Source organism: Capsicum annuum, chromosome 1 (genome assembly GCF_002878395.1).
Source record: "Capsicum annuum cultivar UCD-10X-F1 chromosome 1, UCD10Xv1.1, whole genome shotgun sequence".
NCBI lineage: Eukaryota > Viridiplantae > Streptophyta > Magnoliopsida > Solanales > Solanaceae > Capsicum > Capsicum annuum.
Genome location: NC_061111.1, coordinates 144,845,814 through 144,989,992, shown reverse-complemented (window position 1 = coordinate 144,989,992; position 144,179 = coordinate 144,845,814). Strand labels below are relative to the sequence as shown.

The 144,179-nt window shown below is 33.2% G+C and overlaps 4 protein-coding genes and 1 non-coding gene across 9 annotated transcripts; 3 read left to right on the top strand and 2 right to left on the bottom strand.

The window, feature by feature from the left end:
- Positions 1-41,754: 41,754 nt before the first annotated feature.
- LOC107839136 (ADP,ATP carrier protein 1, mitochondrial) lies at positions 41,755-45,351 on the bottom strand. The gene is made up of 4 exons (XM_016682506.2): positions 45,144-45,351; positions 43,573-44,048; positions 43,110-43,481; positions 41,755-42,365 (listed from the first exon to the last, which is right to left on the bottom strand). The coding sequence occupies exons 2-4, from the start codon at positions 44,038-44,040 to the stop codon at positions 42,069-42,071; spliced, it is 1,137 nt and encodes a 378-aa protein (XP_016537992.2). The 5' UTR covers positions 44,041-44,048; positions 45,144-45,351; the 3' UTR covers positions 41,755-42,068.
- A 21,949-nt stretch (positions 45,352-67,300) lies between these two features.
- LOC107843742 lies at positions 67,301-70,596 on the top strand. 4 transcript variants are annotated; one of them, XR_007045405.1, is made up of 6 exons: positions 67,354-67,491; positions 67,945-67,998; positions 68,245-68,391; positions 68,467-68,544; positions 68,719-68,807; positions 69,441-70,073. It is a non-coding gene; the product is annotated as an uncharacterized LOC107843742 (transcript). The 4 variants fall into 4 exon arrangements; XR_007045406.1 differs by having other exon boundaries at positions 67,363-67,545; XR_007045407.1 differs by adding an exon at positions 70,221-70,596 and having other exon boundaries at positions 67,364-67,998; positions 69,441-69,547.
- A 5,936-nt stretch (positions 70,597-76,532) lies between these two features.
- Positions 76,533-80,751, top strand: LOC107839145. The gene is made up of 6 exons (XM_016682516.2): positions 76,533-76,849; positions 76,939-77,006; positions 77,557-77,609; positions 77,703-78,197; positions 78,346-78,505; positions 79,056-80,751. The coding sequence occupies exons 1-6, from the start codon at positions 76,705-76,707 to the stop codon at positions 79,242-79,244; spliced, it is 1,110 nt and encodes a 369-aa protein (XP_016538002.2). The 5' UTR covers positions 76,533-76,704; the 3' UTR covers positions 79,245-80,751.
- LOC124887629 lies at positions 80,095-80,547 on the bottom strand. The gene has a single exon (XM_047397221.1). The coding sequence runs from the start codon at positions 80,545-80,547 to the stop codon at positions 80,344-80,346; it is 204 nt and encodes a 67-aa protein (XP_047253177.1). The 3' UTR covers positions 80,095-80,343.
- Positions 80,752-107,472: 26,721 nt separating the features above from the next.
- Positions 107,473-134,207, top strand: LOC107839153 (telomerase reverse transcriptase). Of its 2 annotated transcripts, XM_016682528.2 has the most exons (13): positions 107,473-107,852; positions 111,605-111,682; positions 111,845-111,910; positions 112,008-112,173; positions 115,404-115,467; positions 115,556-115,847; positions 124,871-124,997; positions 125,276-125,420; positions 126,522-126,660; positions 130,101-131,261; positions 131,962-132,521; positions 133,207-133,479; positions 133,709-134,207. In XM_016682528.2, the coding sequence occupies exons 1-13, from the start codon at positions 107,556-107,558 to the stop codon at positions 133,980-133,982; spliced, it is 3,642 nt and encodes a 1,213-aa protein (XP_016538014.2). In that variant the 5' UTR covers positions 107,473-107,555; the 3' UTR covers positions 133,983-134,207. The 2 variants fall into 2 exon arrangements, with proteins under 2 accessions (XP_016538014.2, XP_047253168.1); XM_047397212.1 differs by lacking the exon at positions 130,101-131,261 and having other exon boundaries at positions 107,474-107,852.
- The last annotated feature ends 9,972 nt before the right edge of the window (positions 134,208-144,179 follow it).

The following is a 144,179-nucleotide window of genomic DNA, read 5'->3' as shown; positions in this document are numbered from 1 at the left end:
CAGGTGCTTCTTTGGAGGCAACCCAAGGGATTTTGTTGTTTGTATTCATATTATATGATTGACATCAGATCTTCGCACCCATGGTGCCACAGTATGTTTCTAACTCTCTTGTTTTGATTTGACATATTGGGGACATTGCATGATTTTAAGTTGAGGGTGGGGCTACTTGTGGATGTTGATGTCCTCTTGGGGTTTTTATTGCCGTGCCTCTTCTCCCTGGAGTTTTGTTCATAGTAGAGCCGGCATGTTTAGGCGTATTATGTTTGTTTTGTGATGTGTTGTGATTAACTGGGGAAAACAAGTACCTTAGGCAGTTAACATGTTTTTATTGATTTTTTAACACCTCTCCAATAATCTGTTTTATAAATATGTGATATGCATTTATGTATGACCACTATGCATCTTGTTATGGCATTAGTACTAGTGACATGATAACCACTGCTAAACAATTGCATGGACTGAATGGGTGGTAGCTTGTGATGTACCTTTGTACCATGTGTGTGTGAGATACTACATAGTTTCTGTTGCATGTTAAATTCAGAACTTGCTCGGTTGGTCTTGCCTTGGTTGTAGGATTGCAGTTAGGAAAGAATCATAGGCCATTGTTGATATTAGTCTACTTTTAGCCTAAATGGCCTTCCATGTGTAAATAATATCCCTTGATCCTGATTTTGAGCCTGAATGCCTATTCTTTTTATTATACCTATCACCTTCCCATTTGTATTATAATGAACCTATTTTGGTCCTGGTCCTCCTTGGACATTGTGCACTTTAACTTAGGCAAATAACCTAAGTTAAGGGTAGATAACATAGGGGTGCGTGATGTAAAATGAGTATGAAAAAAAGTAGAATAAAAGAAAAGAATAAAAAGCTGGGTGCGGTGAAAAAGAATAAGAAAAGAAAAATTGTGAAAAGGAAGAAATGATTATCAAAAAGACCGCACCCATCCAGAATATGTGTGATCAAGAAAAGAGAAGAATATAAAAAGGTTAATAAGTGAATCCCAGGAGCTAGTGTAATGTCAAGGAGGCTTAGTCACATTAAATATCATCAAGTATTATACCAGCCCCTAGCCTGCATTACAAGCCAAAGAGAAGACCTATAGTGATCTTAGCTGACCTGTCTAAAAACTTTGGTAATGAAAATAAGGTCAAGCCTATGGTACTTGACATACATTGATTGGAACTTTATTCTGAGAGTGAGTATCCTTTGATTGTCCCCATGGTTACATATATGATTGCTGATATGAGAAAAGGGGGATTACTTTGTAGTGAGGGCATACTGGTTACGTTGCTAGTTGCTAACTTGTTTGGATAGTGTAATCTTGGTACATGCATGGTTGTTGTTGCTGAATTGATGCCATATCTTGATTTCTGTGATTTCCATTGTTGTTCTTCAGTAGCATACATAGTTGATTTGGAATTAATTGACCTTGGAGAAGGTAAAGATGGTTTTGAGATAATATAGATGATTGACTGCCAAATGTACTTTGTATCCTCTTGGTTATGTTTGAGTTGCTTGAGGACAAGCAATTGTTTTAAGTTGAGGGTGTTGATGTGTGAGCAGATACTAACACATTTGAGGCTTTTAACTAAGAATAATTACAAGGTCTTAAGCAACTTTTGTCGTTTTTGATTGTTTTATCTTTGATTTTACAGTAAAAGCCAAGATGCAAGAGAACCAACAAGTATGGAAACAAAAGAGTTTAAATTTGAAGCAAATTAGAAAAGAAGTGTGTCTGACAACATTCCTGATAAGTCGTCAGCCATGTGATAAGTTATCAGAGATACCGTCAGCCTTAGACAGAGAATGGACCTCAGTTGAAAGTTGTGACGACATTCCCTCCTAAGTCGTCGGGTTTCATCGTCAACCTTAAGCAAGTTCTAAAACTGAAAAAGGAGATAACGACATTTGTGATAAGTCGTCAGACTCCAAATAAGGTGTCATGAATGTCGTCATCTAATTCGAGAAATTGTTAAACTCTGTACTTTTGTTTCCATAATTAGGGTGAACTATTTAAAGCATAGTTTAGGGTTTTCTAAGGTGGTGAAATTGTTTTGGAACACACGTATATTTGAACTTTTCTCTCTAGTTTCTTGGCTTGAAAAACAATTAACTTTGAAGAGATTTTCATCAATATTTTGGGATTTCTATTGTGATCTAATTTGAGAATCATTAGTTACTATTCATCTTGTGGTAAGTTTATCTTTCAAATTATGAATACATCTAGTTGTTTAGCTTATTACATTATGAGTGACTAAATCTCTTTAACCCAAATTATGGGATCTATGGGTTAAGTCTGTGTAAGATGCTAAGTGTTTAAGATTCTAAAGGTAATAGGACTCCTTGATAATTCCGAGGTTTTAATTATTGTGTATTGGTTGCAAACGATAGATAGCACCTGCTTTGATTTGCTTGAGATAAGAAATCAAATATAGTAGGAAGTGAATTATTGATAGGGACTTGGAGGCACTAAACTTTCATTTAAAAATTGACGTTGTAACAAGGTTGATTAACCTGAGGTGAAGTCTGGTTAGTAAATATAAATTCCCTAAGTCCGAGAGGATTAGGTAATTAAATGCTTAAGTAGGTCGAGAGACATTTAGGCATAACTTCGATAAAGATAATCTGTTGTCCTACCTACTATGAGAATCTTGAATCACTTTAGCATCTGTCATGTACCAAAACCCATAGTGAACATAATTCTGGTTTTCCATAAACTCTTGATTACAAACACTAAAACTAAAGTGACCAACAATTATTTTCTAATCTCTAAAACCCCCATTTTATCTTTTCGTATCATTTGTTTATGTCACGCCCCTAGCTAGCCTAGGCATGGCGAACAAGAACAATATGAGTGTCAGCTATGTGGCTGACATATATACAGTGTGGAGGAGTTATAATTTACAAACAATGATAAGGGGTTATGTACAACTATGACAACGTGTGACAACTATACACTGTCCATGAAGCCTCTAAGAGAAATTGTAATTGTACCGAAAACATAACTAAAAGTACTAGATGTTTATTCACTCCAGGTAATAGAGGAGCTCACCGACTGCTTTGGTGAATACGAACGAGTGCCTTGTATAGAAGTCTGCTCATTGATACATCTGATCCTGTATTTACAGAACACAGTGCCCCCAAACATGGGGACGTTAGTACATATAAAATATGTACTAGTATGCAAAGCAAACAGAATAACAAGTAAACGTATAAGGATGCTCAATGATTCAAACAATAGAATGAGCAACTTCGGATGACTGAACACTAGAACCTTTTATATGAAACTATAACTTATGAAAAATGGGTGAAAAATACACTATATAAGATTGTTTTACCTATGAATTTACCTTATTAACTTATCATATAACCGCTTATGAATAAATCATAGTTATTAAGGTCTTAGCAATTTGCCTAAGTGATATCTTGTGCCTACTTTTGATACAAATAATCATATGATGGCCCACCAAGGACACTCTATGTCAAGTGTACCATATGTGTTGCGCAGATATATCTGACTATGATGTTATACGCATAATTGTAATCGCGGTCTGATGCAGGGTACGCCCCTCCTTGGGACTCACTATAAGGGTCTGCCGGCAGGCCATATGTGTCATATATTGGCTCTAGTCAGGGAAACTAGTCCAACAGACTCCAAATACAAATAATGCTACAAGGGCAGGTACACCACGCATTCAGGCTCGCTATAGTGGTTTGGTCTCAATTTTGTGCATAGAATTATGTCGCGCGTGTGACAAGCCAAACCTATGATACCCTCCATTCGTTAACCTTTATCAAATAGTGCTTCGTATGCCTGTGCAAGTATATATTACGGCAAATACTATCTAGTTATTCAAGTAGTGCTTTCCATATACAATTAACTTCTTTAATGGTATCGAACTATTACAACGCTTGTACTTTATATCACCATATGACTATATCGCTATGTGATCTAATATATTAGTGCAACTATAGTATGGCCATTTACTCTAATTCATAGCATATGATGATATACTAGGTGACTTCTAAGAATTCCTAATGAAGATGAATAAAGTCTATAGATACTTGACTTGATGGGAGTAGTACAAATATTTTGACCTCAATAATTTGACGCAAGAAGCATGAGCATGCTCATGGGCCAACATGTTATCATGGGGAAAAAGGAACAATTCATTTATTATCTTAGCAAGAAGTTCATGATGTATGAAGCCAAGTACACTCTTCTTGAAAGAAAGTGTTGGGCCCTAACTTGGGTAGCACAGAAGTTAAAGCATTATCTTTCATCCTACACTACTTACCTTACCTCCCGCATGGATCCTTTAAAGTATATCTTTCAAAAGCCTATGCCAATGGTTCGACTTGCAAAATGGAAAATATTGCTTACTGAGTTCGACATCGTGTATGTGACTCGAACCACCATGAAAGCCCGAGTGTTGGCAGATCATTTTGTTGAGAACCTTGTTGATGAGGAGTATGAGCCGTTGAAGACATATTTTCCTGATGAAGAAGTATTAAGTATTGATGAAGTCACTGTAGATGTTGATCCAGGTTGAAAGATGTTCTTTGATAGAGCTGTAAGCATAAAAGGAGTCAGAATAAGTGTAGTTCTTATCTTTGAATCAGGGAAACATTTTTCGGTAACTGCACAACTTCAATTTTATTGTACCAATAACATGGCAGAATATGAAGCTTGGATTTTGGGGATAAGGCTAGCTATTGACATGGGAGTTCAAGAATTATTAGTGTTGGGCGACTCAGACTTGCTTGTCCACCAGATTTAAGGTGAATAGGAGACACAAGATTTTAAGCTCATACTATATAGACAATGCTTGTAAGATCTATGTCAAAGGTTCATGTCAGTAAAGTTTAGGCATATTTTGAGAGTTCGCAATGAGATTGCTGATGCACTGGCCATATTGTCTTCGATGATTTAACATTCTGATAAGGCTTACATTAATCCAGTGCATATACATTGTCATGATCAACATGCTTATTGTAATACGTTTGAAGAAGAGCTCGACGGTGAGCCTTTGTTCTTTGATATCAAGCGATACATTCAGTTAGGAAAATATCCAACATATGCCACCAGTGATCAAAAGACGACTATTAGGCACTTGGCTAATGGATTTTTCTTAAGTGGAGGAATCTTGTACAAAAAAACCCTAATCTGGGACTTTTGACGTGCGTAGATGCGAAAGAAGCTTCGACAATCATGGTTGAAATATATTTCGGAGTATGTGGTCCACATATGAACGGTTATGTCTTGTCAAATAAAATACTTCGGGCAGGTTATTATTGGCTTACTATGGAGAGGGATTCTATTCATTTTGTTCAAAAATTCTATCAATTTCAGGTACACGGTGATTTGATTCACTCTTCTCTTGCTGATTTACACGTAATTTCTGCTCTATGGCCTTTTATAGCTTAGGGAATGGATGTGATTGGGCCGATTGAATCGAAAGCATCAAACAGACATAAATTTATTTTGGTAGCCATTGATTATTTTACAAAGTGGGTAGAAGCGACAACTTTTAAGTCAGTAACAAAAAAGGCGGTGATGGATTTTGTTCATGCTAATATCATTTGTAGATTTGGCATTTCAAAGGTGATCATTACAGATAATGCTGCCAATCTTAATAGCCTTTTGATGTAAGAGAGGTGTCAACAGTATAAGATTGTACAACAAAACTCCACTCCATATCGTCCAAAGACAAATGGTGACATTACAGCTGCCAATAAGAATATCAAGAAGATTCTATGAAAAATGGTACAAGGGTACAGACAATGTCATGAGAAGTTGCCTTTTGCATTGCTAGGTTATCGTACTACTGTTCGCACTTTAATAGGGACAACTCCATATTTATTAGTATACGGGACGGAAGCAGTCATACCTGCTGAAGTAGAAATTCCATCTTTTCAAGTCATTATGGAAGCAGAGGTTAATGTTAATCAGTGGGACAAAACCCGATTGGAGCAGTTGAGCTTGATTGATGAAAAAATATTGACATTAGTGTGTCATGGATAATTGTATCAATAGAGAATGGCCCGAGCATATAACAAGAAAGTGTATCCCAGGCGTTTTGAAGTCGGGCAGTTGGTATTGAAATGCATTCTCCCTCATCAGATTGAAGCTAAAGGCAAGTTTTTCCCAAATAGGAAAGGACCCTTCATGGTGAAGAAAGTGTTACCCAACGGAGCCTTATACTTGACGGATGTAGAAAGAAAAGTGGCAGAAATGGTTATCAATGCCGATGAAGTTAAAAGATATTATGTATGATCTTTATCCTTGATTATTTCTATTGCATGTTTAGTATTGACATTTTTAAGGTTGATATGATGAGGGCATTTTATTTTGACATCTCAATATTGTGTCATTCTTTGTTTACCCTTTTGAGCTTTGGCCTTTATTTTCTTTTATATCCCTCTTTTGGAATAAAAAATAGAGTCAGAAAGATAAGAGTGTCAAGAAAAGAAGCGTCAAAGATCTAAAAAAAGGAAAAAAAGAAAAAAAGGATAAAAAGAAGAAAAAAAAACAAAAAAGAGAAAAAAATAACCCAAAACAAAGAATAAGTCGTCTGAACTACGTTTGACCTGATTCTCCTCTCTCGAAGTGAGGTACGTAGGATGCCCTACTCTGGGATCGTTCCAACCAAATAAATAATTTGGAGTTACCCAGTCAAAATAAACTGGGGTACGAGTTATTTTCTTGTTATTTGAGTCGATTCAAAAAGGTTTAAATCCCACCCTGCTTCAAGTATTATTTGGACCTCATGTCGTCCTTTCATACTGACCTAGTTTAAAAGCCAAGTTGCAACCTAAGAAAGACCTTTAGATCAATCTTTAAGAATTTCAAGGCAGGACATGTGACAGATATATGACAAAGATTTGGCACTATATTTTCTGCATCATCATGAAAAAATATGAGAAATAAAAATAAGAGAGTCTTATCGATGAAAACCCTCACGAGCACCGTAAGGCGAGAGAAGGTTGAGAGAAATAAAAAATGAGAGAGTCTTATTGGTGAAAACCCTCTCGGGCACTGTAACGCGATAGTAAGTTGAGAGAAATAAAAATGAGAGAGTCTTATTAGTGAAAACCCTCACAGGCACCGTAAGGTAATGGTGAGTTGAGAGAAATAAAAAAGAGAGAGATTCGTTGGCAAAAACTCTTCAAGGCACCACTAGTCGAATGGGGTACATGAGTTTTGTAGCCTGGAAGAAGCAACTCAATTTATGGGGAATTAACTCAATAACAAGTGGTAAAGTTTAGGTGGGAATATCAGGCGGTTTAATCCAAAAAGCATGTCATGATCATTGGAGTTGGCTGCAGTATTCAATCAAGTTATTCTTTTTCCATTTCTGAAAAAGGGACATTGTCTTTTTATTTCTTTTACATATTCATATGTTTTGTATTTTATGTCATTTATTAAAATAATAAAATCACCATTATTTCTTTACATTTTTTAAAGTTAAGTCTGTGTCAAAACAAGTGAGAAAGAATCTCAAAACTTGCTACCAGTCTCCTCAATTGCATAGAGCAAAGCCAGGACCAATGCATGAAAGAAACATGGGATGTTTATCAACCTACAGTTTTCTAAAGTAATGGAAATGTCAAAACACAAAAGGTGTATCTCATAGACATGGTAAAATAAAATTCAATGCTTGAATTGAAGCCACTTTTCTTAATCTGGGTTTGGGTCAATGACGCGATGAAGCGGGGACAAGTGCCAGTAATCTGAAATAAAGTGAAGGGAATGGACACTAGAGAAGGTGCCTAGAAAATCAAGTGTTGCAAGCCACCATTAAGTTTTTAACTAACAAATTTTCTTTGTTAAAACACTGGCAAAATTTGCTTCGCTTAATTCAGTTACCTTTGGAAAAGTACATCTGTGAGTTGTTACTTTATGTTCAGGACCCTCCTAGAAAATAAGAATTTACTTTATGTTCAGGACCCTCCTGGAAGACGGGATATTACTTTCTGTTCATGACCTTCCTGGAAAATGGGAACTTACTTTATATTCAGGACCCTCCTGGAAAATGAGACATTACTTTATGTTCAGAACCCTCCTGAAAAATGAGAATATACTTTATGTTCAGGACCCTATTGGAAAATGGGACATTACTTTATGTTCAAGACCCTTCTGGAAAATAAGAATTTACTTTATGTTCAGGACCCTCCTGGGAAATGGAAATTTACTTTATGTTCAGGACTCTCCAAGAAAATGGGACATTACTTTATGTTCAGGACCCTCCTAGAAAATAGGAATTTACTTTATGTTTAGGACCCTTCTGAAAAAGGAAATTTACTTTATGTTTAGGACCCTCCTGGAAAATAGGACATTACTTTATGTTCAAGACCCTCCTGACAAATGAAAATTTACTTCATGTTCAGGACCCTCTTGGAAAATGGGAATTTACTTCATGTTCAGGACCCTCCTGGAAAATGAGACATATGTTCAGGATCCTCCTGGAAGATGGGACTACTTTTGGAAGAATGAAATCTTTCTTTATCATAATCCTTGTTAGAGATAATTTCCATGCTAGTTTTGATTTTGATATCAGGAACACGCCTGAAGAACAGGGTGTTAAAATGGCAAGTCAGGAGCACGCCTGAAGAACAGGGTGGTGAAATTAAAAGTCAGGAGCCCATCTGAAGAACAGGGTGATGAAATAGCGAGTTAGAATCCCGCCTAAAGAACAGGGTGAAGAAATTGAAATTCAAGCAACAAGGTTAGGAGATTGAAAGACAAGAAATAAGGTTAAGAGATTGAAAGTCAAGCAACAAGGTAAATAAATTGTAAGTCAGGAGCCTACTTGAAGAATAGGGTGGAGATTTTCAAATTCAGGATCAAGGTTCAGAAGTACCATCGACAGAACATGGTCAATTTGTGAGTTCATCTATAGACATAAAATTTTGTATGGAGAAAGTATTTATTCTCAAGTTCAACCCAAAGAAGATCAGATCTTTTGTACATTTTGAAAGCATCAGAAAACTTAAGTCAAGAGTCCAAAAGAAGCTGCATAGATAGAATTTTGTAATTTCAGTTATCTTTTTAACTTGTAATGTTTATCTTTGATGTAATAGCAGAGCCAAGGACCTCTCTCGACTCTCCAACTCGGTATAGTCCTCCTCTTCCCAATCCTTTGAGATACCTATGACCTAAATCTCACATAACTTGAGATAGGTAGAATCCCAAAATCAAGACTCGATTACCTTTCTCCCTTTTGTTTCTTTCTTTTGAATAATGCTCAGGATAAAATTCTGTCTTGTTGTTTACTTCTTTGTCTGAAAACACTTTGTGTTTACATTCAAAGGGGAATGATGTATACACGTAATTTTGTTCCTCCTAAAAATATTTTTTACTCATTTATGTACGCTACCTATTACCTATCCCCTATCCCCTACCCCTGCCTATCCCCTACCCCTACCTATCCCCTACCCCCACCTAATCCAACCACTCCCATCAATTCTCTTAATTTTATTTTGGGTTGCTCGATTTATTTTCGCGGATTTTTTTCAGATTGGATTTTGAGATTGTTCCATTGGAGTTGGTCCATTGAGAGGTTTGAGTTAAGGTTATCAGAAGCGGATTTCTTTATTTTATCAAGCAACATTCTCCAAATTGAGTTCCATTTCTAATCTTTACTCTTTTATTTTCTTGTTTATGATATTTGGTGTTATGGATTGAACGTTTATATGTTGTTTAATCCTTGTTGGTAGTAAATAGTTGTTTTGGTGTTGATTCATTGTTGGTTCCATTGGTTATGTGTTGTATTATGAATTGGTATCTCGTTTGAGAATTGAAATTGGTAATTTAAGAATTAAAAGGGAATTAGGGGGAAGGAATTGAGAAGCTAATAAAGTGAATGTTGATTATTTTGATTCATTGATGGATGTTGTTGAATTCGGTAGTATCATGTTGTAGGCCGAAAAATTCAATAGTTAAATCTTAGGCTAGGGTAGGCAAATTTAGGAATTGTGAATTGTTGGAGGATTTGACATGTTTGTGGAATGGTTTATCTATATTTGACATGTTTGTGGAACAGTTTATCTATCTTGCATTTGGAAAACGTATTGATTTAGCCAGGGAATGCCCCGAGGTATCTGTATTGTTTTATCTGGGGAATACCCTGAGAAAGTTGTACTTGAAGATAGCGCACGATCAAGGCCCGGAAGTTAGGTAGAGCATAGTCTAGGATTAGTTTAGGATAGGTTTACATTTTCACATTTTTCTAATTTTTTGGGACTGTATAATTCGGACTAGACACTATTTTGGATTTTTGATTATTTGGATGTTTTGTTTGTTTATTATGTGTTTTTGTTGGTTTATACATTTCGTAGCATCATACTAGCCGATACACTCTACGGAGCAACCTTAGTCAAACCACGAGATCAAGGGGTGCCTAACACCCTCCCCTCGATCAACAGAATTCCTTAGCTAGAATCTCTGTTCACAAACCAGTTTTAAAAAGTAAAAAAAATTATTTTGAAAAAGGATTTCTAAAGGTGACTTGGCACACCCGACTATGCCAAGTGGCGACTTTGAGTTAATTGTAAAATGAATTCTTTTCAAAACAAATCTTTATTTTTGTCACTTTAAGAATAAAAATCCTTTTCGAATCTAAAAATTAAAATCTTATCTTTTTGGTTAAAAAGGGCTGTGACAAATGTCATGATCGTACCATATGACTGCAGGTGAAAAACAAAAATTCAAATTGCAAAAGTTAAGTGAAAGAGGGTTTGACGATAGCTTTCCATGACCGTGCTTTGAAAGCATGAGAGTACCATATTATCATGGAACGAGACTTCAGTTGTTACAAATTTTGAGGACTTCAGTAGTACAATGATAAAACAACAGCATTTTATGGTCATATATTAAAATCATGTGTCCATACTGAGCATCGTACCTTGAAAAAACTAAAAGTAATCATGACATGACCCGAGCCAGGGCATGGTCGTGCCGGATATCTCTAGTCCAACAAGGACCGAAGACCACCCCTAACACCCAAACCATGGACCACCTCACACCTATATCGGATGAATTTTGAACATATAACAAGATAAGAGGACTTAAAATTAATGATATTATGATATGTCCATAACCAAAACCAACTAACAACCAAGCCATCCCTAGTCCACAGTAGTTCGACAAAGCCTCTACCAAACCGAATATCAATAAAGTATATGGACATGCCCCCGACTATAGCCAAAAATAGTATCCAATAGTTGATAACTAAAACAAAAAACATAATCCTGAAATGGAGCCTTTCAAAGCATGGAAGCTCACCACTTTAAGTTGACTCTCGATCAATCCACAATCACTGAGCAGGAGGAGCAGAAGTATGGCCAAATCCTATATCGCGTGGGGATATAGTGTTCAAAAATAGTTAGCGGGGTGAACACTAGCATTTAATTCATGGACAAAGATAAAATTATACCGTCAATTCAAACCAAGTCAACTAATGCACATAACCAAATGTAAATACATATAAACATATTTCGTGTTGGTATAGGGAACAAGGTTTAACATGCACTTTAAAGTCTTAACCTGGATTGTGTAGCTCCACCGTCCTATAATAGTACCCACGGGCTATATGGGCCCCAGTTCTCACCTCCTAGTCGGGCCCCAATATGTGTAACCACATGAATCAGAGAATAATCTCATATATATATACAAAGGACTCGAACCCTCCAATCATATACTAAGGTGACTTAAGCACCCGACCATGAAATTTGATACAGGGGACTTGAACCGTCAAATCATAATAATAGCAATAAGGTGGACTCGAACCACCTGGTCACAAGAAAGGGGACTCAAACCATAACGACCCCTGCACCGGCTAGTGCGATTTTCAGTACTGGTCACTCGGACCTCTACTTTCACAACTCAGCTACACACCCCTTTGTTAAAGCCCAATTAAAAATATTTAACACATATTTTTATTTTCAATAAACATCTGTTGGTATCGTCATACCAACCTTGCTTGGAAGCTAATATCATCATGTCAAGTCATATACTCAACCAACTGGTACTCGAACCCATAGGTCAAAATATATTCAAATAATCAATCATTCGAGACTCAAACCCATTTAATCAACCGAACCTACAAGGTTTCAATTCCACCATTAATACATGGCCACCAAGACCTTTCAAGTAAAAACATGTATATTTCATTATCCTTTTTATGTTAATTCATTATTACAAGTGGGTAAATCAAACTATGTGACAAAGGCCTTTTCATTGACAATTTCATAAACATGTTATGGGCATAGAATTTTCAAAACCATAATCAAGGAAAAATCATCAAATTGAGGGTTAACCGTAGCCCCTCAGTTTAATCACCATTTCCATGCACCCACAAGTTCAAAAACATATTTAAGGCATGATTAATCAAATATAAACCATAGGAAAACATCATTCAACAATAAGCATTCAAAACCAACAATGGTTGTTTTCAAAACCAATACAATTCCATGTGAACTACACTTTAATACATATGTTTTTTAACAAATTAACAATGGGGGAAGATTCACATGCCTAAAATAGTAAGATGTACGAAGTGAAATCACCCTTTGAAAGCCCTAATTGATCAACCTCTTGAAAATCCTAAGTGTTCTTGACCTTGAGAAATTTGAGAGTGTTGAGAAGTTACTTTGATTTGTTTCTGAGTGCTAATTACACCCTAAAAATGTTATAAAACGTAGATTTCAAGTTGGATAAGAGGGAAAATATCCAGAATGCCCTTAACTTAAAAGCTGAAAAAGGGTCGCCTTCAACTACAAGTCAGTCATTGACTCGTAACCACTCCTTACGACTCAATACAACGAGTCGTAACCAGATAATATCTAGGACACCACCAACTTCTGACCTTACGACTCAACCAACCAACTTATAATGGGACCCTACGACTCATAGGGTCCAGTCATAGTCAACACAAAACCTAAATTGGATTAAACACCGGACACCCTATGATTAGAACTCACGACTCGTAACAAGTCCTTATAAAACCTAGTGAGCCACTCGTACTTAGAGTAGAAGTTAACCCCTTACTCTATGATTTGGTTATGACTTGATCCTTTGGACCCATAACGACACCCTATGACAGGTAGGGTGAGTCGTTACCAAAGCAGTGAGCTCAAAGCTTAAGAAATTTTCAAGGGCCAAAATCCGGGGTGTTTTAATTCTCCCCTACTTGGCTCATTCATCCTCGAATGATGGGTCAAGGTATACAAAAGCATGACTTAACACAACTAACAACCACACTTCCCTTTAACAAAGTCAGAAAATCAAGATATCAAGGAATCACAATTTTCTTTAACAAAGTCAGGAAAACAAAGATGTTAAGAATAACGCATACCTTAAGCACGGTTATCCAAAGCGAAAACCAAGAATGGATACTTGGACTTCATATCTTCTTCTGCTTCCTAAGTAGCCTCTTCAACCTTGTGGTTTATCCATAGAACCTTTACCGAAGTTACGTCCTTCGTCTGCAATCGATGAACTTGTCAATCCAAAATTTCAATCGGGACTTTCTCATAAGATAAGGAATCTGAAATACCCACCTCCTATAAAGAAACAACCGTCGAAGGATCACCTACTCACTTTCTTACCATCAAAACATGAAACACCGAATGAATGCAACACTACCAACCCTCTTCTAGACCAAGTATGGGGCAAAATACCGGGGACTAAGCTTCCTCTTCTTGCCAAACCAAATTACTCTCTTCATGGGAGATATTTTTAAGAATACCCAATCGCCAACCTTAAACTCTAACTCCCTATGCCTCACATCCACATAGGACTTTTGGCAACTTTGGACAGTCTTAAGTCTATCCCTAATCACCTTCAGTTTATCTATGGCTTGGTGAACCAAATTAGGGTCAAACATCTCTGCCTCACCGACCTCGAACCACCCAATAGGAGATCTACACCTTCTACCTTACAACGCCTCAAATAGCCCATCCCAATACTAGAGTTGTAGCTATTATTATAAGAAAACTCTATAAGAGGTAAATGATCTACCCAACTACCGCCAAAGTAAATCACGTAAGCTCAAACCATATCTTGCAATATCTGAATAGTTCTTTCCTCTTTCCCATCTGACTGTGGGTGAAAAGCAGTACTAAGGATCACCTTAGTTCTCAAACCTCTTTGAAACAAACGCTAAAAGTGTGAAGAAAACTGAGTACTATAATCTGACATGATAGCAACAGGCATCCCATGCTACTTCACAATCTCTTGGAGGAACAACTTCGCATAGTCTTCTACTGAAAATTTAGTTCTCACTGGCAAAAAGTGAGCAAACTTAGTCATCCTATCCACGATGACCCAAATCAAATCAGACCGATTCCAAGATCAAGGAAAACCTATAATAAAGTCAATATTAATCACTTTCCTTTTTCATATAGGCAACTCAATTTCTTGATACAACCCTTCGAGTCTCAAGTGCTCAACCTTCACTTGTTAACACACCGTGTATTTAGCCATAAAACTAGCCACATCCCTATTCATATTATTCCACTAATAAATTTCCTTAAGATCATGATATATTTTCATCGAACTAAGATGAACCATATACTACAACTCATGAGCCTCAACCAAGATCCTCTCTCATAACCCATCTACGTCAGAAACACTTAATCTACCTTGGTACCTCAAGATACCATCGCCACCAATCTCAAAAGTTACAACCTTTTACCATCCCACATCTTCTTTAATAGATCCAATACTTATCTCTCCTATATTTTAGCAATAAGGGATAAATTCACCACCTCTTGCACAAATACACCACCATCCTCAGAGTCCAAGAGACGAACTCCAAAGTTAGTCAAACGATGAACATATTTGACCAAATCCCGCTTATTATCATACACATGAGATAGACTCCCTATGGATAAGCTTCATAGAGTATCAATAACCCTATTAGCTTTACCTGGGTGGTAGTGGAGACTTATTTCATAGTCTTTCAGCAACTCAAACCACCTCCTCTGCAAGAGATTCAAATCCTTCTAGGTGAATATATATTACAGTGTCTTATGATCTTAAAAGATATATATATGGACCCCATACAAATAGTGACGCCAAATCTTCAATTGAACACAACAACCAACAACTTTAAGTCATGAGTCAAATAATTTCTTTCATAAACTTTTAATTTCCTAGAAGCATAGGCCACCACCCTACCATGTTTGATCAACACACAACCAAGTCCCACACGGGACGCATCACAATAAACCATAAATCCAGCATTACCTTTGTGTAGGGTCAAAACTAGAGCTGAAGTCAACTTATCTTTTCTTCTCAAAACTACCCTTACAAGCATCAGACCACAAGAACTTCACCTTCTTCTAGGTCAAATTAGTCCATGGGGAAGCTATAGTCGAAAAACTCTCCACAAATCTCCTAAATTGGCTAAACTCTAAAAGCTTCGAATATCAATTTGAGTCATGAGTCTAGGCCACTTCTTAACCACTGTGACTTTCTGCGGATCCACCATAATCCCTTCACTAGAAATGACATGACCCGAGAAAATAATATTCATAACACCCCATATTTTGCATGTACTTATTTAATTTACATAGAACTTGGAATAATCTTATGGTATAGGTAATGGACGAGGTTTTTTATGTGAGTATTGATGGTGTAGATGGAGTTTTAGATACTACTCCTATATTTTAATGTGACACAATCAAGTTGACATCGATACAACTATTTAACTTGGAACTATAAGCCAGTTTTTTAATCTAAAGTTTAAAGTGATCAAGTTTATAAAATTTGTAAGTTAGATTAAAAGGATTAAGGACTGAAAATAAAATAAAATATTGAGGTTATTGCTTGACTTAATTAAGTTGGTAGGTGAGTCACCTACTATAGCTACATGGACCAAGTTAATGGACCTAAGTCTATGGATCAAATTTGGGCCTATATTAATGTACTCATTTGGGCCCAACTTAAATAAAAGAAAATAAAATGAAGAAATGTCCTAACACTTAAATCTACCAAGGCCCAATTTAATTGAGCCCAATAATGAGTCAAGCAAGTAGGTGTATTACCTACTTTGACCTTTTGAGCAACTTGATTCCTTAAGTAGGTGCATCACTTACTTGGACCCATTTGACCAATTTGAGGTCCAAAATACAGCTAAATAGATAGACAAAAATAGGGCCTTTATAAGGCCAATTATTGGTTATTTCCTTCAATTCTAAGTCACAAAAATACCATATTTCATAAAGTTCTCTCTACTTCTCTTTAGAATAGCAAAGAACAACCCTAATTCTCCTTCTAGGATTCTTAAAGACACCTTTACCTAGGTAAGTGAAAAAAATTATGGTTTAGCTTAATTCTCTCATGGAAGATGAGGAAAACGTGTTATTCATGCTTAGTTATATGTCCAGGGCAGAATATAAAGTAAGCTAATTGCTCACTTTTTCTTTGTTATTAAGAAACTTCTCTTTTCTTCTTTCATATAAAGTGTGAAGGAAAGTTTAAGTTCTTGAAGAGTTCAAGTTAAAAGGATAAGCTATAGAAAATTGAGGTAAGGTGACTGCTCTATTTTGTCCTCCTTATGTATGAGTTTGGGTAAAGAATTATGGATATGTTATTATTAAGGAACTCAAGGGATGATGAGTTCAATATTTGGTTGCTATAATAAAAGGAAATTTGGGGTTATTTTATGGACTATTTTATGTGTATATGTTGGAGAAAGGTGTGATTAGTTCGTATTGAAATATAGAAGAAAGGTGTGGTGGTACACCACCGAACTAATTATTGTATAGTTTATTGTCCATTCTATTTTGTATATCATTTAGAGGGTGTAATGAAGCCAAAGTTATTTCGGGGGATCTTATAAGAATTAGTATGGTATGTGGGTATAATTGGAGGAAAAAAGGGTTAAGATAATACCCTTGATTGATAAATTAAGGGCTTACTACCCGGCTATTATTTTGGCTAAGTTAAGTAGCCAAATGTGTTGGCTAATTACTAATATTAGTTTTACCATATACTTTATTGTAGATAAGTGATCCAAAAGGAAGGAAGTTAAGTATGGTTAATATCGGAGTTATACAACCAGGTAGGTAAGGCTACTCTATGTCGTATTCTTTGGCAAAAAATCCAACAATTGCCTTATCCTCCATCTAGCTAACAACCTTGTTCCCATTCCCTAATATATTAAAATACCTCACCACATGCTTATTATCAAGTCTTTATTTTTATATTCACTAGTATGTCTCAAGAGTTTTCCTTTAAGTCAAATAAGACCTGCATGTTATTTTCATCTCCTAAATATCTCATTCGTGTACAATCTGCTTCATACCTCTTTATCATTGCATTAAGTGCTTATTCATATGTCTTCTATTGGTATATTATTGTTCCATGGTACCATAATGTTATGACCACCAAAGTAACAATCTCAAAGGCTAAATAAACTAAGTAACGCAAATCTTAATTGAACGGGTGGCAGCTCAAGGGCATAAGCCTAGCATAGGCCGATCTTGATACCTTTATATGTGGATAGAATCTCAGGTGAAAAATCCTAGCATGGGATGGTCCCAATCTATTTATACATGGTTGGCAGCTCATGGGCGTAAGCCTAGCATGGGTTGATCCCAATTTATGTGTTTTCCACTGATCAGTTGGTCATTTGAATTATATGGCTTACAAAGATTATGAAGTAAGAAGGGTAAAATGAAGAAAAAAATGTAATGTAACTGATCCCATAAGTATATATAAAGGTGGTCTACAACACTATTTATACACTTGTATATGATTTCTAATGAGCTCCTGTATTATGTGTAGTTACCTTCAGTCTTACATATTCAGTACATATTTTCATATTGGCATCCTTTATGGGGGACCTGTATTTTATGCTGCAGGCATAGGTTCTTCAGCTAATACACCTCCCCTATAGGAGCACAGGATATCCAATGACTATTGGTGAGCTCCAGGTTAATTCGGGGCTTTCCGAGTCTATTTTATATATTTTGGTATTGTACAGTAGTTAAGAGTATGGCTCGCGCGGGGGAGGGGGGGTTCCCGACCTTAAGTAAGTGTCTATGTATCTTTTAGAGGCTTTGTAAACTAATGTAAAATTAAGTATGGTAGTGTCTTATCTCTTAGATGTTGTGGCCCCAACGACCGAGTCTTGTATATAGAATTTTGTGCTTGCCCACGTGGTTGTTCTCATCGATGCATTGTATCATGTTATGGAAAACCTTTGGTCATCATATAAGATGTACAAATCATATGTTGGTAGTGCTCTCGGGCCTTTACGACCACGAGTGCCTATCCGCCCCAATGGAATTTGAGGCATGATAATAACTTTTAACTAGAATTTTCACTTTGAAAACATAGCATACAAATGCTGATCTTTCAGGGTCTGGAACACAATGCGGAGATGCTCAGTGTGATCCGCTTCACTCCTAGAGTACAACAGAATATTACCAATAAACACTATGACGAACAAATCCAAGAACTGATGAAACACCCAATTCATGAGATCCATAAATATCGTCGGGGCATTAGTGAGACCAAAAGACATGACTAGGAACTTATAGTGACCATACCAGGTTCAGAAGGCAGTCTTAGGGATATCCACCTCCCTAATCTTTAGCTGATGATAGCCCGACCGAAGATCCATTTTAGAAAAGAACTTAGCACACTGAAGCTAATCAAAGAGATCATCAATCCTCGAAAGTGGATACTTATTCTTCACGATTACTTTATTTAATTGGCGGTAATCAATACACATTCGAAGGGAATCATCCTTCTTATGCAAAAAATGAATAGATCACCCCATAAAAACAAACTAGGGCGGATAAAACCCGTGTCAAGAAGATCTTTCAACTACTTCTTGAGTTCTTTTAACTCAGTCAGAGTCATCCTATAAGGAGGGATAGAGATAGGACGAGTGTCCAGAACAAGGTCAATCCCAAAGTCTATTTCCCTATCTGGGGGGACACCAGGAAGATCATCAGGGAAGACCTCAGGAAATTCATTTACTAGGGGAACAAAATATAAGAAAGGGCTTTCCGGGATAGAATCTTTAACCAGACCAAATGGTAAAAACACCCCTTGGAAATAAACTTCCGGGCTCTAAGATATGATATAAACCTTCCCTTAGGCACTAGAGAACCCCCTTTCCACTCAATAACCGGCTCATTTGGGAATTAACTATGACCTTACAAGTTTCATAATCTAAAGAGGCATAGCACGAATGCAACCAATCCATCCCCAATATGACATCAAAATCAACCATGTCTAACACTATCAGATCTACCAGAGTTTCTCTACCACCAACTAATACTACACAACCTCTATAGACTCTTCTAGAAATCACAGTCACCCACCGAGGTAGAAACAGAAAAAGGATTAGGGATACACTCAGGAACAAAACTAAAATGTACAACCACACATGGGGTCACATAAGAAAGAGGAGACCCCAGATTAAGCAAGCAATACACATCATGATATAAAAGTCGTAACATACTAGTGATGACATCGGGAGATGCCTTAGAGTCCTGGCGGGTAACCAGAGCATACAAGTGATTCTGGCCAGTACTGATACCAGAAACAGAAACAGAACCCTTTGATGCAAGTGCTGATAAAGTGGCAACCGGAATCTTATTTTCCCCTGAACCAACCTTAGAAGGACAATCCCTCTGCAAATGACCAATCTGACTATATTTAAAATGATTGTTCCTCCCCTCTTCATAAAACCCATGGTGACCTGCCCGCAGAATCTATAAGGTGTATAAGATAGATCTGACTGTGCCCCACCATCCTAAGATTGGGAAACCTGTGCCCTTAACCCACTATCATGATGAGAACAACGATTACTCGATGGCTTTGGATAAGGGGCATTAGCCATAGAGTAGGAACCAGAACTCCCCCACTTCTTCTTAGACCACCTTTCACCATCTCTAACACTTTACTGCTGACCTCAACCCTGATAAAAAAATCTAAAATTCTTACTCTGCCTCTTCTCTATCTCTGCCTGCATCTTATCTTTCTCAATTGGCTATATATACACAACTAATCTAGAGATTTTTGTCTCCTTGTTCAACAAGGCAACTTTACTCTCTAGAATTGAATCATGGGATAAATAAGAAGTAAATTTCCTCATTCTATCTCTCATTCTACACACTAAATCAAGAGCATATCAGGATAATTGATGGAATTTTAAGTCATACTCTTTGACCGCCATCCTACCTTACTTCAGATTGACAAACTCTTCTTCTTTTGCCTTCCTCAGCTATTGAGGAAAGAAGTGGTATAGAAAAACACTAGATAAATCATCCCACAGTACAGATTTAGCGTTATCTCCCCTAGACTGTTTCCATTCCTCATATTATTAATATACTACATCCTTCAATTGATAGGCAACGAATTCCTCACCCTCAACATTCAAAGTATGTATAACCCAAATGATCTTCTCTATTTCATCTATAAAACCTTAAGGATCCTCCTCAACCTTAACACCAGTAAAAGTTGGAGGACTCAACCTCATAAACTGTTCAACCTTTGTGGCCTCAAAAGATGGAGTAACAAAATTTACAGGCTCAGATCGAGAATCTACCAACTGAGCCAACATATGAATAGACTGACAAAATTCTCCATTCGACACATCGGTCTGAGGATATCGAGGAGGACTAAAGGGAATCAGTGGAAATCAAGAAGGGCAATCAGGACCTGGACCCCTAGATCGGGCTTGTACCTCATAAACAGGGTGTATCCCATCAGCATTATCCTCAAGTGGGATAAAGGAGTTTTCACAAGCTTCAGATCATCTGGGAGGCATGATATGAAAAGCAAACAAATGGGTATTAGGGGAGATTTTAAGACCTTAGACTGTACAGCCCGAAATAAGACAACAAGAAAGGAAAACATTTATTGTAGACTCTTCATTATAAGTGTGGCATGCTACACATCCATAAAAAAGACTTTACTCAACATGGCTCTGTGGATATCCAATTGACGATGAACCTAGGCTCTGATACCACCTGAAACGACCTGAAACAGGGACTGATCGTGACGGGTATCTCAAATCTAATAAGGATCGGAGACCACCCTCAACACCCAAACCATAGACCACCTTACACCTATGTTGGATGAATTCTAAACATATAGCAAGATAAGATAACTTAAAGTTAAAGATATTATGATATGTCCATAACCAACACCAATCAACAACCAAACCATCCCAAGTCCACAGTAGTCCGACAAAGGCTCTACCAAATCAAATATCAATAAAGTATCGGGATATGCCCCCGACTAAAGCCAAAAATAGTATCTAATAGTTATAACTAAAAAGAAAAACATAATCCTGAAATGGAGCCTTTCGAATCATGGAAGCTCATCACTTCAAGCCAACTCTCGATCAATCCACAATCACTGAGTAGAAAGACTAAATGTATGGCCAAATCCTGCATCGCATGGGGATACAACGGCCGGAGATGGTTAGCGTGGTAACGCTAGCATATAACTCAGGTATAAAGATAAAATTATACTGTCAATTCAAACTAAGTCAACCAATGCACATAACATATGTAAATACATATATACATATTCCATGCTGGGATAGGGAACATAGTTTAGCATGCATTTTAAAATCTTAACATGGATTGTATAGCTCAACCATCCTATAATAGTACCCACAGGCTATATGGGCCCCAGGTCTCACTCCATGGTCGGCCCTAGTGCGTGTAGCCACACGAACTAGAAATAATCTCATATATATACATGGGAGACTCAAACCCTCCAATTATATACTAAGGGGACTTAAGCATCCGATCATGAAATATGATATGGGGGACTCAAACCCACAAATCATAATAATAACAATAAGGTGGACTCAAACCACCTGGTCACAATCAAGAGGACTCGAACCCTCAAGCCATAACGACCCCCGCACCGGCTAGCACAATTTTTAGTATTTGTCACTCGAACCTCAACTTCACAACTCAGTTAAACAACCCTCTTTTAAAGCCCAATTAAGAACATTTAACACAATTTCTATTTCATTAAGCCAATTACACCCCAAGGCATCCCGTTGGCATCATCATACCAAACTTTCTTACAAGTTAATATCACTATGCCATGTCATCTACACAACCAACTGGGACTCGAACCCATAGGTCCAAACATATTCAAACAATCAGTCATTCGAGACTCAAACTCATTTAATCAACCGAACCTGCAAGGTTCCAATTCCACCATTAATACATAACATCTAAGGCCTTTCAAAGTGAAACATGCATACTTCATTATCTTTTTTATGTCAATACATTATTGCCAGTGGGAAAACCAAACTATGTGACAAAAGCCTTTTCATTGATAATTTCACAAACATGTTATGAGCATATAATTTCCAAAACCATAATCAAGGCAAAATCATTAAATTGGAGGTTAACCATACCCCCCCCCCCCCCAAATTTAATCACCATTTTCATGCACCCGTAAGTTCAAAACCGCTATTTAAAGCATGATTAATCATATATAAACCATGAAAAATATTGTTCAACAACAAGCATTCAAAACTTACAACCTTTATTTTCAAAACCAAAACAATTTCATGTGAACTACACTTTAATACATATATTTTTTTAATAAATTAATAATGAGGAAAGAGTCACATGTCTGAAATAGTAAGATGTGCGGAGAAAAATCATCCTTTGAAAGCCCTAATTGATCAACCTCTTGAAAACCCTAAGTATTTTTTACCTTAAGAAATTTGAGAGTGTTGAGAAGTTACTTTGATTTGTTTCTAAGTGCTAATGACACCCTAAAGGCATTATAAGACGTGGGTTTTAAGTTGAGTAAGAGGGGAAATGTCCAAAATTCCCTTAACTTAAAAGCTAAAAAAGGATTGCCTTCGACTTAGTCAGCCATTGACTCGTAACCACTCATTATGACTTGTCACCATGAGTCGTAATCGGGACAGTCTCTAGGACACCACCTACTTCTAACCTTACGACTCAACCAACCAACTCGTAATGAGACCCTACGACTCGTAGGGTCTAGTCGTAGTTAACATAGAACCCAAATTAGGTTAAACACTGGACACCCTATGATTATCACTCACGAATTGTAACAAGTCCTTACAATTAGTAGTGGGATACTCATACTCAAAGTAGAACTTAGCCACTTATTCTCTGATTTGGTTACGACTTGGTCCCTAGGATCCGTAATGGCACCCTAGGACTCGTAGTGTGAGTCGTTACCAAGAAAGTGAGCTTAAAGCTCAAGAAATTTTCAAGGACCAAAATTTGGGGTGTTTCAAATCAAGTCCAAGTACAAACCATGACAAGTAAAGAACGATTATGTATTCTAACCATGATCATACCTTCTTCTCGTTCTAGACCGCCAACACAGTTTTTATTTTTTTGTTTAGGATAAGATTTGTTTTATCTTTAATACTCTTATAAAGTTATTTTTATAGAGCTACACAATTATTACATGCATTACTTCATATTATATAATTTTAAGACACTTTCTTGGGATTGTATGAACATTGATCCTAGGGTTTAATTAAAGCTGAGTTTTTTAGAGTTTATTTTTATTATAATTTCATGTTATGTCTTCATCTATGAATTCTCATTGCGTGCCTATGATTACGAGTAGATAAATCCCATAACTAGAGTTGTAGGAATCATGATGAATTAGCAAAACAGATTAAGTGTAAAATCAGTCTAGAATGACGTGCTTATATGTATTATTATTTCCTTCAGTATGACTACTCTTCTAATGAATGCATACATTAGAAAATCGATTGTATTCTAAAATTCCTCGGGAAAAAGGTATAGATTAGAAAAGGGAATAACAATAGAAATTTGAAGCTATCAACCTTTATCTAATAACTAAGGCCATAATAGGGATAGTTAATTTGAGATAAAAATAAGGGTTATAATGCAATGCTCTGATTCCGGAAGGAGATGAGTGAAATTCATCTATAACAAGGTCGAAAGATGTTTAGGTGATACATATCTTGTTAGATTTTGCATGCAATGCATCGGGTTAGTCAGTTAGCACAAATAACCTATAGAGTTATGAAGTAACAAGGATCACAATCCTAGTGTTCATCTCATATTGATTACAAATTCAACAAATCAAAGATTATTACTAGTGATATTTTATTTCACAAAACACCCCCATTTCACTTACTTGCCAATTATTTTGACAAATACTTAATCGGCTTTAGTCCTCTTCACTGTGGGATCGACTCCAACCTAGTTGGCTTTTATATTTAATCAGCAACGTTTTATACTTATGGACTTTTTCTTCTCCATCCTTCGATTTTGTCTTAAAGTTCTCTCAAGTTTAGGATCAAATGGAATCAAGGGATTGCCTTGACTCCAAGTATTGGGTCACCGGCGTGTGTCCAAAAAATAGTAAAAAGGTAAAAATTAACAAATGAAACCAAAAATTTAAACAAACTCAATCTATCACTTCACGGTCGTATTCTTCGACAACTACGTCAAAATTTGATGTTGCTCAAATTACATCTCCCAAAAGCATAAATCAATCGCTGATCAAATACAGAACCCAACTAAGTTATGGTTGATCTACAGGGAATGGGACTAAAGCCAATTAAGTATTTGTCAAAGTGATCGGCAAGTAAGTAAAAATAGGATTTTGTGAAATAAAATATCACTAGTAATGAGCGTTGATTTGTTGTATTTGTAATCACTATGAGATGAACACTAGGATTGTGATCCCCATGACTTCATAACACCACAGGTTATTCATGCTAACAGACTATCCCGATGCATTGCATGCAAAATTTAACAAAATATGTATTACCTAAATGTCTTTCGACCTTATTATAAATGAATTTCACTCTTCTTCTTCAGGACTCAGAGCGTTGCGTTACTAATCCTTATTTTTAATCTGAGATTAACTATTCTAGTTAAGGCTCTAATTATTAGATGAAGGTTGATAGCTTCAAATCTCTGTTGTTATTTTCTTTTCCTAATCTATACCTCTCTTTCGAGAAAGTTTAGAAAACAGATGAGTTCCTAATGTACGCATTTATTAGAAGAGCAATTATACCGAAGGAAAAAATAATACGTACAAGCACGCTGTTCTAGACTAATTTTGGACTCAATTCATTAAATATCCTTAAATATAGAGAAATATGAGGATATTTTGAGTTATGCTATAAAAGGTTGAGAATATACATTCTATTATGATTGATTGAGTGGCTCGAGTTCAACATGATCTTACAGACGAGTGCTTATGTTATGAAGTAGGTATCACATCAGTACGAGATAGATATATTTTATTATGAAGGGGGTATCATGTCGATACAATACATCGACACTAGGTTGTCCCCTGCAGATCATGACTAGCTGGATAGAAATAAGACATTTTAGCATGTATGTCTAGACGAGCAATTACTGTAAAATTTTGGTATGTGCAAAGTGAGGATGGAGAAATACAAATAGTTTATATCTGTGAATCGATATGAACAAGATTTATATGGTGTGATGTGACTAATATGCTTTCAAAGTCATGAAATGATTTGATATGTCTAATCATATAGCTTGTATGTCTTGATTGTTTGACGTAGTGCATCTGAATATTTGGTATTATTATCTGTTGGTATGGACTATCTGATTTTTTTGTATTGTTGAGTGACTTGATTTACGTAAATATGTCCTCAATTGAGGAAATCATTAATTGATTTCTTTTTAAAAAAAAATTGAATGTGTGTACTGTGTGCCTTATTGGATTGATTTGAGGCTATATGTAAGGAATCTGTAATAAATAATAAATAACTTGAAAGTAAATTCTAATAATGGTAAAATGTCAAATGGTGATAATGGGCATGTGTAATCATGATGCGAAGTGTCAATAGTTATGTTAGCATTTGATATACTTATCACAAATAAAAAATAGAATGCTTAATAATGTGTAATAGAGTTTTAACTGAACTAGGGGAACACTTGGAATATTCAAACTTGTTGAGATTCCATAATAAACGGTGCAAAAACTCAATGTGAACGAATTTTAGTCGATCGATAATGCCTAATGTGTGGTATATTAATACTACTTTTGCGATGCTTTTTTTTTATTGTAGATGTGTTACAGGTTAACTGAAACTCATTGATTGAAGTGGCGAGTATTCACCATCAACTTCTAAACCTCATTTTCAGGAGCAAGTTGTGTCTTTTATTTTCTGTCATCAATCTAGTTATAAGTTTGTGTACATGTTTAGACTAGGTTCTCGAAAAATATTGTATATATATCAGATTTAAAGATTTATATATTTTGAAGATATGAAATGTAACTATTATGAAATTGTAATCGACTGATTATTGTAATGAGCTTTCAATAATTTTCGCTTAAAAATGATTGAGTAGTAAGAGGTTCTCCTATTGACTTAGAATCAAATATGTGCCGCATGATCTCCTAATTAAGATTATAACATCTATCGTCATATTAATATGAGTAAGAATACAATTTATGACACTTTTTTGTATAGTTTTTCAGAATTTGGAATAATCAATTAGTCAAATTAAATCTAACTCTTTAGATAGTCAAATTAATTCTCTAGAATCGAAACATGACAATTGAAAGTGAACCGAGGAAGTAATTTTTCTAGTAGAAACAAAGACACTATATATATTGCTAATGAGAATTACAAGGGACACCAGAAGTAATTCTGTTGGTACCATGTAGAACAAAACAGTACTAGCTCCAGAGTTAAAGCTCATGAAAGAGTCAGGCAAATTGAAGTTATTACAAGTAGCACTGTATATTACAGATTGATTCCCTAAGCAAACTCCATCGCAATCTTGTTTCAACTGTTCTTCCACACCATCGGGTGTATATGACAAAAAGCGATTAGAACTGATCCTTGTTAGTTGAGAACTTAATTTGGATAAATCATCTGCTATTTCATTTGCTTCTCTGAAATTATATAGCACTGCTGGATTCTCCAAGATTCTCAACATTGACTTGCAAGAAGTTACGATGTTAAGATAAGAGAAATCAAGTTGTTGAAGTAAAGAAATGACCTCTACGGAGTCAATTTCTAACTATATAGGCCAAAGTTTATAGTTATGGGCCATTTGCAAACCTGCATAAAGAGATTTTAGTTCAACCATTACATGACAGTGGACATTACTTCTATTATAAAAATCAGCAATTCAATTACCATAGGCGTCTTGAATTACACCACCAATCCCATTTTTATCATAAGAATTTAAGAAGGATCTATCAACATTTAATTTAAAAGAGCCAGGTTTCGAAGGAAACCATAATGTTGATGATGGTGCTACTATGTTGGTTATTCGGCTTATGAATATGAGCAATATATTTAATGATTTTACTCGAACCATGCTTGCATTAGGAAAACTATTTTTCTTGTTGAATGCATTATAATTTCGATTAAGACAAACGTTTCAAAGAGCAAAAGGAAGAAAGTCGAGCCATTTCGAAGAATCCTCATGAAAAGGGGGATTTAAATCCTTTAGAGCCTGAAGCCAGTGAACATGATGCATGTTAATGTAAGCAAAGTTAATACCCACGTCTAACCAAAATTTTCTTGTTATATGACAATAAATAATAATATGAGAAGCAGTTTTTTATTCCAAATTACAGATAGCAAATCAGGGAGTACGTCTTTATTCATACCAAAATAAGCGCCACTTTAATAAAGAATAACTATCTCAAAATAAGTATCGTGTTAGAAATTCAAACCAAGAAATACTCTCTCTATCCTATATTACTTGTCCCTTTTCTTCTTCACAAGTTGTTCAAGAAATCAAAAATAAGAAGTCTTTCTACTCTCTCTGTTCTTAAATAAGTGTGCTTTGACCTTTTCATTTTTTATGCTAAATAAGTGGTGTTTAAGATAATCATGAAGACGTTAATTATGTTTTTTCAATTTTACCTTTCTTTACATGTCCAAGAAATTACTACTAAAGAGATATCTTTATCAAGGTATCATTTGAGGATAATTTAGTAAAAATACCTTATTTTTTAGGAATAAGTAAATTCTTTAAGGGTGTGTGCAAGCTAAAAATAATAGGTCAAACCCATCGGCAGCCCCCTAAACTTGGCACGATCTTTCACTTTGGCACTTTAACTGGACGTTGTTCACTTTTGGCACCTCAATTAGCCATAAACTATGTCACTTTGGCACCTTTCGACATCAGCACTGGTATGTGTGTCTCACTCGTACCAACATGGATAAAACGGCCAATTAATTTGTGCCAACTCATTTAAATTGCCACATCATTATATGCACCTAAAATTATATTATTTTTTTTTGAAAAAAAAAGACTAAAACACATGAAAGGGACCAATTATAAAAAGACATTTGTCATTTTTATAAAAATAATTTTTATATAATTAATTTATATAAAAAATATTAATAACCCCCCCCCCACCTTATATTATCTTGCTAACCACCCCACGCCACCCCATATCATCTTCCTCAACCCTCCCCACCCCCAAAGTTTTCTTTTTCCTTTTTCTATTCATACATTTTTCTTTCACTTTCTTCCATACCCACTATCAAATTTCCATTCCCACCATAGCATCATAATCACTAAACTTCACACAACCTTAACCTCCATTAATGGAGGTTGAATTTTTCAATCCATCGTTTTGCTCATCGTTTATTGAATTCTTTGAATGATTTGAAAAATATAAATGATTTACTTAGGATTCTTCTTGAAATTTTTGATCCACCAGCGCACTTAACAAAAATTTTTTTAACTTTTTTCTTTTTTTTTGTTTATGTGAAACTGTAAAAGAAAGTGTAAAGGAGAGAGAATAAAGGAGAAGAGTGGAGAGGGGGGCTGCCAAATAGAGAAGAGGACTTGGGGTGGGGGGTTGTCGGGGAGATGGGTGGCGGTGGAGAAGATGACTTTGGGGTTTGGGGGGTGAGGTGGGGGTATGGGGTGGGCTGCCAAATAAAATTAAATAATTTTATAATTATTTTGAAAAATGCCACGTGTCAGTAATTAATTGGTTATTTTAATTTAATTGTGTATACATATTAATGAGTTGGATAATTATGTCATTAAAGATGATAAAATTACAAAAATACCCCTAAAATTATGAAAATACCGCTCAAACGCGCCCAAAAGCGAGTGTAATACACTCTCTTTGCTGAATCAGCAAAAGGTGCCAAAGTGACATAGTTTATGGCTACTTGAGGTGGCAGAAGTGGACAACGTCCAGTTGAGGTGCCAAAGTGAAAGATCATGTCAAGTATGTCAAGTTTAGGGGGCTACCGATGGGTTTGGCCAAAATAATACTACACATTTATGAATGGACGAAGTACTAATTAACCCTTTTAACTTTTTTTAATACATTTTATATATGTGCCTTATTCATCAACTAGAGGAGCATGGCCCGTGTCAGCACGGGTCCAACATTAAGATATTTATTTATCTTTTCAATCTTGACATATTTAAATAAAAAAATAATAATAAAAGGATTGCATATGTTTTCTAGGATTCATCCGGAATCTAGCATGAGTTCAACATATGTTATTTTAATATGTATTTAGATAATTTGAGTTGTTAACTATTGTAATTTATAATATTTTTTATGTAATTTTCAAATTAATATACGTTACTTTTCTTGTCCAAATTTTTGTTGCATTGATAGTCAATCATATTTTAAAAATAATTTAAGTTTTTAATTATTGTGATTTATAATACTTTTCTTCTATTCCAATTTTAGTGACACTAATATAATTTTAAGAGTCGACCAAATATTTTGTATCTTTTAAATTTTTTAAGTTATTAATTATTGTGATTTCTAGTATTTTTCATGTAATTTTTTTGAAATATATAACATATTAAATTATTTTTAGATATTTTAAGTTGCTAATTATTGTAATTTATAATACTTTTTATGTAACTTTTGAATAATATATGTTACTCTCCTTGAACAGGGTTTTGTGTCGACGATAGCTAATTATATTTTTTTAAATAATTTAAATTTTTTATCATTGTGATTTATAATATTTTTTCTATTTCAACTTATGTGGCACAATGCTTAAATGACCATAATAATTAAGTAGGGGTAATATAGTAAAATGTAATTATTATTATTTATTATTAATTATTTTTATTATGTGTATGTGTTGATTCAAGAAGAATTTGAAAACATTTAGAAATGTGTTGAATGTTACAAATGCTAATAATCCATTTGGTGCTTCTTGATTTCTCTGCATTTATCTCTTGTGTGTTTTTACTCTTTTGCCCTTCGAGTATATGTAGTAATTTTTATTTTTTAAAAAAAATATCATGAAAATTTTTATTCATAGTATATAATATATATACATACATATATATATATATATATATATATATATATATAGTATAATCGTGGATTCAATATTATTAGTTTTTCAATAAATAAGTGACTTACAATAATTAATTACGGGTGATACATTAAAATCACGATTGAAGCAGCAGAAATCGGTCAATTTTTAAATTTTTTTTGTTAATTATTATTAGTTACAATATTTTTTATTTCATTTTCAAATAATATATGTTGTTTTATATCTTCTTCTGTCCCGTCCCACTTTATGTGGTACTAATATAATTTTGATAGTCAATCAAATATTTTATGTTGACATATCATTTTGTTATTCTTATTTTTCTGATACATAAATGACTTATAATAAGGAGTGATATAGTAAAATCATCGTTCAAAAGACGAAAATTTAATTTAAAATATAAGAGTTAATTTCGCATTTTATGTCTATTTTATTTTTCATTAAATATTATTTATTTTCTTAATACCTAGATGACTCATAATAATTAATTAAGAGCGATTGATTATGTTATTACTATAAAAATTAATATAATTTTATCATATCCAATAGTAAGCATCGATAATTCACCAAACTAGTATATTAATTAAATACAGGATGCTATATTTGCATATGCAAAATGGGATATTATTAAATATTATTGGATAGTGCATTATATTTATCTTTCACAATAATAAAATTTTACTATATATTTTTCTTTATTTCTTTTTAACTTGATACATATTGACCCAACACATATTCAAAGAAAATATTCATTAGAAATTTATTTTATTAAATTAAATTTATTAATTTTATACTTTAAAAATTTAAAGTTAAGTTTAAATATTAGTATTTCTATATAAGAAAAAAATAATTTTAAAATTTAAATTTACTAAAATAAATAAATAAATAAAAAGATTAATTTTCTATATAAAAGCCAATTAAAACAATAAAACTGATTTACTTTAAATATTTAGTTATAATTAATTAAGATAATTTTTTATTTTGTCATGATTTATGGTGCACCGATAAAATTTTGAGAGTTGAATAGAACTTTTATCTATTTTTAAAAAAGTATTTTAACTTGTTAATTATTGTGATTATAATAATTTTTACGTAATTATCAAATAATATATTTACTCCTTGTGTCCCAATTTATGTGGCTTCGATACAATTTTGAGAATCAACTAAAAATTTTATATATCTTTTAAATATTTTAAGTTGTTAATTATTATGATTTGCAGTACTTTTTATTTTATCTTAATTTATGTGGCATTGCTAAAATAATGAGAGTCAATAGAATTTCTATATGTCTTAAATATTTTAAGTTATTAATTATTGTGATTCATGGTAACAAATTAGTTTTGAACATGATAGGCAATTAAATAAATAAAAAAAAATTACTTCCAATATGTAGTTATAGTTAATTAATATAAATTAATAAAATATATTAAATATTTAAACCATTATGATGAAACAATGAAATTACTATATATTGGGATATGATATGTAATTAAGTGGAAGTAGAGGAGTTTTTTGGTAATTGCATGAGAGGTGGTCGAAACCACCTCTTCTATATAATAGAAATAGAAATATCAAGATTAACAATGAAAGAACCTTTTGAAACTTTACAACATTTATATTTTCAAAAGAATTACTAATTTAAGTGCAAAATAGAAATCAACTAATTAATTCTATTTATTCTATAAATTGATTAGTAATTTAGAATATATATTTTTAGTAACATGGACAAGTAATATATATTACATCGGGAGTAGTAATTATTTCCAAATATGCTTATAATAAAATGGATCTAAATTTTATACACTGTCAATATATAAAATATTCTACACCATCAAATAAAATTAACTTGCTATTATAGATTACTAATTTTTTTTCTATGTTTCTTTACCTTTTTCAATTTTTCAATTACTCTTCTTCTTTTTTCTTTCTAGAATTGAAAAAACTTTCGGAACTCATATCTACTTTAAGATTTTGATGTGATGTTTATGTCTCTTAACTTCTTTTCTTTTCTTTTTTCTAGAAAATAAAAGAAAAAATTGAAATTCACTTGTAAAGTTTTCATAGATTTTGAATGTTGGTACAAATATATTTTCTCCTAAGATCAACAAGTTGAAGCATGGAAAAATTACTTCTTGTAATTTTAATAACATTTGAGGCGTGGAAATTTGAAGCATGGAAAATTACTTCTTGCAAGTTTAATGTCATTTGAAGGATGAAGAATTATTTCATGAACTAGGAAAATTAGTTGCGCTTCGCACGGTGTTAAAAATTAATTATTTTATTTGATCAATTTTAGATTCACTTTAGATTTATTACCTAATCGTAATATTATAGCTTTAATTATATTATGAACAATGTTTTGTTCCATAAAAGAAAATAAAATTTAACAATTTAACATTTATTAAATGATGGATAGTATATTCTTTATCAATAAATTAAAATATATTCCCTAATAACAATTTTATTTCATTTTTATTGCGTATTCAATGAAGCTGAGATTTTAATTTGAAATAATATACTTATGTGTGCTTATAAATGCACTAAGATTGTAAGATAATATTTTTCTCATTATATATATATACAAAACCAATTTCAATAGCATAAATCTCTTTAAGTCGTCATCACTATATACAGATTAACTCCTTATTATAACTACCTTAATGTGCATATTGTAATTTGCATCATAAAAAAAAAAAAAAAGTTGGGAAGAAGAAAGATCATATGATACATATTTATATATAGAGCTTAAAATAACAAAACAAAGAAGAGATCTATTAACAAAAAGATCAAAAAACATGAAAAAATTAAATCAAGTAGATCCTTGTACAAATATTCATAATTCATCCGCACCTGATTATCAACAAAATACAAAATCTACACGAACATTTCATAACTTCCTTCTCCATACATTTTCAAAGTGTATAATATTGTAACTCCCAAGATTAACTACACAAGGTCTTTTATATAGAATTGAAATATTTTATATGGTGATCTTTCATTGTTCATTTATAACTCTTAATTCTTTTGGATAATGAAGATTATTAAAAACATAGGTTGTAAAAATGATAATATGTGAGCAAAGACGTATCAATAAAATTAGTGGCCTAAAATCAAATTTTAATCGAAGACCTTAAATATATACATATACATAATAAATAAAAAATTAATGTTATTGTAAATAAGCTACTTTATTGATGTCATTTACATACTACACACACTATTGTAATATCACTACTCCAAGTAATATATCATCCACATAATACTCACAAATTATTGTAACAATATCACTACCCCAAGCAAAGATATCATCCACATACTACATACACACCATTGTAGCAATATCACCATCCCAATTAACAAATTGTCTATAAAAGGGCATGGCGTACTACATTGTAATGCACACCAAAAGAAAATAAAATCATATTCTTATATCTATACATCTCTCCCTCCTTCCTTTTCATTTTAGTTTATTATAGTATATTTATTCTCAACACGTTATCAGCACGAGATCCCTTATAAGGTACGTATTTATTACGTAATTATTTATTTTCAGATATTCTAAACACACACACAAACATATATATATATATATATATTTATAAATTGCTAAAGGAAATCAACTTTTGATAATAATCTATTAACAATACATGATTCTATTTAAATTTATTTGAGATGATTATTTTATTCTTGAAAATATCATTATATCTAACATAATAATTTTTTTATGATAGTTTCACTATGTCAAATTTATTGAAACTTGAGTTTGTGGCACTTGACATTACCGGAAAGAATTATTTATCATAGGTCCTTGATGCTGAAATTCACCTTGACGCTAGAGGTCTTGGGATACTATCAAACAAGAAAATAATGCATCAAGTCAAGATAAGGCAAAAGCTATGATTTTTCTTCATCATAACCTCCACGAAGGATTAAAAACTGAATATTTAACTGTGAAAGATTCACTTAAATTATGGGCCAACTTGAAGGACAGATATCACCACCTAAAATTGACGGTATTACCGAAAGCTAAATATGATTGGATAAACCTTCGGTTTCAAGATTTTAAAACCATAGTTGAGTATAATTCTGTTATTCATAAAGTAAGTTTACTATTAAGATTATGTGGAGAAACCATCACTGATGAGGACTTACTAGAGAAAACTTTTTCCACTTTTCATGCTTCTAATATATTGCTGCAACAACAATATCGTGAAAAGAGATTTAAGAAATATTCTGAATTGATTACATGCTTACTTGTGGAAGAGCAGAATAATACTTTGTTAATGAAAAATCATGAAGCTCGTCCCACTGGATCTGCTCCATTTCCTGAAGCGAATGTTGTAGCAGTAAATAATCAGCCTGAAATAAGGCAAAATTATTATCGCGGTCGTGGTCGAGGCCATGGTCGTGGACGTGGACGAGGACGTGGCAGAGGATGAAATAATTATCGTCATAATAGTGAAAATAAATATGAGAACAATAAAGGTTCTCAAAATAATTCTTCAAAGGGTAAAGTTAATATTTGTCACCGGTGTGGTACAAAAGGTCATTGGGCACATGTTTGTCGTACGCCTAATCATTTTGTCAAACTTTATCAAGTTTTCCTTAAAAGAAAAAAAAATGATGTGGAAGCACACTTGACCTTTAGAGGTGATGATGATGAAGCAGCTCCATCAAATACATATAATGATATTGAGGCAAACCTTTCTTACAAAGATGATGACTTTAAGGGCCTCTCAGATATTACTCACTTGAGAGCTGAAGATTTCTATGAGGATATTGATTGAAGAATTGATTACCTTATTGGAGAATAAGTTATAAAGAAAGTTATTATTTTCTTTTGTTTGCAATTATGTTTTTCTGTTTTATTAATGTACTATGTATTTCTAACTACTACATTTCTAATGTAATTTCTCGTGTTAGTTTTTCAAATTTCTTATAGTATGATTTTCTTTTTGAAGAATATGAAAATTCCCCAATCATCAGTTGGATCCAAAATTAATTACAATGATTTATGTCTTGTAGATAGTGCTACCATACATACTATTTTAAAAGATAAGAAATATTTCTCTTATTTGGTGATGAAAGAAGTCAATGTTAATACTATATCTGGCAATACAAGATTAATTGAAGGCTCCAAAAAATATAATTTATTACTTACCGGAGGAATAAATTTGATAATTGATGAAGCATTATATTGTAGTAAGTCTCAAAGAAACTTATTAAGTTTCAAAGACATTCGCCAAAATGGCTATTATACTGACACTACAAATGATGAAAAGATTGAATATCTTTATATTACTACAATAATATCGGGTAACAAATATATACTTAAAAAATTACCCGCTCTTTCTTCCGGCTTATACTACTCAAGTATTAGCATTGTTGAAACACATGCTATGGTAAATCAGAAGTTAAATAATTTAAATAATTTTATTATTTGAAATGACTAATTGGGCCATCCCAGTTTTAATATGATGCGAAAAATAATTGAGAATTCATATGGACACTCATTGAAGAACCAGAAGATTCTTTAATTTAAAGAATTCTCTTGTGCTGCATGTTCCCAAGGCAAATTAATTACTAGACCATCAACAATTAAAGTGGAAATTGAATCTCCTGCATTTCTGAACGTATACAGGGTGATATATATGACCCATTCACCCTTTATGTGGACCATTTAAGTACTATATGGTTTTAATAGATGTATCTACAAGCTGATCACATGTATGTTTATTATCAACTCATAATTTGGCATTTGCGAGATTACTTCCTCAAATAATAAAGTTAAGAGCACAATTTTCAAATTATTCAATAAAGACAATTCGTCTTGATAATGCGGGTGAATTTACATCCCAGGCTTTTAATGATTATTGTGTATCAACTGGAATAACAATTGAACATTCGGTTGCACACGTTCATACTCAAAATGGTCTAGCAGAATCATTGTCATTGATTAAACACCTCCAATTAATTGCTAGACCAATGCTTATGAGAACAAAACTTTTCATTTCGATACAGGGTCATGCTATTTTGCATGTAGCAGCTCTTGTGCGGATAAGGCCCACAAGTTATCATAAAATCTCCCCATTACAATTGGATTTTGGTCAAGAACCAAATATTTCCCATCTAAGAATTTTTAAATTTGCGGTATATGTTCCAATTGCTCCACCACAACGTACAAAAATGGGTCCTCAAAAAAGATTGGAAATATATGTTGGGCATGAATCTCCTTCTATTATAAAATATTTGAAACCTATGACTGGAGATTTATTTATGGCAAGATTCGCTGATTGTCATTTTGATGAAACAACATATCCAACATTAGGGGGAGAAAATAAGCAGTTGAAAAAGGAAATAGACTAGAATGCATTATCATTATCTCACTTAGATCCTCGTACAAATAAATGTGAACTAGAAGTTCAAAAGATATTTCAGTTGCAAAATATTGCAAATCAACTGCCAGATGCATTCACTGACATATCAAGAGTTACAAAATCTCACATCCTAGTTGCTAATACTTCCATTCGAGTTGATGTCCCCCGGCAGGACAATTGACTACTGCAAATGAGTCTAAACCACACTTAAAATGTGGTAGACCAATCGATTTCAAAGGTAAAAATTTTCAAAAAAATAATAGGAGCAAATAATCAAAATAATCATAATATGGAGAAAGCTACTCAAGAAAAGCAGCAAGACATAACAATTAATAAAACCTCAGAAGAGGTTCAGGTACCTGAAAATAATGAAAATAGAGAGATCTCACTCAGTTATGTCTCATCAAGAAAAATATGAAATCGAAATAATATAATTATCGATAATATATTTGCTTATAATGTTGCAAATGAAATAATGCAACAAGATGAGAATCTTGAACCAAAATCTGTCGAGAATGTAGACAGAGAAATGATTGGCCAAAATGAAAAGATGTAATCAAGATTGAATTGGCTTCGCTCGAAAAATGCAAAGTTTTTGGACCTATAGTCCAAACACCTAAAGGTATAAAGCCAATGGGGTACAAATGGGCTTTTGTGCGAAAACAAAATGAGAAAAATAAAGTTGTAAGATATAAAGCACGGCTTGTGGCTCAGGAATTTTTGCAAAGACCTGGCATTGATTATATGGAGACATATTCTCTAGTGGTGGATGAAATCACCTTCAAGTATCTTATTAATTTGGCAGTTTGTGAAAAACTTGATATGCATCTGATGGACATCATCACAGCCTATTTATATGGCTCATTAGACAGTAATATTTATATGAAAATTCCTGAAGGATTCAAAATGCTTGATGCATATAAAATTCTCGAGAAAATTGTTCAATCAAGCTTCAGAAATTCTTATACGGATTAAAACAATCAGGACGCATGTGGTATAATCGCCTTAGCGAATACCTAATAAAAAAAGGGTATAAAATGACCCAATTTGTCCTTGTGTCTTTATTAAAAGGTCTGAATTTGAATTTGTCATAATAATTGTATATGTTGATGACTTGAATATCATTGGAACGCCTGAAGAGCTTTCAACAAAATTTTGTCTTGGTCTACAAATTGAACATTTTACGAATGAAATCTTTGTCCATCAATCCACATATACTGAAAATATTTTAAAGAGATTTTATATGGATAAAGCATATATGAGTATGATATACCCAATCCACCTCATGAAAATGATGAAGAACTTGTTGGTACTGAAATACCATATCTTAGTGCAACTGGGGCATTAATGTATCTTGCTAGTAATTCATGACCAGATATATCTTTCGCTATAAATTTATTAGCAAGATTTAGTTCTTTCTCAACACGGAGACACTGAAATGGCATTAAGCATATACTTAGATATCTTCGAGGAACTATTAATATGGGACTATTTTACTCAAATGAGTACGATTCACAATTAATTGGTTATGCAGATGCAAGATATTTATCTGACCCACATAAAGGTCGATCTCAGCCAGGTTATTTGTTCACATATGGAGGTACAGCTATATCATGGCGTTCAACAAAACAAATCATGATTGTTACATCTTCAAATCATGCAGAGATAATAGTCATTCATGAATCAAGTCGAGAATACGTCTGGTTGAGGTCAATAACTCAACACATCCAGGAAACATGCGGCCTTACTTTGAAAAAGAATATTCCAACAATATTTTATGAAGACAATACCACATGCATAGCTCAATTAAGAGGAGGATACATTAAAAGAGATAGAACAAAACACATTTTACCAAAATTATTTTTTACTCATGATCTTCAAAGGGTGAAATAGATGTTCAACAAGTTCGTTCAAGCGATAATCTAGCAGATATGTTCACTAAAGCACTGCCAACATCAACCTTTGAGAAGTTGAGATACAAGATTGGAATGCGTCATCTTCTAGATATTAAGTGATATCAGGGGGAGTAAACATGCGCTGCACTCTTTTTTCCTTAACCAAGGTTTTTATCCCAATGAGTTTTTCTTGGTAAGGTTTTTAATGAGGCAGCAAACAATGCGTATTACAAACCACTCTGTACATCTTATTTTCTTTAGATTTTTTTTTGTATATGAACATCCAAGGAGGAGTGTTGTAAATAAGCTACTTTATGGATGTCATTTACATACTACACACACGATTGTAATATCACTACTCCAAGTAATATATCATCCACATAATACACGCACATTATTGTAGCAATATCACTACCCCAAGCAAAGATATCATCCACATACTACATACACACCATTGTAGCAATATCACTATCCCAAGTAACAAATTGCCTATAAAAAGGCATGGCATACTACATTGTAATACAAACCAAAAGAAAAATAAAATCATATTCTTATATCTATACATCTCTCTCCTTTCTTTTCATTTTAGTTTATTATAGTATATTTATTCTCAACAAATGTTGCTTTTTCGTGTTTTTTTCATAATATTTGTATTTAGTGTACTATTATATTTCACATAGTAATATTATAATTTATAATAATAAGGATTGATTTAAGTTACTTGTTTTCAATATACTATCTTGGGTGTTATTATAAAGATATTATTTATTATTTTAAAGATCTGAGTAGTGTAATTTAAAGTTTTAAAATATTTATATTGAATGATGATAGTTTTTTCACTATATTCAATATTGTCAAAAAGAAAATAAAATCATAAAATTAACAATTAAAATTTTTTGAGGCCTTGAGATTTTAGGGGGCCTAAATCAAAGGCTTTACTAGCCTCACCCTTGAGCCACCTCTGTATGCGAGTTAAAAGCACAAAATTAATGGACATTATTAGAATAGAAGTTATAGGAATATGAAGTGGTGTGAGTCATAAAAATGACTTATTAAATAAATTATTTAAGAAAAATAAAAATACTTTTAAAATGAATTATTGTATTAATATTATATAGTGAAATAGAGAGAACAATGTCCAAAAAATAAGAAAAAAATAAATGCAATTGAAGGCCATAGAGAAGTGCCGCATCATCTCTTCTACATAAATAAGCAAATCGTTAAACAAAACATAAATTATTTTTCGCACCATAAAAAATACATAAAGAATAATGTATTTCATTAATTAATAAATATTTCTTTTAAGCCATTAATACTATTGTTTGAAGTTTGGTTAGTAATTAGCACCAACAAAATTACAATAGTTATTGCTTAAACTAAAATAAAATTTACAATAATCAAAAAATCATGAAAGTTCATATTATAGAAGTTACATATAAAGAACATACCCATGAACACTCTCTCTCTCGCACACACACCTATTTTTTTACGTTAACCATAAGAAAATAGACGAAAAAGAAATACAAAATTAGTGTACAATTTTTTAAGCTCTTCTTCGATAGCCTATTTGACAAACGATCAACCCTCAAAAGCCTATAAAATTTACAGTAATAAAAAAATCATGAAAGTTCATATTATAGAAGTTACATATAGAGAAAATACCCATAAACACTCACACACACACATACCTATTATTTTTACGTTAACCATAAAAAAATAGAAGAAAAAAGAAATACAAAATTTGTGTATAATTTTTTAAGCTCTTGTTCGATAGCCTATTTGATAAACGATCAATCTTCAAAAACCTATAAAATTTACAATAATCAAAAAATCATGAAAGTTTATATTATAGAAGTTACATATAGAGAACGTACCCATGAACACTGATACACACACCTCTTTTTTTTACGTTAACCATAAGAAAAAGACGAAAAAAGAAATACAAAATTAGTGTATAATTTTTTAAGCTCTTGTTCAATACCCTCTTTGACAAACGATCAACCTTCAAAAGCCTTCTTCATAAGCTTGAATTAAATACTATAAAAAAATAATATAAAGAACAGTATTTCAAATATAAAACAAAAAGGATACTCTTGAGTACGGGTCTCATGAAACAAAAAGTTATGACTTTATATAGATGAAAATGGAGGAACATCACAAGTTATCTTAAATTTTATGATTAAATAATTGGAGGTTATGAATATGAAAACTTAAAAATCATGAGTTAATGATATTATTAAGAGTAGAAATTTAATTTTTTTTAATTATATATAAATATAAATTTTACTTAATACAAATTAATCACATTAATTATAAAGGAAGATAAAAAAAATTAATAAAAATTTAGAGTTTGAAAAATTAAAAAAAAAAAAAAAAGAGAGAAAAAAATAAATGATCTTCTTGAACATTAACTAATGGAAAAAAATACATAAAGTAACATACTTAACTATTAAATTACAAAAAATAACAACACTTTTATCAAATTACATTTTGTAGCATATGTCCTTTCAAAGATCCAATTCAAAGATAGACCTTTTTGGTCCAACTTCAACAATAGAGAAAAGGCCCACAAACTGATATAATCAGCAACCATAGTTTAGTTGCACTGGTCTTAATTTTAGTTGGGATAAAGTTAGATGTAAAAACTTTACCAAGTAATTGATCAGATCTAGCAGTTCAAATCTGTTCTTCTAACATTAGAGAGACTGACAATAAATACAGCCAGCGTTTGAGTGATCTAGTTTACACAACATGTACAAAATGTATAGGTTATACAATATACACACCTATACGTATAATATACACAACTAGTGTCTATGTTTTGTATATTTTGGCCATATTGGTAAACAAATGAGGCCAGACTGTACATATTGGTAAGTTTCCCAATAACCAAAGGTAATAATTTGCCAGTACACGGTGTTTACATCAATCCAATGATTGTATAACACAAGCCTTGAATTACATTGTTATTGTTAAATCATAATTAATAAATGCACATTCTTCTCTTATTTATTTGAAAAAATAATATGATTTGATATACACACGGAATGCTAGTAAATTTGGCCATTAATCAAATCTTGTGTAAGTGACTCTGGTTGTTGGTTTAAGTATCTTCAAAATTGAGTGACTTGGATATTGTTTGACAATCACATGACAATTGGAAGCACCAAGAAAAACAGAGAAATAATTGAAGATTTAACATAGAAAACACTCAACTACATTATTGAGTTGGCTACATAATCTACTTAAAAGATTACCCCATAAAGTGGGGGAAAAGAAAATTGCACCTTTTTGCAAGCTATGCCTTGCCATGTCTAACAAAATTGGACATTATACATTGCCTTAATTTAGGAACCTGAAACTAAACTAGCAACTTTGAACCAGCAGCTGCTGCAATATATATCACATCTCCTACTGAAGTACTAACGAAAAGTAAGTCTTCGTTAGGGAGTATTAATGTTACGTAGAGAGATGGCAAATATTCAAACTTAAGCGCCACCAGAACCATACTTCTTTCCGAGTACAAGTAACTGGAGTGCGTCGTAGCCAGAAAGGACGCCAGCGCCAGCAATAGCACGAAGAATGTTTGCGCCAGCACCCTTGAAGAGAGACTTTGCACCCTCATTCTTCATGATTTGAGTAAAAGCATCCATTGAGCTTTTGTATTTCACTACTTCACCAGATGTCATCATCATTCTCCTACGAACAGTGTCAATCGGATAGGATGCAAGTCCAGCACCATTTGTGATTAACCACCCTAGTGCAAAGCTAGCCAAGAAGTTATCCTGAAACCAATTATGTGAAAAACAGATGCATGAAAAAATGACCAATAATTTATTAGCAAACAAGTGTGTGCAAATGTTTTTTTTCATGTTTGTACTTCTATCAGATTGATGATAATCAAGGCGTGTTGAGCTTCTTTATGTGGCAGACATTGCAAAAGTAGTCTATTGAACAATCACTGATTGAAGGCATCGTAATAGTAGTAAACTATTTTTTAACACTGATGGCGACCATTTGATAGCCTAGTTCGTGAATATACACAGAATAGGGCTTCGATGAGCCCTAGATGTAAGGTAGATGGATTGCTTAGCCAAGACTATCTTGACCTAAGAACTAGCGAGCTTTATAAGGCCGGCCACTACCTAAGCTGCTAAAGGAAGGAAAGCTCTTCCTTCTTTACTAGCCAAAGTCCCAAATCTCCGCATCAGCCCCCATGGGCATACGGCCTGGCAGATCTTCCTTTTCCACCGGAGCTTCATAGGCATTGTCCCGTTCCCCAATCATTTTGGATGCGAGTTGTACTCCAAGAGGAGCCAAATGGGCGTATGGTCCCTTGCCATTTGACCCCTTTTCCGGTGTGACTAGAAATGCTTAATGACAATTTCCAAATGAATAATAGTATTGAAGGCATGTCTTTCAGACATTCAATGCCAAACTTAAAACAAGAAGATCACCATGGACGCGATCACTAGAGTTTGCACAAAATAAAATTTGATAATGTGTAGTTAGTACTAATGCAGCATTACCTGTAGCGACCCAGTGAGGACAACAGGCTTCAAAGAATCATATAAACCAAAGTAGAGACCGCGGTACACAATGATCCCAACACATGAAATATTAAATCCACGGTAAAGTCCAGCAACTCCATCAGATGCTAATGTCTTCTTGTAAACATCAACCATGCCATTGAACTGTCGTTCCCCTCCCCCTTTTGCAGCCTTAGCATCATTTGCTAGCCTTGTTCGGGCATAGTCAAGAGAATAGACAAAGAAAAGGGAAGATGCACCGGCTGCACCTCCTGATGCAAGGTTGCCAGCGAACCATTTCCAGTAACCGTCTCTGTCCTTTTTGAAGTTAAAAAGCCTCTTGAAGTAATCCTTAAACGCAAAATTCAAGGCCTGCACAAAAGAGAAAAACAGATATCACGAGAACAAAATGAAGAAGAGATCCAAATTTACATGATCTATTTCATCTGAGAAAAGAACTAGCCTGAGTTGGGAAATAACGAATAACGTTTGCTGTGTTGCCTCTCCACAAAGACATAACTCCTTCGTCTTTCATTGTTCGGCTAAAACATTCACCTATGCCACTGTATGGTTTCGATAACCTCCCAGCCTTGATCATCTCATCCTGGTTTTGGATCAAGAGTTTCACGCGCTCAATTGGAGCAGCTGCTGTCTTCGAGACTGCAGCTGAGACACCACCCATAAGAAAATCAACTGCAAAACTGGAAAACCCCTTCTCTGCAGGAGCTTGGACAAAAACTGGTGATGAGTAGGATGAAACCATCGGCATGTCATATTTCCCTTCACATCGATGCAACCAGGGCTTAGTCTGATTTCCATATTTATATTGCCTTTGGTATGCCAGAAGATCTCGGTTTTGGGTAGATCTAACCATGAAGTTGCCAGCTACCTTATGAGCGACAGAGGGGTACCGTGGCTGATCAATCGTCATCTCTGTCTCTATACACAAGAAAGATCGGCAACAATTACACAATAGAAACATGTAAATGAAATTTCAAGAAACATAGCTATTCCTTACAACCACAATGTTATATTCCACTGCCAGAAATATATAACCAACAAAATTTCCGGAGTTATGTTATGTCACATAAGAATTACTCAGATCAAATGAGTGCTTGACTACAACAACAATCCACTCCCGTTTTCCCAGCTGAGGAAAATGAAAAATTCAACAGTGCAACAACTATTATTACGACTCAATACCAAACAAGTTAGCGCCCGGCTATATGAATCCAAAAATAAGAAGATATGAACCATGAGTCATGACGAGTGTGTCTGAATTATAATTATATGCTCAAAACTGATTATAGCAACAATATCAATGCGACAGTATCTAGCAAATGTGGTAAGAGGAATCTCAGTTCTATTTTTAGTTTCACAAACGAAGGATCTCAGACATAGAGAATAATGTTGAGCCATAGATCAATATCCAATAACCACCTTTTATCATATGCTCAGATATATGCATATTTGTACCTTTCATACTTCATAATGCAGCAGAAAAATGCAAAATAAAACTTATAAAAACATTAAAAATGCAAATTCAATAAAGTACCTATACATACACTACATCAATTTAGTCATTCAAAAGGATCGTTTTTTTTTCTTTTTTCAGAGTTACATTAGTCCTACTTCACAAACATTTCTTTTGAGCCGAGTCTATGGAAACAGTATCTCTACCCTACAAAGGTAACGAATATGTTATTGTTGTTGTCTAGTTACTTTGGCGACGTCATATGGTTGATTTATATATTTGTTACTAAATCACGATAATGATCTAATGGTTCAATTAAAACACCATTTGGAGTACGTATAGAGGACATACAAATTATATTATTTTTCCAAAAATATATATACATATAATTAATAATTGTTCAAATGCTAAAAATCATGTCAAGGTAATCCAATATACATTTCAAATGTGAGAACAAGTGTGACAAAGGTGACATTTGATTCAAAACTTATTCCAAATAAAGATTATATAACATATCACATAAAAGAAGCAATATCATCTATAAACAAAACAAATCCTACCTTCACTCTTTGAAGAATGTATATATGAGTTTAATTTTTTAAAAGGTTTGTACCTAATAAATGAGATTAACAATTTGGCAATAGGATTGCTTTTAAGTGAGATGTAGAGAAGAGAGAGTCTTTCTCTAGCCACTAACAGTGGAGTAAAATGTGGAGATTATAGGCAGAGAGGGAAATAAGGAAAATGTGACATCTATAACTTTGTGTAACAAAATTTTTGTTGTGAAACTATTTTATTTCTCTTTTAAAGAAATTATTTTTTATTTTCTCTTAATTTTGTCAATTTTTTTGAGTACTACTTAACATTTTTAAATTTAAAAAGATGAAAATTGTAAAAGAAATTTGTCAATTTTTGCTTTCTTATATTATTTGTATTTTGGAACCTTTTTCTAATTTAACTTGATTGTTAAAATTAATTTATGTTCTACCTAAGAGTGTAATATTATTCGAAAAAAGTTGAACGAATAATTGCACGAATAGATTCATGATACAATATTATTTACTCATGCATGTGGTCTTAATTTTTTTAATGGAACAAAAACGTAAAAATGTTTTTATTTTTTTATGATGGTAAAATTTGAGTATAGGATATTTTGTTCACCATTATATTAAACTAGTAAATCAGACCGCTTCACGCAATTATAAAAGAATTCACATTAGTTAGTTATGAAATCACTTTTTATTCTTGACGTTCAATAATCAAAAAATAAATTATTACAATTATAAAAATACCTTCAAATTAACTTAAAACAAATATTTTAAAATAAAATGTATAATTCTTAGTCAGAAATATTTCATAAACTTAATTTTTAAAACAAAGTCAACAAATTCAAATCATAAAAAAATTTATGAAAATATAAAATATCATAACACTGCACTATTTAAATATTTCCTCTAATATTCATCATTTAGAAATATTAAATTTCATGAAATAATTAGTTGTAGTTGAATTTTTTTACTCATATATATATATATATATATATATTTATCTTCTCATTTACTACATTCTTTTGTATCTTCTTTTGGGATCTCATCTCCAAAAACCTTGGCCATAATTCACAATGGACAAGGATTATGAAATCAGAATTAGAAATTTTATAAAATTTATTTTGCTTCCTTTCTTAGTTTTCTATCTTCTCTCATTTCATTTTTCTTTTTTCATTTTAAACATTATTCATGTTTTTCATTCTCCTCAAAATCAATCTTTACCTTCTCAATAACCTCTTTAAATTGCCACCTATTATTTTTACTTCATCTTCTATTTATATTCTTTTAATTTCTTTATAGATAAGGGTTAAAGAATTAACAAAAATATATATTGATCAAATCACATTTCTACTTAATTATTCATTAAAAGTTATGCAAAATCTATACATGTCAATTATTTTGAGATGGAAAAAATATATAATAAGAGCACATAAATATTTTAATTTAAATATTTGCACTTATAAAATGTCATGATTTTTTACATTTTAATATTTATTTATAATGAAATTTAGTCTTTGGAGGGTCTACGTTGCATGTGTGTAGTGTTTATGCACCACAGATGGGCTTGGGAGAGGAGGTGAAAGCAAGGTTTTGAAAGGCTTTGGACGAAGTGGTGAGAAGCGTGCCTAGTTCGGAAAAGATTGTCATAGCGGGGGAGTTTAATGGACACATTGGGGTTCTGCCGGGAGGCTACGACGAGGTGCATGGGGGATTTGATTTCGGTGATAGAAACGATAAGGGAGCGTCTCTATTGAATTTTGCGATGGCCTTTGGGCTAGTGGTGGTAAACTAGAGCTTTCAGAAGAAGGAGGATTACCTGATTACCTTTCGTAGCGCGGTAGCCAAGACCCAGATTAACTTTTTGCTGCTAAGAAAGGGGGATAGGGTTTTATGTAAGGACTGCAAAGTCATTCCGAGCGAGCATCTTTCGACTCAGCACAGGCTTATGGTGATGGACTTATTTTTTAAGAAGAGAAGGGTTGGGGAGGGTCGGCCTAGAATTAGGTGGGGTGGCTTGACGCTTGAAAGTGCGTTGGTGATAGAGGAGAAAGTCGCAGGTTTGAGGGTGTGGGACTGTAGGGGAAAGTGGATGCTATATGGGATAAGGCTGCCAGCTGCATCACGAAGACGGCTAGAGGAGTGTTAGGAGTTTCAAGGGGTAGGGCAAGACGTCATAAGGGGGGACTGGTCGTGGAATGAAGAAGTTAAGAAGAAAGTGGATGTTAAGAAGGAGGCGTATGTTAAGTTGATTGAGAGTAAAGATGCATAGGAGAAGAGGGGGAATAGGAAGGTCTACAAAGTTGCAAGAAAGTAGGCTAAACTTGCAGTTACGGCGGCTAAGACTGCAGCGTTTGAGAGCTTATATGCGGGACTAGAGAAGAAAGACGGGGAAAAGAGGTTGTTTAGTCTTGCTAAGGCTAGGGAGCGGAAGGGCCGGGACCTCGACCAAGTGAAATGCATTAAGGGGGAGGATGGTAAAGTGTTGGTGGAGGATGCCCACATTAAGAAGAGATGGCAAGAGTATTTTCATAGGCTTTTGAACGAGGAGGGGGACAAAAATATTGAGTTAGGAGAGCTGGAGCACTTAGAGGAGAGACGTGATTTTAGTTATTATAGACGTTTTATGGTCGAGGAGGTCAGGGAAACTATTCGTACAATGTGAAGGGGAAGAGCGACGGGGCCTGATGAGATTCCAGTGGATTTTTGAAAGTTTATAAGTAGGGCAGGTTTAAGGTGGTTAACTATTTTGTTTAACAGCATTTTCAAGATGGCGAGAATGCCCGAGGCTTGGAGGTGGAGTACAATGATTCCGTTATACAAAAACAAGGGTGACATTCAGAGTTGTACCAACTACAGGGGTATCAAACTGCTGAGTCATACTATGAAGATTTGGGAGATGGTGGTTGAGCGGAGATTGAGGAAGATCGTGTCCATTTCGGAGAATCAGTTTGGTTTTATGCCTGGTCGCTCGACGATGGAGGTAATCCACCTGGTGAGGAGATTGGTGGAGCAGTATAGGGAAAGAAAGAGGGATTTCCACATGGTGTTCATCGACTTAGAGAAGGCGTATGACAAAGTCCCTAGGGAGGCTCTTTGGAGATGCCTAGAGGCAAGAGGGGTCCTGGTAACGTATATCAGAGCTATTAAGGACATGTACGATAGAGGAAAGACTCAGGTAAGAACGGCGGGAGGGGACTCAGAAGATTTTTCCATCGTGATAGGGTTGCATCAGGGTTCGACTCTTAGTCCATTTCTGTTTGCGTTGGTGACGGATATGTTGATGCGAAGTATCCAAGAGGAGATATCGTGTTGTATGTTATTCGCGGATGATGTAGTGTTGATTGATGAGACGCGGAGAGGTGTGAATGAAAAATTAGAGGTGTGGAGAAAAACTCTAGAATCTAAAGGGTTCGGGTTGAATAAGTCCAAGACAGAGTATATGGAATGCAAGTTTAGTGACTTGACATAGGAGGAATATGTGGTCGTGAGGTTGGATTCCCAGGATATTTGTAAGAGGGATAGTTTTAAGTATCTTGGGCTTACGATTCAGGGGAATGGCGATATTGATGAGGATGTCGCTAACCGTATTGAAGAAAGTTGGATGAAGTGGAGGCTCACCTCGGGAGTGTTGTGCGATAAGAAGGTCCCACTTAAGCTTAAAGGTAAATTCTACAAAGTGAAAGTCCGTCCAGTTATGCTATATGGAGCAGAGTGTTGGCCAGTCAAGAACTCCCACATTCAGAAAATGAAGGTGACGGAAATGAGAATGTTGCGTTGGATATGTGGTCTTACTAGAGGGGCTAGAGTTAGGAATGAGACAGTCCGAGAGAAGGTGGGAGTGACTTCCGTGGAGGATAAAATGCAGGAAGGAAGGTTGAGATGGTTTGAGCATATGATGAGGAGGGGTATGGATGCCTCGTCCGTAAATATGAGAGGATAATATTGGAGGGTTTCAAGAGGAGGAGAGGTAGGCCGAAGAAGTACTGGAGGAAAGTGATTAGACACGATATGGAGCAGCTGCAGCTTACCGAGGATATGACCCTAGATAGGAAGGCGTGGAGGTTGTGGATAAGGGTAGAAGGCTAGGATGAGTGCATGAGTTGTAGCAAGTAGGTAGGAGCCACTAGTCAGGAAGGCCCAGGTGTCCCTGGTCTGTGAATGTTTGTTACTACTAGGGCGGTGTCGTATTCTGGATGCTCTATCGCTTATCTCTTTTTTATTGCGCCTATTTATTGTCACGCCCCAAAATCCCATCGGGCCGGACTGGCACCCGAAGCCGAGAAGGCCCGGGAGAACCCGTTCAAATACCTGTACTTTCACTTACGTGTCACCAAAAAAATTGGACAGCACTTCGTTGCATATAGAAAGGTCTAATTACCTGTATCAGCACAACACGCACAAATATATATATATATATAATACTTGGCCGTCGGGGCCACCACATATACAAATATAACGTTACTATATAAACTTCCATGACTTTATCCTTCCTTATGTCTACAAAGCCTCTAGGATATACATGACATAACTAGGGTCGGGACAAACCCCCGCCCACACATGACTCATGTACAATAACAAAATATAAGGAACCGACTCGGAAAGCTCCGAAGCAAACTGGAGCTCACCAACAACAGCTGTATGACCTGGCTCCTACTTGTGCTGTGTATGAGCTGAGGTACCTGTGCCTGCAGCATGAAATGCAGGTCCCCCGTGAGGGACGTCAGTACGAAATATGTACTGAGTATGTAAAGCTGTAAATAATCACATATGATATAGGAGCTCAATAGAAATCAGAAACAAGTGAATAAATCGTAATAGGAGTGGACCACACTTATTAGAACTTGTGACAACCTGTACATTGTATTTATTCAATCACTTTTCCTTCGTTCTTATCATCTTTGTAATCATTACTGTACTGTACTGTGACCATTAGGCTGCCTCCAGTACATAGCAACTGGGATCGACCCATGCTAGGCTTATGCCCCTGGGATACCACCCGCAAATACATAAATAGGGATCGACCCATGCTAGGCTTATGCCCCTGGGATACCACCCGATAAGAGAGAACTTCTATCACTTAGTTCAATTAATCTTTGAGATTGTTATTTCGGTCGCCACCACATTTTTGATACTTTGAAACAATGATACATCAATAAGAGACATATAAATAGACCATCAATGCAATAACAATGAAGTAAGAACTCATTGGTAATGTAGGACATCATACAAAACCATTATGGATCACATGTTATTGAATAACTTTGGAAACTTTCTTAATAGAACAATTGTTCACTTTCATGCCAAAGATATGGTATAGAGTATGCTTTACATACCTGACTATCAACATTCAATACTAGTCCCAAATGGACTTCCCATCTTTTCGGATTACTTATCTACAATGAACATATATAGCAATCTAGTATTAGCAACCAAACGTCATAATTCAATTATTTGAATTCACCAAACTAGTGGTTAAATAGTAAGCCTTAATTACACCATAAAGGGTGTCACTTTAAGCCTCCTATACTCCAATTACATTCACATGTCATTCATATTCATACAACATCCTCCAATATCAAGTTTGGATTCATTTATCCTTCCAACCAATCCATTAAACCAAATTGAGCCATAGACATAAATAATCATCAATTCAATAGTATATCACCATATCCACCTTCCATAACTCAATTACCATATCCACCTTCCACAATTCAATATAACCAAACCATGCAAAATAGTCCATAACCCTATTTTCATCACCTTTCAATAACAGCCAATACATGTAATCCTTTATCACACATATACATATGGAAGAGAACAAAGGCAAACAATATTCATACCTTAGAATTCACCTCTTAATTATGCAATCCTTTTTACACAAATAATAGGTGTCGTTCGAAGCTCTCGAGATGACAAACGCAGTTATCGGATTACTTTGGAATTTCTACGGTTGAATCAAAAGTAATTTCAAGGTCAAATTTGGCTAGGGTTTGTTCTTTCTCAATGATTGATGATGAAAATGAGTTTTTGAACTCATATACATGTATATATACACATATTCCCGTCCATAATATCATAGGGAATGACCAAAATGCCTTTAAAATTTAAATAATGTCAAATCTGTCCTTTGGTGGACTGTTTTGATAGGCTAAAGTAAATTGGCCATAACTCCTTGCTCCGATATCGGATTTGGGTGAAATTGGTATCGTTAGAAAGATAATTCAAAGTTATTTCATTTCATATAAATTAATCCACCCAGTTCGTCCTGTACAAGTAGTTATGATCGTCTGAAGTTGACCCTAAAAATCTGTTTTGAGAGGCTGAAGTAAAACGAGTGTAACTCCTTACTCAGATGTTGGATTTGGATGAAACCAATTTCATTGGAAAGAAGACTCAAAGATCTTTCTTTTGATATATGGTAGCTCTCCCAGTTCATTATATTGAGGGAGTTATGATCGTTCAAAGTTGACCCAAAAAACTGGCAGGCCTCAGTAGTTTCCTGCACATTTTACTGTTCACATCCCGGCCACCGATTTAAAGTTTCGAACGTGCTCGCTTATATCCGAAACTTATCCGTTTTTGGAAAACTTTATATCGTTGGAAAGCTTATTCAATAACCTTCGTATGGAACCATCGACGGGAAAATTCCGATATAAATAAAGTCGATTCCTATACACCTATAATCAAACTATACACTTGAAACCATCTCAAAATAATCAATACTCATACTTAAACTCATATATACCTAACTTAGGATCAAAACATATACTCCAACACATATAACAATGGCTAATGCACGTAATTGAGTACGGGGTGTTACATTTATCTTATTTAGTATTGCTCGAATTTATACTTTATTTTATTTTTATTTTAGTATGTCTTATTCTTTTTTATGTTATGTCATCCATCATGCTTCACTACGCTTTCGTTACTATTCACTACCTAGAGCCGGGGGTCTATCAAAAACAACCTTTCTACTTCTTTGGAGGTAGCGGTATGGACTACGTACATTTTACCCTCCCCAGACCCCACTTTGTGGGAATACACTGGTTTTGTTGTTGTTGTTTGTTATCTTTTAAATACCAACAATTATTACTATTGATACTTACCTTATGTAACTACTATGCATAATGCATGATATGATAAATATCATTAAATATCATAATTTTTTATAATTTAATATTTATTTATCAATAATTATTACTATTGGTTCTTATCTTTTTAATAGCAATGGGTGCTACATTGATTACTACAATTTCCTTAAAAAAAACGTAAGATAAAAGAATTTTTAGGAAAAGATATTTTTTTATGCTATAATTTAAATTCTAATATAAAGAATGATTCCAAAAATCTGAAAATGAAATATTTGAGATAAATGATTTTCCTAATTTAAGAATACAAGAATAAAAAAATAAATTGAAAAGCAATAAAAATTTTAAAAAAAATGTATGAAGAATACTTATTAATAGAACATAAATCTTAACCACGGAAATGATGAATACAAAGTAAAACTTATTCATATTCTTTTATTTATTTATTTCATGTTTTTGCCCATTTTCATTATTTCATTTGTCTTAATTTTTTGCCAAAATTCATAAAATTTTCATTTTTACTCCAAAATTTTGATGCAAAATCTTCTCTTCTTCCATATATAACTTATAAACATATTATAGAAAATATCATATAAAGTAGCCCTAGAAAAAAAAAAAGAAGAAGAGAATAGAATTCTCATAAATATAAAGTAAAATCACTATTTTTACTCCAAATTTTATACAAAATTTTCTCCTTTTCCATATACAACTTATAAATTCATCATGGGAAGTACTATATAAAGTAGACCTAGAAAAAGAGAATGCGATAATAAAATTTTCATAAATATAATGTAGCCCTAGAAAAATAGAAGAGGAAGAGAATAGAATTCTCATAAATATTTTTGTTAACTTTATTGTATACAATTCAATATCAAAAATAGGTTAAAAACACCATTCTATTTTATCAAACTCATCGTCTCTAACCGTACCATCAAACCTTCTATCATGAATCTCTTTGTCATCCTCTTATTCATATTTGTCTTGACCCGACAAGTTCGTTTGGTGGACTCCCAAAAAATAATAAAGAATCTTTTGCATTGCATTCTGTTTTCTATATTTTTGTAGATCCTAATAGAATTGTGTGATTGAAATCAAATATTCCTGGCTTTAATTTATAGAGGTTAGAGATGAGTGTATTTTTTTTTTGTTTAATTGTTGCAATTATTTTTTATGTTACAATGATCAAATTAATGAGTTTTTATGACAAAGAAATCAAAAGTCTGAAATGATAGTAATGACCATCAATATTTACTTTTATGATTTTCCTTCATAAATAAAGAATATCAAAAGTTGTACGGTAATAGTAAGTAAATATTAAAAGATAAATGTCCTTTATTAATTAGTTTAATTGTCCATTTAATTAAATAATAGTGAAAAAATTCGAAAAATCAGAAAAAAGATAAATACTTTTTCTGATCATTGAAGCATGCCACATCAGCAGCCTACAATGTCTCCTTTATATATATATATATATATATATTGTGTAATTAAATTCATATAAAACTTGAAAGAAAGAAGATTTACCTAGTTCATAAAATTAAAAGGATACATAGCTAACCAACCAACACTAATAACTTTGCCATAAATATATATACATACACACATACACATATTATCATAGTGTACCTGTTTTGTACGTGTGCCTCACGTCAATCAATAAAACTGCACAAAACTTATATATACATATATATATATATATACTAGCATAGTGTACGTATTTTGTACGTGTGCCTCACGTTAATCAATAAAACTATACAAAACTTATATAGAATCAATAAAACTGCACAAAATATTTCAGAAAAAGCTAAAGATTTCGAAACAATACGTGCAATAGAATCTACGTCACCTACAACTTGTTGTCGAGTTAGGTATCTTTAGCTTCTTTCTTTCTATTAAGCACAAATAAGGAGGAAGAAACCAACATTGTGAAATATGAAAATGTGTGTGAAATAGAAATAACAAGAGTCTAGTTGTAAGTTGAAATAGTAACTAACTCATTCATCTATGACGGGCCCTTTACTGATAGTCTTTGAACCTGCATCTTCCGCATGCTTTTTGCATGCTTCAAGAGCAACATCTACTTTCGCCAACAGGCATTTTAGTTTTTCAAAAGTTTTTGCAAGACAATGAACAAACGCTTGTGAGATGGTTTTCTATTTTTCTCTTACCATATATCGTAGGACTTATCGTTACTAACCAACCCTGTCATGCACATAATTCAACATGTTGAGAAAGTTTTCAGACAAAATTTCTTTTTAATAAGTCAAATAAATATAAATCAATCGACACAGAAATCACTTATTTCATATAAACAAGATCAATACAGAAAAAAATCTATCAATACCTCTAAAAGAACATGTAAGTAGTTAGTACATTAAAATAAACAATGATTTAGAATACCACTACCTTCTTTCTTGGTCTCAGAAGTCTCGAAGCAACTTCAGCAGCTTTATTAATAGTTGCAATGACATTAACAACTCTATCAATAACTGGTTCTTCATAAAGAACATATATATGTTCAACTACTGCAATTAATTCATCAATGTGACATTTGCATCAAATAAGAACTACATGTACAAATAGTTTATCTCGTATAAAAAAAGGGTTCAAGCAAATCATTCAGATGCATAAATTATTATAGAAGAGATAAATATTATAAATTTTATAAATTTGAAAGACACTAACTTGTAATTCAATGGATGTGTTTTTCGTTGATTTTGTCTTCTGTTTTAAAGCTCAGTTTTCTCACTTTCACCTATTAAAGGAGTTGATATTTTGTTCTTTGTCACACATAGTAGAGAAAAAGATTTTGAATGCGCGCAAATACAAAAATATTAACGATGACATCACAAAAAAGGGACCTTTAATCGGTACTTCCTATTCACAAACAAAATATATATAACCAATTAAACATGATACACAACTACACAAGCAATACACAAAATAGATGTAAGGAAGAAGAAGAAGCCCTAAGTTTCTAGTAAAGTTTGATCAAATTATTATTTAAATAGAATTGTAGAACTTTTTTAACCTATATAATTAAGTTCTAATTAAATTAGAGTTATAATTATAATTTTTGACCTAAACTATATAGCTAAATCTAAAAAAACTATAAATTAAATTAAGTGCCAAATTATTTCACCCAAAATTAAAAGGACATAATTTTACTTTTTTAACACATTCTTAACAATGTCAAATCTTAAGACAAACAAAAAACAACGTTTTTAACACAAATTTTTTTAACAACGTCAAAAATCTAAACAAACAAAAACAACCTCCTTTTTAAATTAAAAATAAGTAGAGAAAATACCAAAAAGAAAAAATAAAATTCGAAAAGCGTCCTATTCAAATACAAAAAAAAGTCTCTAATTTTTCTTTCATATATTTTAGGAGTATTTTTTAAATATAAAAATTAATTTTTTTAATGCCTCTTACCATATAGTTTTCTTATCATATATTTTAGTATTCTTATCTTATTATTAATTAAAAAATAAACTAAAAAGTAAAAAAATGACGATTTTATCTGTTACAGAGACTTTTAATAAAGGGTAACAAGTTCAAATCATGTTTTTAAGGGTCTTCATACTTTTAATATATATATATATATAGGAAGAAACCCTAATTTGAATTACTTTAAATTTGGGGATGTTTAGCTAAAATAAGTTTCTAAACTCAAAATTCAAAATTGATAAGATAGGATCAAAATTGTTATAGTGCTTTCATATGATATTCCACCAATAGTTAAAGATATCAGCTTATGATTCACTATTGAAGAAATTCCGACATTTTTATTAATGTATAAATAACATAAATATCAACTTTTTAAAAGTAATTACACTCTCTCTTATTTTTTTAGTTATTTTACTCTCTCTCCCTATTAATATACATAACATAGCCGATATATACATAGCATTCTGTGTATATGTGGGATTTTTGTAATATGTTTAGGGAGTTGGAATTTTTTGTAATATTAAAAACATAAGTTGTGTATTTGTGTAATTTTTAGTTTATTAATACAATGATAGAATTAGATAATATTGACTTATTGCAATTGTTGTATTATGTCAATTTCATGATATATGACTTTATATATTGATATGATAGTTCGTGAAATTTTCATATAACTTGTTTTATCTTGGTAAGGACTGATCGATTAAACTACTCATTTGATTGTTGATAATATGTCTTTTCATTAAAGATTGTGTTCTTTAATTTCGTGAAGAGATGTCATTTAAAATATCATGTTACGTTCTTTCATAATTGGATGTCACTTATTAGGTTGTGACTTTTCATGATAAGAAGTGTTTGCTGAAAGACAATCTTTTATAAAAACAAGACAATTTATTGAAGTGTTTGCTTAAAGACAGTGGAAAAGAGGTTTCTCTTTCAGAAGTTTTCCGAAAATCTTACAACTACGCTAGAAAACCTTACACACTTTCACTTTTTATCTATTACTCACACTTTATTTTATACTCTCACTTTCACACTATTAGATATTACACAAAGAAAAGAAAATAAATAGAAAGAGGAGACTTATGCTTCGAATTTCTCTCACACACTCTAGTCTTTCTTCTATCTCGATATTTATAGACTCCTACGGACTTCAAAATCAAATTTTACCTTTATTGAAAAATCTTTTCAGCCTGTCAGGTACACTGGAGGCTCCATCGGTACATGACTTTGTTGAAATTTTCTTCTCTCTATGTCAAGTTGTATTTTACAACATAAAATTATACGAACATTTGCAAACATTTTGACAACAATTATACGCATTTTAATATTATCTCTATATTATAATATAAAGATCGAATAATAAAACTTATTAAAAGAAAAGAAAGAGGAATAAAAAGATATTCAAATATATATAAGGAAGATAATAAAAAGAGTAATTTTTAGTGGTAGTTTTATTGATTGTGTTTTTACAATGTACTGTGCAATGCCTTTTATAAGCAAATTGTTACTTGGAGTAGTGTCATTGCTACAATAGTATATGATACTTGTTTTAATGACATCCACAAATATATAACTTATTTACAATATTCCTCCTTGAATGTCCATGTACCAAAAAAAAATCCTAAAAGAAATAAGATGTACATTGTGGTTTGTAATACACATTGTTTGTTGCCTCATTAAAAACCATACCAAAAAAATTCAGTGGGATAAGACCTTGGTTAAGGAAAAAAGAGTGCAACGTGTATTTATTCCCCAAATAAAAATATTACTTAATAACTAAGAGGGGACGCATCTCAATCTTGTATCTCAACTTCTCAAAGGTTGATGTTGGCAATGCTTTAGTGAATATATCTGCTAGATTATCGCTTGAACGAACTTGTTGAACATCTATTTCACCCGTATTTTGAAGATCATGAGTAAAGAATAGTTTTGGTGAAATGTGTTTTGTTCTGTCTCCTTTGATGTATCCTCATCTTAATTGAGTTATGCATGTGGTGTTGTCTTCATACAATATTGTTGGAATATTCTTTTTCAAAGGAACGCCACATGTTTCCTAGATGTGTTGAGTTATTGACCTCAACTAAACGCATTCTCGACTTACTTTATGAATGGTTATTATCTCTGCATGATTTGAAGATGTAGCAATCATCGTTTATTTCGTTGAACATCATGATATAGTTGTACCTCCACATGTAAACAAATAACCTGTCTGAGATCGACCTTTATGTGGTTCAGACAAATATTTTGCATCTGCATAACTAATTAATTGTGAATCAAACTTATTTGAATAAAATAGTCGCATATCAATAGTTCCTCGGAGGTATCTGAATATATGCTTAATACTATTTCAATGTCTTCGTATTGGGGAAGAACTAAATCTTGCTAGTAAATTTACAGCAAAAGATATATTTGATCATGAATTACTAGCAAGATACATTAATGTCCCAATTACACTAAGATATAGTATTTTAGCACCAACAAGTTCTTCATTATTTTCACGAGGTCAAAATGGATCTTTATTAATATCAAGTGGTCTCACAATCATAGTGGTACTCAATGAATGTGCTTTATCAATGTAAAATCTCCTTAAAATAATTTTAGTATATGTGGATTGATGGACAAATATCCCATTTGTAAAATATTCAATTTGGAGACCAAGACAAAATTTTATCTTTTCGAGGTCTTTCATTTCGAATTTCCTTTACAGTTTTCAAGCATTCTACTGTCTTTGGAAGCTCTTCAGGAGTTTCAACGATATTCAAGTCATCAACATATACAGCTATTATGACAAATTTAGATACATACCTTTTAATGAAGATGCAAGGACAGATTGGATCATTTCTATACCCTTTTTCAATAAGTATTTGCTAAGGCGATTATACCACATGCGTTCTGATTGTTTTAATCCATATAAGTATTTTTGAAGCTTGATTGAACAATTTTCTCGAGAATTTTTATACGCATCAGCCATTTTGAATCCTTCAGGAATTTTTATATAAATATCACTATCTAATGAGCCATATAAATAAGCTGTGACAACGTCCATCAGATGCATATCAATATTTTCACGAACTGTCAAATTAATAAGATACCTGAAGGTGATTGCATCCACCACCAGAGAATATGGCTCCATATAATCAATGTCAGGTCTTTGAGAAAATCCTCGTGCCACAAGTCGTGATTTATATCTTACGATTTTATTTTTCTCATTTCGTTTTTGCGCAAAAATCTATTTGTACCCCACTGGCTTTATACCTTCAGGTGTTTGGACTATAGGTACAAAAACATTATTTTTTCAAGCGAAGCCAATTCAATTTTGATCACATCTTTTCATTTTGGCTAATCATTTTTCTATCTACATTCTTCGATAGATTTTGGTTCAAGATCCTCATCTTGTTGCATTATTTCATTAGTAATATTATAAGCAAAAACATTATCGATAATTATATCATTTCGATTTTATATTTTTATTGATAAGACAACTGACTGAGATCTTTATTTTCATTATTTTCAGGTACCTGAACATCTCCTAAGATTTTATCAATTGTTATGTCTTGTTGTTCTTCTTGAGTAGTTTCCTCCAAATTATGATTATTTTGATCATTTTCTCCTCTTCTTTTTTGAGGAATTTTATCTTTGGAATCAATTGGTCTACCACATTTTAAGTGTGGTTTATACTCATTTGCATTAGTCAATTGTCCTACTGGGACGTCAACTCGAATGGGAGCATTAGCAGCTGGAATGTGAGATTTTGCAACTCTTGATATATCAGTGAATATATCTGGCAGTTGATTTGCAATGTTCTGCAAATGAATTATATTTTGAACTTCGAGTTCACATTTATTTGTACGAGGATCTAAGTGAGATAATGATAATTCATTCCATTCTATATCCTTTTCAGTTGTTTATTTTCTTCCCCTAATGTTGGATACATTGTTTCATCAAAATGATAATCAGCAAATCTTGCCGTAAATAAATCTTCAGTCATAGATTTCAAATATTTTATAATAGAAGGAGATTCATATCCAACATATATCCCTAATCTTCTTTAGGGGTCCATTTTTATGCATTATGGTGGAGCAATTGAAACATATACCATACACCCAAAAAATTCTTAGATGGAAAATATTTGACTCTTGACCAAAAATACATTATAATAGGGAGATTTTATGATAACTTGTGGGCCTTATCTGCATAAGAGCTGCTGCATGCAAAATAGCATGTCCCTATATCGAAATGGAAAGTTTTATTCTCATAAGCATTGGTCTAGCAATTAACTGAAGGCATTTAATCAATGATTCTGCTAGATCATTTTGAGTTTGAACATGGGTAACCGAATGTTCAATTATTATTTCAATTGATATATAATAATCATTAAAAGTCTGGGATGCAAATTCACCAGCATTATCAAGACGAATTATTTTTTTTGTATAATTTGAAAATTATGCTCGTAACTTTATTATTTGAGCAAGCAATCTCGCAAATGTCAAATTATGAGTTGGTAACACCCTGTATTTTTGGGCTAGAGTTTAGACCGTCGTTCCTACGTATATAAACCCGAACAGAATTATTCTTGTAACGCCCCGCATTTCAGGCTACAATATAGACCATGATTTCGATGCGTTGATAATTTTGAAGCAATAAATCCTATGCCAATATGGCATATTAATTATTTTCATAGTATGTGAATCTATTCAAGCTTGAATTTAGACCATAGAGGTCCTTCAACTCAAGGACGAGTTGAAACTATTTTGATCAATTAAGTTTTAGTGGATGTTGTAATTTGTGTCAGCTTTCATTGACCATAACTCTCTGTATATATCGAATTAGAGATCCTACTATGTGTCAAATGATAGGTCTTCGAGTTATCTTTCCAACGATACCAATTTTGCTAAAATCTGACACCCGCGCAAGAAGTTATGGCCTTTCAAAGTAGTAGGCGGCGCCTATGTAAACATAGGCGATAGCATAGGCAGCGCCTATGTAAAGGTTTCAAGTGACTTAAACACTCCGTTTTTGGGGTAAAATGGTTCTTTTCCACCCTTACTTAGCCCTAAACACGAAATTCAGTTCCCAAAGACCCCAAAATACACCTTCATTCATCAAAATTGTTCAAGAACTCTCTCTAGGATTTCAAAATAAAAACCCAAGCAACTCAAGATTCAATCGTGGGTTTTAAAAACTAATTGCATATTTGGAATCCTCTCAATGTAAGCTTCAAGAAGCACCTAATATTCGTAGTAATCGAGGTACGTGGGGTTATCTCAAAAATCTTATAGGCTTAAAAATTTATGTTTTAAAAATAGGGATTTTGAAATTATGAATATAAGCATGTTTCAAGCATCTTTATGATATTGATTTGGTCTTTAGGCCTATTTCTGAAGTGATTTGATATGTTATATATGCATATGTTTATGATTCAAAAGATGTTAACTTGAGAGTATGAATTATATGAAACCCCTCTCTTGATATGAAATTATTTGAAATTTTCATATGATGTAAATTGTTTGAAAACATCTTGAAGAGCATGACATGAAATGTTTTGAGAATTGATATGATTTTGACTTGAAAACGAGAAGGTTATTCATGTTGAATATAATGGTTGAATGAGAAGAATGATGTGATATTGATGGCTTGCAAGTCGGGTATGAAGATTCCCTACAGAGTATGACATGTAATTGATTTGAACAAAGTTTGAATGCATTGATTTTCATGAGAAAGATGGAAGCCCGAAGAAGGCGTTTGAGTGAAAGGGCTCATCGATGGAAACCGTAGTTGCCGATGCGGGTCATATGATATTGTATCCTACATGAGAGGATAATAAAATAATTGGGACATCTCACAAGGGGGGATTCCCTGCGGTGTACTTACATGGGGGGTATACCGGCTCCAAATCCTGGCGGCTACTTGGATTGGAGGCTTGGCCGCTGAGCACCAGAGGCGGATTCCACATAGCCGTAGAATTACAATTGTAGGGTATTCCACCTAGCTCAATCGCATTACATTGGTATTGAAAACTATTACATTATGCCCATGTGTTTTAAAATAATTTGATATGAAACTGCTTTATAATGGCTCTCACCTATATTGTGTAAAAATATTATATTTCTGATTTGATTTCTCTACGTACCAGTACTTTTGTATTGACCCCCTTCCCTCCCAGGTTCGGAGGCACACTTTAGGGGTCCAAAAAATTAGTAGATTTCCTCAGACAGATTCGCAGAGTCACTTGGTGAGCCTTCTATATTTTGGAAGGCCTGATATCTGCCAGTTTCATTTATCAGTTATTAGTTTTGGGTCTACTGGGGGCCTTGTCCCAGTTTGCAGATAAATATTTATTTCAGTCATGTAGTAGAGATTCCGCAGACGTTATAGAGATGTTGTGTTGAGATTGTGGGACATTATTCCCCATTATTACTTTCACATGATTCTTGACCATGTTTTCGTTATATTGTGTATCTTTCACATTTATTTTATCATATGAATTGTGTGCATGATTACCAAACAGATAGGGGTGTTTCAGGCCTCATGGTTTGAAATACTCGTCACGGACAGGGCCCCGGTTCGGGTCGTGACAGAGTTGATAATAAACATGCATGTGACCATCTTTTTTATGCACCTATTAAAACTATATAATACTTAAATGGTCTACATGGAGGGTGAATGGGCACCCATATATCACCCATTATACATTTCAGAAATGTAGGAGATTCAATTCCCACTTTAATTGTTGATGACCTAGTAATCAATTTGCCTTGAGAACATGCAACACAAGAGAATTCCTTAAATTAAAGAATCTTCTGGTTCTTCAATGAGTGTCCATATGAATTTTCAATTATTTTGCGCATTATATTAGAACTGAGATGGCCCAATCGGTCATGCCAAATCATAAAATCATTTGAATTAGTAAACTTCTGATTTATTATGGCATGTGTTTCAATAATGCTAATACTTGTGTAGTATAAGTCGAAAAAGAGAGGGTAATTTTTCAAGAATACGTTTGTTACCTGATATTATTATAGTAATATAAAGATATCCAATCTTTCCATCATTTGTAGTCTTAATATGATAGCCATTTTGACGAATGTCTTTGAAACTTAATAAGTTTCTCTAAGACTTACTATAAGATAATGCTTCATCAATTATCAAATTTGTTCCTCCGGTAAGTAATAATTTGCTTTTTTGGACCTTTAATTAATCTTGTACTACCAGATATAGTATTAACATTCGCTTCACTCATCACCAAATAAGAAAAATATTTCTTATTTCCTAAAATGGTATGTGTGGTAGCACTATCTATAAGACATATATCATCGTAATTGATTTTGGATCCAACTGATGATTGGAGATTTTTCATATTCTTCAAAAAGAAAAACATACTATAAGAAATTTGGAAAACTAACATAAGAAATTGCATTAGAAATGTAGAAATTAGAGATACGTAGTACTTTAATAAAACAGAAAAATATAATTGCAAACAAAAGAAAACAATAACTTTCTTTATAATTTATTCTCCAATAAGGTGATCAGTTCTTCAATCAATATCTTCAAAGAAATCTTCAGCTCTCAAATGAGTAATATCTGAGAGGCTCTTAAAGTCATCATCTTTATAAGCAAGATTTGCCTTAATATCATTGTATGTATTTGATGGAGCTGCTTCATCATCATCACCTTAAAAGGTCAAATGCGTTTCCACATCATTTTCTTTCATTTTAATGGAAGCTTGATAAAGTTTGACAAAATGATCAGGCATACGATAAGCATGTGCCCAATGACCTTTCATACCACATCGGTGACAAATATTATTTTTACCCTTTGAAGGATTATTTGAGAACTTTTATTATTCTCTTGTTTATTTCCACCATTATGACGATAATTATTTCATTCTAGCCCACGTCCAGGGACATGGCCTCGACCACGACCGCGATAATAATTTTGCCTTATTTCAGGCTGATCATGCGCTGCTACAACATTCGCTTCAGGGAATGGAGCAGATCCAGTGGGACGAACTTTATGATTTTTCATTAACAAAGTATTATTCTGCTCTGCCACAAGTAGGGGTGTACAGACCAAATCGTCAAGTCAAACCGAATCGACGAACCAAATCAAATCGAGAAAAAAATTGACTTATGATTTGGTTTGGCGTTAGAAATTAAAAACCGACCATTCTTGGCTTGGTTTGGTGTTAACCAAAAAAAAGTTAAATCGAACCTGAATCAAACCGACATAATATATATATATATATATATATATATATATATATAATATTCTAAATTTTTTATACATAAAATTTTAATTATAATCTACTTTTGAATACTTTTTCAACTAGTTTTAGTAATTTTCAATAATTTGAAAGTAGATATACATATATATTGAAAAAAATACATAAAGTAGCATACTTAAGTATTAAATTACAAAAAAAATAGCAACACTTTTATCAAATTACATTTTGTAGCATATGTATTTGTATTTTTGTAGCAACAGTTTGCAAAAATACAAAATACATATCGATCATAAGAGCAGTAAAAATCATATGTATTTGTATTTTTGTAGCAACAGTTTGCAAAAATTCAAAATACAACCTGCTATATTATTTAATTATGAAACTGTTGCTATGAAACTCATAATTAAGGGGATAAGTATGTTATTTCTGAATTTTGCCCTATATTGGAAAAAATTTAGGCCTTTAAGTTGTAATATTTGTCCATTAATTGCTAATTAAATGATTGAAAATCCAATATAAACATAAAACCTAAACTTTTCACTCTTTATCTCACTTTTTAGTTTCAATAGAGTTTTTCGCTCCTCATTTTTTCATAATTATAGTTTTTCATTAGCACATGAGTGAAAACATATTTTATCTAGTATTCGATCACAATATAATTGTAAAAACTAAAGATTATAAAAAAAAAAACCGAAAAAAACCTAAAAAATCGAAAAACCCAAAAAAACCGACTAAAACCTAAATCGAAAAACCAATTTTATGTTGGTTTGATTTGGTTTATAGTTTTAATAAATCGACATGATTGGTTTGGATTTTTTTTAATAAAAACCGAACCAACCCGACCTATGTACACCCCTAGCCACAAGTAGGTATGTAATCAATTCAGAATATTTCTTAAATTCCTATTCACGATATTGTTGTTGTAGCAATACATCAGAAGCATGAAAGTGGAAAAAGTTTTCTCTAATAAGTCCTCATCAGTGATGGTTTCTCCAAATAATCCTAATATTGAACTTACTTTATGAATAGCAGAATTATACTCAATTACGATTTTAAAATCTTAAAATCGAAGGTGTATCCAGTCATATTTAGCTTTCGGTAATACCGTCAATTTTAGGTGGTGATATAGGTCCTTCAAGTTGTTCCATAATTTGAGTGGATCTTTCACAGTTAAATATTCAGTTTTTAATCCTTCGTGGAGGTGATGACGAAGAAAAATCATAGCTTTCGTCTTATCTTGACTAGATGCGTTATTTTCCTGTTTAATAGTATCCCCAAGACCTCTAGCGTCAAGGTGAATTTCAGCATTAAGGATCCATGATAAATAATTTTTTCGGTAATGTCCAGTGTCACAAACTCAAGTTTTTATAAATTTGGAATAGTGAAACTAAAGAAGAGTCTCGTGCTAATAACGTATTGGAATATAAAGACCGAATAATAAAACTTATTAAAAGAAAAGAAAGAGGAATAAAAAGATATTCAAACATATACATACATATATATATATATATATATATATAAGACCAATATATATATAAAATATTTGTCAAAGCCAGTAATTCTAAGACCAATAATAAAATAATTTATTTTAAACAATAAAGAAATAAGCATCATAGAAAATTCAAAAATAAATAATTTTAATAACAGTTACAAGGATAATGGAAAGATATTGAACAAATAAAAAAATTGACACTCTCATGAATTATCCATTTTATCAAGTAATTTTTAAAAGCACAGAACAAATTCAATCAAACATGAAAGAATTATCGAATTATCAGCCACCTAGAAAAATAGATTCATTAATATTAAAATAAAATAATATAATAATACTTTTATCATTAAAAATTAATAAAAAATTTAAAAAAATTATTAAAAAAAAATACAACTAGAAAAGCAAGCCAACCGGGATAAAAATACGGATAATAATTTAAAAAATACATGTATTTTATCTAAATTTGCAGTTGCGCATACTGAACTTTGTGGGGTTCCTATGACCCCCTAGACTTTTTTTTCGTATTTAAATGGTGTATATCTGCTCACTTGAACCACTTATTCAGTCACCCAAAGGGCGGTGATTCACATGTGACCTTTTATTAAATAATTATTCCTCTTAATTATGTTTTAACTTGTAATTATATAACCTTGAGATATTATCATGGTGGGATTTTCAATAGTAAAAGTCGAAATTAAGAGGAATAATTATTTGTTGAAATGTTCCGTGTGAATCACCGCTCTTTGAGTGGCTGAATAAGTGGTCCAAGTGGGCAAATATATGTCATTTAAATACGAAAAAAAGTCTAAGGGAGTCATAGGATCCCCGCAAAGTTCAGTATGTGCAACTGCAAATTTAGATAATGTACAGATATTTTTCACACATTTTTTTCATAAAAATATAGACGAATTAATCGAACAGCTAAAAAGATACAAATAACTCCTTAAAAAGAAAAGATAAAAACTATTAAAAAGAAGCAATCGTGGACTTTTTTTTATAGAGGGCTAGAACAATCATAAATAGGTTAAGGACAAATTTCTCTCAAGATAAATTAGGAAATAATATGTTAGTCAGAATAATAAATACATCAAGAACAACCTCAAGACAATAATTAGAAGAAATAATAAACATAGACAAAAATATACAGATCTTTTAATAAAACATGCTAAATTTATTGAACCACAAGGCATTATATAATATAGAAATTTTTTCAATCCAAACTCAATTGTATAGATATTATAGAAAAGAATAAATGTGTGTTACAGATAATAATAATAATAATAATAATAATAACAACATGAATTTAATAAGTCAAAAATATTTAAAAGAAATAAAATAATTCAATATGAATCTCATGCACATGGGACTAATAGTAATACGAATAAAAAGATTAACTCAAAAAAATATAGGAGCAAAGATATTGATTACTATATATGATGGTAAATGGTCATATTCAAAAAAATTTGTAATTGGACTAACAGAGTTAGACATATATGATAATGGATAAATTTTTTACTGTAGTTCTCATTACGTGATAATTTTTTTCAAATTTAAAAAATACAAAAAGATTGATATTCATACAAAAGGATATGAAGAACTGAATAGCAGCAATAACTTAATAGTATGCGTACGTGTTATAGGAAAAATTGTTATCAATAGTATCATTAAATTTAAATTTACAGTTAAAGTTGTAGTAAGCTTAATAGAAAATAAAGGTATAAAATTAATGAAATATTTAAAAAATAAACTCAAAAAAAATATGCTAAATTAATTTAGAAAATTTTAGCAAAGAGAATACACTAAAATTGTTATAAAATAATCTATATATATATATATATATATATATATATATATATATATATATATATATATATATATAAAGCTGACAGTCTGACAATGCAGGAGATTTTTCTTTTTTCTCAATTTTTTGGCTCTTTTTAATCATTTTAATTATTTAAAGAAAATATCCCTCACTTTAATCTGTGCAGTTATGACCTAATCATCTTCTAAAACATTACATATCCTTTCAGAAATAACTTCTGAAGCATTACAAACCCTTTGGGAAATAAAATTTCTGAAGGAGATATCTTCAGTGATTAGGTTTCTCATATATCTCAAGTTGCACCTCTGTTGCTTCTAAAGGAGAGATCTTCAGTGATTAGGCTATCTTTTTTCATCTTTTTTCTTTCCTATGTTGTTTAATTAAATTTTCAAGTAATAGATGATAATATTTTGCTATCTCTGGCCCGATTTGATTTAAATGGTATCAAAACGTGAAATTGAAAACAAAAGCTAGAGATCTGATGAAGTTTTAATTGAATTATTGGAGAGTATTTCATTGTTGCCATTTTATGTATTATGAACTCAATGATTTCTAGCAGAAATTGATATTTCTCTATTAATAGCCAGAATTTCTCCCAAATTTGTTATGTGTCATGCTGTTTATAAGCTATCAACATAAATGCCTTTAAAATTATTGGGATTAGTGCGTTTAGTTTTGTTTCAATGTTCTTTTTTCTACTTAATCCTCAAGTAAATTTGGCCCTTTTGCAGGATTCTTTCATAAGCTTGATTGTCTCAACATCTGAACTTACCAGCTAAAACTATGTACTGCACTGATAACTCATCAACATAGTTGCCAACTGTTCCTTGGATTCTACTTATATTTGATTGGCTATTGTATTTCATCAAATTCAATGTGTATTGACTAGATTTCTTTATGCCATTTTCTCCCTGTATCCAAATGAAATAGTTGTTAGTCTTTTCCGTTTTCTTATCTTGTTATTGAGTAATTTAGTATGGTATTTTGGGATTTGTCAATTGATATTGTGCTAAATTTGTGTCATGGCATAGGCAACTAATGAAAATCTCCCAGCAAACGTTATAAAACAACTGGCAAAGGAACTGAAAAATCTTGATGAATCTCCTCTTGAGGGCATCAAAGTTGGTGTAAACGATGATATGATTTTTCAATCATATTTGCTGATATTAAGGGCCCAGGTATCTTATGTTTGTTGTATATTCCAGTTCTCTTAAAACATGATAGTTGTTCTAATTGCTCTATCTAACTTGTAGCTGGGACTCCTTACGAGAACGGGGTTTTCCGCATGAAGTTGATTTTGACAGATGATTTCCCTCATTCTCCATCAAAAGGTTTGTCTCCACATTACTTTAGTTGATTAAAAAAGGTCTGCATCCACATTGCCATATTTGCAAGTTTAGTTTTACCTTTGTGACATGCTTTGTAGTATTTTGCTTGCATTTAGTTTAACTTTCCAGTAGTTTTTGTTTCAATCAATTGGGCTCTTCTGTATTGATCACAATCAGGATCCCAAGCAGACAGCAACAAGAGAGACACAAAGCCCTATACAACAATGTTTGCATGCTTGCCAAATGAAAACTCTTTGGCAGCAAAGGTTTGTTTCATAACTTCTTTATTCTTACCTACATAGGGGAAAATGTACGAGCATTGAAAAGGTGAGGGTTAGGCTCTTGACTCTTGAAACTGAGAATGTATACACATATTCCTACCCTCTTATTGTCCTGCAATCATCGAGCGTTAAAAAGATGGGAGAAGTTTAATTAGTTGTGAGGTTTTCGTGTACATCTTATGTCAATATGTTGTCTAAATACGCTCAACTGTTGTTTCAAAAAATGCATTATGCTCATCCATTGTCTATCAGTCAGCATGATTTTCTCAGGTTCCAAACTATTCAAATACTGTCAACAAATTTGTTATGTGACATGTTATTTATAAGCTATCAACACAAATACCTTTAAAATTATTGAGATTAGTGTGTTTAGTTTTGTTTCAATGTTCCTTTTCCTACTTAACTCTATTTTCTCAAGTAAATTTGATGTTTTTGTTAGTGAGATTGATAATCACGAATTTCACAGAATAAAAAAATGAAGTAAATCCTTTTAATTAGCATTTTTGTATCCAACACTTTGTTTCTTTACCATACTGCAATGTCTCAGACCTTTGATTTACCTTATTTAAAAAAAAAAATTATTTGATGATTCTCCTTTTGCCCATGAAATTGATACAGAAGACACTAAAACAGCTCCAAGTAGAGAGCAACAAGAGAGACGCAAAGCTCTATACAACAATATTTGCACGCTTGTCAAATGAAAATTAAACTCTTCGGCAGCAAAGGTTTGTTTCATGACTTCCTCATTCTTACCTACAGGAGGGAATGTACGAGCATTGGAAAGGTGAGGGTTAGGCTCTTGATTCTTGTAATCGAGAATGTATACACACATTCGTACCCTCTTATTGTCCTGCAACCATCGGGCGTTAAAATGATGGGAGAAGTTCAATTAGCTGTGAGGTTTTCGTGTACGTCTTATGTCAATATGTTGTCTAATGCACTCAACCGTTGTTTCCATAGATGCATTATGTTCTTCCATTGTCTATAAGTTAGCAAGATTTCTTCAGGTTCCAAACTATTTAAATACTGTCAACGAGGCTAGGCCAAGCAGAACCACCATTGAAAAAAGAGCTTGTGGACTATATGCTAGACGTTGGTTCGGACATATGGAGCTTAAGGAGGGCAAAGTCTAATTTTTTCAGATTAATGTATGTTGTGAGCCCAATAATGGCAATTGAGAAATGATTTGATCAAATATGTCATTGGAAGAATCCACTTACTAGAATTCTAATTCACATACTCTTTATAATATTAGTCCTCTATCCTAAATTATTTGTTCCTACATTCTTTCTTTACCTTTTCTTGATTGATATTTGGTACTATAGATTGAAACTAAGACATCCACCTCACATGTACATCCATTTATCACACGCTCACGTTGTTTTCCCTTACGATTAGGATGAGATTTCGATAGATTCCCAATATCAAGGGGCACGGATAAGGTAAGGATGAGATATGATCATTTGAGGAGCATTGGAGGCAAGATACAGATCGTGATAGGGGACTTGGAGACTCAAGTGGAAAAGTTTCATTCAATCAACGTTGTTTGTTTGCTGCAATATAACTATTTTTTTGTCAACGTTTTTAATTTAAGTTCATTATTAATCGACATTTTATGATTTTCAAATGTCATCAGAGGATACTTACTAACTTTTTCTTTGTTGTTATTTCTAAAGTAAATAGTAATGTCATAGTTATATAGTTAATGTACATTTTCTTAATAGATAAACTTAAATGAACTTTATTGATAATATGTAATTAACTATACATTACACAAAATCATGAAAATAATATAAATTACTCCAAATATATTTATTTTTTGTGTTTTTATTCTCATAAAATGAGAGGGATAATATCTTAATCTATTATTATTTTTCATCTTTTTATATATTTCCACGTGTTCTTCAAAACGCGCGAAGCGCGGGCAAGTTTACTAGTAAAGAATAAAGAACAAGAGTAGAGAGAGAAGATAGAGTAATTGTTATTTCTTTTGAAGGATCAATTACAATGAAGGAAAATCCCTTTATTTATAAGGAAAAACTAACCTGGGGTTTGTAACTTTTCCATAAATAGGCATACACAATATATGGTAACTAGGTATTCTCTATATATGGCAAAGTAGATATTCACTATATATGGTACATTTATAACACTCCCCCTTGAATGTCTAGATAGATAATGTGCCTCGTTAAAATCTTACTAAAAAAGAAACCTAGTGGGAAAAAAATCTAGTGAAGGGAAAGAGTACACATCTCTAATAATACGCATATAGGTTGCCTCATTAAAAACCTTACAAGGAAAATCCAATGGGACAAAACCTCATAAGGGAAAAAGAGTACAACGCGTATTAACTCCCCCTAATGAGAACATCTTTGAACCTTTGCATTCCGATCTTGTGCACCATCTTCTTGAAAGTTGCAATTGAAGGATACTTGCTGAATAAATTAGCCACATTATCACTTGAACGAATCTATAGCATGTTAATATCATTATTCTTTTGGAGCTCATGTATGTAGAAAAGCTTTGACGAAATATGATTCGTTCTATCTCCTTTTATGGATCCTCCCTTAAGTTGTGCTATGCATGTTGCATTATTTTCATATAAGATTGTGGGTATATTGTCACATTTCAAACAATATTTTTCTCGAATGAGATGTATCATACTTCAACCATACACATTCTCGGCTTGCTTCATGAATAACTATTATCTCAGCATGGTTCCATGAAGTGGCTACGATAGACTGCTTTGTATATCTTCAAGATATTGCAATACCACCACATATGAACACATAGCCTATTTGAGACCGAGCTTTATGTAGGTCAGATAAGTACCCAACATCAACATGACCAATAAGATTGGGACTGCAAACTTGCTAACAAATTAACTGAAAAAAGGCTATATCAGGCCTTATAGTATTTGCAAGATACAATAGTGCATCAATTGCACTAATATATGGTACTTCATAATCAAGGAGTTCCTCATTCTTTTCTTGAGGTCGGAATGGATCCTTATTTAATTTTGCATTTTTCTCATTTAAGCAAAAATTCTATTTCTTTTAAAAACTCTCCAAGAGTTTCAATGATACTCAAACCATCAAATTATCTCTTATGGGGATAATAAAAAATTTCCCAAAAACTTTATATGCTTCAGGCTTTTTGAATCCTTTAGAGATTTTCATATGGATTTTTGTCAAGTGACAAGATCCAACATGTCAAGTGTAACATCTTCAAGTGTCTGAACTGCAAATCAAATAAATTTTATACTTATCAAAATGCATTCTTTCATATCACTCGATAAATATTTCTACGCCGGCATGCTTAAATAAACATAGAATTCAGATCCTCGTAATAATTTATAATATTGCGTCATTGTATCAAAGATATTATCAATGATATATCATTTTGTATCGGTTCACAGTGTGACATAACATTTTGAGATCTCATCACTTCATTATTTTCAGGTACCTGAACTTCTCATAGGTTTCATGAAGTGTTATGTCGTAGGCTCTTCAAGAGCATATTGCCTTCTTATTATGATTATTTGCTCCTTATCCTTTTCAAGGATTATTTCATTTGGAACCGATTAGTCTACCATGTTTCATGCATGCACAGATTTTGTCCTTTAAAAATGCAAAATAGAAGCATTTACAACTTAGATATGAGATTAAATTTGAGTCAGTAAATGCTTCCGGCATAAGACTTGAATCATCTTTTGAATGAGGATCTGATGATAATTCCTAACATATTTTATGACTGCTTATAATCTCCCCCTTATGTTAGGAAAACCAACATACATCCTCCATCTTCTTTGACGATCCATCTTTGTACATCATAGTATATTCATTAATCGTTTACCGCATATCAAAACTATTAAATGGAATAGTAGGTCCATGACCTTGAACTAATTAAGAGTGGAGAAATAATCATAATTTATTGGTCTAATGCATACAAGTGTTCTTGTATGCAACATATCATATTTCAAACCAACATATGAAACTTTGTTCTCATTAGCGATGGTTTAGCTATTTATCGAAGGCATTCAATGTCAAACCATCATCATCAAGATAGCTTTCTTGATTGCACAATCTGAAAATTATGCTCTTAACTCAATTGTATTGAGCAACAATTTTATGAATGTCAAATACAGGTTGACAATAAATGTACAAGTGATCATCTTATATTGATGCATCTTAATAGATCACATGACTGGTGAACGGTTGAATTCTTCAATAGATGTTCAATACTCAGTATGCACAGTTTTGGGAAGTCGTAATCGTTCATGTCAATTTATGAACTTTTATTCTAAAAAACTCCAAATTTACCATGACATTTATCTTTTACTTTAGTAAATTTCAAATTTACTATTTTATGAATAAATTTTTTAATTTACTACTTCAAAAGTAGATTTCAGTGTTATTTTGCCTTATTTGGAAGTGAGTTGTGATACTATCACAATCAAGTGCACGTTTGTATTGAAACAATCGAAATCCTCACTCCCAATTATGGAATATAATCGTGCCTTAAGTTGATCAAATTTTGATAGCTTATAACCTCTTTCATGATATTGCTACTACAAGAGCAAATTAAGGCATTCATATGATGTAGAGAATTTTTCTCTTAACATATATTTAATTATAATCACAATAAGTATTTGAAAATATCATCACTTGTCTTCTTTAAGACATACTATGCATTGCTACCGCATTCACTTCAAGAATGGAGCAAGTTGTCAACTTTCAAATTCATCATATATTGCTATCATATTCACTTCATGGGGCATATCAATGGGTTATCATGATTTTTTTCATCAAATATTGTCTTAGCCATCGTAATATAATCAATATGGTGCACTGAGATTCAAACTCAACGTCTTATCCATGTATAGGCGTCATAGGCATAAATTGATGGGACTTGAACCCAACATCTTATCATTATAGTACATCAATGTATCAGGACTTAAACCTGATGTATTGCACTCTTGGTGCGATAGAACTTAAATCCACCAGACATAATAGGCCAATGTAAAAAGAGTGAACAAATGCTAGTTATACCAATATTGATTTATGTATAATGAATGGTTATAGTATTGATAAAATACATTATGCTATTATAAAAATAGTTGAAATACAAAAAAGTGAACTTGTGCACAGTTATATTAATATTACTGAGCATGATATGTAATATTTAATTATTTTAACATATGTTACGAAAATTATAAATACACGTATTGAAAAAACACGACACACATAGGCATGTTTTGATAAATTACACAAGATTTGTGCAATTCACATATATAGTGTATGCAGCTACATGCTGTGAAATGTGATATCTTACAAACAAACTATACTTATGTTACCACTTGAGACAGCTCATAGATTACAATTACATGTATTTGTGATATGAATTGACACATTAATAATCTTACTATTTCTTACAAATTTTCTCAAAACTTCACTGCCACACACTTTATTACAATTGTAACCCCTATACATAATATGTAATTACATAAGTACTTAAGTGTTATATATGCCCAACAATTTTTCATACTATTACAGATTTAAACAATGACTCATAGAATTAGTATATGCATAATTAGCATAGTATTGATAGATTAATGATATCGCACAGTAATAACATAATATAATAATTACGAAAATCGAGTGTTGATAAATGCAAAATCAGATCATAACAAGCTAAGATGCAAAATCAAATCATAACAAGCTAAGCCCAACAATGATACTTAATCATGCATCCACACACATAAATGGAAAACAATACTCCCTAGAACTTGCAACGCGAAGAAATTTCATGACTTTGCCTTATTGACCAATTATTCAATTGGTTAAAGCTTTGTGCCAATTATTCAATTGGTTAAAGTTTCGTGCTGATAATGTGTTATAAAATAATAAAGAATAAGAGTAGAGAGAAGATAGAGTAATTGTTATTTCTCTTGATGGATTAATTACAATGAAGGAAAATTCATTTATTTATAGGGTAAAACTAACCTTGGGGTTTGTAATTTTTCCATAAATAGGCATACACAATATATGGTAAAGTAGGTATTCACTATATATGGTAAAGTAGGCATTCACTATATATGGTACATTTATTACAAAAATCAAGTTTATCATTTAATGTATACAAATAAAGGACAAACTTCTATTAAATTTACGGATTATAGGTCTGCAGATAAAAAAAAACGACGAAAAATTTGAAGAAAGTGACAATACTAAATATATGAATATAAAGATAATGCCAGAATTAGAATTCAAAGTAGATGAAGTTATAATAACAGTAGAAACTATGTATAAGATAAATAACGACCAAATATTTAAATGTAAAGGTTGAGAGATGTTTGCCTTTGTTTGAAATAAAGACGAATGAACAGGAACTTGAGCCGTAAAACTGAAAATTTAGATTTTACTACGATGAAAGAACATTTTAAAAGATGCAAATTAAGAACAGATAATTATGACTATAGAAATAAAAATTGATCAACAGGTGAAATACAAGAAAACAACAATCAAGATCTCAATCCGTTGAATGAAACAAAAAGTATAAAATGAAAAGTACATCAAGTAATTCTTGCCCTTTTCAAAAAACAACTTCGATGCAAAGAGTACAAATAAGTACACAAAATTTATCAAGATATAAAGTATATAGGATAAATCCTGATGAACACAGAAAATATAAAATTCAAGGGAAGGATTTTAAACATAGCACTACATGACCTTCAGTTATGAAACTCAGTAATAGACATATAGAAAGGTATAGTAATGGCGGATTATATACAGTCTAATCAAGAGTCAGACGTAAAAATAATGTATAGATATATGAAAACTTTTTTAGAAAAATTTACTAAAGAATTATGGAAAGCATCTAAATTAGAATTTCCTGAAGAATTTCAAGAATTAGTAAACATGGGAGCAATTTGCTAGAACCAACGCAAGCACAAAAGACACCAAAATCTTCAGAAAGTGAAAAGTATGATCAGACAATGAAGCAATTTGCTCATGATCCGAACGAAGACAATGACTCGGTAATGTGTTTTGATTCAAAAACATTACTTAACCAAGACACGTAAACAAATAGAAAAAATATAAACTATGTAAACAGTGACCAAAAACATGCGAAGGACAGAATGCTTATGTAAGCAATAACATATTAGGACATGATAAAGAAATGACATGAATAACATGATGTGATTTTGAGAGAGAAGAAAATTTTAGCAAAGGCATGTAACAAAGAAATTCATAGTGTACCCGACATGCTGAAAAGATTTTTCAACAAAGATAAAATTCGATATATATTATTATTCTGCTAATAATAATTAGAAGTTTTATAATAAAATTACATTGAAGTAATTGAAGCAGACATGTTATAAATATCTATTTTATTTTTAAAATTAAATACTATTAATTTTTTTAATACATAAATAATATATAATAATTAATTAGAAATAATATAATAAAAATACAAAACAAGCAGGTGAAATGATGACAAGCAGACATGAGGACGGAGTGGAGTCTTCATAATATTTGTTTTGTCTTTACTTAAAAAAAATAATACTATCAAGTTAGATATTTGCGCATAGGATTAAAGATGAAGGCACAATAAAATAAATAATAAATGAGAAAAGAAATTCCCTAACGGTCAAAAAGGAAATAAAGAAATAAATGTAAAGAACAAATAAAAACCTCCAAAAAGCCTTAAATCCCAACGGTCTTGTTGAAATCTCTTTGGTGTCAGCTCCTTTCAACAACCAAAAAAAAACGTTGCATTTCACCTGTGAATCCATACACTTTATTGATCTCTTTTTATTTTCTCATTTCTCCATTTCTGTACAAACTGTATTCAAGAAGAAGAAGAAGAAGAAGATCTTATGGAAATAGCTGTAATTGATTGGAAAACCATTGATTCAAGATTCGTTAAAGATGATTTGTACGAGCATTTTAAAGCTCCTCAATGGGTTGATTTCTTTGCTTCTGATGCTCCTGTTGATGATGATGCTTGGTTCTGTAGACCTGGTATACCACTTACACAAATGACTTCCATTTCCTTTCTAGTTTTGTGGCTTTCCTCTGATCCTTTTTCTTTCTTTCTTGTTTTGGAACAGAGTGTAATCATCCAAAGACAGTGGAAGATTTCTATAAAGCAGCTACCCCTTCCTCTTCCTCCTCTAAGGTATGTGCTTTTTTCCCTATTTTTGATCATTGTAATTTGAGTGTTTCTGCTAGTTTCAAGAGTACTCTGTTAGTTTCTCCTTAAGTGCAAGAATCAAAGATTTGCTCTTCATTTTATTTTTATTTTTGAGGAAAAAGAAGATGTGATTTTAGTGTTTCTGTTAGTTTCAACAGTTTGCCAATTTTATGTGGGAGTGGGGGAAATTCAATAATCAATCTTCGTTATCCTTTGTTTTTACTGTGTGATTTAAGCTAGTTAACTGACATCGTGACTTGCTAGTTATTTCATTGCTGTTATTGCTCTCGTTTCTGTATTCTCTTTTTTCAAATTTCTTGGAAATACTATATAAGCTGGGGTTTACCGGAAACGGCCTCTGTATCTCTACGAGATAGTTTGTGTCCACTCTAACCTCTCCGGACTCCACTCTACATCGAGTATGTTGTTGTTGTTAACTGACATCCTGACTTGTCAAAGAGAATGGAATGAACTTAGTGAGTTAATTTGACAGATTTTGCTTGTAACTTTTTCTAACTTAGTTGTAATTTTACAGCTTCAAAGGTCAGCTAGTGTATCTGATATTCCTCTTGGGGAACGAAATAGAAGGTAACTAATGAAAAAAAAAATCCAAATTTTTATTATGCAATCTTACATTTGGACAAGATTGTGAACTGAATGGGTGATGTTCTACAATTTCAGAGATGCAACACTGAAGAAGAGGGGGCAAATTCAGCCATCAGTATCATTGAATAAAGACTTGAAATGTGACAAGATTGTTGAAGATAGTGAGAATCAGAATCCCAATTTTGCAACCCCTCCAAGGTTCAAGGCTAATAATAAACTAATGAAACAAACAATCAAGTCGAGCACGGAGAAGAAGCCACCAGTGGATGAAAAAGAAGAACAGCAGATACCAAAGTTGAGAAGTACTCTTTCAGCTAAGAATCTTTTTGCTGGTGGAGATTTGTTGAACAAGGTGTCTGAGTTTTGCAACGAGCTGAAGAGACTAGTGGTCACCAGGACTAGAGAGAGAGAGAAGTGTGCAGATGAGAACTTGGAAACAAGTCCACTTATGGAGCCAATTATTGTTGATGATAAAGAAAGGGAAAGGAAACCATTTATGGAGATGAACAAAGAGACTAATGAACTAGTGGCAAAGAGCAGCAACACTAAGGAGAAACAGAGAAGGAAACTGTAAGTTTCACGTAACACAAAAAGTTCTTTTGTATCGAAAATACAAGATTGAGTAGAACGCATAGCATATAGGCGAAATGAAACGAATTGGCCAAACAAAAACATTATTGGAGGTACTGATATTACTGTTGGTGAACTATCTATGCAGGAGAAATGATAATGCAGAAAACACACCGATACTGGTGGATGTGAAGAACATTAAGCGCGGAGATGAAGATATCTTGTCTCACATCCGCACAAATCCTCCTACTCCTCAGTGTTTCTCAGCCAGCCGTGGAATTGCAAAGGCTTTGAAATCCAGGCCTCTGGTATGTGTAAACCTACTTTTCACTAGATTAAATTTTGCAGTAGCTTGTGATCTCCTCCTCGTTTTGTGCTGGTGCTACTTGTTCAGAAAACTTCCATCTCCCTAACACAATAACCTCTTTGCTGTGCACAGTAATCATTATAAACTGTTGTTTTCTAGTTGTTGTGAAGTGCATGGCCCATTATCTCCTTGCAAATTTCACCTTATGATAACTTTATCTTGTCGAGTTGGACTAAGGTCCCACGGTCTATTTTCTATATAGTTTCCCACCTATGTTAAGTGCTGTCTACAATTTTAGCTACAACCCACTAATCCTCAAAATTTAATTTCATTTGAGATGAACTTTGGCTATTTAGATAATTAAGACGACTTTTTTTCGTGCTGTTACCACCACAAACTTGTTCCTGATTGGCTGTGTTGATAAAAGAGCAAGAGTTGCTCCAAACATACTTCAATCGTGTTCGATGTTTAATGCTGCTTTGATGTGTACTGTTGATCAGGTTATCTTTAAACTAACACAGTGAATCTGTATGATGAAATAAATATTATAGGAGACAAGAGGGATCCTTCAAGAACTGGAACAAAGCAACAATGAAGGGAAGAGACGGGAAGATCCCGGGAAGATGATGAGTAACAATAATCAACAAGGACAGAGAGGTGGTGCTATTGTTGCTGAAAAAGAAGCTGCAAGAGCTTTGGATGTTTTCTGGTTCTTGAAGCCTTGTACACTTGCCAGCTGAGAGAGGTCAAGCCACTGTTGCTGCACAACATTTCATCAAGTGTAGTTATTCTTTCATACTCAAAAGAGTCAATTTTTTTTCCGTAAGACAACATTGTTTCATTCTTTATAGTCTCTGATACACTCAATCAATCTCCATTTATAATTTGATCTATGAGGATAATAAGTTGTAAGAAAACAGTTCAAAGGTCCAGGGTATTAAATAACATTATCCATTTACTGTTCTTTTGGAATATATGCTTTATCCTGTGTGAAGTTGGAAAAGTTGATTTTTTAAACTATGGACATAGTATAGTATTAAAAGGATAAGATTATGAAAGTGTGATTGATTGTTACCATAGTAACCACAACAACAGCTATATTCCAATATCTCCAAATCCATTTATCATCATCATTCCAACAAATGGACCAAGATAGATGGAGCACCAAAAAGAACCCCACAGCAGAAAAGGAGTCCCCTCCATCTTTTCACTTTGCAATAATTTTTCTTAGAACAATGATAACCAAAAAACAGCAATATTCAGATCTCATAAACCCCAAGAAACAAGTTTATAATGATCCAACGATTATCAAATTCCTTGAACCTTGAATTGTGCTAATCAAAAAAAAGGGACAGCCCCGGTGCCCTAAGCTCCCACTATGGGCAGGGTCCGGGGAAGGACCAAGACCACAAGGGTTTTTCAAGCATTTTCCAGTTGGGAGTCATTTCTGCCAGAGTTTTTCACGACTTGAAACCATGACCTCCCTCCCGGTCACATGGAGAGACCTCCCCGTTATAAAATAAAATGAAATTTGCATAGAAACAAATACCATTATTAAATAAAATGAAATTTGCATAGAAACAGAAACAATTGCAACCTAAAATAACCCTTTTATTAACCCTCTTGATTTAACAAGTACCATCAAATCTCTAAACCAAAGAGAAGAAGAAAACCACCAAACAATTCACAAAACCAGAGTTATTTTAGGTACAACTTGAAAAGAGAAAAAACAAAGGAGGACCAAAACATATTATTTACAAAGCAAAAAAGGCTTCAACTTTGCTAACTTAGTTAATTCCAGAATCTTGAAGATTGATCAGACCATGAATCTTGAAAAATCTACCTTGTAGTAACACAAAGCATACAATTCAAGATCCTACCCCAAGCATTTCTTAGCCTGGGGTACATCCTTCCAGTATAAACACTTGATTCCCTACAAAGATCCTCCATAGTTTCCACAAAAAGATTCAAGCTTCTCATAGGAGGTATATAAAGAGTCAAAGGCACTGCAGAAAACGCCACTGCAAAGAACAGATGAAGCATCTCAAATCTAATCCAGACCAACAAAAATTCAAGAAAAGAGGAAGATGGGGTTCTATAGAATTTGTTGAAAAGCTAAGAACTTGGATTTTCTTGAGAAAAAAATCCAAAAAGGGAGATGGGTTTTTTTGCCTTTTGGTGAATTTTTCTTGTGAAGAAATGAATTTAGAGAAAAGGATTAAAAAGAAAAGAAAAAAAAAAAAAAAAGAGAAGGGGTTTTTAGGAGAATTGTAGGTAGATTTTTGAGGGATTGAGATTAGGATGAAGGTGGAATTAACGAGGACAAATTTTGTTCATATATTAATGATAAGAGGGGTAGGGGTGTGGGCGCGTGTAATCAAAGCGATATTTTGTTAGTCCCTTCCTACGTATTTCCTTTGTTCATTTTTCCATCGGCACAAAAACTATGAAGGCAAAAATAATTTTATCTTATTATTTTTTAAATTTAATAAATTTAATATTTTAAAATCATATTTAATATTAAGAATAAAATAAATAAATTATGCCTTTTTCGAACTTCACGCATAGCGATAGCTTTAGTGCACCAAGCTGTCCTTTTTTTATCAAGAGTTCAAACCCTGCTCTCTTGCATACTTTTCGAAGGAGATCCTTGACGTAATTAGTAAAGTTATTGTCATGTGACCAAGAGGTCACGAATTCAAGTCTTAGAAGCAGTTTTTGACATAAATGCAAGGTTGCGTACAATACATTCTTGCGGTGATCTTTTTTTTCATTCATTAATTAATTTTATAAATTCTATAAATACTACTTTGAACATTTAAAAATGGAAAAATAAAAATGGAAGGGAATACTAGTGCTAGCTAAATGGAGCCGCCTGTTTCTTTTCCAATCTTTTCACAGCACCTGGTTCTCTTGGGTGGTTTTAGGGGCACTATTCTTTTTTCCGGGGAAGGCAAAAGAAGGGCTATGGGAGCGTGGGGTTAATTTTAGTTGGATTAAGAATATCAGTTTTACATCTTTAGTTTATTTTTATAAAGTAAAAAATTTATTATAAAAATAACAAATAATTTATTTATTTTATTTTTTATATTAAATATAATACATCAGTATTATATTTTTTAAAGTAAAAAATTTATTATAGTCAAAGAATATTATTCTAAAATCATCCCTCTATTTATTTATTTATCTTAAGGTATATGTCAAGTTAAAAGTGAATAAGTATTTATAGACATAGGAAGTATAGAACAATTAACATATTTAATGAGATCAAGAAATAATTAATTATTTTTTCAATTATATCTTTAGTAATTAATTCTATCTTTTTTTTTAATCCAAAAATAATTGCAACAACTACAATTTCTTGCACAGCTTCTACCCTTTGGATGAACACTTTATGCATACTGGTAAACCCCTACAAAATTCATGTACAACAACAATAATAAACTCAATGTATTCCCACAAAGTGGGATCTGAGGAGGGTAGAATGTACGCAGTTCATACCACTACCTTCAAAAAAATAGAAAGGTTGTTTTCGATAGACCCCCCACAAAATTCATGTAAGTAAAATTAAATAGATAATAAGGTCATAATAATTAATTTGCACTCTTTATTAATTTATTTCTTAAAAATTGTATAAAATCTATAAATGGTCAATTATTTTGAGATGGAAAATATTTCATAGATATATTTTCACTTTTATATATCATTTTTTAAGATTTAACATTTTGCATTAATCAATGTAGATATTATGGTACAATATTCATATTAACCTTACTTTTTTAAAGATTGTACAAAATTTAAAGTAAACAAATAATAGGGAAGGAAGAAATTAATAAATAAAAGCATAATTTTGTTATATTATCTTCACTAATTATAAATCATCTAAAAATTAAAAAATTGATGGTATTTAATGCAAAGGATAATATTTATTCTCATATGCTTTCAGTTAGTATTCGGTGTGATTACTCGCTATATGGCTGGAAAAGAGGGTTCGGAAGTTTTCTCTCTCCCACCGGTCATAACGAGATCACTATTGCTAAATCCAAAATGATAATTATCTTTTGATTTTTCAAACTAAACAAGTAAAGTCGTATGTTATTATATTGAAAATAGACAGAGGGGGTAATTCGATAAGAACTATTTATATCAAACTACATGAATACTTTTATCATTTCGATTATTTATCTTTTTTTCCGTTTAGTTTGTTTTAAAAAATTATTTTTTATTTTTTGATAATTTTTAAATTTAAAATTATCTTTCGTTTAAGATAACAAAAATTTAAAATTTCTTTTACTTTTTAAAACCTTTGTATTGAGTTAAAATCTAATAAATTGATATCATGATTCATGGTTAAATAATAGATGAGTACATTAACTTATAAAATAATGGGATAGATCTAAGCATTCAAGTTAGCAAATTCAAAGCAGATAAACATTGCCTTAAATGCATAGCTATTTTTGTATGGTAGTTTATTTTTCTTTCTATGATAAAAGAGTAAGCAGAAGATACTTATTTTGTTATTTTTAATTTAAAAAGTAAATTGAAATGGTTTAAGTATTTACCATTTTGTCTGTCTAATGAGATGTGAACATCTGTCCACCCAATAATGTGTTGACTTTATCTGGACAGTAATTTGACTGCGTATTGCCAATTGTACGTATGGTGTTCAAATCAAACAGTTAGTAATTAGCAGGCAAATATTAGCAAAAATTACAATATAAGTATTACTTAATATGTTATTTGATAGTAATTTTAATGATTAAACATGATTAAAGGTATACACCAAATCAAATAATCAATAAAGAATAATATCAACATAATTAATCCGTATATTAATAATGAATAATATCAACATGATATAATCCTTATATTAATAATACACTTTATCAATTATTATTATTATTATTATTATTATATATACACACCCTTCTAAAGAGCCTCTTTTCATTTTATCATTGGTTTATGTTTGTATCCTTTTGGCCAAGACCCTTTTTTTTTGGGTCAAAGAATTCCACATTCAATTTATTAAATCTTTTTAAAAAGACTCAAGAGATTGTTGTCCACGAAAACTTATAAACAGAAGAAAGTTCCATGAATGGGACAGATGGATAGTAATTGGGTTTAATTTGGACTATAAATTGATTATTACAGCTTAGCTTTAGATCAATGTGGATAATCAATATCAAGCATGTATATTATTTCCATTTTGTTGTCCGAACATATGTTATTTCTATCAGTATATGATTCTTTATTTTAAAATGATCTTTATAATTACATGAATGTGTAGCCAATTCAGGAGCAAATATAGCTTTAAAATATGAAATTCACTTAATTTTATTTTAACGTAAAACATAAATTTAAATATAAATATGAATTGCATTAAAATTAATTAGACATGAGTAATATAATATAATGTGTTGAAGGCTAATAATTGGGATCCACTTGTGATAATCATCTTAAAAAGTAGGACGTAACAGGGATCAAAGATGAGTATTATTAACACTTTCCTCTATATTCTCTAGTTGTATGACAAATAACCTTAGTTTTTCATCTCGGGTTGAGCTAAGGATGTTAATGATTCATTAAAATATGGATTAGATCGAATTGTATCCAATTAATTATTTAGATTTTTTAATAAAATCGAAGATGAACTTACGTTTCACTTGCAGATTTTGTATTTAAATTAAAATTCACTTGATAAGAACGAATAGTTTGTCAAAAATTTAAAAACTTTTTGTCGTTAGAATCAAAAATCTATTAATTAAGAAATTCTAAATTAGCTTATGCTTGTGGACCATATTTTCGACATCGTAAGTTCATTTTTTTTTAATGAAAAATCTATTAATTAAGAAATTCTAGATTAGCTTATGCTTGTGGAACATATTTTCGAGGTCGTAGGTTGATTTGTTTTTTTAAAAAAAAAATTGTGCGTTTGGACATATGTATGGAACCTAGAAAGATCCAATGGTTCTCACTAAAATAATGGATAATAATGTATGAGTCGTGGCACGTACAAGTACTTTGTTGCTGAACTTGTGTTTTTTTTGTTAGTTTATGTTAGAGTTTGAAAATTTTGATATTACTCAGATACAACAATAATAAATTCAGTGAAATTTTTCAAGTAAGATCCACAGAGAATAAAGTATATAGAACTCTTAAAACAAGTGAAGTCTAGGGAGGAGAGATTTATTTTTTATTTGGGTGGGCTGAGAGGAAATATAGTATGTTTTGAACCTCCGTCACTAGGATGAATGGCATGTTATCCAGATGATGATTAATTATATTCTTATCTCATGATTAAAAAAAGAAAGTTTGGTATTGTAAAATTGACTAGCTCTTTTAAGAAATGGTTAAGTCCTTCATCACTGTATTAGCAAGTTACAAAATGATTTTAAAACTGTGTTAGATACAAACATGTTAAAGTATTTTCAATGCCCAATATCCCCAATTCATTGGTGAATGATCTCACAAGAGAATTGACACTTGTAGGTATTCGGAAGTTTGGATTGCAAGAGTCATACTCTCTCCTTCCAACCATCTTCGTTTGCTAACATACATATTAAAGAAATAACAAATAAATAGCGTCATTTTATTATATCTTTCTTTCAATATAATTATTATAATATTTTTAGAAATACACTAAATGATAACTAATATTTAATAGAAAAAATAAACGAGTGAAAATAATATTTACCCATTAATTTTCAAAATTGAATAAATTGTGTTGGACATCTATTTTCAGTGGACAAATAAAATGGCATTGGGAGTATTATTCTTTTATTGTATTTAATTTCGATAAATGGAAAATGTAATTTCGAGGAAATTAATAAGACATTTTTTCTAATGCTACCAATTGAAGTTGCGAAAGCACATACTTGGAGGTGGATGTCCCTAAATTGAAAATGAATCATATATTTGACTGAGAAATGTATGGTGTACCGACCTAAGTTATAGTGTAATAATGGGATTATTTTATCTTTAATAAGAGTTTTTAAATTTAAATTTTAAGTATAAATAAGATTTTATTGAAAACATCATCCTTCAAAATAAATTTTATAGTGGAAATTAATTAAAATTTTAGTATGAATATTGAACACCAGTGGAAAAAAAGAAATGTATGGTGTAGGAATGATTTTGACAATTAAAATGTGGGTAGATGTTATGGCACGGTATCCGAAGCCGCCTCACTGAACTAGAAAGTTCCAGATTCATGTAGACCCAATGTGTACTTTTGCTTTTGGAGTTTGGACCCACCTCTGTCATTAACCTAAACTGGCTCATGCACTATTTTGTGCTTTGCAAAATTAACATAAAATTGTGTTTTACTAATTTATAGTTGGGTAAGGGACAACTATAAAATGTTTAAAAGTGGAAATATTATTTGGAGTATATCATTTTTTCAATCTCTTTCATTATCACTACTCATTAGATCCCAAGTTGTATCAAAGACCAATTAGGACACTTGGGAAGGAAAAAGCAATTATCAAACACAAACTTGAGTAAGCAAGTTATATTTGGGGTTGGGGTGTGTATATGTGGAAAGAAAATGATGTCTTATGATTAGCTATAATTTAAATAAGAGAAACTGATATGATTTCCTCTGTTTTTTCTTTAATCTTTTTAAATTGTTTTTTTACAAATTATTTATGAAAATAAAACAAAAAATAGGTGATACTTATAATACAAAAGAAAAACCTAACTATGTTCACCTATTTTCCACTTAAAGTAATATACCCAAGTGCGTATCATAATTTTTTTGGGGTACAAAATGTGTGACATTACCATCCTCGTATAAGTGAATTCATTATTTAACTTTACATATGATCTAACACGACACATTCGATTCAAATATTATTTAAATTATTTCAAAAAACAGATTTTATATTTTAGAAAAATAAGAAGTTGTAAATAATTACCTTGAGGGTTTAAATTAGTATAGTGTTAATTACATGAGAAACTTAAAGAGAGAGGATAATCAGGATTTTGTACAAATGCTCTTATAATCATTATACTTAAGAAGTGTAATAATAAAAATAAATACTTATAATATGAATCAGTAATAATAATGTTGGGTACGATGTAGATTTGATGATTGAAAAACTGACAAAGTGATATTAAACATGTCAGCCAAGCTGGTTCACAAATACACTGTCTCATGTAGCTGAAACTTGTAGCAAAATCATCGATGATTAAAGACAAGCATGCAAAAATCAAAGAAGAATCAGATGGGTAGTTAATTCAGATAAATCCAAGGAAATAAACATGTGCTGATTTAAAGAGTTAAAGTTTGCCTACAATACTAAGGAGACAAGAGTTGAATTGAAGAAGGAGTCTCACTTGAAGTAGAACTCTATGCAATGAGAAATTTGATTAAAGGGGGAGTTTGAAATAAAGAATGACTCTTTGGAGAGTTGTGCTTAAATAGAAGATGTATCACATTTTCTTTTGGTTTAGTTCTTATAGATCTTGTCCCCGCAGCCCCTGGTAGGCAATGCTCTTGGTGAGTCACTTCATTTTTCACGATCGATGGTAAATCCTCTTGCTTAGCCTATTTCCTTTTCCCTTTAAGTTCAATTCCATCAGCCTTGGAGTCAGCGCTTTCGCAACCGCCTTTCCATTATTCGCTCTATTTCAATCATTTCTTTTGGTAGATGGAGTACCCGGGCATTCTCTTGTCTTCCCATTTCAAGTAACTTGCGCACTTACAGAGAGAGAAAAGGCTAAATACGAGCAAATTAGGAAAGTTCATAATTGAGAGAATTCTAACTGAAGATTCAAGTGTTGCCAGTACAAAGGAACAGATTAACGAACCTATTTCATAGGATTAAACTTTACAGTTCATGAGTCAGTTTAAATGTATTGTTCTTATTGAGTTGTAATTTCCTATATTAATTATTTAGAAACAATACTGAGTTAAGTTAACTTCGAGATTGGGATAACTCGAATTGGGTTCTACAGTCAAGGGTGATTGTTGAATTATAGGAATTAGAGTTTATAATTTCAGTTATTGAGTTATAGGAATTAGAGTTTATAATCCCAGTTATTGAGGTATAGGAATTCGAGTTTATAATTCCTAGTTGTTGGTTACAAGAGTTTTGTAATCAATCGTTGTTGAGGCTCAGAGTTATTTAGTGAAATTGGGTTTGAAACCTGTAAAGGTATAGGTCGTATTTTTTTACACCTTTTTGAGCCGGGTGTTTTCCACGTAAAAATCATTGTGTTTTTTACTTTCCGTTTTACTGCTTCCTTGGAACACGTTAGACAACCCCTTTCATCCATAGGCAATTCTTACGTTAAAGTCATTGATCAATAGGGCACGTACTCTAACAAATAATAATTATTCTTAGCAGCAATCATTATGAGTAGTTTGGATTAGTTGATTGAAAATAGCGGACAAACATTTAAAGGGTAAAATTACTTTTTGGTGCATAAATTGATTTAAGGTGTGTTTGGTATGATGAAAAATATTTTCTGAAAAATGTTTTCTTATTTTTTCTTGTTTGGTTATAGTTAAATGTTGGGAAAATATTTTCATAACAACTTATTTTTCTCCATTTGAGGAAAAATGACTTTCCTCATGAACCAAGGGAAGTTATTTTTCGGAAAATGACAAATGTGACTTATGCCCCACCCCCACCCCTTTTTCCCACCCCATCAACACTAATATTCACATTTCTAAAAAAATTCACATTACTCGAAAATATTTTTCACTGTGCTTTGCTTCAATTTTTCACTGCTTGAAATAAAAAACAGTGAAACCCGAATTTTTTTCTTTTCCAATGCTCGTTGAATGTATTGTTATTTCCATATGCATAGAGGAAGACTTATCTATGTTACTTTTGCTAATTGCATATTTCATTTTGTCATCGATGTAGCTTGTTTCACAAGGTTGAATAAGCTTATCGTTCCGTTGTATTTCTATTGATTATAGTATCTTGAAATTGTCCTAACAAAATATTAAAAAATGTCTCCTATATTTGCTAATTAGTAGTTGATTAAAGGCAAAATGACCTTCTGGACCCCTGTACTATGTCGATTTTGTAAGTTGGACAGTTCTACTTACATGTTTGTCATCTAGATCCCTGAACCTACTAAAAAACAACATTTTAAACACTTTTTTTATGAGTGTTACCCACGTCAGCTTCCACGTCAGTTTAAATATTATATTAATTCCACATCATTTTTAAAATGCCACTTAAAAATTTATAAAATAAAAAGTTTTAAATAAAAATTTTAAAAAGAAAAAAGGCCGATCTTCTTCCTTTTCTCTCTTCTCCATCTCTCCACCCTCTCTTCTCCATTAATTTTGTTTGGTTTCTCAATAACAATACAAGATCTCACTTGCAGCTTGAGGCAACTGAAAATTGGGAAAAAACAATTGATGATATCATCAATGATTTTGAGAAACAACACCGACGGAAGCTTTTGTACAACATCTCCTTCTACTAATTAAAAGGTGTCGATCTTAGAGTATTAATGGAACTACCAGTTGTTCGATATCCAATTTGGCTACTGATATGCTGGGAATGCATCGCCGATTTGTGTATAATCTTCCCGGTAATGACAAGTGAAGAAAAAATTGCTCAAAAACATTTGCTGGCTTGTATTATTTTTGATATGCTCCTGTTTCTCCGTTTTCATAAACATAGCAAAAGTAATGTAACTTTAGTAGTGTTTACTAGTTGTTCTGTTTAAATTTAAGACGGTGACATCTTGGATTGGAGAGCAAATTAACAAGATATAATTTCATTACTTGTTACCCTTTGTGTCCAAAATTGGGTTGTGAAAAGATTGAAATTTTGATATTTTTTTACACTTTGTTTAAAGTTGTTCTTTGATACCCATATCTTGTTTTTGACAATTTTGAAGTTGGATTGTGAAAAAAATTAAAATTTTGATTTTTCTCTACACTTTGTTTAAGGTTGTTCTTTATTTAAGATCGAAATTTTGGAAGTTGATGGCCATGGCTATTTAAGATTGTTCTTGGTTTAAGATTGGAATTTTGGAAGTTGATGGTCATGACTATTGTTGAGGGATTTAAAATGTTGATAGCCATGGCTATTGTTGAGGGAGGCAACAGTGGGTGGGGGTGGGGGACTGGTCGACGGCGGTGGGGGTGGGGGACTTGTAGACGGCAGTAGGGTGGGGTATGGGAGGTTCTGGACGGCGGAGGAGTTTGGGGGAGGGCCTCTTTATTTTTTTTTTAAAAAAATATTATTTTTAATTTTTAAAAATATATTTATAGTTGGGGGACTTATTTTTAAAATTTTTAAATTATTTTAATATAAAATTGATCCCCACGCGCCTCGTCCTAGTCAGCCCTTTTAATGCCATATAGGCCTGGTCAATGGTCAAAGGGTTTGAAATATTATTTTTTAGTAGGTTCAGGGATCCAGATGACAAATATGTAAGTAGAAGTGTCCAACTTACAAAATCGACATAGTACAGGGGTCCATAAGGTCATTTTGTCTTGATTAAATTTAGTGATTGTAATATTATAATATTCGATATTGATATTATTTGTTATACTAAAATAAGTTCTTATAAATTGTTGAGTTGCTAGAGGCATTAATATACTAGTTAACAGTCAGTAATGTTTTCAAAAAAATATTTTTTTCACTCATCAATCAAACACTAGAAAAAAAAAATTTAAAATATTTTCTACTCACTAACCAAACACCATAAAATATTTTCTACTTGCTAATCAAATATGAGAAAAATAAGTAGAAACCAACTTATTTTCCATCATACCAACACACCCTTAGTGACACACGTGGATGCATATATCTAATTAAGGATCCGTCACTACAAACATGACGCTATCACAAAACCACTTTGCAGACTGATGTATGCACAGACATGGGAGGGTAGCAAAACCACTTTCCAAGGCATTTTGTTTTGGTAGCTGTAATTTTTTTTATTCGATATTTAATAATCATATTCAAATTCAATTAATTTAAATTTATATTAATCTAAGTGGCTACGCCGTGCTATGCACGAATTCAATGTTGATCATTCAAATTTTTACGTTATAAATAATTCGATTATCTAATTAAAACCTTTATTTGTTTGACTGATAAATTTATAGTTAGACATATATTATTATATTTAAATTGATGAAATTTGTATAAATTTTAAGTTGTTAATATGAAACCTATATAATTTCGAGAGAGAATCAATTTTTTTTAAAAAACTATCTACAGTTGTTAATTATTGTGATTTATATTACTTTTCACATAATAATTATCACGTATATAATAAAATATTTTAAGTTAGTTAACGGTTGTAACTTAGAATATCTTTTATGTAATTTTTAAATAATACATGTTACTTTCCTTGTCCAAACCTTTGTGTAATTGATAGTCAATTATATTTGTAAAATAATTTAAGTTTTTAATTATTGAGATTTATAATTTTAATTTTTCTATTCCAATTTAAATGACATTGGTGTAAATTCTAGAGTCAATTAAATATTTTATATCTTTTAAACTTTTCTAAGTTGTTAATTACTGTGATTAATACAATTTTTATATATTTTTTGAAATATATACAAATTAATTATTTTTTATATATTTTAATTTGTTAGCTATTATAATTTATAATAGTTTTTATATAATTTTCAAATAATATATGTTACTCTACTTGTTCAAACTTTTATTGCATTGATAGTAATTATAATTTTTAAATAATTTAAATTTTTAATTGTTGTGATTTATAATATTTTTTTCTGTATTCTAATTTAAGCGACACAATGCTTAGATTGTCATAATAATTAATTAGGGGTGATATAATAAATTCATGATTGAAGTAGAGAAGCAGATATATCTTAAATAATTTATAATAATTAATTAGAAGTTATTTAGAAAAATTTCCATAAAAATACTTGTTAAAAAGATTTAAGTAACCTCATATAAGATGTCAAGTTAATTTAATATTAAATATTATTAATTATGAAATTATTTTTGACAAATTACTTACGAAAGTAAAACAAAAACTAGGTGATACTTATAATACAAAAGAAAAAGCTAACTTTATTCTCCTATTTTCCACTTAAGTGATAAACCCAAGAGCGGAAATCTTACAAAATGAATATGCTCTCAACTCCCCAACCACCAGAATCACTGTCGCCCCACCTTCGGAAACCGCCAGAACCGCCTGACATGATGTCAATCGAATAACAACCCCCAACTATCTCCGATCCAAGCCATGTAATCAGTTTCAAGGATAAGCTTCTTAACAAAGAAAAATCTTTGAACAACAATTACAATTACAGTTTTAAAATGGGCAAACGCCCCATTGGAGTAGGGGAAGATAGTGGTACTGTCGACTTATCGGAAGATGACAAAGCTCAAATCTATCGGCCATGACAATTCTCTGTCATTGTTAAACTCTTCAACAAAAGGTTAACCCACAATTACCTCAAAATGAAACTTCAAGATACGTGGAAGCCAATGGAACCCCTTGTACTCATAGATCTGGGCAACGATTTCTACACTGCTAAATTCAGTAAATAAGAAAACATGGCAAAAGCACTACAAGGCGGTCCCTGGTTCGTAACAGGTTATTTTCTATCAGTTAGGCAGTGGGAACTAAACTTCATCCCACAAAAGGCAACTCAATCTTACACTGCGATTTGGCTCCGACTGCCCCAATTGCCAATAGAATTCTATGACCAATCCATTCTGGAATGGATCGGGTCAAAATTAGGCACCCTTCTCAAAATCAATACTTGCACATCCGCTACCCTTTGAGGCCGATATATTTGAATCGGCATCCAAGTCTCACTGGACACTCGATTAAAAACTCATGCCACCATCGGCACCCATCACCAAAGGGTTATCTACGAAGGGGACGGTATCTTATGCACGGGATACGAAAGGCTAGCCCATATAGTTAGGAATTATATCCACAGCAGAACCACTGAGACGATGAGGTTAGAGCCTCCGAACACATCCACACACCAAAAGACAGTCGAAGCCGAAGACTGGCAAGTGGTGTCATTCCCTAAGAGGAGATCCTCACAGAAATAACCTATTCATAATCACAACCACAAAGATTCACCATGAGGAAAATAAGGTCAGGTAAGTGTTGCCATGGACGACGCATGTATGTCCTTACCTCAATAACATCCCTTCCCCCCCCCACGTCATTGATAACTCTAATATTGATTATAAAAGGAATAGAAAAATATTAATAAAATTGGGGAACAAAAGAGAAAAAGGAAAATGGAAATGGGCCCCAGTAGCCAATATGGCAACAAAACTGTTGCCAGCTACAACCCGTCCTTCAATCGGGGCAGCCCAATACCCATCAGTCCAAAACCCACCATTAAATACGTTGACCAACCCTAAATTAATTTGGGGACTCTTGCCAGATCCCACTCTTCTCTCTCACCAATGAGGCTTCAATGAAAGCCTCCACCTCGCCATCTTCTGCGGCGTTAACGATAGCCAAGACTAGAGCTAATGATCACCCTGGGATGATTGACATGACTTATGTTGTCATGTCAATTAACTCCCCCCAACTCCCTCTTTAACCATCCATCAAAGCCAAAATCACCCCCTTACTAGCCTAAACCAGTCAATTGAAGCCTAGAACCCAAATCGCAAACCCAACAACTTCATCCCCTCCAACTCTAAAAAAACTAATGATATTTGTGTCAGTACCACATCCACCCAACTGACTCCTAACGTCATGGGCGGAACTGACACTCATGGGGAAGACCATAACACACTGCATCATGGTGGGGGACCAACCAGTTGTACTAGTGATCGTGGATATAGCATGGATGGCCCAAATAATCAAAGAGGGGATAGACAAAATAGTCAAGGGACTGGGCCACCAACTCTGGGATCAAACATGGCTACAAGTGCAAATATTGGGGACCTTAAACAGCATGAACTCCAACGAGTTCAACTCCCTAGCGAACCACATGTTCAAGAGTCTACCATGCTAACCCAATATTCTTTACCTATCAGAACTGGAGACACTAACGTTTGTCCCTTGGAGCCCTCCAACTCCCTCAGGCTCAGCCCTGTAGACCACACCAACTCCTTCGACCTCAACCACTCAGTTTCCCCCACAGTCTCAAGTGGACATAGCACCGGTAGACGTCTAAGGAGAAACAAAACCAACCATTCTAGAGGAACTTAAGCTACAAAACCTAGAGATGGAAGAGTTCATAGCAACCTTCACGAAAACCAACGTTGACTACTTCATGCTCAAAAAACCCCTTTGGAAAGAATTTGTAAAGCACTGCAGCACAGCTACTATACTGCTTTGTCCACGGGTGATGAAAACTTTCAAGCTATCTCTGAGGAGTATGTCGGATGGGGTGAATGCAACAATGCTCCTGAGCCCTTGTGTGTCGTAGGAACAGACACAGAGGCAAGACAAGGGCAAAAACCCAATTTTCAACCATCCCCGCTGACACTATATATTTCATCATCTGGAACATGAGGGGTGAAAATAGCGCTAGCTTCAAACATCAATGTGTTGCTCTTATCAAGACCTACAACCCTATCATTTTAGTATTACTTGAGACTAAAATGGTTGATCACAAAAATCTTGCTGAAATTTTCAAGTTTGATGCACATCTGGAGTCTAGTGCAAATGGCAGGGGAGGTGGCATTGTGGTGATGTGGAAAGAGGATCTGGTTAAACTTTAAAACTTCTCTATTTCCCCTCAAGGAGTCCACACCACTATTAAGGTAAATACCCATCCCAACACTTGGCTTTTCTCTACTATTTATGCTAGCGCTGACCCCAGTATCCGAGCCACCCTCTGGGAAGAGTTGTGTCAAATCTCAACCACCTTTAAAGGGGATTGGCTGATAGGTGGTGACTTTAATGAGGTCCTCAGAGCCAATAAGAAATTAGGAGGGGCTCCCATTAATACCCATAGGGTCGACAATCTTTGGGACTGTCTAAACTAATGTAAATAATGAACCTTGGTTATAGAGAATGCAAATATACTTAAACCAATAAAAGGCACCACAACAGAGCTAGCCTCATTCAGGAAAGACTGGATAGGTGCATGGCCAATACCCCTTGGATAAAATACTTTTCAGAGGCAAAAGCCACCCACTTATCCAGAACTAAATCTGACCATTGTCCTCTACTTCTCACTCTAACCCACAACAACCAAGGCTCTAACCCTAAGCCCTTCAGGTTTGAGACTATATGGTGTAACCACCATAGCTTTCAGGACTTAGTCCATGAAAACTTCTCTCCTGACATCAGCCTCTACCAAGCTATCCACTCCTTCTAGAGTAATGCCACCTTCTGGAACAACACTGTCTTTGGCAACCTCTTCAAAAAGCTTAGAACTATTACTGCTAGACTAGATGGATTGTAAAAATCCAATCATTACCACTCTAGAACCTACCTTTATAAATTAGAGAATGACCTTCTCTTTGAGTATGAGGTCCTTCTGAAATGTGAATAAAACTTCTGGAAAACTAAATCCAGAATAAGTTGGCTCACTGATGGTGATGCTAACGCTGTTTTCTTCCATGCAAGTACCCTTTACAGAAGGAGAAAGAACAAGATCACTGAGCTTATTGATGATGTGGGCCAAATGGTTAGAGGGGAAGAATCCCTCTCTAACCACATTATGCACCACTTCACCAAGCTCTTCACCACTACCCACAACCAGAATATCAATACCCACTTCAGTCCCATCTATGATAATAATGTCATTCAAGCTGAAGCCTACCAAATATTGGATGCCCCCCTCAGGGACTCTGAAATCCACTTAGTCATCAAAGGTTCCAAGCCTCTCAAGGCCCCTGGACCTGATGGACTCCACACTCTCTTCTACCAAAAATTCTGGCATGAGGTGGGTCCCAAAGTCATTTCTTTTTGTAGGGATATCTTCTCAAATTTTGAGATCCCTGCTACCCATAATACCACCCTCTTATGCCTCATACACAACTATAGAAATGCCTTTAATCTAAAAAATTATATACCCATTGAACTTTGTAATACTTCCTATAAAATCATCATCAAGATTATTGCTAACAGAATCAAGCCTTTCCTCCAGGACATCATTAGCCCCTCCCAGGCTAGATTTCTTTCTAACAGAGGCAGCTGATCAAGCCATAATTATACAAGAGTATATCACTCACTTTACTAAGATGAAAGGTAAACAAGCTAACATGATCTTAAAGATTGACCTGAAAAAAGCCTTTGATAAGCTTGAATGGTCCTTCATCAAAGATACTCTCAAATTCTTTGGCTTTCCACCCAACCTAAGCAAACTCATCATGTCCTGCATTAGCTCCTCCAATATAGCTATCCTAGTGAATGGTAGAAGAACTCTTTTCTTTAGCCCCACTAGAGGTATAAGGCAAGGGGACCCCATTTCCCCTTACATCTTCATTATGTATATGGAGAGGCTTTCTAGGGGCATAGAATCTGAAGTTAGAGCTAGTCACTGGGACCCTATTAGCATTTCTACCAGAGGTCCAAAGCTCTCTCACCTATTCTTTGCTGAAGACCTAACCCTTCTAGCCAAAACTAACACTAAAAGTTGTCATACTATTACCAATATCCTGGCCACTTTCAGTTATTTATCTAGTCAAACCATCAACCACAGTAAATCCAAGGTCATATTCTCAAAGAACTGCCCCTCCACCCATGTTACCTTATGCTCTCAAATTCTCAACATCCACCCCAGCACAAACTTTAGAAAATACCTTGGTTTCCCCTTCCTCCACAGTAAACCCAAGAACTGTGACTTCCAATTCCTTATTGACTCCATGAATTCAAAACTAGCTGGTTGGAAGACCAAATTCCTAAACATGAATGGCCGAGTTGTTTTAGCTAAAGCCACCATCAATGCCATCCTCACTTACACTATGAAATACATCAAAATTCCCCACAAAATCACTGAATCTTTCAACAAAACCTAAAGATATTTTTTCTAGGGTACTAGTGCTGGTCACAAAAAGCTTCACCTGCTAAACTGGGAAACCATCACCACCCACAAGAAAAATGGAGGCCTTGGACTCTATAGAAGTGAGCTCAGGAACAAAACAATGCATGCTAGCCTTGCCTGAAGATTATTTCACAATCCCACATCCCTTTGGAGTCAAGTACTGCTCCATAAGTATTACACCAATCAAGATATTTCTCACCATAAAAAGTTAACTTCTAGAACCTGGAACTGCATTAAAAGAGGCTGGCAGGACTATTCCTTGGGTATTAGGTGGAGAGTGGGCAGGGGTGACAAAATAAGCTTCTGGGTGACACTTAGATCCCTCATCTAACAAGCCTCAGAAACATCATCTAAGGTCCTGTAGCCTAGCACACCATGGACATACTGTGTAAGATATCTACAATAATAGCAACTGGGACTTCTCCCAAATTCCCTTCCAAATCCCCAACATCACCCTGCAGAGCATCACCAGCATGACCATGAGTACTGCTATCAATGCCTTTGACACTGCCATATGGAATTACACTCCTAATGCCAGATTCACCACACAGAGTATGTACTTCTTGCTCTCCAACCAAAAACCCAAGGTGGACCACCTTGGTACCCACCAACCCATCTTCTGAAAAATTAGGAAAGAAAACTCTCCCAACAAAATCAAAACCTTCTTATGGCTCCTGCCCCACAAAAAACTCCCACCAGTAGTTACCTCAACCACATAGCCATTGATGTTCCCACCCAATGTCATTTTTGTAACTTCAATACAGAAGATCTTCCCCATATCTTCTTCAATTGTAGCAATGTCACAAACTTCTGAGATGGCATCCTAGCAAAAAATAACTACCAATCTCCCACAAGCTGGCAGAATATGAAAGATTGAGAGGACACTTGGGGTGTCCTATGGGGGAAACCCTTCAACAACTGGCTAACCTGGGGCACACTCCTACCCTACTATCTTTGGTTCACCTCGCTGACTAGAAACGACAATCTCTTCAATGGTAACTATAATTACACTAAAGTTGAGGAGGTGATTGCCATGACCACTGAATTTTCCATGGTCTGCAAAACCAATCATCAAGATAGGATCCACTCTAATGTTGCTATTACTCTCAAACGGAGCCCTCCACTCAGTAGGGAGCTTAAGCTCAATACTGATGGGTTTACTATGGCCAATCCATGGCTTGGTGGACTGGGAGGAACCTTCAAAAATACGAATGGGGATTGGGTCCTTGGCTACTACCAGTATATTCCTCACACCACCCCAACTATGGCAGAGATATTTGCTATCAGAGCAGGTCTGTTGATTGCAAAAGAACATAACCTTCGCGCTTTTGAAATAAAAATAGACTCCTCTGCAGCTATCACCATCCTAATCAATAACCACCCTCCTTTATGCTAACATCATTACTCAGTGCAGGTCATTGATGGCGGAGTTGGAAGCAGTGGTACCAACACAGATATTCAGGAAGCAAAACTTAGTGGCGGACTGCTTGGCGAAGGAGGGAACTAAGAAGGAGTATCTACCAAGACCTACTATACTATATTTTATATCTATTTTTGCTGCCAAAGTTGTAAACGATGACTATATTGGCAAGACCTTTAATCATTTTGTTAAACAGTTAAACACTAGCCCACAAGGCTGGGGTATGGCCTTGAAAAACTTTTTGCCTCCCACCTCTGATAGGAGCTCCACCCCCCCCCCCCCCGACCCCATTTAATGATGAATGAAATTATCTCTTCCTTACCCTAAAAAAAAATAAACCCAAGAGCGTATAATAATTTTTTGGGGTACAAAATGTGTAACATTACCATCCTCGTATAAGTGAATTCATTATTTAACTTTATATATGATCTAACACATGACACATTCGATTTGAATATTATTTAAATTGTTTCAAAAAATACTTTTTGTTGTGAATGTATTTACCTTACAGTGAATGTCTATCAAGAATATAGATAAGATCTATCAATAGCTAATAAGATCTATCAAGACCTAGTTGATATCTATCAGGATTTAAAGTATCTGTCTTTTAGTCAGAAACTAGGAGTAAATTTCCCCTATGAATAGAAGGATTTCCTTCATTGTAAATCATCCCTAAAACAATGAGAATTACTATCTATTCTCTCTCTACTTTTCTTCTCTATTCTTTGTTGTTTTATAACACGTTATGAGCACGAGACTCTGCCAAACAAGGTGAGATTATAACTCTAAAGGATTTCAAGGTTAGTAATTCCTTATGTTATTTGTCTTTTGCTACTAATAATATAATTATTGTTGAATTTAAGAAAAAATAATTGGTTTGGAACCATTTATGTTTAAAATTTATTCCTCAAGAACAATATTGTCAAAAGGAATGATAATATGTTAGGTTCAATTCCCATCGATTTATGCCTAAGACGCCTTTATATGGATAAGACGTTGAGTTTGAATCTCAATGCACCATAGTAATGATACTATGATGACTAAGGCAATATAATGAGTATTTGGTGAAACATGTCACATTAAATATACTCCAATTCTTGAATTGAATGTGGTAGCAATAAATCATATGTATGACTCAATTTACTTTTATAGTAGCTATCATAATTTGATACGCTTAAAGCATGATTATATTTCATTCCCGGGGAATGAGAGGCTTATTAATGCAAACGTGCACTTGATTGTGATGGTATCACAACTCATCTCCGAAAGAGGCTGAAAATTGAGAAAAGTTATTTTGAATACTACTTTTGAAGTAGTAAATCTTAAATTTATTCTTGTAATAGTAAATCTGGAATTTACTAAAGAAAAAAGGTACATGTTATGGTAAACTTGGAGTTTACTAGGATAAAAGTTCATAAATTGATATGAACGAATGCGACATCCAAAAGATGTGCGTACTGAGTATGTAACATATATTGAAGAATTAGAAAATTCTTTATTACTTTTAATGTTTCTTGTTCTCATAATAAGTTGGTTGAACCAACTTATATTGGGATTGAATCCCTTAAAATCTGAAAAAGTATAAAAGGTGAATATGGACCCGTTCACCTATCATGAGATCTATTAAGATGCGTGATCACTATGTACATTTATTATCAACCTGCAGTTTGACATTCAAAAAGTTGCTTACTCAATAAAATTGAGTTAAGAACATAATTTTCAGATTGTGGAATCAAGACAATTCATTTGATGATAATGGTTTAGCATTGAATGCGTTCGATAAATAGTTGAACTATTGCTAATGAGAACAAAGCTTCATGTGTTGGTTTGAAATATTTTATACAAAAGTACGTGTATGCACCAAACCAACAAATTATGATTAATTTCCCCTCAAAGTTGGTTCTGAGTTAGGAATCACACATTGTCCATCTAATAGTTTTGATATGCGGTATACGATTAATGAATATACCATGATGCACAAAGATGGATTTCTCAAAGAAGATGGAGGATGTAAGTTAGTTTTCCTAACATAAGGGGAAGATTATAAACAGCTATGAAATATGTTAGGAATTATCATCAGATCCTCATTCAAAAGATAATTCTAGTTAAATGCCGAACACATCTTATATTTAAGCTGCAAGTGCTCCTATTTTATGTCCCTAAAGGACAGAGTCTATGCATGTGTGAAGCATGGTAGACTAATCGATTCCAAAGAAATAGTCCTTGTAAAGAATAAAGAGCAAATAATCATAATAAGAAGGCAATGTGCTCTTGAAGAACCTACGACATAACACTTTATGAAACCTTATGATAGGTTCAGGGACATGAAAATAATAAAGTGTTGAGATCTCAAAATGTTATGTCACATTGTGAACCGATACGAAATGATATATCATTAATATCTTTGATTCAATATTAGCGTAATATTGTGAAAGATTACGAGGATCTGAATTCTACGTTTATTTAAGCATGCTGACGTAGAAGCATTTATCAAGTGATGTGAAAGGATGCATCTTGGTAAGTGTAAAACTTATTTGATTTGCAGTCCACACACTTGAAGATGTCACACATGAAATGTTGAATATTTTCACATGACAAAATTTAAATGAACACTTTCTAAGGATTCAAAATGTTTGAAGCATGTAAAAGTTTTTGGAAAATTTATTTAGAATCCTTATATTGTATAAGCTTATAGCTTGAAAATTATTGAAACTCTTGGAGAGTTTTCAAAAGCAATATATTGTCATATTCTAGTGCAAGTGGTGCACTAGTGTATCTTGCAAATACTACAAGGCCTGACATAGCCTTTTCAGTCAATTTGTTAAGCAAGACATATTTCTTCTCCTACTAGGAGACATCAAAATGGGATAAAATACATGAGTTTATTTTATTCTTAAGATTATAGTCCCGACCTTATTGGTCATGCTGATATTAGGTACTTATTTGACCCATATAAATCTCGATCTCAAACATGCAATGTGTTCACATGTGGGAACACTGTCATGTCTTGGAGATATACAAAGCAGTGTATCTAGCCACTTCATTGAACTATGATGAGATCATAGCTATTCATGAAGCTAGCCGAGAATGTGTATAATTGAGGTCCGTGATATATCTCATTCGAGAAAAATGGGGTTTGAAATGTGACAATGTACTCAAAATTTTATACAAAGATAATGCAGCATGCATAACACATCTTAATGGAGCATTCATAAAAGGATATAGAACGAAGCACACTTCATCAAAGCTTTTCTACATACATTAGCTACAAAAGAATGATGATATTAACGTGCAACAGATTCGTTCAAGTGACAATATGGTTGATTTATTCACCAAAACTTCTCCAATTGCAACTTTCAAGAAGATACTGCGCAAGATTGGGATGCAAAAGTTCAAGGATGTTCTCATTAGGTAGAGCAAATACGTGTTGTACTCTTTTTCCCTTTCAAGGTTTTGTCCCACTGGGTTTTCCTTATGATGTTTTTAATAAGGCAACCTATATGCGTATTGTTAGATATGCGTACTCTTTTTTCTTCACTAGATTTTTTTTCCCACTGAGTTTTTTGTAGTAAGGTTTTAATGAGACACATTATCTATCAATTAGATATTAAAGGGGAGTGTTATGAATGTATTTATGAATGTCTATCAAGAATATAAATAAAATCTAATAAGATCTATCAATATCTAGTTGATATCTATCAGGATTTAAAGTATTTGTCCTTTAATCAGAAACTAGGGAGTAAATTTTTTATATAAATAGAAGGGCTCCCTTTATTGTAAATCATTCCTCAAAAGAAATAAGAATTACTATCTATTCTCTCTCTACTCTTCTTTTCTATTCTTTGTTATTTTATAACACTTTTTATATTTTAGAAAAATAAGAAGTAATTACCTTGAGGGTTTAAATTAGTATACTGTTAATTACATGAGAAACTTAAAAGAGAGAGAGGATGATTCGGATTTTGGACAAATGCTCTTATAATCATTAAATATATATATTATTTACAGAAATGTAGAAATAGAAATAAAAACTAATAATATGAATCAGAAATAATAATTATTCTTAGCAGTCAGCAGCATGAGTAGTTTGGATTAGTTGATTGAAAATAGTGGATAAACATTTAAATGGTAAAATTACGTTTTGGTGCTTAAATTGATTTAATGACACACGTGGATGCATATCACTTAATGATTTTATAATTACTTGTACTATGTATCAAAATTAAACAAGCACAAACATGACGCTAATACAAAACCACTTTGCAAACTTATGTACGCACAAACATGGGGAAGCTAACAAAACCACTTTCCAACGCATTTTGTTTTAGTGGCTCTAATTTTATTTTTTTATTCGATGTTTAACATTCATAGTAAAATTTAATTAATTTAAATTTATATTAAATAGGACATCGAATTTGAGAATATTGCTATCTATCTTTTTTTTAAAGAAAAAAATTCAGGATTGAAATCAAGACCTTTAATAGTCTAATTAAGGAAAGAAGCATCAAAATTTTTAGGGATAGTTTGGTTGGAAAAGAGTTATTTCGAAATAATTAATTTTGAAATTAATTATTCATCATGTATATTGATAATTTATTCCATCACTATAATATAACTAGTGAAATAAATAATCTAGATAATAACTAATAACTCATATCTAACATGAAATAAAATAATCTTTTTTTTTAATTTCAAAATCAGTGATTAGTGTTTGTGATTCGCTGCACTTGCTCTATCCTAGCTGGGGTTCTCGAAATGGAAAGAAGCCCCTCGAATGTCCGATTGAGTTGGCAAATTGGCTTTTTAGTTCAACATAAAAATAAATACAAATATAAAAAGGAAAAAGAAATAAGAGAGAAGAAGATAGATAAGTAGTAATCTAAAGTTACAATATTATAGTCAATTGTATTTGAAAAGTTCAATCTTAGTCTCAATACCATAAATTTCGTGAATAGGAATAAATTACTTTTCGTGTTTGCAATACAATAAAGCTTACCTTTTTGGGTTGGCCTGGTGGCAATTGGTTTGAGCTTTGGGTTGCTCCCTTTCAAGGTCTCAAATTTGATATTCACTGGGTGCAAAGAATTTTTGAGGACTATCGGACTGGGTGAAACCCTGAATTACTCGTGATTCACTTGCGGGAAATTCTTTGCCGAGGGCCTGTGCACCCCCGGAATTAATCGGGGTTCGAAGAGTCTCGGACACCCGATACAAATAAAAATAAATAAATAAAAGAGAAAAAGCTAGAAAAATAGTAATCTAAAGTTACAATATTCTACTTAATTGCATTCTGAAAAGTTCAATTTTATTCGCAATACCATAAATGTCGTAAATCAGGAATAAATTACTTTTCGTGTTTACAATACCATAAAGCTTTTCTTTTTGGGTTGGCCTGGTGATAATTGACTTGAATTTTAGGGTGCTTCCTTTCAAGGTTTCGAGTTCGATACCCATTGGGTACAAACAATTTCTGAGGACTATCAGACTGGGTGAAACCCTGAATTACCCGTGGTGCACTTGCGGCAAATTCCTTACCGAGGGGTTGTGCACCCCCGGAATTAGTCGGGTCTCGAAGAGTCTCGAACATCCGGTGCAAGTCAATAATAATAATAATAATAATAAGAGAGAAGAAGCTAGAAAAATAGTAATCTAAAGTTACAATATTCTAGTTAATTGCATTCTGAAAAGTTCAATTTTAGTCGCAATACCATAAAGTGAATCAGGAATAAATTACTTTTCGTGTTTGCAATACCATAAAGCTTTCCTTTTTGGGTTGGCCTGGTGGTAATTGACTTAAGTTTTGGGGTGCTCCCTTTCAAGGTCTCGAGTTCGATATCCACGGAGTGAAAATAATTTCTGAAGGCTGTCGAACAAGGTGAAATCCTGAATTACCCGTGGTGCACTTGTGGGAAACTCCTTGTCGAAGGCCTGTGCATCCCTGGAATTAGTCGGGGTTCGAAGAGTCTCGAACACCTGGTGCAAGCAAAAAAAAAAGAGAGAGAAGAAGCTAGAAAAGTAGTAATCTAAAGTTACAATATTCTAGTTAATTGCATTCTGAAAAGTTCAATTTTAGTCGCAAAATCATAAATGTCGTGAATCAGGAATAAATTACTTTTCGTGTTTGCAATACCATAAAGCTTTCCTTTTTGCTCCATACATTTAATTCAACTCGAAAAAAAACGTTGAACGTTGTTCCACTTTTTAGTTTTTGGGAAAATTTCATAAAGTAAAACTAATCCATTTTCGTATTTGTAATAGGAGAAACTGGAAAGGGTCGAAAGTACTTACTTTTTTTTTTTTATCATTTTTTTTATTTACTTTGGATTATATTTTGAGGTAATTCGTATTCTTATAGCTAGTCAATCGTTCTAAATTTGCTCCTTATTACAAGAAAACTCCCATATGAAATATTGTGATGTGCAAAATCTATCCGAGCTCTATTAAAATTAAGAGCAAATACTATTTCTCATAAAGTATATTCACACGTAAAATCCACTAAAGTTGATGGAAATAGTAGTACTAGTTTTTTCTTGTTGGCGACAACTTTCAACACATGAAAGTCACTCGAGCTTTGAAGAAGTCGTTAGATTATTGATTACGGAGTGAACTATTCATGTGCTAAAACTAATATAGTAACTTGTATTTTCTTTTAGTTGAGGTAAGAAATAATGACATATTTTTGTATCTCTGTCTTAATGGAATGATCTACGGCCACACATATCTATGTTTATTTTGGTAGCAATTAATTGCTAGGTATAAAATTCAGCACACTGCACACCAAATACACATTTGGGTTATTATTTTAAATCTCACGTAAATAAAACTAGGAGTCCATTTTTGTAACGGTATTTCATGTGTGATGGAAGATGAAAAACTAAACCATGCACAATTAATTACTCCACTCATCTTAATTTATGTGATACGATTGACATTTTATGAGTTAACTAAGTATTTCATGACTTTTGAATATTTTAAATTGTTAATTACTGTAATTTATAATTCTCTTATATAATTGAAACAAAGAGATTACTACATAACTAATTCATATCAGGCTTCATACATAAAATATGAAGCTAACCACATAAAATATGTTATTCCCTCCGTTTCAAAATAAGCGAATTGTGGGGTATTTATTAGTGTTTCAAAATAAGTGAATCATTGAATTTTTTTTCAAATTTACCCTTATGATTTGACAATTAATTTACTTTTGAAAAGGTATTACAAGGTCAATTTTTTTTTTTTTTGGTTAAAAATGAAAAGTTGTGTTAAAATTATGTCTTTAATGTTTTTTTCTTAATCTTTGTGCCAAAATTCAACAATTTATTTATTATGAAATGGAGGGAGTATTTTCTTTTAGTTATAAACATTTCCGTCAATAAGCCATAAAACTCCAAGACATTTTCTACTTGAGTTAGATGCATATAATTAAAGGAGATGACATATTTTATGTAATCAACTTAACTAATACTCCTATTTAATAGATGAATAAAAATACATATAAAATATCTTTCAAAATTTAAATCGAAAGTATCTTATTAAAATATTTTATTATGAATTGAAGTGTTCAGTTAAAAGAATAACTTAATTTGAATTTATAAATTGAATATTTTAATAAATTTAAGGAGCGGGCTATGTGTTTAGTAGCCTTCATATTCCAATTCTTAAGTTCTAACCAATAATCAAATCACATGATCTCAAAGTATAATTGAAAGCAAATTTAGTATATTTCATACCGTAACCGTAACATGTTAAATTTAGAACTATGCAAATGTGAATTCAGAAATTCAATTTAACTTTGGGAAACAAAGTTATTGGGAGGGAACAAAAGAAAACAAGCAGATTTTCTCAACTGTTGACTTTTACCTCAATAACCGTTGGGTTTAAAAAAAAAACGATTTTCCAAAAAGATAAAAAAGTTAGTACGTGTTTGGCCACGATATCAAAATTTTTGAAGTTGAAATTGTAGAAACTCGAAACTAAAATGAGTCATGAAATAAAAAATGATCAAAATAAATCACTTATTTAAAAAGTTACCAAATAAGCTAAACGTAATAATTTATTACGTTTTTCACCTTTTTCTTAACGATCAACTAACAGAGTTGACTTTTTAAAAAACGTAAGAAATTATTACGTTTTACATATTTATTTATAAAACGTAATAATTTCTTACGTTTTGTTAGAAAAATATATATAGCCTAAGAAATTATTATGTTTACACGAAAGTCGAGGTAAAAAAGATAATAATTTGTCACATCACTAAAAAAATTAACTTTTTTTCTGAAAATTTATTCTAAAACGTAAGTAAAACTTAGTATTATTTAACCCCCATTTGATATACTCCTCAGGTGGCCCACGTGCAAAAAGGGCACAACGTAAGTACGTTTTAGAATAAATTTTCAGAAAAATTTATTTTTTTAGTGATGTTACAAATTTTTTTTTTTTTTTTTATAAATAACATAAATATCAATTATTTTGAAAGTAAGTGCACTTTCTTCCACTTTTTAATTACTTCACTCTCTTCCTTTATTAATATACATAATATAATCGACATATACATAACATTCTATGTATACGTTGGGATTTTTGTAATATGTTAAGGAAGTTGGGATTTTTTGTAATATTGAAAACATAAGTTGTGCATTTGTGTAATTTTTAGTTTTTTTTTTTACCTCGACTTTGGTGTAAAACGTAATAATTTCTTACGTTTTTTAAAAAGTCAATTCCGTTAGTTGATCGTTAAGAAAAAAGTAAAAAACATAATAAATTATCTCGTTTAACCTATTTTAGTAACTTTTTAAATAGGTATTCTATTTTGGTCACTTTTTTTATTTTGTAACTCATTTTGATTCCGAGTTGGAATTGTAGTTGGAGTTAAAATAGAAGTTTAAATTTGTGTTTGGTCATTTAAATAAATTGAAGTTTTTATTTTTATTTTTTATGAGAGAAATAAAAGTAATTTTTTTTTACTTTTTCAAATATAATTTCAAATTATATTTGAAATTTTTATAACCAAACACTATAATTTTTATTAAAATAATTTTTTTCAAATTCTCATGTGCAGAACTCTCCTTAAACTGTCATTTTCAATTTCTATGACTTTAGCTTGACAAAGCGTGAAACTTAAGAAACATAATTTTTTTTAAAAGAATTTATGAAATAAAATAACATATCAATATTTATGTGAATATAAATCATATTATTAATTATAAAATTAACATTATACGATTAAATTCTTACTAAAATAAAAATACTTCAGTTTTTTAACTAATAAAAAAAGCGCCTTAACAGAAAAGAAAAAAAGGGTATATACTTCCTCCGTTTTATATTAATTGATCATACTAACTTGACACATTTATTAAGAAAATCTTAATTAGAGATTTATTTTATTAAATTAGCCTTATTAATTATGCTTTAAAAATATAAATTTGAGTAAATATATGTTATTTAGTAATTTAATATTAAAGATAATATTAAAAGAACATAATAAAATACTCTTAATCTCATCAAACTCACAATATACTTTATTTATTTAGTTATTTAATAGGAAGAATAAAATAATCTTATCCCATCAAATATAATAAAATATACGTCATCTTTTGAAAATATGACGAACGAAAATGAAACGGATCTTTTCATTTTTCACACACAACACTCTCCTTAACACACATTTGTCCGTCCAATCCCTCGGCGATGGCAGTGAAGCGACGGAGAGTTCCAGTGGTACTATGGCGGTTATTCCACAACCGTGCACGTACTCTTTTAAATACAATCTTATCTCTAATTCCTTTAAAAACATCGGCGAATTGCCGATGCAGAGGTCGTCGGTGCTTCGGATGCGTCGGTGAAAATGAAGCTATGTCGTTTCTTCTTAGGGAAGACGATCCGGATGATTACAAGAAGCTTCTTAATAGGTGCTTTGTTGTTGTTTCCGATCAAGCGCCTCCTCTTCGTAGCTATGATACTCACTGCCGCTGGCCACACCTTGAGGTATCCGCTTTTTTCTGACTAGTAGTAACTGTGGAAAAAATACTAAGCATTTTCGAAATAGTAGTAATTTTTTTGGGAAGAGAAACAATCAGAGGATTTTGGCGGGAAAATTCACCTCTCATTCAATTTTAGCGTGAAACTGTTCATCTTGTGTGACTTTTTTTTTCCCCTAGTACTATCTCTGAAAAAAAATATTAAGCATTTCGAAACGGTAAGTTAGTTTTTTGAAGAGAAACAATCCGATGATTCTGTGTGAGTTAGTTTTTTGAAGAGAAACAATCCGATGATTTTGGCGGGAAACTGTTCATCTTGTGTGTTTTTTTTCTTTTTCCTCGTTGATAGTGTATTACATTTTGAAATGTCATGTTGTGTGGTTCTTCGTTGAGTTTTGACTGTTGTACTGAATACTGATATGTTGAAGCTAGCTACTGCAGTTGAGGGGAAATTGTGTCAAAGTGTGTGAGATGAGTGTATGAATTTTGTAAATTGTTTCGGAATGGAATTTTTACGAACCTTATAGGAGATGCTATGAGGGTGAAAATCTTTAATTTGAGTATATTTAAGCAAAATCCATTCAGAAATTAGTAGAAGAGCAATGCAGTTGAAGCTTGAGACAAAATGTGACCATCTCTTTGGCTGAATGCCGTGTTAAGCTAAAACCTGCTGGTTGTTTAGCTAATTGAAATAGGTTGTAGATCAATGTTAAGAGTTTTGTTGTGTACAACATTTAGAACTGACAAACTTGGCATAAATCTAAGAGCGTAGCAGGGTGTTTCATATGTTTGATATTGGAGTTTAATTTTTTAGCCTCAATAGTGACAATAATCAAACAATATTTTCAACATTATTACGAGACAAGATTCATGTTCTGGTTGAAATGTTTCTCTAATACCATAATCATTTGGTACATCAAAGTCTAGTCTTTTCACTGATTACTGTATGAAATGGATTCTGGAAGTCTAACTGGTTCAAATGTTTGATGGTACATAGTTGGTTACTTTTATCTTGGCTAAGGGCAGTAGATGGACGGTAGAATGACAGCCTCAGGAAAAGAGCCAGTTTGAAAGGCTAGATTCGTATTTAATCTGGAACAGTTTCAAGTAGTTTTATGCAGAATTTTTGGGGTGATTGTGCATGTTTTTGAGTGTATTTACTTTGAAATGGGTTCATGAGTATTTGATTGTTAGTCTTTTCCTTTTTTTTTTCTTTTTTTTCATTCATATAACTAGTTTTTTTCCTTCTTTAGTTCTTTATGTAAATACTTTCCATAAATAGAGAACTTTCATGTTTCTTGGGGGTTTTCTTTTTAATGAGTACCATCATACACTTGGTCTACACCTATTAGAATTCGTCTGACAGCCTGATATATTGGTCATTCACCTGATGAATATATGTGGCCCAGAATTCAAAGTTTGACAACCAATTGATCCGTTTGGCTGTGCCAACAACAACAAAATATGTTATTATATTCAATCTAGAAGAACTTCAACACAAGTTTAACCAACTTATGAACTATCAAAAATGAAGTTTCAAGAACTTCAAACACAAGTTCAAGCAGTTGAAGAGCTATCAATAATGAAATTCAAACTATTTTCTAGAAAAACAGTAAAACCAACTTTAATAAAGAAATGAAGACAAAAATGATAGAATCGAGTTCACCAAATTCACGGTGTGTCTTTAAGAATTTTATTCACCTCAAGTATTCGAGGTTAATGGAATGATAAAATGATTCACTTCAAAAAATAGTGGCACCTCAAATTTTCTGAACAACGAACTCACTTAACAGTTTGAACATCACACTAGAGTTTTTAAGAAGAAGAAGAAGATGTCTTTTTTTCACTTCAAATTTCTTGCCTTTACTAGTGGAAAAATTCAGATATTGATAACCAAAAGGTAGTGCTTTAGAAAGGAAGCAATGGTTTACGAAAAAGTGCATTGTTTTGAAACGACACCGACTTGCGGACCCCACCTGCGCGCACATGTGTGGATCTATGTCCGTAGGTCACATTTTAGCCTAAACCAGAATCTTCCGACTCGACCTGTACGCGCAGGTCGTCGTTTCGTTCTGAAACAATGCCTTGAAGGGTCATGTTCCTTCGAGGCGCGTTGTGACATGTGTCCGTACATGTCATGCGCGTCCACGAATGGAGAATATATTTTGTCAGATTTTTGCATTAAAAACTTCACTAATATCGAAGTTTCAAATGAATTTTTTCCAAAAAAATAATCTCTCAATCGCTTGCCAAAGTCGAAGCCGAGCGAGCGACGACGACGGTGCGAGGCTTGTCTTGTTCTTGCCTCGCCATCCACTTGAAGGAATGCTTCTCAACATAAGCATAAGAAAGTTTCTTTTCCCACCAATGTGGGAGAACTTCACTTCCTTAAAGTGAAGACACAATTCACTTTTCCCTCCATTTTCCATTCACATTTTCACTTAGAACCCAACAAAATACACCTTATAGTGGGGGTTAGTGTGATCTTGGGTCTACATTGGATGTATTTGTGCGGCCTAGAATGTGGATGAGGTTGATGAAGATGTTATGCCTCCAGAGTGCGATTATCGACTCTTTCAGTATGCCCCACACTAGTTAGAAAATATAGTCATGACTTAAAAGGGTAATTAGGAGTTCATTTAGTTTAGTAGAGCGGTGGCTGGAATGTTATCTTTGTTGATTGTAGTCTCAGGACTAAATAACTACATAAACTTGCAAAGTACTGCCTAGAATAGGCTCAGGAAATGTTTTGTAGAATTAAGTGGCATTTTTTCCACTGTGACAAGTTTGGATACTCCTGGTTTGCTAAGTAAGAAAGTATCAAGGAGGGAACTTTGGAGATTATCTCAAATGTTGCTCTGCTTGTCAAGTTCATGAAACTCAGCTAACAGTGATTAGTTATGTTAAGTTGCTAGGTTTTGACAACAAGTTTATACTCTTGCACATCCTAAGAGCTGGATATAAGGCCTCAACCCTGAAATTGTGCTGCTTGTTTAGAAGAACAGGTTATATGGACGTAAAATAGGAGTCACTGGATTAATTAAAATATCCATGTTACACAGTTGTTGCATACTATACTTGGATTGGTAAACTTGTTTCTTTTTATTTCAAAATTTTCTTCTATTTGACTTATAATCAATACATGCCTGGGGCTATATTCATTCAGCATGTAGGCATCATTATGTCATAGTATGTATATACGTGCTTAAAGTTAATGTAAATGAAAGCTATAAATTTCTTAATATCTTTCTAGATTTATGTTGATGCTTATATCTTCAAATATGGTTCCTATATATGCTGGAATTAACATGGGAATGACTATGGTGCAAGGGTGCGGAATATGCTTTGTTGGGAATCAGAGGCGAACCCAAGATTTGAAGTCTGGGGGTGCACCTTGTCAAAGGCGTGCATAAGTTCTGAATAAAGACTCAAATTTGTGTTGATCGTTCGCCTCGTTTAATGTGCAGTTTAGGTTCTAATTTATAAAATATACTTTCAATGAAGCTTTTCTGGAGATACGAATACTAAACAATTGATATTTCACTTAATAAAAATAAAACAATTTCTGTGTTCATATATTTGTCATTCATGCTTATATTATTAGTCTGGTTACAGTTCCTGATCTGGTAGAAATTCTTGATACCTGTTACTGCAATAGATGCAACTCCATCGTACACTAAATTTAATTAAAATTTTTATAAAGATATCAGTCTTTTGTTTGACCTCAGACTGAAAATCTCTTATACCCTGCCATTTCAGCTAGTTAGAAGGACAATTGAAATGACAATTAATGAGCAATGCCGCAGTTCTAACATTCTAAGTTTTGGTTATGACAAGGTAACAGCAATGTCTTTGTCAATCTAATTTCCTTTGTCTGCATTTATATTTATGCCTTTTTCCCTTCAAGGTAGCAACGCTTTTGATCACAACTGTTCTATTTTCCTATCTTTCAATTTGCTCGACGATTATTATATAAGCTTGTTTTTCCATATCTGATAGACGAGCCGTTTTAGTAACACAGTGGAGCTTCTGACATCACCATCATGGAGTCTTCTCCTTACAAGGGTGTGTTAGATATTATCTTTTCTGGTTACTCTTATGTTATCTTATGTGGTTAATAGGCAAGTAGACTTTAGTAAAATTTACTTTTGTTAATCTGCAGATTGGGGATGTTCTCATGGTTTATTTGCTAAAGAGCACCTCAATATTTTTGCGGCTCCCTCGAAACAAATACCATCAGGTGGCAGGAGTTCCGATTAGTGACTTATGCATCAAGTCTCACCTGCGCATATCTGCCACTACCTATAAGTCTTCATTACCTCATCCTGGTAACTATTAATTTCAATAACGTCTTCTTTTGAGGCTTTGAATTCCATTCAGTTCAAGTTTCTCTTCGCGGTTAAACTAATTGTGGATCTACTGTTGCAGAATAATTACTCTAGATAATCTCACATGAGCATGGTAACGATTAGTCTTGTTTTGTCTTATTTTTCCCAAATCCAGCTTTTCCTTTTTTGGGTGTATTTATATAGATAGTGTGTTTAGCGACTTTTTATTAAAAAAAAGGCAGTCCGGTGCACTTAAGCTCCAGCTATGTGTGGGGTCCCCGGAAGGGCCGGATCACGAGGGTCTATTATACGCAGCCTTATCCACCACTTTTGCAAGACTTTTTCCACGGATTGAACCCGTGACCTCTAGGTCACTTGGACACAATTTTACCAGTTACTCCAAGGCTCCCCTTCTCTAGCGACCTTTTATTATTAATAAAAGTAAAAAGAAGAAATCCTCAACAAGGACAAGTACAAGAAAGGAGGCTAGGCTTTACTTACCAATTCTACTGAGGTAATGTGCCTCTACTAATTAACCGGAAAAAAAAAAAAAGACAGCTCGGTGCACTAAAGCTTACGCTATGCGCGGTGTCCGGGGAAGGGCCCCACCACAAGGGTGTATTGTACGTAGCCTTACCTTGCATTTCTGCTAGAGGCTGTTTCCAAGGTTTGAACCCGTGACCTCTACTAATTAACAAGCATAAGAAAAAGTTAGAGAGAAGTAGGCATTCTATGATCATCCCAGAATTTGTAATACATTCTATGATGATATTATAAATGAGGATGCTTAAGTTATGCTAAAATATATAAGGCAAGAAGAAAGTTGAGTTATCAACCTCAAATTCCTTTTATAAATGAATGAACTAAAAAGATAGATGTCCGTCACTCCGTCAAAAGTAGCCTAAAGTATTTTCCTTTTTGTCGTCTTTTTTAAATCTGTCCAACAACACTTGATAGTTCATTATTTATTCTTGGATTTATTGGATCTTATTAAAGTTGTTGACACTGTCATATGATTCTTCTTTGCCCAGTTGCATCGATAGGTGCCTTGGAACAAACTCGTTAGTCACGTTACCATCCAAACTATTCATTCTTCCATGATTGTTTTTGTTAGTGCCATGATTGTAGTAATTCCCTGTATCTTCTTTAATGAACCTACCAATCTTGAATGCAATGTTCCTCCATCTTGCTTTCTGGAATAACAATGACAGATCTAGTAACTCCTTGTGCAGTTACAATGCTTATAAATCTGCCAAAATCATTGTTTTTCCTCGCACAGAAGAAAAGAGACTGTTTCTCCTTTAGCTTCCACCTTCTTGTCTTTGTCTCTCTGTCGCTTGAAGCTTCGCGTAGAACAAAGGAAGCCCCTCTATTTTTCGGTCCCTTGCCTGACACCAAAACTGAAGCAGTAGTATCCTTCTCCTTTTGTTGCAAGCTCTGTCCTGGAGCCTTCGCCAAAATTTCGAACGCATTTTGACAAGGAATAGTGATAGGCATAGCAAGACTTTAGGTCTAGAAACCTGAGCCTTGTCCTTACCTGAATTGTGAACTATCATGAATCCTCATTATCAGCTTTGTTAGTACATTGAGAGCTCTCACCCATAGCTTTTTCAATCTGTAGCATATCACCAACTCCATCTGTAGCTTCAACAATCATACATGTTGAAGTTGGGGCTTGCAACTGTCCTTGTCAAATAGAGCTATCCGTGCTTAAATTCCAAGCTTGAAGCATTCTTTGAGGTAAAAATTCCAGTTATTCTGTCCAGTGGTAGCAATTGTTACATTATCATATTCTTGCCTCTTCTTACTAGCTTCACCAGATTTAGGAAGTGTAGCTAGTGCGTGATCAACATTGGATAAAACTCCCGGGATCAAAGCTAATGCACCATCCCCTTCTTGACGCCTCCCAGAATTTTCTATTTTCATAGCATTACTTACAATATTCTTCTTGCCCCTCTCCTCATTTAAATTATCCCTAAGATCCCATTGAAACTTGTTGTTCACTTCTCCATTAGCATCTACTTTATTCCTGCTTTCAATATTAAATCTGCAAAGGTTATCAGTGTGCACTTGATGTTTACACGTCTTGCAATATGTAGGAAGTCAATCACATACCGCTTTTCGCCACACTTCCTTGAGATCAGGGATGGAGCTACCTTTTGGGCCATGGGGTCCACCTGAACCCCTATACTATTTATGTATGTTTGTTATGTATATAAACACTTTGAAGGGTAGCCTTGGAGTAACTGGTAAAGTTGCTGCCATGTGACCAGGAGGTCACGGGTTAAAGCCTTGGAAACAGCCTCTGGCAGAAATGCAAGGTAAGGCTGCGTACGATACATCCTTGTGGTGGGGTCCTTCCCCGGACACCGCGCATAGTGGTAGCTTTAGTGCACCGGGCTGCCCTTTTTTTTATTGTTATGTATATAAAGTAGACGTTGAACCCCCTTGGCTGGTTCATATGTTTACTTCTTTACATTTTGAACCCCCTTAATGAAAATACTGGCTTCACCACTGCTTGATTACCTGGTGCTTCCTCTCTAGTGTACAATCTGGGTTGCAGCAATAACCACTGAATGGTCGGTCGACGTTTCTGATAGAAGAGTAAAATGGGTTCCTGACTTTAGATGACAGTGTTGTTATTTCATGGTTAAAAGCAATTGAAGTATTGCTTTAAGTTGTAGAGAACTGAACAATGCATAAATAGGTATATTTGCTGAACCTAATTTACACAGTCAAAAGATATCTCGGGTATAATATCTTCTGTTATCTACTTAGAATATTTAATATGTCTTGGATCTCATGTAAGAACAAAAATTAGCCTTGTCGTCACCAAGGGGTGTGGTGGAATGGTTGTGATACATCCAACCTTAAGTTGAGATCTCAAGTTCGAGCCATGGGAACAAAGTACACCTCAAATCTCAATAGGAAGTCACTTTAACCCTTTAGTGGGCCTACCAGGGTGCGAAGTCCGGTTAGCTGGATCATAACTTCAAGTACTTAGTCGAACAAAAAATAAAGGCTAGCCTTGTCATGTTAGGTATCCAAATAGTTCTTCAAGATATCAGTACCAGAAGTCGAGATGCTTCACGGCGTTTTCATGTTTCATTTTTTTTTTCCTCATCTGTCTCTAAATATACTTGAAGTCATGCATTTCTGCTGAACATAAGTAGATCTGAACTCTACACTGTTTGAATTATTGCAAAACTTTTAACCATTGCTGATCCCAGAATCTTGGAAAAAGAGAAGTGTAGACGAAGTTTACTCATCAACGAGGAAAGAAATGGGCATTAGGTTTGTGTGCTGACGTTATTAATGTAAATTGTACTAGCTGGCTTTGCTGTCATTTTAGTATTATGGTTTCCATGCCCTGGTGCTGCAGGAAAAAATGTGTGATGAAGAAGTTATCTACAGAACCTACAGTATCTGCTGAAGCTAATTCGGCTTGTTGTGAAGTGCTTCCATCTACGGAAGGACCATGTTACTCGAATAGACATACTTCATCGCATGGAAAGCGTAAAAGACAGTTTAAATGGCAGCGTCAAAGTAAAAATAGGCCATTGAAGGCTCAAGGAACACATTCCTTGATCCCTTGTATGAGTTCTAGCACTAAGGACGAGTGGTTGGGAGACCTGAAGTGTGATGTAAGGTCAAATTCAAGACCTCTTGAAAAGGTGATTTTGAAACTTATACCTGCGGCTATCAAATCTGATCTTATAGTCTAGCTCTTGTTTTTTTACATCCATAATATGCCCCTGTTCCCCTGTGATGCATATGCTGACAAGAAATCGCTAACTGGTAAGATGTTTCAGAATATTGCAGTTGAATATTTTCAATCTTATCGTTAAATTCATCTGCATTTTATTCTTGTGAAATGATGCAGTTTGATGATATTAGTGCTTGTTTAGTAGCTGGATAACTCATAGGCATTGGAATGATTTAATCCTACTTATCTTTCTTAGGATGCTAAAGGATGTGTGTTGGGATGAGTCATCCTTCGCCCCATTTTATCTAAGGGATGAATGTTATTGAAGCTTTGGTTGAGGTGCGCTGAAGAAGCTAGGTTCATCGTACGCCTCACTTAGGTGGCATTTTGGTGCTAGTACCAAGGCACTAAGCATGTGGAGCTTCGCCGTCGCTCTCAATGTTGTTGAGGGCGTTACTAAATGATTATGATTGTTGCATAGTAAAGTACATTAATTGTTAATTCTTGAATGCATCTGATACGATTAGGAATAGGAAAGTAGCAGTTTAATTTAGGGATAACTACATAACTTAACAAACATTGACTCCTAATTACCCTATTTAGCCTAAGTTTATATTAATTACAATTCATAGCCCCCCTCTTGTCTATTAATTATTCCTAATTGTAATTATACAAGATAGCAGTAAGCTTCTTGTTTATTCAACAATGGAGGAAGTACAGAGTTTGATAGTGTTTGTAGGAGAAAGGAAGGAAGAGAAATGAGAGAGGAAGAAGATGAGAGAGAAGAGTAACTGCCTGTATTCATTGTACTTCAATGTGTAGTCATATACATTTATAGGCTAGAGATTAGGCTAACTAACTAACTAACTAGCCGTTAGCACTAGTGTAACTAACTGAAAACAGTTATAACAGAAAAACTAGTCTATTATTGCTTCTTCTAGAATCTTCCACACTTGAGACCTTTTTCTTTTGTATTCAACACTCCCCCTCAAGCTAGGAAGGTGAAAAAATGTCACACATTCCTAGCTTGTGATTTAGATGCACTTGTTGAGCCTTGGTGAGGCCTTTGGTCAGCATATCTGCAGGTTGATCTTGTGTAGCAATATAGTTTGTAGTGATCATCCCTTGGCTTATCTTTTCTCTTATGAAAAAGCAATCAATGTCAATGTGTTTAGTTCTCTCATGGTAAACTGGATTGGCAGCTATTCAAATAGCTGATTTGCTGTCACTAAACACCTTGAATGGCAGCTTTACTTCCATTCCAATTTCCTTTAGCAAGCCTAGTATCCAAACCAGCTTAGCTGTTACAGCTGCTAAGCTTCTGAATTCAGCCTCAGCTGAACTTCTGGAAACAGTAGCTTGTTTCTTTGACTTCCAGCATATAACTGACTTCCCAATTTTTACAAAGTAACCAGTCACTGATTTCCGGGTTTGAGGACATGATGCCCAATCTGCATCACAATAGGCACTCAACTGATCACTTGGTTCACTAGATAGTAACATACCCTGACCAGGTTGATTTTTAACATATCTCATAACTCTGATTGCAACATCCATGTGAGACTTCTTTGGTTCTTGTAGAAACTGACTTAGTGTCTGTACACTTAATGCAATATCAGGTCTAGTCATGGTTAACTATAGTAACTTGCCAATCAATCTTTGATATACACCTTGATCTGCAGGAGGATCATCAGTAGGTTGTAGCTGTTTGACATGATCATCAAATTGTTTTGAGGTCAGTTTGGCATTCTAGTCCATAGGAGTAACCACTGGTTTAGCTGCTGTCAATCCCAACTCTGATAGTAACTCTAGAGTGTACTTCCTCTGGTGCATTAGTATCCCTTTGCTTGACCTTGCAAATTCTATACCAAGGAAGAACCTTAACTCACCTAGATCCTTCATTTTGAAGCTTTGTTGTAGCATAACTTTTGCATCTTCTATCAGTTTCAAGCTATCACCAGTGATTAGCATATCATCAACATACACAAGTACCAAAGTGATTCCTTCTTGTGTCCTTCTTATATACAGAGATGGATCATATTAACTTTGAACAAACTGAGACCTTAGTAAGACTTCTGATAGCTTCGTGTTCCATTGTCTACGTGCTTGCTTTAAGCCATATAGGGATTTGGTCAGTTTGCATACTGAATTCTCCCCCTGACTGGCAAATCCCTGAGGCAACTCCATGTATACTTTATCAGTGAGGTCACCATTTAGAAATGCATTGTATACATCCATCTGATGAACAAACCAATTCTTCTTTGCAGCAGTAGCAAGAATAGTTCTTACAGTTTTCATCTTCACAACTGGTGAGAATATCCCCAAAACTTAACAGGTATTGTTGCTTGAAACCTCAATGCTCTTGTGACTTCTAGGATGTGTCTGTGCTTTCTTTCAGCCACACCATTCTGTTGAGGTGAATAAGAACATGAGGTGTGATGTACAATACCCTTGGTTGCAAATAAACTACTGCATAATGAGTTCACAAACTTAGTTCCATTGTCAGTTCTAATTACTTTCACAGTTTTGCCAAACTGTGTCTTAACATACTCAAGAAATTATTGTATCTGCACATACACATCTGACTTGAGTTTCAATTAGAACAACCAAGTAAACCTTGAACAATCATCAACCACTGTTAAGAAGAATTTATTACCATTCATAGTAGGAATTCTATAAGGTCCCCATAGATCCATATGTATTAGATCAAAACAACATGCAGACTGAGTATTACTAGTAGGAAAATGAAGTCTGGTTTGCTTGGCACAAGGACAGATAGTACATTTCTTTACTCTATCTTCTACTACATGAAATTTAGTAGGTAGCAACTTTAGAAGTATATTAGAGGAGGCATGTCCTAATCTTCTATGCCACAGATCAACCTCAGCTTGGGCTTTACTTTCATCAGCTTTAGTAGAGACTTTTGTTGCTGCTGCAACCTTCCTTTCTTGAGTATTCACTAAGAGATACAGACCTCCATCAAGCTTACCAATCCCCCTCACCTTTCCAGTACAAAGATCCTGGAAAATACAAAAATCAGGAAAGAAGTTAACTGAACATTTCCATTCCTTGGTCAGTTGTGATACTAAAAGCAAGCTGCATGTAAACTGAGGAATATAATACACATTTGTTATACTATTTTCAGCAGACACATAACTAGATCCCACATGTGTAACTTCAGTCAGATCACCATTAGGTAAATACACCCTTCTTGGCTTATCTAGTTTTGTTATGGACTCATTCACTAGTAGGTCTAACTTTCCAACCATGTGATTTGTGGCATCAGTGTCAATTATTCAATTTCTTGACTCATATGAAGCTAGAAATACACTAATACCTACATTTGCAGCATTTGCTGTCTCAGTAGAAGTGCTAGCACCATTATTTTTGTTGATCATCTTCAGGATTTGATCATATTGTTCCTTAGTAAAGGTTGTTGTTACCATCTGACCTAGTTGATCCAATTGCATGTCAGACTCTTCTTGATGGCATCCATCATTGAACCAGTTACTTTGGACAGACCTTGAATGTGAACCTTGCCTTGTAGTCATTTTTGTAGTATCTTAAGAATCACTAGTCACCTTGTATGCTGCATTAGCTCCTTCGGACCTGAACCTCTTTTTGAACTTGTGATCTTGAGGATATCCAACTAACTTCCAACAATTTTCCTTAGTATGACCTTTTAGCTTACAGAAGTCACACATATTGTAGTTCTTCTTGAATTTCTGTGTCCTATTTCTTGTAAACATGGCTAAGTCAAGACTTCTACCAATGCCTGCAGGACCAGATCCTAGCACACCTGCATTAGTAGCTATAGATTTTTGGCTTTCATCACTCATTATCATGGCATATGCCTAATTGACAGTAGGCAAAGGAGCCATAAGTAGTATCTGACTTCTAGCCTGTGTATATGTTTCATTTAGTCCCATGAGGAACTGAAACAACTTCAGTTTTTGTAGATGTAGAACAAACTCCTTGGACTTTTCACAATCACAACCAGGAGCAGGCACAAGTGCCTCAAATTCTTCCCATAGATCCTTCAGTTTTGAGAAATAGCAGGACACAGAAGCTGTTCCTTGAGATAGTGTTGCAATTTCCTTGTGCAGATTGAAAGTTCTAGCACCATCTACTTTGTTGAATCTTTCAAGCAACTCATTCCACACAACACTCGCAACTGATGCATACATGATTCCACCTAATAACTCTTTAGACACAAAGTTCATAATCCATGATAATACAATAGCATTTACTCTTTCCCAGTGGTTTCCTAGATCAGAAGAAAACTTTTTTTTAGTGCAAGAACCATCAGCAAGTTCTAATTTATTCCTTCCTAACAGAGCTACACGCATAGGCCTAAATCGGATAGAGAAATTTTCCACACTTGTCAATTGGAAGGAGATGATTTGTGTTCCACTAACATCTGAGGGACTGAGAAAGAGAGGATGGTTGTAATCCATTGCAGTAACAGCTCTTGCACTGCACTGCTGGTTGATCCACCACCCATTTTGACACTATTTGCCATTACTTGAACCTTCAAATCTTGACTCAAGAAATCCTTCAAGAAACTCGAAAAAATCTGAATCTGTGATTGAGCACTTTCTTCAGTCTTCAGAATCGACTAAGGTAGCTAGTTTTGATCTAGCCAACCTGGCTTTGATACCATGTAATTATACAAGATAGCAGTAAGCTTCTTGTTTATTCAACAATGGAGGAAGTACAGAGTTTGATAGTGTTTGTAGAAGAAAGGAAGGAAGAGAACTGAGAGAGGAAGAAGATGAGAGGGAAGAGTAACTGTCTATATTCATTGTACTTCAATGTGTATAGTCATATACATTTATAGGCTAGAGATTAGGCTAACTAACTAACTAACCGTTAGCACTAGTGTAACTAACTGAAAATAGTTATAACAGAAAAACAAGTCTATTATTGCTTCTTTTAGAATCTTCCACACTTGAGACCTCTTTCTTTTGTATTCAACACTAATTACAATTCATAACCTCTCTAATGCATTTTCTCGATTTCTCTATTTTTAATTACTCTTGTTTTGTTCTTCTTCAGTTTTTTTCTCTTTTTTTGTTTTCTCTTTCTTTTTTCTTTTATCATTTTTTTCTTTTTTTTTTCTCTCTCTTTTCTTTTTTTTTTCCTTTTTTTTCTGTTTCTCTCCTTTTTTTTTGTATTTTTTCTTCTTTTTCTCTCATATTTTCTCCTTTTTTTTCTTTTTTTTCCCTTTTCATTTTTCTCCTTCTTTTAATTTGTGCGAACTAGCAACACAAATACAAGTACGAACTATAAATACAAATACAAATGCGAACTATAACCTACAAATACAAATGCAAACTATAACTTACAAATACAAGTATGAACTATAAAATACAAATACAAATGCGAACTATAACATACAGATACAAGTGTGAACTGTCATTTGTATTTTTTAATTATTGAAAAGGAACAATTGATTTTCTTTCTACGAATACATGTTTGTATTTATTGATACGAGTTGTATTTTATTGATACAAATAAATACAATTTAAATATTTTATACAAATACATATTGTATTTGAAAAATCATTTGTTTTATTTGTTTGTAATTGTATTTGTATCAAATGATATTTGTTTATTTACAAATACGAATGATAATTTTGACATACAAATACAAAATGGTACCTTTGTATCAAATGATACATTACATATTTATATATTTTAGAATAAAAAAATACAATTAATGCATTTACTTGTTTGTATACAAATGATAAATTGTACATAATCACGGCTAAATACAATATGCAATCAACTTACAAATATAAATACAAAATAATTCTTTAAAAATAAAAAGGCATCAACGAAAATAGAATACAAATACAAATTTAATCTAAAAATACAAACACAATAAAATCACAATACAGATATAATCTAATATAATATACAGTCAATTATAAAATACAAATACAAAATAATTCTTTAAAATACGAATGCGAACTATAAAAAACAAATACAAATACAAGCACGAACTTTAAATACAAATACAAATACAGTTGTATCAATGAATACAAAAATATAAACGACGGTGTGACTACAAATACGATAAACAATTGTGGTATTTACGTTATCATTCATGACTTGTGCTTGAATGGTCATATTTTTTAAAAATACAAAACATATAAAACTGAACAAAAAAAATGATAAAGAAAATAAGTACAAAAAAGAAAAACAAAATAAAAAAGAAAAGAAGAAAGAGTACTAAAAGTTAGAGATAGAAAGAGAGAAAAAAATAAAAATAGAAAAAAAAAAAAGAAAAAACAAGGAAAACACGAAAAAGAAAAAATATAAAAAAATTAAAAAGAAAAAAATGTTAGTGTTGTTGGCTATGAAAGGTGAATTTTACAGCAATGTGTAGCTATTTTTGAAAAATCTCCTTTAATTTAAGAAACTGACCATCAAACCTGAATTTAAAACTTGAAACTCCATTTTGAATCTAAATGATTGAATCAAAAATTTATATGTACTTCACTTTATTGAGTTCAAACATTATACTAAATAGGATATTTGTTTAAATAATAAAGATGAATACAATAATTAAATTTAACATTTTTAGAGAATTTATTTAATTAAACCTAACCTTTACCAAAAAAATTCTCAAAGTCGATCGACATTCATCTATCATGTGTAAACTGCAACAAAATAATACGATGATAGAGACATCAAAACAATATAATTAAATCTAACTTTTACACAAAAATTTCGTCAACTCCGTCCGACACTCATCTACCACCTGTAAAATATAACAAAATAATACGATAATAGAGACATCAATATAATATAACTAAACTTTATCTTTACACAAATAAAATTCTCAAAACAAAGATATAAAAACAATACAATTAAACCTAACATTTACCTAAAAAAAAAAATTCTCAAAGCCGACCAACATTCATCTATCATCTGTAAATTCATCTACGACCTGTAAACTACAACAAAATAATACAATAGTGATAAAAAAACTTTAGTTTTGATGAAAATAATTCTTGTCTGAACGAAAATTTTGACACTAAAGAACGACTTGAATGAAAACAAAGAAGATATATATATACACACGTTGAATCATATTATATTGGCAAAAATAGTGAAGAAGTTGAGGGTTGGAAAATTAAGCATCCATCAATCTAGAAATGCAACCGAATCAAGTTAGATGATCATCAATCACATTTTCACAATAAGTAAACTAGTTTCTTTCTCTAATTTAACGTGCATCTCAATATTTATAAAAATATTTTCTTAATAGAGTCTTATTTTAGGAGTATTTTTCTAATTGATCAGTACAAAGAAAAATATTAATTAATTCTCCTTCCATATATTTTAGGAATGGCCAAAAAGTTCAAATCACCTTTTCAAGGATCTTCACACATTTAATATATTATAGATTATAGATATAGATATAGATTATAGATAGATAGATATAGATTATAGATAGATAGATATAGATTATAGATACATCTCACTAATAGTATTTTGTTTCAATTTATTTATTCATATAATTGCTATTTTAAATTGTGTTTGTAGTACCTTTTACTACGATAACATGTATGCACAAAAAAGTATAAACATGCATGCACATACATGTTATTTTCCGTTGCACATTTTTCTCACTATAAACCATGCCTCGTTTGAGCTTTGCACTTAAGTCAGTAAAACCTCAGCAGAGTTTGGCACTTCTCGAAGTCTTTGCCTTTTAGCATCGGTCAAGGAAATTATTCAATACTGACAGATAGGTCGGACTTCCAAGTAGTTTGGATTTAATGGAAACCTATAAAAAGATATAAAAACATGTTTCTTTTGCCTTCTACGCCAATCGCTAATGCTGTACAAATATTAGGCTTTCAGTGATCCTTTTCTTCAAGAAAAATGTATTTTATGTGTGTTTTCAATTGAAAAGAATGTGATTAGTAAAGCTGTACAAGTTATTGTCATTTAATTAAGACAACTTCCATAGTTTATACAGTTTCCTTCACTTAGTAGATTGTGTGGGTGGTGTTTGTTGTTTCGGATAAATTGTGTATAGTATTACTTTGTGGTACTCTTGTTTATATTATTATTTGTTTTGCCATTACCTATTGTTTCTTGTTCCTATACTGTCTTTTTAAGACAGTTTTTGTCTTTAGCCGGGGATCTATTGGAAACGGCCTTGCTATCTCACCTCTGAGGTAGTGGTATGGACTGTGTACACTTACCCTCCCCATACCCCACTTGGTGGGAATATTCTGGGTGTGTTGTTGTTGTTGTTGCTGCTGTCTTATCTGAATATCTATCCAGAACAAACCGAACATATGACGGGATTATTAACAGGACCATGGGATTGTAAAACACCATAGGCATTATTTGAGAATGCTTTATCTAGGATGGTTCTTTTCCGAATGATTTATCCTCCTTTATGCAATATGATTTTATACACATGCCATATAGGTTGACAGAAAGTTTGCTTATTACAACCCCTGCAGTGATACTTCCTGTCAGTCTTACCACACGTCACATCTAGGAAAATGAAAACTACTCTTTGCCCAGAGGTCTAAAGGGGGAGAACATGGAAAAGAACACTAAGATGAAAACTGATGAAGAACAAATAAGAAATAATGTCAACAATTTATCAGAAAAGAAAGAAGAAGAATCTTTCGTTTATTGGAAAGAAGAAATAATTTACTCAAAAGTGTAACAATCCAAAGTAGTACTGATGAGACAAAGATGTTTTCCTCGCGGAAATCATTTCTATCGGGGTTGAACCTTTCCATATCAGTAGGTTTAGAATACTTGCGTTCCTTTATGAAGAGGCTCAAAAAGTTTTCTTTTTGATGAAAAAGGTAAAAGTTTTAACAATCAGAACTCAGGAAGTTTTGTATGGAGTTCACAAATATTTCATCTATACATATTTCAGCATGAATTTAGACCTTCACCTCAATTTTTTTGGATTAATAAAAGGTTTGCCCTTTTTCTTATCAACAGATAAATGCCTTGTGCTCTTGTTGTTTGGTCTTTGAAACTCTGTCAGAGGTCAATAAGGAACTTCAAATCAACAGGCGAACCATATTTTACAACTTGGAAAGTTGTTCGTCAGTGTTCCCATCCGAGCGTATCCTTCTACTTTGTCCACCATGCTAATCTGGTTTGACATTATGGTTCACTTTCGTTCTATTCAAAATTAAGAAAGGACTGGAGTTCCACTTCTGTCTGTTCATATTTGTTCTGAAGCTTTCTGCTTCTTAGGAGCTAAATGATTTCATTCCCTTTTACTTCTTCCTTTATTTCCAAATCACTTGAGGAAATGGAAGAGCTAAAATGTCTACCGATTGTTGTTGGCCTCTGCACCGCTGTTGGGGAAATTTTGTTGACAAACTCAAGAATACGCAGACATCCTGAATTCTTTGAAGGCAAACTACTCTGGAGCAACTAGACTCTTCAAGGAAATTTTTGGATGTCTTGGTGGTAATGTCACTACTCAGGTAGCTCCTTGCGTGCACAGCAGCAACTGTCATCTCACCGCATCCTCGTGTCTGTGAGCGACGGCTTTCCCTTGCTCTTTATTGATCATAATCAATGTTCATTCCATCTCTTTTAAGTTGCTTTTTTCTTCTGGGATTTTTATACCATTTAGTCTCTTTGGTCATCTTCGCGTACTGAAGGCATACCTCTGAGATGAATATGTAGATAATCTTTGTCAATAATACTCTGGAGTATATGATTTAGGACTGTTCTTTATTTCTCTTTCTAACAGTTTACAGATTGAAATTGGGATTTTATCCCCCCTGGAAAGACATGGTGCTCTTCTTATTACATTTTCAGTTTCTTTTTGTCTGCTTGAGCTTAAAATGTCGGCAGTTAGGGACTTGTGAATACTTTGCATGAGCTTGGAGTTATTATGGATGATCAACACACATAATTACTGGTTAAACGGATTAAAAAACTGTGCTGGAGCTTTATTCCACAAGCATTGGGTTGTTTATCCAGAAAATGCTAAAGTCAAGTTGTAAAAGCTGCTTTTTGTTTCTTGGCAAGAGAAAACCAAACATATATGGTACTATCTGAGGGAAGCAGGATCATCGTAATAATGTTTTTTTATTTGTGAACTAGAAGATGACAATATTGTAGGAGCTCAAGCGAATTTAATATTTGTTGGGGTGGTGGTGGTGGTGCTGGGGCTAGTTTATCAGACAATTCCTTTGTCAATAATTTTGTATGTCCATATGTAGTCTATCTGTAGCTTACATCTGAATGGGTTAGTCGAGAGCTACCTGCAGCTTTATAACTCTCTTTGTATTTAACAACATTTTATTTGTTTTAGCCCCATCAACTCTTTGGTTGGCTTCAATTTGTTATTGATAGTTTAGCGGAAGTAACCAGAAAAGGTGGAATGGGTTTTTTGTGTCAACTTTCTCTGATTCTGTTCTGAACGACTTGTCATGCTCTGCACTTTTATCGCCACTTTAGCAGTGAAAGTGTGGATCACTTTGTTGTTTATCCTATAAAACCTTAACATGGCACATGCCTCAGCATAAGTTATTTGTTCATTTCACAGTCCTTTAGTTCTGTTTTTTGGAAAAGGAGTGCACTTTACCTGTGTTACTTTGGTCTTTTTTCTAACACTTGTTTTACTTAGATACCACTCAATTATTAAGTTGCTGAAATCTCTCATCCGCAAAGCTCACCACTGCCAACACTTAAGGCTGTTGGAAAAACACTGTTCTTCTCCATTATTGGGCCAAGGCGCCAAAAAAATTGCTGCAACTATCTTGGAGGTTAGTCTTTGTTGAACTTAAAATTTTAGTTCATCCTTTCTTGTTTCCTGTCCCTTGAAGTTTAAAATGATATGAACATAATTTATTGGTACACTCTCCCATTTGACTCCCAAAGACTAATCAACCGAGCCACAAATATTTTTGAGATTTTGGATAGTATTTCAATTTGTGGGATAGTCTGTTGCCTGCGTGTGTTCAGGAGACCAAGTGGGTAAGGTCTAAGGCTAGGGATATGGATGGTTACAAGCTTTGGTACTCTGGGAGCGAGAGGCGTAGGAATGGAGTTGGCATCTTAGTAGATGAAGAGCTTAGAGGTCAGGTAGTAGAGGTAAAGAGGATCAGCGATAGGTTGATGACTATTAAGTTGGTCATTGGGGGGTTTACCCTGAACGTGTGTAGTGCTTATGCGCCGCAAGTGGGCTTGGATGGGGAGGAGAAGATGCGGTTTTGGGAGACTTTGGATGAGGTGGTGAGAGGCGTGCCTAGCTCGGAGAAGATTGCTGTAGCAAGAGATTTCAATGGGCACATCGAGGCGTTACCGGGAGGCTTTGGTGATGTGCATGGTGGTTTTGGTTTTGGGGAAAGAAATGAAGAGGGGGCTACTCTATTGGATTTTGCGAGGTTCTTTGGGCTGGTGGTGGTGAACTCGGGCTTCCCGAAGAAGGACGATCACCTGATCACCTTCCGAAGCGCGATAGCCAAGACCCAGATTGACTTTTTGTTGCTTAGGAAAGGGGATAGGGTGTTGTGTAAGGACTGTAAGGTCATCCCGAGTGAGAATCTTTCGATCCAGCATAGGCTCTTGGTTATGGATTTGGGTATAAGGAAGGATAGGAAGAGAAGGGGTGAGGAGTGTAGACCTAGAATTAAGTGGGGCGGCTTGACGCCAGTGAATGCATGGGAGATAGGGGAGAAGTTGGCGGGAATGGGGATATGGGAGTGTAGGGGGACGTGGATAGTATGTGAGATAGGGTGGCTAGGTGCATCAGGGAGAATGCTAGTGAGGTGTTGGGTGTTTCTACGAGCTGGGCATCATCGGGGGGATTGGTGGTGGAATGAAGAGGTTAAGAAGAAAGTGGAGACCAAGAAAGGGGCGTATGCTAAGTTGGTTGAGAGTAAGGACGAAGAAGAGAAGCGGGTAAACAGGAAAGATTCCAAGTTAGCTAGGAAGGAGGCTAAGTTAGCAGTTACGGCGGCTAAGACGACAGCTTTTGAGAGCTTGTATGCGGGGTTACAGGAGAAAGGAGGGAAAAAAAAGTTGTTTAGACTCGCTAAGGCTAGGGAGAGGAAGGGTCGTGACCTCGACCAGGTGAAGTGCATTAAGGGGGAGGACGGTACAGTGTTGGTGGAGGACGGCCACATAAAGAATAGGTGGCAGTCGTATTTTCATAGGCTCTTGAATGACGAAGGGGATAGAGCTATTGTGTTAGGGGAGCTGGAGCACTCAGAGGAGTGTCGGGATTTTAGTTATTGTAGACGTTTTAAGGTAGAGGAGGTTAGAGAGGCTGTTCGCAGGATGCGACGGGGCCTGATGAGATACCGGTGGATTTTTGAAAGTTTTCTGGCGAGGTCGGTTTAAGGTGGTTGACTGGATTGTTTAACAAAATTTTCAAGACGGCGAAAATGACCGAGGCTTGGAGGTGGAGTACTATGATCCCTCTTTATAAGATCAAGGGTGACATTCAGAGTTGCAATAACTATAGGGGTATTAAGTTATTGAGTCACTCTATGAAGATTTGGGAGAGAGTGGTCGAGGTGAGGCTGAGACGGATAGTGTCTATTTTGGAGAACCAGTTTGGATTTATGCCTGGCTGCTCGACGACGGAGGCAATTCACCTGGTACGGAGGCTGGTGGAACAGTATAGGGAAAGGAAGAAGGACCTGCACATGGTGTTTATCGACTTGGAGAACGTATACGACAAAGTCCCCAGGGAGATGCTTGGAGGTGAGTGGAGTCCCGGTGGCATATATCAGAGCAATTAAGGACATGTATGATGGAGCTAAAACTCAGGTAAGGAGCTGGAGGAGACTCAGAGCATTTCACTGTCTTTACAGGATTGCATTAGGGATCTACTCTTAGTCCCTTTTTGTTTGCTTTGGTGATGGATGTGTTGACGTGGCGTATTTAAGGAGAGGTGCCTTGGTGTATGCTTTTTGCAAATGATGTAGTTTTGATTATTGAGACGCGGGTGTGTGTGAATGATAAATTAGAGGTGTGGAGACAAACTCTTAAGTCTAAAGGGTTCAGGTTGAGTAGGAGCAAGACAGAGTATTTGGAATGCAAGTTTAATGACGTGAGGCTGGAGAATGAGGTAGTAGTGAAGTTGGAATCACAGGTGGTATGTAAGAGGAATAGTTTCAAGTATCTCGGGACCGTGATTCAGGGTAACGGTGAGATTGACAAGGATGTCTCGCACCGTATTGGGGCGAGATGGATGAAGTGGAAACTTGCTTCAAGGGTGTTGTGTGATAAGAAGGTGCCGCCCAAGCTTTAAATTCTACAGGGTGGCAGTCCGTCCGGCCATGTTGTATGGAGCGGAGTGTTGGCCAGTTAAGAACTCCCACATTCAAAAAAATGAAGGTGGCGGAAATGCGGATGTTGCGTTGGATGTGTGGGCTGACTAGGGGGATAGAGTTCGGAATGAGACTATTAGGGAGGAGGTTGGTGTGACTCCAGTGGAGAATAAGATGCCGGAAGTCCGATTGAGATGGTTCGGACACATGATGAGGAGGGGCATGGATGCCCCTGTTCGTAGGTGTGAGAGGCTATCTTTGGATGGTTTTAGGCGGGGTAGGGTAGGCCGAAGAAGTACTGGGGAGAGGTGATTAGGCGGGACATGGAGCAGTTACAGCTCACTGAGGACATGACCCTAGATAGGAAGATCTGGAGGACGCGAATTAGGACAGAAGGCTAGGGTCAGTTTGGGTCGCTAGTGTAGGGAATTACTTGGTGGGGGTATTATTCTTGTTATGATACCTTGTTTCATGCTTTATTATGAATCTGTTTACTTTTCTCTGTTTTCTATTACTTGTGGGTGTCGTATTTATGTTATGTCATCTTGTTCCATGCTTTACTATGTATTTGTGTAGTATTCCGTGTCTCGAGCCGGGGGTCTATCGGAAACAGCCTGTCTACTTCTTTAGAGGTAGAGGTATGGACTGCATACATCTTACCCTCCCCAGACCTCACTATGTGGGAATACACTGGGTTTGTTGTTGTTGTTGTAGTCTGTTGCCTATTACAATCTCTTATTTTTATCTGTCAGAATAAATCTGGCTCATATGACCTTTCCTGCGGTTCCATTTTTTATCTGACATAACCAGGTGCACTTGGTGAAAACTGAAAACTCAATGAATGGTCCAACTCAGTTCTCCATAATTAGCATTTCCAGATACATGATTCATTGAATTTGTGACGTTCTGAAACTGTTTGGTATCAGGGAAACAAATCTGAGGCGGGTATACTTGCAAATGATTGTCCAGAAAGTGGATTGGCACACTCTGATTTCAAGTCTGAAAGTTGCAATACAACTCCAGAACCACAATCCTCTCAGTTGGAGCCGACCAAGTGTTATTGTCTGAAGAAACAAGTTGTTTCATTTCTTTGGGCTGCTTGTCGAAGTATAGTCCCCATAGGTTTGCTGGGGACTCCTTCTAATTGGAGAGTTCTAACGAATAATATTTACAAGCTTGTTAAGCTACGAAGGTTTGAGAAATTCATGTCCAAGCAGTGCATGAGGAAAGTTAAAGTATCTAGTTATTCTCCACTATCAGATGTACATCCATTTTTATTGAAACATAAAATACTAGAACACTGGATATTTTGGTTGTTTTCTTCTTTTGTTGTGCCACTGTTGCAAGCCAACTTTTACGTCACCGAAGTTGAGCATGAGAAACAAGATATATTTTATTACCGCAAGCCTACTTGGAAGAATCTTATTTCCAAAGCCATGACTTGCTTAAGGGAGCAAGGTTATGAAGAAAAAGATGCTCCAGATGTCTGGAAAATAATAAGGCCTAGATCATTTGCGTTCTCAAAAGTTCGGCTACTTCCAAAAAAAAGGGGGGTAAGAATGCTGGCAAATCTTAAAGCATCACTAAATTTGCCTGTGAATCATCCTCTGCGGCCCAGAGGTCAGAGAAAAGTAGGCAGTGGTAAAAATGGCAAATGTCACAATTTCAACTCTGTTAATGAAGTCCTCAAAGATTTGCATTTAGTGCTCAAAAGTATAGTAGCAAAACAACCAGAGAGGTTGGGTTCATCTGTATTTGACTACAACAATGTGTATAAAAAGCTTGTCCCTTTCTTATCAAATCTGAAGAGTGGCTTTTCTGTCAAACCTGAAGTATTCATCATTGTATCAGATGTCAAAGGAGCTTTTGACTCAGTAGACCAAGATCAACTACTAAGTGTGGTGGATGATCTCAATTTGGAGGATGAATATTTTTTTAGCAAAGTTGTTCAAGTTGTGTGCACTAAGAAATCACTGCGGATACCACAAAACTGGATTTTAAGGAGTAAAGAGAATGCCCCTGACCCTGCCAATGTTGTCTCTTGTCTTCCCACTCGCTCGCTGGGTGGCATTTTTGTAAAGCAACAGGTAGGATATTTTGAACTGGTTTAGGGTAAACATATCTACATGTAAATTTCATGGTCGTCTTTTGGCTTCTTTCACTTGTATGCGAATTTCTTTCATAATTTTTTGGCCCTTATTGTGTTTGTTTGAAAGTGGACATACTTACTACCGTTATTTTGAACTGCCTTATAGTAAAAACATCTACATGTACATTTCATGGTCTTCACTTGGCTTCTTTCACTTCTATGTGCATTTGTTTCATAATTCTTTGGTACTGATTATATTTTTCTGAAGGCATGCATTCTTTTGCATCCCATCCTTGATCAACTTTGTACATATTACAATTTCCATATAGAGAAATACTGTTCTGCAAAAGAAGAAACACATGAGGTTGACTGAATAACCAACTAAATTGAGGCAATGTAAATTAACATGGATGTTTGAAGTTCAAAGAAAAAATTGTGCATTGAGCTCTAGGTTGGTATCCCAAGGTTAATGATCTATGAGGAATGGGGTATGGGTTGGGAAGGGCGAATCAACCTAAGATCCTACTCCTAGAGAATGAAGAATGAATCGTTTTCTGATTTTTCATTTTGTATTAACCACAATAATAATTTGATGAACAGTTACATCTTTCAGTAAAACATAACCTGGATTAGATATGCTTTAAGAAACTTACTTCCACAAGTGGCTATAACGAAATCTAAATTTCTGAATGTTCCAGGTTCAAGGCAGAGAAGTAAGAAAAGAACAGCTTCAAAAGCATTTGAAGGAGCACGTAAAGCGCAATGTGCTGCAGTTAGATAACAAGTTTTTCGTGCAATCTGTCGGTATACCACAAGGAAGTGTTTTGTCCTCTCTTCTCTGTTCGTTGTATTATGGGCATCTTGAGAATTCAGTAATATTTCCATTTCTTGAGAAAGCTTGTAAACCTGACCCTGGATTTCCTTCAGAGGAACGTTTCCTTGATGATACAGCTGCAAGATATAATCATCTTGTAGCATATCAACCTAACTATCTGTTGCTTAGGCTTATTGATGATTTGCTTTTCATCTCAACCTCAAAGGATCAGGCTTCTAAGTTCTTCTTCCGGTTGCGGAGAGGATTTCGTGCCTACAACTGCAACATGAATGAACAAAAATTTGGAACAAACTTTCAGATGAATGGTATACCAAGTTTGGGATCGGATAGATTATATGTTGTTGAAGATGGAACCTCGTTTCTTCGATGGAATGGACTATTTATCAACTGCTCGACCTTGGAAATTCAGGCAGATTACACGAGGTCAGCTATCTTCCTAGTAGCAACATGGCATCACTTGCGATTTTCATGCGAGTTGTTATTTTATTTATTATATTTTTTTTATTTTTGTTAAACCGGTAACTTATTTATTGTAGTGTTTCTTAAATGTTTATATTATGATAAAGGGGAGCAGGCCACTCTAGGAATCAAACACACTTGCTGAAGAAACTGATACTTTCCTATAAAGCATATAGTGTAGCAAAAATAACTCTTACATGAACTGTAGTTTCAAGAGTTGGTTGATAAAACATCAAGTATTTTGAAGAGGTCTGTCTTGCTGTAAATATGAGAAAGATCCATGTACATTTACAAACTGTGTACTTTCCACAGGAAAGATCACCGTGGCTTGTTGTGCAAAGCATTTCTGGCTTTCAAGATGATCTAATTGGTGTGTAACAGATCTTATTTCGTCGTTAATGGCTAGGAGGTGTCTTGTAGACTGAAATGGTGTTTTTGTGGCAACTACCACTTTATTTAGCATCTGGCATTAACTATAACCGTATTTTGACCGATTAAAACAATTTTTGATAACCGAACCTATTAAAACAATTTAATCGTTGGGAAATTTGCCTGATATTTGTACTCGTTCTTTCTCATCAACTTTCTCAATGCTCAAGGAATTTGATTTAATAGGTAGATACTTATTGATGTGATCTTTTGCTGACAGGTACTTGAATTCCCCGCTAAGTTCAGCCCTCACTGTTGGCTGGCTAAATAAACCAGGACGGGACTTAAAGACGAAGTTGTGCAGTTATCTTAGGCCAAAATCCCATCCTATATTCTATGATTCCAACATAAACTCAGCCGCTGTGGTCAGACTCAACATTTATCAAGCTTTTCTTATCTGTGCCATGAAGTTCCATTGCTACATCTCTGATTTATCATGGTTGTATAGATTCAGCACCAATTTTTACGCAGATGCCTTGGTAAAATCATTGAGGTATGAAACATCTAGTATATCATCATTAGTGCTTTTTGCTTTTTTTATACGCTAGCGTTGGACCTACATTGCTACAGATCCTCTTGAATTATTTCAAATCCAAGCTCCATTAATTCGTCTAAATTCTTGAACATGAAAATACCAGGAACAACTCTAAATGAAAGGGGTTGATGGCATGGGGAGATTACATCACATATTCACTCTTTTTGCGCTTCATTTTTTTTACTAGGTATATGAAAAAGCTCATCAAGAGGAGGATGTTCTCCTTCAAAACAGGTTCAGATTTTCGTCCAATTCTTGAAGTGGGGAAAGGGGAAATCGAATGGCTTGGATTAACTGCTTACAAAAAAGTATTGAAGAGAAAACAATCAAGGTATAAAGAGTTGTTACATGTATTAGAGACTAAGCTCATGGCACTTGGTAACCTAGAAAGTACATCATCAGTATTGCAACAAGCCACGGATGATAAACGTTCCTCTATATTATGGAAGATCAAGTATTAACAGCAGAAGTAGACAAACCTGTTTTGATTGAGTAATTCTTTTTTGCCATTATGTCCACAGTGCACTGTGATTGGTAAAGAAGCTGTAAATTTTGTCAAGTTTTCAGTCCATTGCCTTCTAAAATGAGCTTGATATGAAAAACTTAACCATGTTTTGTTCCTGGTTCCTTGTTAGTACTTAAAGGGATGCTATTTGGATCATATTATATGGTTCTTTCCGTAATCACTCATTAGTATGGTATTACATATCGATATTTATATCACCAGTAAAGCTTCAAAGTTACACAAAGTTCTCTTTTTTCTTTTTTTCAGAAAACAAAAGTTCTCATCGACTAGACCTTTTTTTACTTATAAAAAAACATGAAGCAAATTGGTTGATGACAAACAACTTCTCCTTTCTCCTTGCACTTTGGTCTACATTCACTCGACTCTAAAAAGCATTATTATTATAGACTTTCACCATGTGACATTTATGAAAGATCCGTAATGACCATATATGCTCTTGTGCTCATGTCAAGCCAAATCATTCAATTGCCATTGAAATGTCTAACATGGCAACAATCGTACAAAGGCTCCTAAAAATAATGTTACGTACTTAAAATGGGATCCCCACCTTTGGGTTATTTTCAATTGAACATCAAACACGTAAAATATGCAGGGAATTGGGAGAGTTGTCCGCGACTCACAAGGTCACTGACAAGTGAATTTTGCTGATAGTTTATCATGTAATTCATCTATTTAAGCTGAATTTCTAGCCCTTATTAGGGGACTACAACTTATTGTTAAAAATTGATATCGATGTTTAGGTGTAACCAACCAACTTCGATGCTTAGCAAATTTTTATGTATAAATTTATGCTTTATCTAAATTATAGAATTCAAATAAACTTAAGACCAAAAAATTACAGCTATTATAGACCACCATAGGATATTGAGAAAAGGCTTTAAATATGCCACTGAACTATCAGAAATGACTCATTTATGTCATCTGTTAAAAGTTAGGCTCATTTATGCCATCGTCGTTACAAAATTGGCTCATCCGTGCCATTACTTTTTAACAGCCGGTTTTTAAAAATAGCCTTGCCACGTGGCAGCTTATTAGAGGGCCACGTCGTTTTTTATTTTATTTTATTTTTTTAAAAAAATAATTTTCTTTTTAATTTTTTTTTTTGATCCATTAAAAAGAATCCACCCAATTTTTTGATTCATTAAAAATTAATTTGATCTATGCTTTTAAAATTAGATTAATTTTTCATGATCAAACAAATATTTAAAGAATTTTTTTTTTAAAATCTACTACTAAAATTTATAACCAAACGCTATTCTAATTAAGCATTTAGTATGTCTTAGAATACATGAAATATTTTGTCAGCCGAATGTAAGTAGCTTTTTATTTTTTTATTTTTTTATTAAGCATAGAATGTCATCATCAGCATCAGGGGCGGCTCAAACAAATTTGTGGCCTAAGGCAAAAATCAAACGGAGGCCTTGCATTTTATTTTTTTATATAAAAATTTTTTTTCTATAAATAGTATTTAATATATTTCTTAAAATTTGTAATTTATTATTACTAAACAAAAATAGGCCCCTCAAATTTTGGGGTCTTAGGCGGTCGCCTTTTCTCCTAAAAGGTTGAGCCCCCCTGATCAACATTCAACATTTGTACGTAACACTTTATGCATCATCATTTATCATTGCAAAAACAGGAAGACGACAACATGCCGACATATAAAGTATACGTAGAGTTGGCAAAATGAGAAGCTAACTATTAATAATATAATAATAATATTTGATGTTTATATATCCCTTCAGTTTCAACTGAAAACTGACAAAAGCTTTAGTTAACGTGAATCTTTTAAAAAAATAAAAATAAAGTGATAAAAAGCGTGGAGTGTATACTCTCTTCGTTCCTTTTTAGTTACTCGTCCGTCAATTAAAATAACTATTTTATTTTAATATATTTATTAAATGATGTTTACTATTGTATTTGAAATTAATTTGAAGAAAAAATAATTAATATTAAAGGTAAAATATGAAAACAATCTTAATATGTCAAAAATGACCAAAAAAAAAACGAATTGAACGAGAATGTTTTAAGAATATACTCATGAAAAATTAATCAAATTTTAAAAGCATAGATCAAACTAATTTCCAATGGATCAAAAAGTTGCGTGGATTCTTTTTAATGGATAAAAAAAAATTAATTTTTTTTTAATTTTTTTTTAAAATTAAAAAAATAAAATAAAAAATGATGTGTCCCTCTAATAAGCTGCCACGTGGCAAGACTGTTTTTAAAAACCAATTGTTAAAAAGTAATGGCATGGATGGGCCGATTTTGTAACGGTAAGGCATGAATGAGCCCAACTTTTAACAGATAGCATAAATGAGCCATTTCTGATAGTTCAGTGACATATTTGAGCCTTTTTCCTTAGATATTTAACATAGAACTATAAAAGAAAGGCCATATGATATTTCTCAAATTACTAAACTAAAGCAGAAATTCCATTAATCAATTTCGTAACTTTCTCTTTTCGTCCCAAGGTACGTTTTGTAGACTGAGCATTGAAGCAAAAAATTGTGATTGCCTTGAAGTGCCATTTCATTAAGCAACAAATAGAATCTTTCACAAAAAAACTTAATTACGTGACAAGTATCATAACTGAGAGAGTGACTTTTTATTATGGGCAAAATTCAGAAATAGCATATTTAAGAGCCTAATTATTAGTTTTATAGCAACAGTTTCATAATTACATTTTATATCAACTTATATTTTGTATTTTTTAAAAATGTTGCTGTAAAAATACATATACAATAAATTTACTGCCCTTAATTAACTGAAATTAGTTGAGTTATATATGGTATAATTACCAATCAAGTAAATTTATACATTCCTTTTCCATTTAAAACTCTTAAAAAACGTGACTTCCGTTATATCTTCACAAAATGTTTACAAAAATTCAAATTTCAGTTTTTCCCCATTAACAGTTGCATCTTTTCTTAGCAATTTGTTCTAAACCAACCCTGTTTTGAAAATTCAAGCATTGTTGTTGTTGAATCAAATTGGACTGATTCTTCTTCGAAATTAACAACAATTGCAAAACGATGTAGTAATTTGTTTGAATCAAATTCAATTGTTGATTCTTCTATTCCATTTGTTTGAATTCAACTGGCAATTGAAAATTTAACCATTACTATTGTTTAAGGTACATAATCATTATTGTTATTCATTTCGATTTTTTTTAACCATTACTGATGTGCCTATCAAGTTTTTGTTATCGTCGTTAATTTGTATGTGAAAAGATTATAAAAGAAATTCGAGTTAGAATTAATGCAGCAGTAAAATTGGAATTCAACTATCTGTTGCAAATTTCAGCTTAAAAGTTGTTTCAAGTGTAAAAAAAATCAGTATTCGACTATTGTTTTGAGGATTGTTTGTTGTATTGAACAAATTGTAAACAACTTTTGAATTAAAGTTTATTCAATTATTTTCTGAAATACTAGATAAATGAATGATCGAATTTAGATGTTGAATTTGATGATAGAATTTAGATGTTGAATTTGATGATATTCTATGAATCCATATCAAAGTATAAATTATCTGCTTCATATGTATTTTTTATGTGCGTAATGGTAACACTGCATATGTAATTTTGATATGGTTAATGTTAACACTGCATATGTATTTTTGTTTTGTTGTTGGAATTCTATAGTATAAATGTATATTTGAAAAGATATTTTACTTTAAGCAAATGTTGTGTAAATGTATTTTTTAAATTGAGATGTTGCTGTGTAACTTTATTTGCACTTAAATCTGAAAAGTGCGTGTTATAACAAGTGACATTTCACAAATATGTATAAAACATATCAAATTACAAATTAGGTATGCTCCAGATGTATTTTTTGACATGTTTAGTGTTAACACTACATATGTATTTTTTATATGATTTATGTTAACACTGCATATGTATTTTTGTTTTGATTGTCGGAATTTGAGAGTATAACTGTATATATGAAAATATATTTCGTACCTGTTTTACTTCCGTTTGATTCAGTAGTTTCTGTATTTGGTTGAAAACTTTTGTTGTGTGTGTATTTTACTTTAAACAAATATTGTTTAAATGTATTTTAAATGGAAATGTTGGCTATGTAACTTTGTCTGCACTTAAAGTTGTAAAGTGTGTGTTAAAATAAGTGACATCTGATAAATATGTATATTTGTTTATTTCTTGGTTAAATCAAGTAGAAATGGGAAGCATACCAGTCCTTGTGAATCACTCTGGTTGATGGACGTACAAAAAGAACTTCAAAGAATATGTCACTGATGCTATACTGTTGAGCACATCAACAACATTCGTTGAGCTGCACGATGTTTTGGCATCTTACTTAAGTTTGGATTTAACCAGCAAACGTATTCTAGTGGAATATCAAATCACTGCTAATGCAGGGCAGATAGAAATACATAATGATATGAGTTTAATGGTGTTTATATTGCAGAAAAAGTTGATACAAGACATGAATTGTCTTTCTTTATACGTAAGCATTTTGAAGAAAGTTGTAGGGAACAACTTGGCAAGTTCATCTATATGTGTTGCTGAAAGAGGAATAAACTCTAACAACTTGCAAACAGTGATAAATACAACAAATGAAGGAGCTTTGGTGGTTTGTGAAGATACACAAGCATTAGATGTTTTTGAGATGGATATTGTTGAGGTGATTATCTCAGACCCACATCACAAACATGTTGAGGACGACTAGGTTTACTTGACAAAATTTTTTTTAAAGTCAGTCATGAAGGACTATTCAATTAGGGAGAAGTTTCAAATGTGCAGTAAAAGGTCAAGTAAAAAAACGTACGTACATTCTATATCACTCTGATTTTGTTTAATATTACTTTGGATATGTATTTTGAATGTATTAAATCATGTTTGATGCAGTTATATATTGTTTTGCAAATCAAGAAACTACGAGTTCTTAATGTGTGCATCAGGCATGGAAGACACTGGAATGCTTAGAATTAGAAGATTCATACCTGAGCATACTTGCCCATTGAAGGATAAGATTTATCCAAAGGTGCATGCAACTAGTATGTTGATAGCTGGTATGGTTAAACAGAAATTCAAAAACCACAAACGAAAATACAATGCGACGGAAATAAAAAATGACATGAAGGAAGATTTTGGTATGAATTTGACATACACTTTATGTTGGAGGGCCAAGGAAAGAGCGTTAGAAGAGTTGAGGGGTAAGCCATCAGTATCTTATGGAAAACTGCCATCATCCTTATATGTGCTGAATACTACCTATCCGGAGTCACATATAAGAATGAAGAAGACAGATGATAATGCGTTCTTGTATGTATTTATCGCTCTACATGCATTTCTTAAAGGATTCGATCATTGTAGACCAGTCGTAGTTGTTGATGCTAGTCATCTGAGAGAAATGTATACTGGGACATTTGTAACAGCATGTACAAGAGACGGAGCAGGTTAGTCTCATTTAATAATAATTACATTGTATAACTGGTTGTATTTTTTTTGTATTTTTGCAAATCATTTGAAAAATACATATATCTACTTTATATATACATATCTGTATATAATTACATATATTTTTAAAGTTTCCTGAATGAAACATGTAAAATTGATTATGTTTGATAGTAGGTGCATGTAGATTTTATTATATGTAATTGATACCGTTTCAGGTAGATAAAATATACAGTTTAATTTATTTGTATTTATAATAAATACATATGCAGTTTCTATATGTATTTATATCGGTCTGCGTAGAATTTTTTTATATATGCAGGTCATATATTTTCTTTGGCATAGGTGTGCTTGATTCTGAAAATGATGAATTATGTATACAAGTCATATATTTCCTTTGGCATATGGTGTGCTTGATTATGAAAATGATACATCCTGAACGTGGTTCTTCGAGAATCTAAAGGAAACATATGGGGAAAGACAAAACATGTGTGTTGTGTCTGATAGGAATCCAAGCATCATAAAGGTTATTAGTGATGTGTACAAAGATGTTCCACATTATGCATGTATGTGGCATCTATGGAGAAATGTGAAAAAACTTTACAAAAAGTCACACGATGCATTGTCAGAGATCTTTTATACAATGGCCAAATCATAGTCAAAGTCATTATTCTACATGTTAATGAAAAAAAGTTGAGGCAGCTGATATTAAGGTGAAGAAATATTTGGAATTGACAGATTACGAAAAGTGGGCTAGGTTGTATGCAACAGTTCACCGAAGATGGATTTTGACTTCAAACATTGTGGAATCAATAAATGGAGTGCTTGTATCAGCTAGAGAACTGTCAATTTATGACTTTCTTGAGGAAGTTCGATTACTGTTTGCAAAATGGAATTGTGCAAATAGGCAGGATGGTTCATATACCTTCACAACACTCATTGAAAAGTTTAATGACATACTCAGTGAGAACGAGGCTTTGTGTACCCGTATGACGGTATGACCTTTTAGATTTGTGATAATTATAATTATGAAAATATAAATATAAAAATACTTTCCTGTAAATTAATGAAAAGATATACAACATAAAAAATATGAACATTTAAAAACATAATATGTATTTTGTTGTATTGAAAATTATTAACAACTGCATATGTATTTAGCTGCTCTGTAAAAATGTACTCTGCATATGTATTTTTGTTGCATATGTATTTTTTTTGCAAAATGCTGGTGTGCTTACAACATATCATGAAATATGGAATTCATCTTTTTGTATCAGTGTATTTAATTTTTTATTTTTATGTCAGATTGTACCAGTCATAAAATATGAGTATACAGTACACGACAAACAAAAGCACTTTATTGTTTGCATCAAGAAAAAAAATGCTCATGTAATGCTTTTCAAATAGATGAGATATCATGTGCACATGCTTGTGCGGTGTTGGAGAAATTTTTTTTTGAGAAGGGGTCATACTGTTTTGATTTATTTAAATCAAAAACTGTTTTGAAGATATATGATGTTCCAATCTACCCGTTGTCACACAACAATGACTGAATAATTCCAGAGAGCATACTTGGTGAAATAGTACTGCCTCCAAAATTCAAAAGACCTCTAGGAAGACCTCCAAAGAAGGATCGTGAAAAATCAGGCCGGGATATGTTTGGAAAGAAGAATATCAACTTATGTGGTGGTTGTGGGGCTAAGGGTCACAATAGACGTTCTTGTAAGAAATATCGCAAATGATATATTTCTTCTTCTGTATTATTTCTTAAAACTTTTATTTTTATTTTTTATAATGATGAACTAATTCAGTTTAGTTAATACATTTATAAATCATTTGACAATTGAAGATAATAATATCTGAATACTGGAGTTATATATGTTTCAAAATCTGAACATTACACATGTATTTTTAAGTAGTAGTTCATATGTATTTTTGACATAGTAAATATATTTTAGGTTAAAGGTGGTAACTTTGATTAACCAAACAAGTATATGATTCCTAATTGTTCAAAGGTTTAAATATATGTGACATATTCTACAAATATATGTTTGAATTGCATAATATTATTACTGCATATGTATTTATATTGTAAAAATACATTTGATGTATAATCCATATGTATTTTTAAGAAAAATATCATCACTGCATATGTATTTTGTAACTAAAATCAAATCTATGACTACATAAAAAAGTCAAATTTATCTTTAATTCAAATTCTCTTGTATAATGATTTATAATGAACACATATCAAAATTACATATTAGGTTTGATCAATATGTATTTTCCAACAATTTTATCTTAACACGACATATGTATTTTTTTGGGAAATATTTTTAATGTATAATCCATATGTATTTTGTAGCAAAATATCAACACTGCATATATATTTTGTAAATAACCGCATTAAAATCTCAAATTTCACTTTAATTTAAATCCTAATTTATAATTATAGGTAATGAAAACATACTAAAATACATATTAGGTATGTTGTAGTTGTATTTTTGTAATGTTTGATTCTAACATTTCATATGTATTTTTATGCTGAAGAACAATTGATTTATACTACATATGTATTTTTAAGCATAATATGAAAACTACATATGTATTTTTTAACTACATCTCACAGTAAAAGGTAGAACTCCATAAATCTCACACTACATGTTATATTTAACAATATAGGAAGGTGGTGAAAAACTTTAAAGAACAACAACAACATACTAAAATACATTTTAGGAATGGTCCATTTGTATTTTTGCAATATTTGATTTTAACACTGCATATGTATTTTTAGGCTAAATACAATTGATTTATACTACATATGTATTTTTAAATATAATATAAAAACTACATATGTATTTTTTAACTAAATCTCACAGTAAAAGGTAGAACTCCCTGAAATACACAAATTAAACTTTAATTCAAATCAAAATTAGACCCACATCTACACTGAATTAATTTCATTTAGTTTGAAAATAATTACTATTATAACCTACAAATAGAACCAATTCAAAACATAAAAATTAGTCTGTACAATCAAAACCTACATTCATAAACTAGTTTCTAAACTACAAAAAGTCAAATAATCACCAACCATCATACATCAAAAACTTCAGTGACACTAGTTATTCTACTTTGCCTTGCAGGCCTCAAGGGTGTTTCGACATCACTAATGGCATTTGCTTCTTGTTTTTGGATCCCATAGTACCACAAAAGTGCAACATATCTTGTACAGAGTGCGTTGGGGTCAAACTCAATCGCAATAACTTTGTGACCATAAGAAAGGTGCTCTGCATACATAATCATAAAGACACCATAACCCTTACAAAAAAAATAAAAATTTGATTAAATAGTGAAATATATTTTGTACAAACATACAATTTTGGTATATGTAAATTCAAAACTTACAAGCTTCCACTCGGTTGTTGAGGCAAATCATCTTCAAATAAAACATCAAACATATCTGAGGATTCTTTGTCTTTGTATCTTGGATGGTTTTGAAGATCAATTCCTTTTTTAACATAGAAATCACAAGCTTGGAGACACAATGGAATAATATTTTCTATTTTCTCCATCTCAGCAAAAACAACCTCATAATGACCACTGGATTCATATGAATCATACAAGAATATACACCTCTCTCAAAATGATAAAACCGCGAGAACCCAGTGAAGTTTTTCCTTTATATTGACCGGAATAAAAATGTTTTCCACTGTATGCCATGGCACTGCAGCATGCATACGGAATCCATTAATGTATTCAATAAGATAGTGCTCCTATCCTCCAACATTAAGGTTTTGATGATCCATAGAATATACATCCATCAAAAATCTAGTTACGTTCATAAAGTTGCAGTCAACTATACCGTATTTGTACGATTTATTTGGCTCGTTTTTGTACGAACTATGCGGCCCATACTTTAACTTCTTCCTCAAGTAGTATAAACAGATATCAATATGCTGCATTAGTAAATACCACAAATTTTAGAATATTCAACAAAATTATATACTAAATATTAAAGTGTATGTAAGTAAAAAATAAATATGCATTTTTTTATATTAATGTAGAAGATTTGTGTATCTATAATTGCATTCTTAAAGATCAGTTATATGCAGACAATGTTATCTAATAGTAGATGCAACAGTATGTGATGTAGTATACTATGTCATATTTTGAATACTTAAAATACATATATGTTAAACCATATGTATTTCAATATAACCTAATATGTATTTTTAAGTAGTGTTACAGACAAAATGGAAAAAATTTCAAAATAATATACTAACCGAATCTATCCATGTCTGATCTGCAAACCCCATCGTACAGAATCAATTTTTGTCTTCAACAGTCTCAATACCAAAATGAATCTTTGAAATTTCTGATTTTCCTCTCTTGTAATGTTCCACTTTTCCTTTCCTAGGTATTTTAAGGAGATGGTAAACCATGAAAACATAATTGATACAAAAAAATAAACTGAAGCAATTCAAAAGAACTACCTCTTGGCAGTAGCTTTTAATAGGTCGGCAGAAATCCAGTCCATGAAGTTTTTGACAATCTTCGTATCTATTATCCCATCAATCGGGTGATATAAAAATGGATGTTTTTGGGGAAATATGCGTATTAGCCCTGCTGAGCTCCCTATATAATTACAGAATACAAAAACTTAATTAATACAAACGTATTTGCAAGACATATTACATTAAAAATTATATATAT

Excerpts from the sequence above, each read along its gene's own strand:
- LOC107839136 (XM_016682506.2), bottom strand. The coding sequence starts at position 44,040 with ATGACGATTGATCAGCCACGGTACCCCTCTGTCGCTCATAAGGTAGCT. Across the intron at positions 43,482-43,572 it reads TTCGTTATTTCCCAACTCAG|GCCTTGAATTTTGCGTTTAA; the intron begins GCTAGTTCTTTT and ends TCTTTTGTGCAG. Across the intron at positions 42,366-43,109 it reads TCCTCACTGGGTCGCTACAG|GATAACTTCTTGGCTAGCTT; the intron begins GTAATGCTGCAT and ends AATTGGTTTCAG.
- LOC107839145 (XM_016682516.2), top strand. The coding sequence starts at position 76,705 with ATGGAAATAGCTGTAATTGATTGGAAAACCATTGATTCAAGATTCGTT. Across the intron at positions 77,007-77,556 it reads CTTCCTCTTCCTCCTCTAAG|CTTCAAAGGTCAGCTAGTGT; the intron begins GTATGTGCTTTT and ends GTAATTTTACAG. Across the intron at positions 78,198-78,345 it reads GAGAAACAGAGAAGGAAACT|GAGAAATGATAATGCAGAAA; the intron begins GTAAGTTTCACG and ends CTATCTATGCAG.
- LOC124887629 (XM_047397221.1), bottom strand. The coding sequence starts at position 80,547 with ATGCTTCATCTGTTCTTTGCAGTGGCGTTTTCTGCAGTGCCTTTGACT.
- LOC107839153 (XM_016682528.2), top strand. The coding sequence starts at position 107,556 with ATGGCAGTGAAGCGACGGAGAGTTCCAGTGGTACTATGGCGGTTATTC. Across the intron at positions 111,911-112,007 it reads GGAGTCTTCTCCTTACAAGG|ATTGGGGATGTTCTCATGGT; the intron begins GTGTGTTAGATA and ends GTTAATCTGCAG. Across the intron at positions 126,661-130,100 it reads TTGCTGCAACTATCTTGGAG|GGAAACAAATCTGAGGCGGG; the intron begins GTTAGTCTTTGT and ends GTTTGGTATCAG.